General features: G+C 44.6%; 1 protein-coding gene and 1 pseudogene across 3 annotated transcripts; one reads left to right on the top strand and one right to left on the bottom strand.

Annotated features, from left to right (window-relative positions):
* Window positions 1-9,554: 9,554 nt before the first annotated feature.
* On the bottom strand, window positions 9,555-10,833 carry Gm18655 (predicted gene, 18655; annotated as a pseudogene).
* Ryk (receptor-like tyrosine kinase) lies at window positions 24,814-98,201 on the top strand. 3 transcript variants are annotated; one of them, NM_013649.3, is made up of 15 exons: window positions 24,814-25,133; window positions 51,768-51,889; window positions 57,449-57,548; window positions 59,168-59,302; window positions 61,622-61,675; window positions 65,633-65,777; window positions 71,548-71,648; window positions 75,888-76,022; window positions 78,364-78,450; window positions 81,110-81,179; window positions 87,096-87,228; window positions 88,353-88,462; window positions 88,585-88,744; window positions 95,931-96,067; window positions 96,744-98,201. In NM_013649.3, exons 1-15 carry the CDS (start codon window positions 24,950-24,952, stop codon window positions 96,853-96,855), a joined length of 1,785 nt encoding a protein of 594 aa, NP_038677.3. In that variant the 5' UTR covers window positions 24,814-24,949; the 3' UTR covers window positions 96,856-98,201. The 3 variants fall into 3 exon arrangements, with proteins under 3 accessions (NP_038677.3, NP_001036072.1, NP_001271187.1); NM_001042607.1 differs by having other exon boundaries at window positions 75,897-76,022; NM_001284258.1 differs by lacking the exon at window positions 51,768-51,889 and having other exon boundaries at window positions 75,897-76,022.
* The last annotated feature ends 45,978 nt before the right edge of the window (window positions 98,202-144,179 follow it).

A 144,179-nucleotide genomic window follows, 5' to 3' on the forward strand; every position in this document is an offset into this window, starting at 1 on the left:
ATACCACTCCTCTCTTTGTGGAGCCGTTAGCTCCCACATGTCTGTCTCAAGCTCTCTTTTCTTGCAATGGAGCTATAGTTCTGTTGAATCCCTTCACCATCTTCTAAGGAGTCTCTTTACCTCTCTCCTGTATAAAAGTCCAAGCTTCCTGAAATCCATGCATCATGTGATCTGAATTGGCCCAGCCATTTCACACCTTTAGATTATTTTGGCCAATACCCATGGACTCCACTATTAGTCTCTTCTTAATAACACTACTAAAGAATAACTCCACCACCAACCTTTAAGGATCTCTACTGAAGGTCTTAGAATATTATTTGATATATTGATAAAATACATATTTTCCTAAGGATCTGGCAAAACATCTCAAGCTATAAAATTATGTCCTTGGATTTGGGAAACTTTTCTTGACAACTCTCATTAACAAAGATCTCCTTTGTCGTCTTTCCTGGAGCCCTTGCTGATTAAGAGGACACAGCTCAGTGACACACACCCTAGTGAATCTCTGCTCCCTTCTCTCTGCTTTCTTTGTTTTCATGTCGCTTTCTAGGATATTCCTTCAATTTTATGTCCTGACTTTAATATTGCCTTTTTTGTCCCTCCTGCCAGGCTTTGCTATGAACACTCTTTGCGCCTTACAGACTTGCCCTTTCATGGGCTTTGTATTATCCCTGGTTTCTCTAGGAACTAGTAACCATATGTTAGGTATTTTTCTACCTTGTCTTTTATAGACTCCTTTCTGTTTGATTTGCTCTCTGCCTTTTATGTTGAAGAGGTACCTCAGTTGTCCTCAATTTCCCTTTCATGTTTAGGAGTGTAGTGCTCAAACTCTGATGACCTTTGACTGTTGACCTTTAGCCAGAGTCGTCTGAGTAAGAGAACACCATGGGCCAGTATCTTGAGGTATTTTCTCTCAGATCAGACATCCCGGGGAAAAGTTCCCTTTTGGGTTCCGGAGGATGAAGGTGAGAAGAGAGCTGGAGGTGCAAGCAGGGGTCTTCCTGTTCAGTATCTCACTTCTCCGGAAGCTCCCATCTCAGCTGTCACATCTCAGCTGTCATCGGCTCTTGGCTGTCCTTCTGCTTGTGGACTTGTTTGTCCTTCTCAGAACACCATCTTCAGATCAAGGAGACCAGGTCTCTATGTTTCTCCCTGAGACAACCTAGCCTCCCATTCTTAGTTCTTGAATGCCCCTTTCAGAGATACCCGCAGGCTCTAACTCCCGAATTTAGCTAAGTCACCCATCTGCCTTCAGCTTTTCTAGATGCAGCTAGTCACCGCTCTTCTCTGTTCCCGTTTCCCTTTGTCATCTGGGTTTGAGTAAAATCCACTTCCTGCTATTTCATAAAAGTCTGTGGAGATGGCTGAGATAAGAATCTGTGTTTAATTTGCCTCCATTTTATTTAAAGCACAATTTAACAGTTTTGTTCTTTCTCTCTTTATTCTGGTGTCGTGTGTGTTTATTGTATGTGTGCACCTATGTGTGCACATTTGGAGGCCAGATGCCAATGCTAGGGGGACTTTCTTCCATTGTTCCCTACCTTCTGTTTTTAGATGGGGTCCCTCGCTAAACCTGCTCTTGGTGAAGAAGGGCGCTGGCCCTCAACTGACACTGCAGTTTGATCCCTGGAATCCACACAGTGGAAAGAGAGAACTGACTTCGGCAGTTTGTCCTGAAACCTTTGCATGTGTGCCATTGTATGGTCATGTGCCTGTGCGTGAGTGTATTTCATGAAGACAGACACAGACAGGCAGACAGGCAGACAGACATACACACACAGACAGAGAGAGACAGACAGACAGACACACATACACAAACAGACAGATACACAGACACAGAGAGACAGACAGACACACATACACAGACACACACACACACATGCACACACATACACAGACACACACACACATGCACACACATACACAGACACAGACAGACACACACACACACCTGGACACACACATCAAACTATTAAGTAATTCCGGAGCTTTCCAATTGGCCAGCTGAGCTTCAGGAATACTCCTGCACTCACCTCCCAGTGCTAGGCTTGTGTCCGCTTGGCATCTCGGCACCATGCTCTAGACTTGCCTTTTTTTTTTTTTTTTTTTAAGCAAAGGGGTCTCATTCTTTTTGGTCTCCTGATCTAATTTGGAAACTCTCCAGACTAGATGGGCCGATGCAGCGTGTTAAATCTCCTCTGTAGCCTTGTTCATTTTCCCTTTGAGGCTCGGGTTCTGTGCACAATGGTCCAGTCTCATAGACCAACTTCTGCTTTGCCACCAGACTGTTTAACATGGGGCTTGGTGTCACCTCAGAGGCTTCCCCCCAGTTCCAGCTTCGCTTTCACCTACGAGCAGAGCCTACAGTTCTTTACCAGCTTCCACCGGCTTCACTGGCAGTTACACACTTGATCTTGCTACTAAGTCCCCGCTGCTTCCTTGCTCTTGGGTTTTAACTCAGAAATGACTTTGAGTCTTATTCCAGAAAAAAAAAATAGAAGCAACCGAATGTGACTGTCTTCACTCTCTTTCTTACCCCATGAAACCATCTATATCTGCAGCCATTCAGGTCTCCCTACCCAGCACACGCTGTCCCGTCTCTCTAATAGTCTCTTTTTAAGGCTGTCTGGGAGTCCTCGGATGTCTCTCCCACCACAGAGGCCATGGGTGGCTTTCAGGCCCAGGCTCTCTGCATCTTTGGAAGATTTCCTACTCTCCTCTTGTGCTGTGTGTCTTTGACCTCTTTAGCACATTCCTTTCAACTTAGGAACAGCGTAAAATTTTCCATCTCTCTCTCTCTCTCTCTCTCTCTCTCTCTCTCTCTCTCTCTCTCTGTGTGTGTGTGTGTGTGTGTGTGTATGTGTGTGTGTGTGTGTGTGTGTGTGTGTGGTGATAGGGATGGAACCCAGGATGAAACCCTGCCATGTATTCCACAAATGCTCTATGGCTGAGCCACATCCCCAGCCCTTGGGTTTTCCCCCATTTTTAAAGAAGCCCTCTAGATCCTTAATGAGCCCCCTGGTGCTGGTTCAGTCCTTTAATCCCAGCACTCAGGAGGCAGAGGCAGAAGGATCTCTGAGTTAGAGGCCAGCCTGGTCTAAGGAATGACTTCTAGACAGTCAAGGCTACACAGAGAAAACTTATCTTAAAACAACAACAACAACAAAAACCAAAAAACCAGACAGACAAACAAAAGTCTTTATTGCCTCCCTCCCCTCCCTCCCTCACACCCTCCCCTCCACTTATTATTATTATATTTTGAATTATCTTCTGCGTTCACTTTGTCTGCTTCCTTGTCCCCTTTTCTGTCGTGACCTTTGCTTGACATAGTCTTCCTCAACACCTCGATGTGTATTGGTGTGTACTCGGGCAGCCTTGCTTCCTCCTGGAAGTCTTCACACAGTTGGCCACTACCCCTTGTGCAGACCCTACAACCCCATCCTGCTTTGCCTATGTCTTCAGCCACTCCTTTTCTATCCTTTCCCTTTCTTTCCTTGAATATCAATACCCACAGTGCTCCATCTCAGCGAACATCTACCCTTAGTGCTCCATCTCAGTCATGTACCCACAGTGCTCCATCTCAGCCATCCACCCACAGTGCTCCATCTCAGCCATCCACCCACAGTGCTCCATCTCAGTCATCCACTCACAGTGCTCCATCTCAGCCATCCACCCACAGTGTTCCATCTCAGTCATCCACTCACAGTGCTCCATCTCAGTCATCCACTCACAGTGCTCCATCTCAGCCATCCACCCACAGTGTTCCATCTCAGTCATCCATTCACAGTGCTCCATCTCAGCCATCCACCCACAGTGCTCCATCTCAGCCATCCATTCACAGTGCTCCATCTCAGTCATCCACTCACAGTGCTCCATCTCAGCCATCTACACACAGTGCTCCATCTCAGCCATCCACCCACAGTGTTCCATCTCAGTCATCCATTCACAGTGCTCCATCTCAGCCATCCATTCACAGTGCCCCATCTCAGTCATCCACTCACAGTGCTCCATCTCAGCCATCTTTTCCTTTTGCTCTGCATAAAGCTTTCCAAACAACATTCTACAGGAAACTGAAGCTCAGTGTATTCCAAACTGGAGTCATAACTTCAGCACTTAAAACTGTAATGATGTGCTTTTGTTATCTCTGAAAACTTGCGAGAGCTACTGTATTCCTATCTGAAAAATTAGATGAAAATATATTCCTTATAGAATGAAAGGGCACTAGTATATCTCATGACGTATGCTGCTATGGCTCGAAGGTGTCCCCAAAAAGTGCTGGGAATTTAATTCCCCATGTGACAGTCTTAGGAAGTGGTGCCTGATGGAAGATTATGACACAGGGGCACTACCCTCATGGATGGATTAATTTCTTTATTACAGGAATGAGTTCATTCCATATGAAAGGATGTTTGGCTCTCTCTCCCTCTCCCTTTCCCTCTCACTTCTCTCTCCTCCCCCACCCTGTCTTCCATAGGATATAACAACAAGCCCCCTCTACATGACTCTTGCTTCTTGAACTTCCTTCCCATCCTCCAGAACCATGAGTAAGTCTGTTTCTATTCATTATAAATTTCCCAGTTCAAACTAAAATAGTTTTGGATGGATGAGGTGGGGTGGGGAGGACTTGGAGTGGAGGATCAATCAGGCAGAGAGGGGGAGTGGCTGTCTTCCATAGGATATAACAACAAGCCCCCTCTACATGACTCTTGCTTCTTGAACTTCCTTCCCATCCTCCAGAACCATGAGTAAGTCTGTTTCTATTCATTATAAATTTCCCAGTTCAAACTAAAATAGTTTTGGATGGATGAGGTGGGGTGGGGAGGACTTGGAGTGGAGGATCAATCAGGCAGAGAGGGGGAGTGGCTGGGGGCTGGGAGAGGGAATACAAGAAGAGACAGATAAAATTAAGTCCATTTAAGAGGTAGTATGGAAGTCTAATATAATAGAAACTTCCTAAAATATATACATATATGAAGGTGATCCAAATGAAATCGACAAATAATGGGGGAGTCAGAGTTCCAGCTGAATGTACTGTCACCAAATGAAGCTTGTTACATCTAATTGAGTAATTGACCAAAGGGGTCCCATGGGAAGCCCCAAACAGCCCAGGCTGTTGCGAAGGGAATAGGTTCCTCTCCACAAATTGATAGTAAGCTCCTATTGCTGAAGATGATCTGTACAACTCACGGAACCCAGAGAAGCTGAGCTGGTGCCTGACTAGGTCCTTTCTCCCGATGGGCTAGTGTTCTTGGTGTTGAGAGGTACTCTGCATGCTACCAAGGGAGAAATGTAAACAGCAACCCGGTTATAAACCCTTTGATCTACAAAGCTGTCATGCCAGCAAGATATGACAAAAAGCTTGTGAAAGTAACCCATCAATATCTGATTTAACATAAGACCCAGTTCATGAGACGAAGCCCATATTCGATGCTGCTTGGATGACCGAGAACCTGAAACTAGATAGCCCAGGGACCCAAAGTAAAACCAAATAGTACTAAAGGAATGTAACAACAAAATGACTCCCAATGACATTCTGCAATATGCATAGACAGTGTCTTTCCTGACTGTCATCAGAGAGGCTTCCTCCAGCAGCACATGGGAGCAAATACAAAGACCCACAGGCAGACAATATGCAAAGAGTCAAATCCCTCCTCTCAGGGCTCAGAGGACTCTAAGGAAGAGGTGGAAAGAGTGCAAGAGCCAGAGGGGATGGAGGACACCGAGGAAACAATGCCTTCTAAAAACAGCAGATCAAGGCACACATGAGCTCAGAGACTGAAGCGGCATGTGCAGGGCCTGCACAGATATGCACCAGTTAGTGTCTTAGAGTTGAAAGAAGTGGACACCTGCCTCTATCCCTAACCCAGAAGCTATCTCTAATTGTTAACCACTTAAAAATAAAACTTTAGTTTCCTCCCAAGGAGTCTTACTAGGGTAACACAGTACCATTAAGGCTACAAGCCCAGCATGGCCAAAAGAAAACAAACTCCACAGTGTCTTTGGAGGTTCTTTGTCTCATAATGTCCTGTCGGGGGCTTGCTTCCTTCCTTCCTTCCTTCCTTCCTTCCTTCCTTCCTTCCTTCCTTTCTTTCTTTCTTTCTTTCTTTCTTTCTTTCTTTCTTTCGTTCTTTCGTTCTTTCATTCTTTCTCTCTCTCTCTCTCTTCCTCCCTACCTCTCTCTCTCTCTTTCTTTCTTTCTTTTCTCTTTCTTTCTCTCTCTTTCTTTTTCAGATTTATTTATTATATGTAAGTACACTGTAGCTGTCTTCAGACACCCCAGAAGAGGGTATCCAATCTCATTAAAGATGAGTGTGAGCCACCATGTGATTACTGGGAATTGAACTCAGGATCTGCAGAAGAGCAGTCAGTGCTCTTAACTGCTGAGCTCTCTACAGTTCTCTTCTCTTCTCTTCTCTTCTCTTCTCTTCTCTTCTCTTCTCTTCTCTTCTCTTCTCTCCTTCCTCATTTTTTTCTTTTTGTTTTTTGATACAGGATTTCTCTATGTAGCTTTGGCACTACCACTGCTCAGCTCATATCTTATTTTTCTTTCTTTTTTTTTTCTTTTTTTGATTTTTCGAGACAGGGGTTCTCTGCATAGTCCTGGCTGTCCTGGAACTCACTTTGTAGACCAGGCTGGCCTCGAACTCAGAAATCTGCCTGCCTCTGCCTCCTGAGTGTTGGTGTTAAAGGCGTGCGCCACCATGCCCGGCTCTATTTTTATTTTTCTATTCCCCCCCCCCCTTTTTTTAACCACAAAGGTCTTTTTCACACACACACACACACACACACACACACACATACGCATATGCATATGCATATATATGGTTTTTCTGTTTTTTTTTAAATGGGATTCCTGAGTGTGTGATTGAGTGGGTCTCTGAGTCTATATTTGTTTCTTGAGCCTTTTCTTGACTCTTTTTCTTTTTTTTTAAAAGATTTATTTATTTATTATTATATGTAAGTACACTGTAGCTGTCTTCAGACACTCCAGAAGAGGGAGTCAGATCTCGTTACGGATAGTTGTGAGCCACCATGTGGTTGCTGGGATTTGAACTCTGGACCTTCAGAAGAGCAGTCGGGTGCTCTTACCCACTGAGCCATCTCTCCAACCCCTTGACTCTTTTTCTTTCTTCTGTTTGCTTTTGTCCTAGTCTAATGTATTTGTTTTATATTATTAGATTTTATTTTATTTTATTTTATTAATCCTTTGGAACCTGTTTGTTTTCTAATGAGACAGAAAGTAAGTAGATTTGAATGAGAGGGGAGGTGGGTAGGAACTGGGAGAGAAACCATAATCAGGGTATATTAAATTTAAAAAAAATTCAAAAAAAGGCAAATAAATAAAGAAATAAGATAGGATATTTCCCAGCCTGTGTACTATTCTAACAATGTAGCATGGACCAAGGCCCACACCAAGGACTTATCAAGTGTCTGACATACTGTCTGTGCTCAATAGGGGGTCCAACTATTATTAGTAGTAAGAGTTGCAGAATGTGGTGTTTTGAATATGCTTGGCCCATGGGAAATGATACTATTATGAGGTGTGGCCTTGTTGAAGGAAGTGTGTCACTGTGTAGGTGGGCTTTGAGGGATCCTAGGCTCAAACTCCAGTGTGGAAGACACTCTCCTCCCGGCCGCCTGCAGATGACAGTCTCCTTTTGGCTGCCTTCAGATCAAAATGCAGAATTCTCAGCAACTTTTCCAGACACATGCCTGCCTGTTCACTGCCCTGTATCCCTCTGTGATGATAATGAACGGAACCTCTGAAACTGTAAACTAGTCGTAATGAGATGTTTGTCCTTTAGGAGTTGCCTTGGTCATGGTATCTCTTCACAACAATGGAACCCTAACTAAGACACAGAGGGAAGACGCTGATATTAATATGACCATTATTCTTTTCACTAGCCTGGCACCATGCCAGCTATCCCCAGTTTACTACTTAGGATTCATCCTTATCCTCTCTGCCTATCAGTGTTTATCACCTACATGCTCAATATTATTCAATCTGTCATCAAGGCTATGGGTCCCATTCTACACCCAGACTTCTGTTTTCTTCTCCATTGTCCTCCCTGTTCACTCCTAATCCTCACCCATCTGGTCTACCTGGGAAAGCCATGTAGCCTGGTCTCCAGCCTTCTGGTCTACCTGGGAAAGCCATGTAGCCTGGTCTCCAGCCTTCTGGTCTACCTGGGAAAGCCATGCAGCCTGGTTCCCAGCCTCTGGTTCCCCTATTTTCCCTTCAGTGCATCTTCTAAATCTCTGCTGCAATAATCCATCCAACATATTTGTCTAGTGTGTCACATCTCTCCTAGGCATGTTTCCATGGTAATGAGAATTGCAGTAGAGAAGAGGAAAGCTAATATTTAAAGTCATAACAGACCACAGCTGCATCTTCCCCTAAGGCAGACATTCCTCTTCAGTACAAGGTTCTTTGTTCAGCAAAACACCTGGGTGGACACAGAAGGTAAACAGCTCTGGATATAAAACAAAGAGAGCCAGACTTCTCTGCAGAGGAAACAGGGGCTGTAGGTACTGGAGGACGTCTAGAGAGAGAAGACTATAGATGAAAGCCTTAGAGGGGAAAATGCCACCTCATTATCTCCAGGGGAAGCTGGAGGGAAATTAGGCTGGGCTGGGAGTAGGGAATGTCATGTAAAAAGCACAAATGTCTAGTATGAGCTTCCAAGATGCAGACAGTTTTCCATTGCGCTAAAGCACATTATGCCTATCACTTTACATCTTAAATGAAGCTCATTACACAAACACTGCCATATATGATCTCTCACTGATGGAAGAAGAGACCTAGGTTCTGTTTGGATCTGCTAAGAGCAGAGATGAAAACCTGAGGTGGGAAGGGGCCTCTGGGAATTTTCAGTAGGATGGAATTGAAACATGTTCACTGGAGGAGCAGAGGGGTACAGGGAGGGGCAAGCCTGATGTAAGTGAAGGTAGGGTTTCAAATATATACTGTTTAAATTTCATGGTGCCTTCAAGTCTTTTTCTCAGAGATAGCCTTACTCTGACAGTGTTGCTATGGTGATATATGGTAGCCGTGTTTCCTTGGGACCAGACATAGATTGAGATTTGCAAGTACAATCTCTTGTCACCATCTCCTAGGGCCCACTGTGGAGCTGGCATTATCAATTCCACTGACAAGGGTTTATAATGTGCCTGGAGTCATAGATCTGGAAGACTCTAGGTATTGGGGTCTGAAGTCAGATCAGTCGTCAGACCCTGGAGGATCCCCCTGCTTGCTCGTCAGTGCTTGCCCTTTATTCTTGGGTAAATGTTCAGCTCCAGGTTTTTTGTTTTGCCTTGTTTTATACTTCATGCAAACTTTATTTATAAAAGACTCTTAAATTAGTTGTATCATGCCATGCATTCATACAGAATACAGTGTCCCTTCAGGGTTACAGAAGAAGAGCTCACAACTCAAAAGGAACTATTAAAAGAGTTTCTAGTGGCTGAAAGTTAGGACATTTTAGGACAATTTTACAAATGAGCCATTAAAACAAACAAAACAAAAAAGATATGGAACTTAATTCTGAGCTGAGGGAGCAGCTGTTTAGAAGTCTGTACACTAACCTAACCCAAAGTCAGGTTTCTGGAAACAGAGCATGCTCAGACTTGAGCCACCACTGCTCCTCCCCATCTGATATATACAACCAGTTTGTGCCTGAAGTGGCCGCTTCACACTATGGGGCTTCTAGATCAGTAAACTAAAGCTGCAGGGTGCTGAGAATGGGCAACGTCATTTGCAACTGCTCTTTATGCTCACCAGTCTCTTTTTCAAGTCATCAATGTTCTGTTGTGGAGAAAGAGGTGGAGGAGGAGAGGGAGGAGGAGGAGGAGGTGGTCATGGCTCCTGCGGAGTGGGTCTGGTTGGAATTCAGGTCTGAGTGCTGGCGCTGTCCCCGGGAACCCCGAAGCTGTGAATGCTTGCTACGGAGCATGTCTGTGGAAGAGGCAACTGGAGGAACTGATGGTTTGGAGAGCAAGGAGGCCAGTGGAGGCCGGTCATCCTGCTTTGCGTTGTCAAGACCACACCGCTGCCGGAGAAGTTTTAGCCTTTCCAGGTAGACAGAAGGCCCTCGTTCTTCTCCGTTTGTGTTACCTAGAGAGGTCGGGTGGGCACAATGTGATCTCCATCTGAGGGGAAATGATTGTTGCAGTGGGACTGAGGCCTTGGCTTTCTCTCTCCATTTCAAGCACCCGAAGGCCTCTCTCAACATAACTCTGAAAGAACTGTGAGGAAATTTTCAGAAACAGTTCAATGTCAGTGTCTGAATATTTCTTCTTATATTCATATAACTCTGCTAGGACCTCCTTAGTGATTTTTCATCTATTCGAGAAGCTTGCTTTTCTGTTTCCTTACCAGACTTGCTCCCAGCCTGGCCCAGGCTATGCTTTGTCCTCTGACACAGGTAGGCCCCCAGTTCTGACCCATTCTGATTATCAATCATTGTAAGGTGGTCTAGGATCTTAGGTCCTTTTAACTTGCATGTAGAAAGGTCTTTAGAGTCCTTATAGGAAATTCACTTTTTCACTGCTTCATTTTACTCTTTGGGAAAGACCTTCATGAAAATGTGGGTGTCCAGAAGAATTTTGTCTAGGTTAATGTTGTTGATGGTGTCAGACAACAGTCAAGCCGTTCTCCACAGATAGAGCTTCTTCCTAACAAGCTCTGAGAATCTGGGAGAACGAGCTGTTGGTAGCAGGATGGCCTAAAGTAAAACAAGCAGGGCATCGAGGATGTTGGTCTGGTCTGATTTCTCCCAAACCTTCACCACCAAGAGGTTCACAGAATGAATCACCTCTGTCCTTCCTCCAGATTCAGCTCCAGTTTTTAAATAACTCCAAGAAAGACTATTCAGTCACAGTTGTGAACCAAACTGCCAGGCCTATCAATTCAAACTGAAAGAGAGTACTTCAGGGAAGCACAGGAGGCCATGCTGACTTGAACAGATTTCTTTTTATCCTAAGTCTGGTGTTCCTTCTACTGCAACAGATCAAGTCCACATCAGTGCCCATGGGTGTGCCATGAGAGAAGTGTCCTAAAGTGAAATAAGTGTGGAATGACTGAGGTGAGCACAGCTTTTAACATGCTTCTCAGAATCGTCCATGCTAATGTGTATCTGGTTCTCTCAAAACACTGGCAGGCTGCGCTTTCTAAACTCAGGGACATGACTGGTAGTGGTGGCACACGCCTTTAATCCCGGCATTTGGGAGGCAGAGGTAGGCGGATTTCTGAGTTCGAGGCCAGCCTGGTCTACAGAGTGAGTTCCAGGACAGCCAGGTCTACACAGAAAAACCCTGTCTCAAAAAAACAAAACAAAACAACTAACAAACAAACAAAAAACAAAAACAAACAATGCAAACTCAGGGACAAAGAGTTTTCTGGAACAGCAATTAACCTCTTATGAAGCTGGTGTAACACAGAATAGTTTGAGAACTCCAGCTTTCCATGCAGAAGAATGCTTGATTTGAGGGAAGAACACTGCGAAAAGCCAGAGCTTCTGCTAACATAAACTGACTCTGGAAGAGGTTTTATTTTTGCAGGAAGAAGGGAATCTCCAGAGTCCTGGGTGGAGATGGACTTCAAAGAAAAAGAACATTGAAGCAACAAGTCATGGGATAGGCTTGGAGTAAATACAACTTAGTGGGAGGGGTCTGAGAGCAAAGCTAGGTATCAAAGAGCACACACTAACTAGCACTAACTAACTAACTAACTAGCAAGGATCGCTCTAAGCACAAGAATGATGGCACCTTTGTTTTGTTTTCTCCAGGACATAAATCTGTGTCTGAGGCCCACTCACCACAGTCTGCAGCAAATCCCATGACAGTCATTTCCTGGGTGTTCTCTCCTTCTCTTAGACCATTCTGGAAACTAAGCTTGTCAAGTCAGTAACACTTGAGGGAGATGAGTTCTGGTCTTGGGGTAGCCCCAGGTTGGTCACTAGGATAATAACCCTTGCTGAATTGTGGGCTTGAGCTTAGAATGCCATTGTGTCTCTAGTTAGGAGTCCGAGATGATCCTCCTTGTGCTGTATCACTCACACACACACACACACACACACACACACACACACACACAGAGAGAGAGAGAGAGAGAGAGAGAGAGAGAGAGAGAGCCTTGCAGCTCCTAGGGTATCTACGCAGTGTCAATAGATATCAAAGCCCCTCATAGTATCTGTTATGCCCCCCTCAAAGCCTCAGTCTGCACGGTCTACACCTTCTTGCCTGGAAGGTTCAATCTCACCGCACCCCAGCCTCACTACTACTCCCGGTACATCTAATTCACCCCCTTCAGCTTTTGAATGTAGAGGTTTGCAGATGTTCTTCTGGGGTCCAAGAGAGCCAACCCAACCTTGAGCATGCAAAGGCAGCATGAGCTAAAGAGTCTTATTTATTCTTTATATAGGGTCTTACACAGCCATAGCCCAGGGGTGTCTCGAGCTTACTATGCAGTCAAATATAACCTTTAGTTTACAGTCTTCCTGCCTCTACCTTCCAAATACTGGGACCATAGGCAATGTCTCCATGTCTCACAGGTCTGCTTTATGCTTTGTAAAGGGTCAAACTGCATGCACACTAGGAAGGCACTCTACTGACTAAACCACATCCCCTGCTCAGTAACCCTCCATGGGGGATGATGTTTCTTCTTTCGTTGGCTAAAAAATATAGCAGATATCTCTCTGAAAGCACCAGTTTTTAAAAGGTAGAGTCTTTAAAAAACAAAACAAAACTAACTTTTATTTATTCTTTGTGAGTCTCACTTCATGCACCCAAGTCCGGCTCATCTCCCCATCCTTCCATATCCACCCTTGCAACCTCACAACTAAAGAACAGAATGAAAAAGAATCCATCTTGTTTTGGAAGCTGCAAGTGTGTCATGCAGTCTAGCCTTTGGTTCACACACTTGCAAATGTTAATTGCATTGAGTCATTGGTCTGGTTCGAGGCCTCCGGCTTCTGCTGCACTTTCAATACTGGGTCCTCACCTAGACTCCTCTCAGACATCCTGTTGTTGCCTTGGGTCATGGAGATCCTGCAGTTTTGGTTCTGCAGGACCGGCCCTTTCATACCCTCCAGCAGTTCACAGATGGGGTAGATGTTGGGGCAGGCCAACTCGAAGGTCTGGATCTGGGCCTGGGTGGCGGCTGAGTTGGTCTGTGTTTTCTAAAAAATGTATTATATCACAAAAACCCAGGGAAGACTTTTATAGTGGCTATCATTATATTTTTATTATCATTATATTGCTTTGAAACAACCTAGTCTCCAAAATAAAAAGCAACAAAATTCCCCAAACCAAAAAACCCCAACCATCTGGGGGTGAAGAGCAGGACTCAACAAGAACAATAACAAACAAACAAACAAAGAGGCAGACAGACTCTGGATTACACGGAATGTAGTTCAGCATGTGACTTACTGACAGAGGTGAGGTCCTGGGTTGCAACAAAGCCAACTGGATACTCACAGTTTGGGTCAGAAGGAGAGGTGCATATGTTGGTTAGGACAAAAGTGATCTCATTAAAGGGGAATGTACCTGGTTTATCACAAGCTAGTATCAAACAGACAGGCGCATTCCTAGCACCATGGCCCAGCTGTAAAACCGCAATGCTTCTCTAATGGTTGTGTCCTTTTACAGTTGTCTGGGAAACTATGTGGGAAACCCCAACCAGGTTATTCTGGGGCTGATCCTGTCTGCTACAACTCAAGATGGCTGCCATTATGTCAAGATGAATTCATTCAATAACGAAGCCAGCAAAAAGAAATAGGCTTCAAGGGCGCCCTAGTTCCTGTGGGAAATCCTTCTGTTCACGTTTTGGAGGAAACCGTGGAATGATTCTGACGTGAGTGACAGTGACAGGCCTGTGATCTCTGCTGTAGCTCAGGTGTCTGGAAAGTGTCACTGCTGAGCACAGGAGCGACCATGTTGATAGCAATGGCAGAGGATAACGTAAATACGGCCGTCAAAGGAAGGCTGCCATGATGCTTGAAGCACGCTGACTGACGTGATAGAACTATGGTGCCCAGTTGTTTGGTAAACACCAGTGTACCTAACGAACGCCATGAAAGTATATTTTAGATGTAATTAACTTTCAAATCTGTAGACTCTGAGATTGCCTTCCACAGGGTGGGTGGGCCCTGTCTCATTAGTTGTAACCCTAACGGCAGAGACTGGTTTCCAGACAACAAAGAAATACGGGCTGAGTTTGTAGCCCACAGGTTTCAGCCTCAAGGCTTGAATGTTAACTATTCCCTCAATGTTCTTCTTTTCTCTTTAAAATTAATTAATTTATTTATTATGTACATTGGTGTTTTCCCTGCAGCCATGTCTGTGTGAGAGGCTTGGATCCCCTGGAACAAAAGTTTGAGGTAGCTCAAAAGTCATGAGGTACCTTTGGCCACTGCAGGTTTCAGCCTTACCTGTCCCACTGTGAACTAATTCCTTAAAAATCCCTCTCTGTCTCACTGTGTGTGTCTCTCTTCTGTCTTTCTCCATATGTGTGCATTTGTACTATTTTGAGCATGTCTGGATTCAATAGGTGAAGAATTCAAGGGATTCTGGGATGAATGGGAACCTGGGTTTCGTTCCTGACACTGCAAAAACAAACAAGTTCATACATATATAAATAAAAATGAAAGAGAAATTAAAGGATCACATAGAAGCGGCGAGCAAAGAGGGGTGCATGCTTATTATCCCCTCCCAAATCCCAAATCCCTTTCCTGACGTCAGGGACAACATAGGAATGAGAAGAGAGGTGGGGGGGGGGGCACGGGGAGGGCAGGGAGGAAAACTTACAATAGAGGCAAAAAACAAAACAAAACAAAACACACACACACACACACAAACAAAAACAACAACGACAACAACAAAAACCAAGAAAGTGTTCAATCAGTGCCACAGAATTTCTGGGTTCTGAGAATCCTAAAACAAACTTGAGGAAGAATATTCACCTGGATTTGAAAGTCTAGAAAGTACCACAGGTCGGCAAGGAAGTTCTCTTTCGTTCTGGTCTGAAATAATTTCCCCAGGCAGCCATTCTCTGTTTGTGTTGGTGGCAATGGCACGCTGTAAATGCTGTAAATGCAAGCCTTCAAACTGTATTTTCTCCCCCTTCTTGCTCTACCTTCCCTTCCCTTCCCTTCCCTTCCCTTCCCTTCCCTTCCCTTCCCTTCCCTTCCCTTCCCTTCCCTTCCCTTCCCTTCCCTTCCCTTCCCTTCCCTTCCCTTCCTTCCTTTCCTCCTCCTCTACCTTCCTTTTTTTTTTTTTTTTTCTCGAGACAGGGTTTCTCTGTGTAACCGTGGCTGTCCTGTAACTCCCTCTGTAGACCAGGATGGCCTTGAACTCAGAAATCCGCCTGCCTCTGCCTCCCAGGTGCTGGGATTAAAGGCGTGTGCCACCACGCCCGGCAGCATTTTTCAACTTGATACAAACAAGTCATTTGGGGAGAGAGAAACTCAACAAAGGAATCACCTCCATCAGATTGGCCTATGAGCAACTCTGTGGGGGCTATTTCTTGATTAATGATTAAAGCAGGAGGGTCCAGCCCACTGCAGGCAGTGCTACCCCTGGGCAAGTGGATTATCTACGAAAACAAGTTGAACAAGTCAGAGAGATGTTTCATGGTCTCTCCTTTAGTTTCTGTGTCCAGGTTTCTGCTTGAGTTGCTATCCTGAGTCTCCTCAATGATGAACTATGCTTCTGTGAAAGGGTAAGATGAAATAAATATGTTGCTTTTGGTCATGGTGTTTCGCAGTAATAGAAAACAGAACAGGACAGTAGCTTTGCTAGTACACCTAAGGTGCACACACTCCTGACTGAAGAACGTAGGAGAAGTGGAATAGCTGAACTACAGAGAAGACGCTCTCGTGAAATGGATCAATGACTGCCAAACCGTCTGCATAGGATACCAGTGATTTCCACTCAACCAATTATAAAAGTACCAATTTCCCCACACTGTGACGAGTACCATGTAGTCAAGCTGTTAGAGACTGGACCATCTAATCATTAGATTAGATTATGATGGGTTAAAGTATGGGCTATTGATCAGGGAAGGTTAAATTTGTATTTTTCTCTTGACTGTGATGAAGGAGGCTGGACAGACATTGATTGCTGCCCCAAGGTTTGATTCCCAGCATCCACATGGTGGCTCACAGCCATCTGTAACTCCGGTTCCAGGGCATCTGACTTTTTCTTCTGTCATCTGTGGGCCCTGCATGCAAATGGTGCACAGGCATACAGGCAGATAAAACTCACATACATATATTTAAAATATTTTTAAATGCCTCTAAAATTAAGCATTTTAACACATTTTCAAATTGTTTTCATTTTTCTGTGAATTGTCTGTTTCAATAAAATATATTTTTATTGTTGTTGAATCATAGGTATTGTTGCATGTGTGTGTGTGTGTGTACATGTGTACACCAGTGTCTGTTTATGTCAGCTGGCAAAAGTTCCTCATAAAAGACAGTTCTTTGACGGTGGTGAGACTGCGAAGATTTCCTTCTGTCTGTCTTCTGTTTTTTGCCATTGTTTATAGTGATTTTGTCATGCAGAAACATTTTATTTCTTATGAATGGATAACACACACGCACACACAAAATGAGAAATCATGTAAAAGAAAGCAGATGGTATCAAATTAACAGCAAAACAAGATCAGAGAAAACCACATCGTAAAACACACCCAGAGAAGGTCCCACTTTGGAGGTGGGAGTGACTCTGGGACAGCTCCAAGTTCTGGGTTAAGGGACTCGGGGTGGGGGTGTGGGGGGAGTTGCTCCTGGGCAAACAGCAGCATATTGAATGTGGAGTGTCTGCTGGAGGAATCTTCATTCTGTTTGTTCCTCCTGTACTGAGCAGGCATTAGCAGCAGAGTTGTGCCCTGGGGACTGTGAGCTGGGACCAGAGAGGTAGAATGATGTCCTAGCAGCAAGTAACCCCAGGACAGAGAGCATGTGGACAGCAGAGGGACCAGGTTCTCCCCAGAGCACACCGCTATCTCTAGAACCTGCACCTCCAAGACTAAGACACTCATAGGACACAAGTGGCTGGGGAGATAGTCCAGGAGTTAGGGACACTCACTGCTCTTCAAGAGGACCTAGATTTGTATCCCTGCACCCACGTGGTACCCACAACTGTCTGTAATTTCATTTCCAGGCTTTTCTGGCTCCATGGGCACCGGTCATAAAAATGATGCTCAGACTTACATGCAAGCAAAACACCTATACAGAGATTGCTTTTTTTTTAAAGTTTGCAGTACACAAGACCAGGGTGGCAGATAATCAATGGCTAGCAGATCATGGATGAAACCAACATCCTGAATGAGAGTAGATACTGTTTTTTTTTTTTTTTTCCCTCACAGTCCACCAGTGAGAACTTAGGTAAATTGCAAGGGAGGCTGGGAAATCAGCCTAGCCAAAACCTTTATGAGTGTTATCAAAGGGGAGAATGGATTCAGGGGACAACTCGCGCCTGTCAGGAACACAAATGTCGCTTCCCTTTGGCTCTAATCATATCCCCAACCCAGGGTCCAGGTGGTCACCCACTTACATCTTTTTAAGATACTTGAAATAGATCATAAATATGGACACCTCCTACTGTCAGACCTCCAGGTTTTCAATCTTTTGGCAGACAGCGCTGCAAAAGTTATCTATAATATAATCTCTTACACAAATATACAGATATATGCATAAGGTCAATTCCTTGGTGCTGAATGTACTGGGTCAGAAGGCACACACCTTTACAGCTATGATGCCATTGTCAAACTGCCCTCTGGAGAATTTGCATCAGCAGAAACCTCAAGCAACAATGTCTTAAAGTCTCAGTTTCTCCACATTTGTGCCAAAAGAATGTATTTTTTTAAAAAAAGAAAAACCTTTTGACTTTTGGTGTACTGGTGAGAAATGAGTCCTCACTGCAGTTTTAATATGATTTCTAACCCAGCCAAGATTCCTAGTTCTTTTTTAGTATCAGAAATAGGCATCTCCAGGCTTTAGCCCAAGGCACGGAGTAGGACAGATCCTCTTCCCTTGTTTTTCTCTGCCCCCTTTTCTAAAAACAAGGAGGGGAGGGGAGGGCTGGAGAGAGGCCCAGCAGTTAAGAGAACTTAGTGTTTTGGCACAGAATCTGAGTTCAATTCCCAGCACCCACATGGCTACCTTACAACTGTTGATAGCTCCAGTTCCAGGGGATCTGCTGCTCTCTTCTGACCTCAGGCACCAGACACTCACATGGTGCCCAGACATACATGTGAAGAAAATGCTCATTCACAGATGATAAAAGAAATCTAGAAGCTGGGCGTGGTGGCATATGCCTTTAATCCCAGCACTTGGGAGGCAGAGGCAGGTGGATTTCTGAGTTCGAGGCCAGCCTGGTCTACAAAGTGAGTTCCAGAACAGCCAGGGCTACACAGAGAAACCCTGTCTCAAAAAACCCCAAAAAAACCCCAAAAAACAAAAAAGCAAAACAAACAAACAAAAAAAACCATTAAAAAAAAAGAAAGAAAAGAAAGAAAGGAAAAAGAAATCTAAAAATAAAATTGAAAATAATGACTATGCATGCGCATGCATGTATTTGTGTACCCAAGTGTGTATGTGTATGTGTGTACACGCACACATGCACACATGTAGAGACAGGGCTGACGTTTGGCGTCATCCTCAACTGTCCAGCTGCTTATCTTTTTGGAACAGGTTCTCTCACTGAACCTATGTTTGCTGACTTGGCTGGGGTGGTTGGCCCGCAAGCCCCAGAGATCCTCCTGTCTCTAATCTCCTAGCTCGGGAGTTAGAAGCCTGTCCCACCACACCTGGCTTTTTATGTGGCTTCTGGAGGCTCAAACCCAAGTCCTCAGGCTTGTGTGGCAAAGGGGCTCCCTTTGCCAAAGGAGCGGAGTCCTCAGTTACTTACTTTGATCAAAGTTGTAGCATTTTTGTACGTTTTTAAAAAATATATATACTCTGGGCCGACTTTAATAACTTTGGTGTGTGTGTGTATGTGTGTGTAATGTTTTAAGAGATAAAAATCACCTAGATACTGTGGCTGTTATAATCACCTACCTCTTTTAGTTTCTGCTATTGTGTAACTCACGAAACTGGTCAACTGTTTAAAGTACCATGAAAAATGTAACCCATTAAAATGAAATCCTAAACAATCTGGAAGTCCAAGCAAGACCATCACTCCCTAGGAGAAACACACATGAGCTATCTTATGTGGCTTTCAAGAGTGGGGAAAAGAAAGAAAGAAAGAAAGAAAAGAAACAAGTTGGGGCTGGAGAGATGGCTCAGCACACCTGCTGTTCTTCCAGAGTTCAATTCCCAGCAACAATTTGGTGACTCACAACCATTTACAAAGCAATCTGATGGCCACTTCTGGCATGCAGGTGTACATGCAGGTAGAGCACTCATACATAAAACTATAAATCTTTTTTTAAAAAGAAGTGAGGGCTGGAGTGATGGCTCAGTAGTTAAGAGCACTGACTCCTCTTCCAGAGGTCCTGAGTTCAAATCCCAGCAATCATATGGTGGCTCACAACCATCTGTAATGAGATCTGATGCCCTCTTCTGGTGTGTCCGACAACAGCTACAGTGTACTTACATATAATAATAAATAAATCTTTTTTTTTAAAAAAAGAAGTGAACTAAATTTCAACAGTATAATTTAGCACAGAATATTTAAAATTGTATCACTGACATGTAACCAATATAATATAGATTAATGACACTTGCACATTCTTCAAAATCTGGCATCTACTTCACTGCTAGCCTATTTCAGTTCCTACCAGCCATATGTCAAACACTCAGTCACCGTGCGTGCATGGCTAAAATGTCTGGTGCCAGGGGTGGAGTTCCGGAGAGCTCTATATGGAGGTGGAAGCAGGTGAAAGTTCTTATTTTACTTAAAATTCTGCAGAGCTACTGAGTGGAATATGCAATATGTGATGTATAATACATGGTATTTTCGACAAACGGCTCCCCATATGGAAAAAATAAAATCGTGTCATGTGCTGTGCATAAACACACGTTCCAGATGGACAAAGAAACGATTTTTTAAAGGAGAAAAGCACAAAAGCATTAAAAATATAAGCGTTATTAATTGGAAGTTCATTCCGAAGCACAGACACAAGATACAGAAACCATAACGGAAAGGATCGTCGGTTATGGAAGAGAAAAATCCAAATTTTAAGCAAAATAGTAAGCAAAGTTAAAGGACAATGGGTAAAGGAGAAGGAATACAAATGAGATAGAAGACAATCAGCCAACCAAAACCCATGCAAAAGTTGCAAATATTTTATTATAATCGGTATTTTATTTATTTCAGTGTGTGTGTGTTGGGGGGAAAGGGCGGGGGCGCATGCGCACACATGTGTGGAGCACTCGGTCATCTTTTCACCTGTACATCAGCCCCAGGGACAGTCTGTTCCAGGGACCGAATCCTAACCATCAGGCTTTCAAGGCGAGCATTTTACCCTCTGAGCATCTCACAGCCCACCCTGAAACCTAACACTTTAAAATGTAAATTAAAGTGCATAGAAAATTCTCTCTCTATATATTGGCTCTATGAAGGACGCACATGTACAGAATGCTCAAGCTCACCAGTTATGGAAGGCAATAAAGATCAAACAATAATAAACCAATTTCCTTTTTCCAGTGGCTGTGATAAAACAACAACCAAACCAAACAACACCGACAAAAGACAGCAGCAGCAACTACAACAACAAAACACAAAATAACTTGGGAGGAGGAAGGGTTGATTTGGCTTACAGCTTACAGTCCGCCACTGAGGGGAATCCAAGGCAGGAACTTGAGGCAGGAACTTAAGGCAGGAATGGAAAGAGACACCATGGAGGAATGTTATTTAGTGGTTTGCTCAGTTTGCTTTCTTATAAACCCAGGAAACCACCCACAATGGGTGAGGCCGAGTCTCATCGATCATCAATCAAGAAAAATGCCCTGTGGACGTGACCAAAGGCCAGTCTGATGGAGGCAATTCCTCAGTTGGTGACTCTAACTGGTATCAGGTTGACAATAACTAACCAGTACAATTTACCTATTAAGCTTTCTGGTAAAAAAAAAAAAAGGCACTTTGGTAAAATCTTTTGAAGGGCAACTGAACACAATATATATATTGAGTTTGAGGTCAGCTTGGGGGTAGTGGCCCTGTCCTCCCCCTAAAAAAAAAAACCCAAAAACCCACAATTTATGTGAATCATGATTTTATATATGAAGTGGAAAAAAATTAAGCCCAGCTGTGGATCTAATATATATGGATGTGTAAATCCTACACAAAAGACTATGGGAATAAGCACTGAGTTGGATGTTTAGGAAGAACAATCAAGGTGTACGTGAAGAGGAAAGTTCATCTTCTGTGCTATGGACTTCTCTAATGCTTGATCTGTTTATAGTGGGACTGGGTTGGCTTACGTGAGGAAAGAGATGGTTTACAGAGTGGCCTTCTTAGGTAATCCAGCAGAGGACCCTAGTGGGAATATAAATCAGTCAGGGGTAGGGGTGGGGCGCCCCTGGCTCTGTGAACTCTGGGCTGCCAGAATATCTTTGTGGGTGCCAACCAGTGGAGATGCTGAGGCTATGCCAGCGCCATGCATGAGACACCTGTTACTTCATCTCACAACCTGTGACCAGCCTGCTGTGTTTCCATGCATCCATCCTGTGGTATTTCAAGCCTAAAGCTGGCCTGTGTCTAGAACAGTGAACACCAAGTGTTATGTCCTGACTTTTCTTAACTATGTCTTCAGCCACAGTGACAGGAAAAACCAAGGAGGTTGGCGGTAGGTGGGCAGAGTGTGGTCATGGCCGTGGCCTCCATTTTCCCTGGGGACAAAGAAACCTCAGGCAGACGTCAGAACTTCCCAGCATCTAGATGTTGAGGCTTACTGGGAAATGTCAGAGACTGCCACCCACACCTTGGCAGGGGAGAGAAGAGTCTTAGAGAACTCTGTCTGACATAGGAAGAGTCTGGAGTCTGAGAGTTCAATAAGAGTGTTGCAATTTTCTTCTTATTCAGAGATCAATATGTGAATATAGATGTGAAGGAGGTGGGAAAAGAAGCAATAAAGATGTTGGCAGAACAAACATTCCTGAGGAAGGATTGCGCCTAAGACTGGAAGAGAGAGAAAGCCATAATTGAAGCCATGGTAGCTGAAGGTAGGAGATACAGTCAGAAGGCAAGGGAGAGGTAGGGCTTGAGACCCGCCTTCTCTCCTTGCAAGAACTTTGCTTTTATTCTAGATGAGCCAGAGAGATATTGGCAGTCAGAAGGCCAGTGAATAATGCATCCGGCTGGTGTTTTACAGGATGGCTTTGGCTGTTGGGAACAGACTGAGTGAGCGAGACAGTAGCAGGCAGGTGCCCTGGGGGTGGTAGGGGTGTGGGGGTGTGGATACGGGCGTGGGGAGGCACCCGTAACAGATCAAAGGAGAGGCAGGAGTTGAGCCTTTCTTAGCTGAGGGGCCAATACCAGAATCACCTTTAGGGTTCACGGAAACACAGGTTGGCCCCCCAATTCCAGCTGTTCCTCTCCTTATCTCCTTAGTCGGGTTTGAGCCTAGGACTTTGCATTTCTATAATTCCCCGGTGAAGCAGCTGGTTTGGGAGTCACACGCAGAGACCCTTAAGTTTTCCCCCATAGCACGGATGAAAGCTCACATCCTTGTAAGTACTGAAGGAAGCTCTTTGGCATTCCTGCACCCTAGTGTGCTTCATACAGCAAAAATTCATGTTGGGTACAGGCTCTGGGTTATGCAGGGGGGGTTAGTGAAGGGACTTTTGGAGGATACCTCATTTGAACTGTTTGGTGATGAAACTACACAGAAGTGGCCATTAGAAGGAAGGGTTCATTATGTCAACAGTAATCATAACAATTGTAGCAGTCACCCAGTGTCCGCCCAGGTGTTTTATTTATAGCTTCTCCAATTAAATCCTTGTAAAAGCCCTGCAAGTCAGGCCTTACCGCTGGTGCTTAACCGAGGCTAGGAGAGTTTAATTTTCCCAAGGCCACACCATTGATAAATACCAGTGCTTAGTCCCGCTTGACTGACACCTTTGGGATATATTGTATCATAGTATCTCAAGATGTCACTGGCTAAAGATATGGAAGTAAACCAGCCTCTAGAAGACTCAGCTTCCATTCTTGGAGATTATTAGCTTGCTGCAAAAAATGTAGACAGCAAACCTTTGCTTTCAAGACGGCTCCGCCCCCACCCCCTTTGTTTTCTTGAGTAGAGAGCCCTGTTCACAGCATAGGTTCCTAGAGTCCTTCCTGGCAGGGCCCTGGTTCCCTACGAGGTAGCTGTGGCCACAGGTGACTTGTGTTTTTCATCATTCACTGATGGCATGCTTTTGTTCAGTTCATGCCCACTTCCTGGTCTCTTCCTGCAGGGCACTGTATTCTGTGCTGGGGAACTGAAGCTTGACAAATTGAGGCCAGCTTGTCTCCAAATGGAATCCATCCCTCTCACTACAGGAGAGAGGGGGGAAAAATATCAAGATCCAACTATCCTCCTCTTCGGTCTCTCTCCCTGCCCTGGCAGGGGATACAGGTAATATCTCTCAGGGCCTGCGTGTGGATGGGCAACTGGGAGCTTGAAGCTAGGCCGGGCAGAAAGCAGCTGCTCTCCACAGGCAAGGAGGGAGGCATAAGGTCAGTGAACGGGTCACAGGGATGGGATGACCCTGTTCTGGAGGAAGTGAGAAGGGATGCTTGGGAGCCAGCCTGAGTGATGGCTTGTGGAGTAAGCTTGACTGGGGCTTCCCCAAATTCTTCATCAGAGTCTCTGGGATGTATCAGAGATCCTTAACCGGTTTAGGGAGACAAGGGCTTCCTAGAGCAAGGGATGAAATGTAAAAACCACTCTCCAGTATGTGAAAGCACCCATGCACACAGACAGCCATGTACAGCCATAAGCACACACTCACATACATTCCATGTTTTGGAGGGGGGGGCTGGCATGGACCACAGGTTAAAAGCCCAGATACAGGTTGATTTACAGTAAAGGAGAACTAGGATAATAAAAGTTCGTCACATGTAAAAATAAGCTTGCTGGGCATGGGTGGCACAGGCCTTTAATCCTGGCACTTGGGAAGCAGAGGCAGGCAGATCTCTGTGAGTTCAAGGCCAGCTTGGTCTACATAGCAAGTTCCATGCGGGCCAGGGCTACATAGTGAGACCCTGTCTCAAAACAAACAAACAAACAAACAAACTGTAAACCAAAATACAAAATAAAAAGTTTACTAAGGTTTTATGAGTTTTTTTTGTTTTTGTTTTTGCTTTCTGGAAAGTGTGTGGCATGTGAATTTTAGGGAACAGACATGCTAACTAGAGGCTGACCTCTGATGGTGGGATAAGGGAAGATTTCTACGTACCCGTCCCTTCTCACTAAATAAAACAGCATTCTTTTCTTTTGAGACAGCATCCAAGACTCAGGGCGCACCTGGGGAAGAATAAAGAGACCAACCGACTCTAGGCCTCAACGACTTGGGCTGGGGACTGGCTATATTAGCCTAGAGCCCTTCGCCTGGCCAGGGCACTTCATTATTGTTTTTGATTAGTTTGTGTCTCTTTAACTCATTTCCTTTATTCCTCGCGCGTTTCAGCCTGGCAAACAACGTAATGTTATTTATACCAACCCCTACGCGCGGCCCCCACCCCGACCTCAGGTCTGAGACGCTCTCCCGTGCACGCGCGCCCCAGAACCAGGCGCTCTCGGTCGGGCGGCACATGCGTGCGCGCCCTCGCGCACGGCGGGCACGCGCACGCGCGCGTCTCCGCCCGCAGCTCGCCCCCCCACCCCCTCCCGTTCCCGGGCGGCGGGTCTGAAGCGGCGGCGCGATGAGCTGGCCGGCCGCCCCCGGCTCGGGGCTGTGAGGCGCTCGGGGCCGGGGTGCGCGGCGGCGCGGCGGGCGGCGGACGCTCCTGCTCGGCGGCGGCCATGCGCGCGGGCCGGGGCGGCGTCCCGGGGAGCGGCGGCCTGAGGGCCCCGCCGCCGCCGCTGCTGCTGCTGCTGCTGGCGATGCTGCCCGCCGCCGCCCCGCGGTCCCCGGCCCTGGCCGCCGCTCCTGCGGGACCCAGCGTGAGCCTCTACCTGAGCGAGGACGAGGTGCGCCGGCTGCTTGGTGAGTGGCGCGGCTCCCGGGGCCTCGTGAGCCCGCGGTGCTGCCGCTGCGCCGCCCGCGCTCTCTCTCTCTCTCTCCCTCTCTGCAGCCTCCCTGCGCGTGTCACTCTAGGCCGCGGAGCTCCGGAGCCTCGGAGTCGGCGCTCGGGACACGGGTGGCCGCTCCTTAGCCTGCTGTGGGTGGCCCACAGGCCACGCCGCCGCCGTGCGCTTGCTTTCTGGTTAGCGAGTGGGGGGCAAGGTGAGCCGGGCGCCCTGAGTTGTGTGGCATCCTGCACACCTTCGGGCCGACCGGATCCCAAGCATCGGGGTTTGCCTTGGGTTCCTTGAGTGTGACCTGATGCTGCCGTTCCAGGCCACTTGCCTACTCTGCAGACCCTGAAGCGAGAGGAGAACTTGGCTTTGGGGTCCGTCGGCGGTGGTTCCGTTTACCTGTTTAGCCCGTTGTTTGGGGAGTCCGACTCTGCCCTCCGCTTGGAACTCTGTGCATTCTGAAAATCAGCCCTTGAAGGAAGGCCTGGCCAGCCATCAAAAGGAAGTCTCTGATAGTTAGGGATACCCAGCTTTTGCCGTCTTTTGTGCATTAAGGCAGTCCCTTCACTTTTTATCGGGGTGTTTTAGAGTGAAGTGTTGGAACTGGAAAGGTCTCCCCCTAAATATCCATTAAGTGTCACTTTTTTAGTGAGCGAGTATGCCTCCCCCAAGTGTGTGTGTGTGTGTGTGTGGTGTGCGCGCGCGTGTGTATGCGTATGTGTGTATTAGAGGAGGTTTTTTTGTTTGTTTGTTTGTTTGTTTGTTTTGTTTTGTTTTTCCTTTCCAGACAGGGACTTTATGTAGCCTGGGCTGTTTTGGAATCCACTATGTAGACCAGGTTGGCCTCAAGCTCACAGAGAGCCTTCTGCCTGTTAGAAGAGTTTCTTAGGGTCTGTTGAGAGAGTTTAGCCTCGGAATGAAAACTGCTTTTAGCAGACTGTTTAGACATAGTTGTATGTGTAGGTTTATCGGCTTTAACTAAAGAACTGTGTTTTCCTAACATCCTAATTTAACCTTCCTTATAGTCTAGTTGAATTAGCTGAATTTAGTCTAGCAGAATTGAAATGGCATCTGAGTTACGCCTGGAGCATGGGAGAAAGGCTTGGGAAAAAATAACGATTTGTAGTGCGGCTCCTAGGCGTGCTTTTGTAAGGGTTGTTTTTGTTGTTGTTAAAAGAACTTACGTAATTGTGACTTTATTGACATGTATTTCCTCTCCTGCCTTAGCCAGGATGGAAGTAGGGAGACAGAGATATCTGGCAGCAGACAGAGACGAGTACATGTGCCTACCGTTGCGTGTTAGAGTTTTGCTGTTACTTTTATTTATTTTGGTGTGTGTGTACCACGATGTGTTCTGTGGAGGTCACAGGACACCTTGAAGGTGTGGGCTGTCTTTCCACTATTAATAGGGGGTCCCAGGGCTCAAACTCATGTCATCTGACTGGACGACAAGTGCTTTTACCTGCTGAGCCATCTAGCTGGGGCTTGATATGGACTTAAACATGTTGTTTCAGTTTCTTGTTACCCAGTGGGGCAATTATGGGAGATGAGAAAAGTAAGGCTTTCAGTAACTTGCTGAAGGTAACATGGTTTATTTCATATATTACATATATAATATATACCCACACAAGACAGTGTTTCCTGGCTGCAGACTAAGTTATTGAAGGGCATGTGCATTTAGAAGTTTGATTATGGCATGTTAAAAAAGAGACTGTTGTTCATTAGTACGTGAAGTGATACCTTTGTAGCCTGGAACTGATTTTCTTAGGACAGTAGCTGAGGGGGCACCTGATGGATGAGCACCTGGTCCAGTAGTGTGTGAAATAGAGTGGGGAGCATGGCTCATTAATGCTCCCATCCACCCTTAGGTATTTCAGTTCCATGCAAGCTGAGTTGTCCTGTTACAATGTGGTCTCTAGATAGTCCTCTTGCAGAACCAGGGCCTCTTTCTGTCCCTTTACGTTTCCCTCAGCTGTGCTGCTGTTGAAGGATTCCCATCTGGCTTTGTCTGGGTGGCAAAGTGCAAGTACTGGGACGTTTGCTGGGCCTCCTGAGTGTGGCTGTGATGGTGTGTACGTGCGAGACTGTTGGAGATAGTGCTTTCCACCACGTTTTCCTTTGCGTAAAGGGTTAAGTGACTTCCAAAAGCTCAGGCAAGCTAGTGTCAGTTTTACAGTGTTGCTGAGACCCAGGGTTCAGAATGCCAGGTGAGAACTTGGAAGTTGGAAGTGACAACTCTGTGGAGCTGGCTGTACTTGATAGGAGAAGTGCTTTTAATCCAGACATTAGCTGCACATAATAGAAATCAATTGGATAATAGCAAAAAGGCCTTGAACCAGAAGCCATCAGCACCCTGCCTTTGGGCTTTTTGCCCTCCAGGTCCCACTGCCCCAGTGGGCGTAGTTCACACAACTGTGGTGGAGTTTGTCTTTCCCTTGTTGTCTTTGGAATTTCTAGACTAGTGTGGACTGAACATTTGTCTTCTGGGGTCCTCCTTGTTCATCAGACTCCCCAGGGCAGGTGGGTTTTTTTTTTTTTTAATTTTAAAAAACATCCCAATCACAAAGGAACTCACACAATATCTACTCACTGATAAGTGGATATTAGCCCAGAAACTTAGGATACCCAAGATATAAGATACAATTTGCTAAACACATGAAACTCAAGAAGAACGAAGACCAAAGTGTGGACACTTTGCCCCTTCTTAGAATTGGGAACAAAACACCCATGGAAGGAGTTACAGAGACAAAATTTGGAGCTGTGACGAAAGGATGAACCATCTAGTGATTGCCATATCCAGGGATCCATCCCATAATCAGCTTCCAAACGCTGACACCATTGCATACACTAGCAAGATTTTGCTGAAAGGACCCAGTTGTCTCTTGTGAGACTATGCCGGGGCCTAGCAAACACAGAAGTGGATGCTCACAGTCAGCTATTGGATGGATCACAGGGCCCCCAATGGAGGAGCTAGAGAAAGTACCCAAGGAGCTAAAGGGAACTGCAACCCTATAGGTGGAACAACATTATGAACTAACCAGTACCCCGGAGCTCTTGTCTCTAGCTGCGTACGTATCAAAAGATGGCCTAGTCGGCCATCACTGGAAAGAGAGGCCCATTGGACTTGCAAACTTTATATGCCCCAGTACAGGGGAACGCCAGGGCCAAAAAGGGGGAGTGGGTGGGTAGGGGAGTGGGGGTGGGTGGGTATGGGGGACTTTTGGGATGGCATTGGAAATGTAAATGAGGAAAATACCTAATTAAAAAAAAACATTTATTTTTATTTCATGGGCATTGGAGTTTTGCCTGTATGAGGGTATAGCATCCCCTGGAACTCGAGGTACAGACAGTTGCGAGTTGCCATGTGGGTTCTGGGTATTGAACGTGGGTCCTCTGGAAGAGCTGCCAGCACTCTTAGCCACAGAGCCATCTTTAATCCTCCAGTGCATGTTTAAACCAGCAGTCAGTTGCCACAGTGGTCTGGTCTGTGCCCTCAGATGGTCAGTATCGATGCTATAGCGTACAAATACATTGCCCTTTTCTGAGTTCGATATGAACTGGTAGACACCCCCTCCCACACTCACCCCCTTTGTTCGGGTTTTCCCTTTGGATCTTAAACTTTTTTTTGATTAGCTTGCTTTGTGTCTGTACATATATTCTCTCGGGTACCCCAAGAAGCACGCTGAGTGCCTTTTGATCCCCAGTCCCCTTCAGGCAGCACTTTAAGACATCTGTTAGTTCCATTGGATTCTTCTCAGTGGTACCTTCCTTGATTTAGTGTCATCCATCCCTTGCTTCAGGCTGGTCAGTAGCACTTTATACCTCTCTGTCCTCTCTTGGTCTCCTGTCCTCCTTTTTCTTTGCTGGTTGTGTGTATCCTCAGGGGAACCCTAAGGATGGGGTTCATGGGGAAGAGATATTATTTGAGGTCCTTTATGTCTGAAAATTTTCATTTTACCCTCACACTTTGTTGATGGTCTGGATGACTTTAGAATATTAGGTGGAACATAATTTTTGTTCACAATTTGGAGGGTTATTTTCTCTTGTAAGGATTTCAGATAAAGAGCCCAAAGCCATGTCTTTCTAGCTCCTTCCCCCACCCCCTTCACAGTTTTTAGAATTCCGGAGTGGTTTACTCTGGAATTACTCTGGTATTCTGAAGTTTGTTAATTGGGTTGCAAAGCCTTCAGTTTTGGGGAGTGTTTGTTTGCTTTTTAAATAATATCCTATGCCTTATTTCTTCCTATGTGGGTTTTTTTTTTTCTTTCTTTCCTGAGATGGCTGTCGTGTGTCTGTTGATTCTCCTTAAGTTGAACTTCATGCTTCTTGTCTTACCTTTATTGCTTTGTATTGAAACCAGTGGACAGAGAGTTCTCCTCAATTTTGTCTTACCAGCTTTCATTTTAAAAATGTTACTGATGTTTGTAAGTTTTAGAATCTCTTTTTTTTTCTGTATTTGATTGCATCTTGTGAATGTTTTATCTTAACTTTTTTATTATTGTTGTTGTTGTTGTTGCCAGAATTAAACAGAATTCTTCTGCTTGTGGTTCTGGCTGTCTGATCCTTGGCTTTGTGTAGTGAGATGCTAATATTGTTAGGAGGGAGAGGATATGCTCGTGTGCTGACCATCCTTGCTGTCAGCCAGAGTGCAGGTGGGCATTTCGCTGGAAGCCTGTCCCGAACACCAGTACAGAATTTTGTATCTAATTAGGGCTCTCTGCTCAGTGTCTGTAAAGAAGCCCCAGGAAACTTCCTGCCTCTGGAATGCCGGGTGATAAATCAGCTGCCAGGCCTTGGGTTACCTGGTTGGGGAGGAATGGAAGTTTTCACCCTCAGGCTGTAGACTTTGACTTCTGGTTATAATTCCCTGCCCTTATGACTCAATTTCCCTAGACCTGGGGTCTCCTACTGAACCTGGGGACCTGCTGCTGTGGATATTTGCACAGTGGCTCCCTCCCTGTGCAGCCTGAGCTTCAGGGTGACCTTTGGTACCTCCCAGGTACCTCTAGGGCTGAGCCTCTTAAGGGGCTTCTGATCGCTCCTCTACCTGCTTTCCATCATGCAGAAGTCTGATAAAGTAGATGAGTTTTTTCTTCCTTCTTGGCTTGATAATTCAGTTCCCCTACCATCCAAAGGCTTTGGTCATTCTGAGCTGTGTCATTTGGTAGTTGTTTTGTAAGGGCAGTGGTGGTCAGTAGTGGTGGACAGAGTGCTCATGATGTGTGGCAGAAGTTTCCCCGTGTCAGATACATAGTCCTCGAAGGCGGGTGCTGACACTTCCACCCTGTACCCAAGCAGGCTGAAACAAGATTCCATCAACTGAGGCCCTTAGAAGCAACAGAAATGTCTTTTTCACAGTTCTGGATGCTGGGAAAGCCAAAATCAAAGTGCTGATGGCTTGGTTTCTGGTCAGGGCCTGTTTTCTGGTTCCTAGATGTATCCGTTCTCACACAGTGGGAGGGTGAAATGAGCTCTGTGGTCTTCATTATCAGGGCACTGATCCTCCTTGTGTCTTTAAGACCTAATCCTCTCCCAAAACCCTGTTGTTTATCTATCTGCCCGCCATGGCGGTTAGAATTGTAACATGGGTTCTGGGGGAATACAGAGGTTTTTACCTTAGCACTGAGGAAGCAGACTTGGAGGGGGTCCTTGGTGTGTGCCTGCTGCATGCAGTCGTCCTGTGGAAGTCCGCCTATGTTCTGAACCGTGTCTGTGTGGTTTCCCGTGTCACCAGGCCCTGCTTCACTGCTCTCATTACTGTCCTTAGCAGACTACAGTACTGGCTACTGTGTCCATATGTGAAGGGTGGGATCTTGATTCAGCGTGTTGTGGACATCGAGTAGAAGGCCAGGCCTTGACTCAGTTGTGCCTGAAAACTGGATCCCTGCTGTTTCCAGCAGCCCTGGAGCCGCTGCAGTTAAGCCAGAACTCAAACAGTGCTGGTTTGTGGACCTGGTTACTGTCAGTGTCCTCCTAGGTTCACTAACGTAGCCCTGTGCGCTGCAACTGCTGGAGCAGTGCCAGAGGTTTGGGAATAAGATGCCGGTGGCTGGGAAGGCGTGGTGACAGTGATGGCCGTGATAGGGAGCTGTGGTCCATGGCGGTGAAGACAGCTTCGGAGAGAAGGAAGCAGTTAAGCATTTCCTCTGGCTAGCTTGCTTCTCCTTTCAAACTAAATTGCTTCTGGGAAAGCCATGCTTGCTCACTCACAGCTTATTTAAAGACAGTTCACACTTGTTTAGGCACTTGCTTCTCAGAGCAGTGTAGGGAAGGAAAATTGAAGGATTATATATATGGAGATAATGACAAAAAGTGATTAGATTCCTTTCCTTAATGAAGTGTGTGTGTGTGTGCATGTGTGTATGATTGTCCCATGTAGGACTGTAGCTCTGGGATAAGATTATTGGAGGAGTGGTCACTTGATTGTGATTGATGGGGTGATAGGCAGGGTTATTTTTCATTTTTCACTATGGTTGTTGGGAGGGTGTTTTTGTTTGTTTTTTGTTTTTGTTTTTATTTGTAGGAATGGTTACTTTTGAGAGAGGAAAGAGAGTCTTGGAGAGTTTGGGAAGGGATCCCAGGAAAGGAAACATTTACACCTCATCTCCAGGTTGAGCTAGACAGGCAGACAGAAGAGAGAAGCACTTAGGGCCAGGCAGAGAACATGGCATGGAGTGTGGGGGCAGACACTGCAGAACTCTGACATGGCTGGGATGAGAGCCATGAGCCAAGGAGAGGAGACAGAGAAGACAGCTGGGAGATCAGCGGATTGGAGCTGTTCCCCTGGGAATGGAAAGCCACTGGAGTAGTTAGGCAGCACTCCAGAGGTGGAGGCAGGGGGGATCAGGACTTCCTGGCTAGCTTTGTATATGTGAGACTCTGATTTACTCCCCTCCCCCAAACAAAATAACAACAAAACCCAGCCATCAAAATACAGTACCCCACAACAAATAAAGCAGAGATAGGAAAGGAGTATGCAGTCGTAGTGGGTTGTAGAAAAGATAGTGTGTGGCTCCTTGTCTATAGTTAAGACACCTGTCGGGGAACATGGGTTGGGGAGCAGGTGAAGAGGTGGGGTGGATTTATCAGGAATGAGCAATGAGTTGGGAGGTTTACCCCTCTGAGACCTCAGGGCTAAGGAGAAGCTATTCTCTAGAGTCCACTTTTTTAGATTTGGATGTCTGAGCCAAAGGACCCTGTCTCAGTTGAGATGAGCCAAGTGTTCTCCCCAGCTAAGCTCCTCTCGTTCCTGCAGAGTCTCAGGCCAAACGCTTGGCTGGACAGGGGTGGTGTCCTCCCTGCTGGTGGCACTGGTATAACCTGCTAGGGGTGGCTTTGGCAGGAGTGGGTTAGCATCCTGAAGTGAACCCTTAACCCTAGGCGTTGGGTTGGGGTTGGTGGTATTGGCACAGCTGAATCCGAGCCCATGTGTTCTTAATTGGGAGGCCGGGGCTGAGACATTGTGCAATTGTGGGTTTGAGTTTCTTTCTCCCTGCACATATGGGGGAAAATTCTGTCCAATTATGGCTATACTTGTCCCATGTGAGTCACAGCCTGAGTTAATGAGCGAGTTCTGAAGGTGCTGCCTCAGTGCTGCTCGGGTTTTAAGTCCACTCCAAGCGTAAGTGTGTGTGTGTGGGGGGGGGGCACGTTTCTCAAACACTCAGAACTGAGAACCTCCCCAGCTTTGCTTTGGGGTTTTGATGCTGTACATCAACTGTCCTTTTAGATCTTGCCAGCCTGAGAGATAAGAAAAACCTGCCCTTGAGACCAAACTATTAAGTTACTCTTAAACTACAGCAAAAGTACCGTGCTTTCTGTGTGTGTCATCCTTGTGGATGTATGTGTGTTCTAATCTGGATGTTACTAAGCAACATTCCATTGTGTAGGGCCTCCTAAAACGTTATGTGCTAAAACTAATGTGTGTGTGTGTGGGGGGGGGGCTGAGATGTAAACGCTTACTGAAGGGTCTGTTTTGCTGTCCCCAGCAATGACAATGCCGAGTGACTGTCATCCTTACATTTTAAGTTGTAATAGAATGTGTATAGTTCTTAACTTGGGAGATGCCCATAATCTAGAGAGAACTAACACATCTTATGCACACCAGCTATTTCACACATGTTTGTCAGCAGCATCTGGCACATTGTTTACTTTTTAAATAGATAAAACCAAGATTCTGGAAAAATACACAATTTGCTGGAGGTCTCAGATGCATGCAGTTACGAAGCTCTGAAGTGCACGCTTTCTACTCTGTTTCTGGGAAGGGTAATAGTCTACCCGGCTCCCATTGAACTCACCCGGGGAGCTGCAACAACATCCAGAGTCCTGGCTATACCCTTACCAAGTGGTGTAGTGATCTGAACTTCTGATCCTCCTGCCTTCCCCTCCCAAGCTCTGGAATTCCAAGTGTTTACAACTCCTGCTTCACGTGGTGCTGGAGATCAAACCAGGGTTCCGTGAATGCCGTACCCCAGAGCCAGGTCCTCAGCCCTTGTAGTTGATCTGAAGTGATGAGTCAGCCCTTTGACTTCTGAATGCGTCACTGACTGTAAGATGCACAGCTTGTAAATTTGCAGCTGACTTAGTGGGAGTTCTAGTTAACAGACTGCTTTCCCCCATACCTCAGATTAAAGTGACATGCCCTGTTATCAAGGGTGACACTGTAATAACATCATCAGCCTAGCATTTCAAAAAGTCCAGGTGCTGTCCTGGGAGTGCCAGTGGTTTTCTCCTTCCTGGTAAAGGGGGTCTCTATAGTAAGATTGCATACTTTGCTAGAAAGTCCTTAGGCCTGGGGCCTCAGAGAACTCCTGCTGAAGTTCATGGGTATCTCTGAGTCTTTTGGATTTTTGAGACAGGGTTTTTCTGTTTAGCCCTGGCTGTCCTAGAATTTGCTTTGTAGACCAGGCTGGCCTTGAACTCACAGGGATACACCTGCCTCTGCCTCCCAAGTGCTGTGATTAAAGTGTGTGCCAGCACTGCCCAGCTGTATTCTAATTTCTTACAAGAGTTAAAACAGTTATGATGGGGTTGGAGAGATGGCTCAGCAGTTGAGAGCACTGGTTTCTGCAGAGGACTGAGGTTTGACTCCTGGCAGCTGCATGACAGCTCACAACTGTCCATAACTAGATCCAGGGGATCCAGTGCACTCTTCTGACCTTGGGTACCAGACACACATGTGATGCTCAGATAAGCCTGTGAGCAAAATACTTATACACATAAAATAAAATAAACAGAAAATAAAATTTAAATAAAAAGTTGTCTTTAAGAATTCATTCTAGAGCTGGAAAAATGGCTCTGAGGATAAATATGTATTGTATAAGGCTGGAGACCTCAGTTTGATCACCAGGACCCACCCGAGAGGAATGAATGACATCAACAAGTTGTCCTCACACCTGAGCCCTTCCCATAAACAAACAAACAAGTGAATAAATGTATGTATGCAATTAAAAAGTTCACTCTGCTATAAGCTTTTATGGGCTTTGACAAGTGCATAATGTCCTCTGTGTACTTCATCATATAGTATATAAAGAATATATCAGATATACAGAGTAGTTTTAATAAAAAAAATCATAGGAGGAGGCATCTGCATTTATAATAACAACAAAAACCCAACCAGTCAACCAAACAAAAAGCCAAGAGAGCCGGGAAAGAAAGTTTCCAGTATTCATTTTTCTGAAGTCCTGCTGTTCCTCTAACCCAGTGCACTTTTTCTTATCTCTTACATTGTAGTTCTCATTTCAAGAAATTAGACTTTATAGTCTTTTTTTTACTATCTGCATTACTTATTCTTTGTTTCTGCGGACATTTTTGGCCACGTGGAATACGGTTACATAGTTATTGCTAGCACACCAGTGCCTGTTGGTGAGTTTTAGTTGTTATCTAGTGCTCTGTACATTCTTTCCTTTAAAAAAAATATGTGTGTCTATAAATATATGTTTGGATGGCAGATACTGTGAACATTTCTGGGTGCTGAGTGTGTGTGTGTATGTGTGTGTGTGTGTGTGTGTGTGTGTGTGTGTGTGTGTTGTGTGTTTTGTGTGTGTGTGTGTGTGAAATTTTTTGAGACAGGATCTATTGCTTGCCCTAGAATTCAATGATGAGGCTCAGCTGGGTGGCCGTCCAGGAAGCTCCAGGGAACCTCCTGTCCCCATCTCCTCAGGGCTGGAATTACAAGTGTATGCCATTGCACCCAGCTTTTTTGTGGGTGCTGGGATCTAAACTCTGGCTCTCTCTTGTAGCAAGCATGTTAGGAGCTGAGCACCTCCTCAGCCTGCCTACCTGCCTTTCTTTCTTTGCCTTCTTTTCTGTTTTTGCTTTTGTTTGTTGGTTTCTTTGTTTTAGACAGACACTTGTTCTGAAATTCAGGCTAGCCTCCTGCTTCATTCTTCCCACATGCTGGAATTGTAGGAGTGTACCAGGATGCATGACAGCTGAACATTTATGAATTCTTTTAAATATCCTTGGATTTTGTTGTGGGATGCAGTTAAATGACTTGGAAACAGTTTGAGCCTTCTGGGTGTTACTTATAAGGCTTGTTGTCAGGCTCATTGTTCCCCACAGGTGAGTTAAGACCCTTCTGCACTTATCCCACTAAACCGTGAAGGGTGAGCCTCCGGTCTGGCTGGTGGGAGGATCCAGATTCTGAGTATTGGGCACTGTTCCCTTTTACCCTCTCTCTGCCCCCTTCTGGCTTCCACATTTGCATGTCGAGTCACAACTCAGATGGGCTCTGGAGCTCAACACTCTGGACCTTGGACTTTCCACTTTGTTTAGCTCTCTGTGCACCATACCTCTAGAATCTTTTTCTAGATTCGCACATGCCACAGCATTCATGGGGAGGTCAAAGGACAGCTTTGAGGAGCCAGTTCTCTCTGCGCTGTATTGAGCTTTGGGCATCAGGCTCAGTCCTGAGACTCTGTGGTGAGCGGTCACACCTGCTGAGCCATCTCTCTTGACTTCAGCATCCTTCTCTGCACTGTAACTGTAGCACTTACTACTTGTGGTCTTTGTTCTAGGGATGGGTCACTGTTGCCTCCTGATGAGTCCTTTAAATTAATGAATCAGTTGAGTCCAGTCTTGATTATATCAGATGAGAGAATCAGTCAATCTTCCAATATTCTCATCAAATGCTCGTTGTTCATGTCTTCCCTAAGGTTAATTCCTTAATGATCAATTAGAGGAAAAAGTAGCCCTGCTGAAAGAAGCAGTTGTGTAAGGCTTGGATCTGTTTGTGCAAGCACGCTTGTGAGCATATGGTAGGTGGCAAGTGTGGGAGAGTGTGGGAGCCCATATGTTTGCATGTTAGTCGCATCCCTTCCTTCCACTTTAAGTGGTTAGGCATGTGTAGCGGCAAATCTTGATGGTCAGGTTAACACACCTGGAAAGAGGGACCCTCAATTCAAGAATTGCTTCCATCAGCTCGGCCTGTGGACAAATTTAGGGGGGCATTTTCTTGATTAGTTACTGATGTGGGAAGGCCTACCACACTGTGTTCTGTGTCACCTCTGGGCATGTGGGTCTGGGCTGCATAGGAAAACTATCTGAGCTGGGTAGTGGTGGCACACACCTTTATCCCAGCGCTCAGGAGGTAGTGGCAGATGAATCTCTGAGTTCAAGGACAGACTGGTCTACAAAGTGAATTCCAGGACATCCAGGACTACAGAGAGAAACCTTGTCTCAAAGTACCCCTCCCTGCCAAAAAAAGTTATTTAAGCATGAGCTAGTGAGTGGGCCAGTACGTGTAAGAGAGTTTCTCTGTTTCTCAGTGGGTTCTGCTTCATTTCCTGCCTGGACTCCCTCATTGATTGGCTGTGACCTGCCGTCTTCTTTCCCGAGTTGCTTTGGGTTATAGTTGTTTATCAGACCTACAGAAAAGCAAGCTGTAACTAATGATCTGCCTATGTAAGATGAGTTGCTCTTCGCACATGTGCTATAATGCATTTGAATATGCTGAATGAGCCTCACAACAGCCTATGTTAGTCACTGCTGGCGATTTCTGTATCTTTGCATTAAAAACAAATACCCTAAACATTTTGAGCTGTTTCATTTCTGGTTGGGCTCTGCTGAGGAAGGTAGAATGGCTCATCTGTTTGGTTCTGAGGAAGGACTGGGAGTAAGCTGCAGGACACAGGGAAGGAGCCTGCTGATCCTCCCCAGGAAGAGCCAGATACCTGTAGCCCCGAGCCCCTTTCCTCACATTTAACTGTGTGAGGAAACACAATTCCTGGCCTAAGACAATAGGCCACTTAAGCACAACGCACTGGAGGCCTCAAGTCACCGGGTCATTTAGATATTTGGTTGGTTGCCTTTCGTAACAGTATTCTTTTACAAGAGTAATATGAGCTTATTTTAGGAGCATGGGGTATCTTTGGTGACTAAAACAGATAAAGGACCTGGCCTTGTGGAACTAACTTTTGACAGAGACCTATGTGATTTGCCTTTGAAATTAGCTTTGGGATTGGATTCCTGAGATAGTAGCACCCTGCTGCCCGTCACTGGCAGGGAGAAGAAGCGATGCTTGTGAGTTCTCTGTGTTTTATGATAACAGCCTACATTATTACCAGGCAAGTCTGAGTCAGTCCAGCCTGAGGTAAAGTGTGCTCCTGTTAGCAGTGGAGGTCAAAGAAGTTGGGCAGTGCTGCCATGAAGCCCTGGGTATGTGGCTCCATTTCTGTGGCTGTGTCAGTGGTACAGGTATAAACTGGTCATATCACTTTCTTCTTCTAGGTCAGGGAACACACCAAGCTATTGTCTAGAGTCTCTGTCTTACCAGATGCTGGGGATTAGGGCTCTGTGGCGGGGAAGTGGTGTTTTATGTTTTAATGCTGAAGCTTGTGTATCCTTGAGAGGGAGTTGGGAGGTGCCTTCTACACTATTGGCTATTGTCCAGATCATATGCAATCACAGTTTTTAGGGGAATCTTCTTACGCATTTCTCTTTGACCTATATTTTCCTTGGGAGTGAAGTGTTTGGTTGTTTTAATTTAAAGTGTGTTTGCTACATTTGCTATAGTGTTTGCTGAGGTGGGGAAGGTGACAGCACATCTATTTGAAACCACGCCTGCATAACTTCTTCCAGAGCACTAGCAGAGACAAACCAGAGCAGCACAGCTTTTGTGATGGATGGCTTGAGTGTCTGTGATCAAGCATCAGAGAATTACTATGGGTTTTGAGAAGACAGGTCTTGGTCTGAAGGAGGGAGCCTAAAATACAAGGAGCAGAGTGGGGGAGTAATGGCCTTTTGTTGGTCAGAGCTGTCTTTCTCAGCACCCATGCTTGTCTTGGTTTTTCTGTATGTAACTATGCATTGTTACCTCAGCTCTGCCAAGATGTTTGAGATAGAGACAGAGACAGAGACAGAGACAGAGAGAGAGAGAGACGCATGAAGCAAACACTGTGTGGTGGAGTGCCTGAGAGTTGTTCCCAGTGTTCCTGCTCCAGTAGCCACAAGGCTTGAAGAGACCTTTGTAGTGGTGGAAGAAGGCGTTCCTTTCCTGCCATCAAATGTCGCAGTTCTCTGCTGAGGGCAGCCACGTTCTTCTGGGACCTAAACTCAGAAGCTCTGCAAAAGCAGCCTCTGCAGCTCTGGCAGTCGCTGCTATGTGAAGTTAAATGTCGCTTCTCAATAAATTGTTTGGGTGTGCACGGGCATAGCTAGATTTCGATGAACAAACTTATTTCAGTTTATTATTTTATATAAATTAGAAACATTAGAAGTACGAGCTTTTTATTTTGTATCAGTAAGTGTACTTAGTGGTTATACATTGCTTACAAATAAACAAAAAAATAAATAAATTCCAAGAAAAAAACCACATTGATTACCTTTTTCTGATTAGACCTAGAAGATTGTCTTGACTTGAAATTTTTTAAAAGTTTTGATTGGTACGTGGGAGCCATGGATGTATCATAGAATACTTATGTTTTGGGTGACATTTGGAAACTACTGCTGATGTCATAAAATTATAGAATTTTTAGTGGAGGAGGGGATTAACATCATCTGGTCTACCTCTTTTGTCTTATAGTTTTGAAAGCTGACTTATGAAGATGGCTTAGGAAGTGAGTGCCAAAGGCCTCTCACCTACTTAGTCTCAGCCAGGAAGAGAGGTCTGCACGGTGAAAGCTGCTCTGTTTTCTTATTTTAACTGATGCCTGACAGGTTGTAAAATAACTTTTTTTTATCAACAGCCAGCTATTCATGTGTCTGCCACTGAATGCTACAATGCTACCCTAGGTAGAGGAGACTGCTGGTCCTGTGAGCAGCTCTCAGACATATGTCCTGTCAAGTGCACTCTTAAAAGGAGGCTCTTCAGTGACATGCAACTTACCCACAGGATGGCAGCATTGGAATCCGTAGTTAACTTTCAAAGTCATTTGGAAAAATTTTAATTAGTGGATTATTAATTTGGGACTTAAAATTGTATAGTGAAGAACTTATTTTTCTTGATAGGGTCATGAGAATTTTGCAAGAGTAACAAATTTTATATCATCAAATATGGGTTCTTTAACATCAAATTATGAACAAATGTTATCCTTTCTTAGAGAGAGACACACGCTACTTCCCTACTTTGCTGGAATTGGCAGCAAGAAGCTTAAGTCGAGCTGATGAAATTGAGCAGCTGAAGTGCTTATCCTGAGTCAGAATGGCAGTATTCTGTGTGTTCTGATGACAAAATGCAACCTAGTCAGTCCATGGCCTGTGGCCTTTGCCCTCTCTCCCTCCTCATAGCCCTTTCCACTCTCTGCCTGTTCTCCTTTCCCTGTTTTGTTCCCTTCTCTTTGGCGCTCCCTCTTTATATGGTAGCGTTTCAGTTCTTGAGTCTCCATGGTGCTGCTTCTTTCAAAAATCAGTCTGTCTGTCTGTCTTATCATCTATCCATCTATCATCCATCTATATCTTCTATCTATATCATCCATCTATATCTGTCTATTATCTATCATCCATCTCTCTCTATCTAATCAATCAATCAATCTATCTATCTATCTATCTATCTATCTATCTATCATCTATCTGTTTATCATCCATCCATGTCATCCATCTACCTACCTACATACATACCTACCTATTACCTATCTCTCTAGGGTGTGTATGTGTGTGTGTGTGTGTGTGCGCGCTATGCAAACAGAAGGTTTGAGGACAGCCTGCAGGAATGGGTTTCTCCCTGTTTGGCTTCTGGGGTCATCTTTGGTGGCAGGCACCTTTACCTGTTGAACATCTCACTGACCTGTTCTGTATCTTTACAAGTGGATTCACACACTATGGGATATTTTTTCTGACCATCTTCATGTAGCACAATGTTATGGAGGTTCCCATACATCTTTTCATTCTATTTTCATACCATAATTTACTTTTTATCTGTTCAGGGACCTTCAAGTTACTTACATATTTTGGCTGTTATGAATAATGGTGCTGAGAATATGCAAGTACCCGACTGGATACATGTTCAAGTTAGGTACATAGAATAGAATTGAGGGTTATCTGGTAACTGTCTTAACTTTTTAAGGCACTGCTAGGGGCATTTTCAGTGGCTGACTGTTTTGTATTCCTACCAAGACTGCAGGGGTCTTGTTTCTCTGCACGCCAGCTCTTGCTATTTTCTGCTTCTTTGGTTGTGGTTATTCTAGGCAGTATGAAGTACCTCATTTTTATTTTGATTCTGTTTTCCTGGTATCGAATGATGTGGAGCATCTTTACATGTAGTTGTTTATATGTCTGTCTTCTTTGGAGAAATGGGTGTTCAAGTCTGTTGTCCACTTTTAGATTGGACTGGTGGTGGTTGCTGAATTGTAAGAATTGTTTATATATCCAGGATTCACATACTTGCCAGGTGTGATTTGTGGGGCCATCCTCCAGTCTGTGTGTTCTTGTCTTTGTAATAGTAGGTTGTTTCGTTGTTTGTTTGTTTGTTTGTTTGTTTGTTTGTTTCTGGTTTCTGCATAGAATTAAAACTTTTTTAAATATGAATTTTGGCTTATCTACTCTTTCTTTCCTTCTTTCTTTTTTGTTTTGTTTTGTTTGAGACAGGGTATCTTTATGTATCCGTGGCTGTCCTGGAACTGGTTCTGTAGACCAGGCTGGCCTTGAACTCAGAGATCCACCTTCCTCTGCCTCCCTAGAACTGGGACTGAGGGCGTGTGCCACCATCACCTGGCTAGTTTATCTTCCTTTTCCATCCCTTGCTTGGGCTTTTGCTATCCTATTGTAAGAACTCGCCACCAAGGTTATGAAGATATATCTTTAATATTTTTCCAAGAATTTTATGGGTTTTTTGTTTTGTTTTTCTTTTGTTTTTCAAGACAGGGTTTCTCTGTATAGCCCTGGCTGTCCTGGAACTCACTTGGTAGGCCAGGCTGGCCTGGTTTTATGGTTTTGTCTTATGTTTGGGACATCTATTTTAAACTAATCTTTGTCTGTGGTGTGAGGTAGGGACCCAGTTACATTCTTCTTATAGAATAACCATTGTCCTACCATTGTTTGTTGATGGTGGTTTTGGTACCCTTATCAAAACTTGAGTCTTCAGTTTTGGGTGGTGGGGGTGGGAGGTGGCTTTAAGACAGAGTATTTCTGTATATTCTTGACTATCCTGGAACTCACTCTGTAGACCAGAGCTGGGCTCAAACTCACAGAGACCTGCCTGCTTTTGCCTCTGGAGTTCTGGGATTAAAGTTGTGTGCTAACTACCACTGCCCACTGCCTGGCAAGTCTTCAGAATTTTATAACTTTATTTCTGGCATCAATTCTGTTCTGTTAGTTTACACAGCTGCCATTATGTTAGAATCATACTTTTTAAATTTTTCTGAGATTATAATCATATCATTTCTCCCTTTCCCTCAACATTCCCATATATCCCTCATTCCTTGTTCAAATTTATGGTCTCTTGGTTTCTTTCTTTTTTGTTTGTTTGTTTGTTTTGTTTCATTTTTAATGAGAGAGAGAGAGCGCCTAAATACATAAATACAACCTGCTTCGACTGTGATGTTATTTATCTGTGCTTCCAGGCCTCATGAGCTTTCCCTTGTCTACGTTAGATGTCTGTTGTTGTTCTTGTTCAGTTCGTGTTTAAGCAGTCATGTTGGTGAGACTTTATGGCTGTCACTTATGACATTCTCACGGCAAACTTCCTGTTCCTCTGATTCTTAGAATCTTTCCTTTTCCTCTTCCACAATGATCCCTGAGCCATAGTTACAGGAGTTATGTTGTAGATGTATCTGTTGGGATCGGGCGCCATAACTCTTCATTTTGCTTGGTTGTGGTTTGCTATAATGGTCTCCTTTCATTGTAAAACGGAGAAGTTTCCTTGCAGAGGGGGAGGACTTACCTGTGGGTGTGGGGAAATATTTAGGATGTGGTTAGGGGTCATGATGATTTAGTAAAGTAGAAGACCCATGATTTTACTAGCTGTGGGTGGTTGGCTGGGTTTCCAGGACCAGGCATGATTTCCCTCTTGTTGAGCAGGTCTTAAGTCCAATTAGAGAGTGCTGGTTACCGCCGAGGTACGTGTGCCACTTCTGCACTGTCTTGATTTGCATAGCTTTGTAGTGAGTTTTGAAACTGTGAAATGCGAATCTTCTTTTATGTGCTTTTAAAAGATTGTTTTGGCTATTTGGAGCAACTTTGCAGTTTCATATCCACCTATCTACTTTTCTATTTCTGTGTAAAAGGCAGGTGGAATTTTGGTAGAGAATGCACTGACATTGTACATTTGGGTTATATTGCCATTTGACTAACCCTGCTGTCTTCCCATCCGTAAGCATGCGATGTTTTTCTGTTTATTCGGTTGTTTCAGTACTTTGTGTTTTTTAACTTAGATTTTCATTTCTTTGGTTACATTGCTTCCTAAGTATTTTAGTCTTTGCGATGCAGCTATGAATGGAATTGGTTTCTTAATTTCCCTTTGGAATTGTTCTTTGAGGAACTGACTCTTATGCTTTCTATCTTTCCATCTGTTGTTTCGCCTCAAGATGGTGACTCCAAACCCTCCTCTCTTTTGTTGTAAGGTCTTTACTGTATACCTTTACCTTATACACACTAGTATTGGGAAAAAAGACCCCAAAAAAGTGATTCCCAAAGACTTTATTCTCTAAATCGAAATTTCTTTTTTACCTTCCTCTATTCCCCAAAATGTCAGAACCTGTTCTGATTTTCTTTTAGCTGTTCCTCTTTGGACCATGATGGTCCCAGTTTCCAGGAGACGTTTCTCAAGGCGCCTGCTGGGGTAACTAACCCTGAGGCTCACCGAGCCTTCCTCCCACCCCCTTTCCTGGTCCCCGATTTTCTAACATTCCTCTGCTCTGGCTTGCTGTGAGACTGGCTCATTGCTGCGTTGTGGAATGTGATCCTTTCCTCAGCACCACTCCTCAGTGTCCATTTAACCTGGTCCATGTTTGCCCACCATTCCCCATCATCATAACCTCTGCCAGCCCCTGTTTCTGAGCTCAGTGTGCATGTGATCACAGTGGTTACAGATGATGCATGGATAACTGGTGATAGTTGCAAGGGGCAGCCTTTACTGTCTTCACTTGCCTGGTTTTCACTTTGAGTGAAAAAGAAAGGAGATTAAATCCAGAAATATAAACTATGATACTCCTTGTAAATTTAGTGTTTGTCAAAAAAAAAATCAAGATAAAATTGTTAAAAAAATTTTTATTTCCTTTATTTTATTTCATGGATGCCAATGCAAAACATAGACTTTATTGATCATTTAGAAAATATATGTTCATATCATAAAGAAGAAGAAAAACATTAAACACTCATTATTAACTTTTGGTAAACAATCCTCCTAGCCTATTTTTGCATTCTTGTTTTTCTTATAAAAGGTGAAGAAAGCAGGCAGATTGTACTTCGTAACCTACATGTGTTTCCTGTCTCTGTGCCTTCTTCTCACCTACTGCTGACCAAATTTTGGCCTGGACATTTTCTGCCTTAAAAAGTTGGTTTCACATTTCCTTACAACCGATAACTTTTAAAATAAATAATAATATTATTTATGTGTATGGGTAGGAATGTGGTTGGTATATATGTGGCCGTCAGAGGACAGCCTTGAGGGGCTTCTTCCACTCTGGGATCTGAGCATTAGATTTGGCTGACCAATGCTTGTCTAGCAAGTCCCTTTACCTACAAGGCTAGCTTATTAGCCCAGTGTTTCGTTTTTGTTTGAGAACACTATTTTAACATAGTCCAGGCTAGCTGAAAATTCAGTAAGTAACTGAGATGCCTTGAACTCAGCAGCCTGTTACTAGGGTGTGACCAACCTGGTTGCTGATAGCTTTATATAACTGTCGGGAGGGTGGTTTGAGAGGAGACAGTTTCTATAGTGTATCTGTCATCTTGATGCGTGTCTTACTTATGATTATACTAATTATGGATATTCATGTCTTCTATTCTCTGAATCCTAATTTCACACCCTAATTGACATTCTTTATGTCTCTATGTTTAGAAATGCTTTACATTAAAAATGATTTATTTATTTTGATTGATGTGTATGATTGTCTGCATGAATATGTGCTTCATGTGAGTGTGGTGCCTATAAAGACCAGAAGAGGGCATCAGATCGCCTTGAACAGTAATTGCAGACAGTTGTGGATGCTGGGAATCAAACCTAGGTCCTCTGCAAGAGCAGCCAGTGGACTTAACCACTGAGCCATCTCTCGAGCCTCTGAAACACTTTATGCTTTGATTTAATCAGCAAAGATTGACAGTTATTTTATCATCGTAAGTTTCTCCTTGGTATAAAGGATTCTTTGTTCCCTGTTAAAAACAAAAAAGTTATTCTTTCTTGGTATGATTTAGAGTTACTTACTGGGGTATAAATATGTAATTGGCTGTTTTCTGAGGCCTCTGAGAATATGCTTTCTTTGCATAGGATCAGAATTTGTCTGGAAATGGACTTTCTTGCTGGCCTTTTCTTCCCTGGATGCTTTGTTCCAGCATCCTAGAGTTTTCCATGCCAGTCTCCACAGCTAGTGAACACGGCCAGTCTCCACAGCTAGTGAACACGGCCAGTCTCCACAGCTAGTGAACAAGGCCAGTCTCCACAGCTAGTGAACAAGGCCAGTCTCCACAGCTAGTGAACACTGCCAGTCTCCACAGCTAGTGAACAAGGCCAGTCTCCACAGCTAGTGAACACTGCCAGTCTCCACAGCTAGTGAACAAGGCCAGTCTCCACAGCTAGTGAACAAGGCCAGTCTCCACAGCTAGTGAACACGGCCAGTCTCCACAGCTAGTGAACACTGCCAGTCTCCACAGCTAGTGAACAAGGCCAGTCTCCACAGCTAGTGAACACTGCCAGTCTCCACAGCTAGTGAACAAGGCCAGTCTCCACAGCTAGTGAACAAGGCCAGTCTCCACAGCTAGTGAACACGGCCAGTCTCCACAGCTAGTGAACACGGCCAGTCTCCACAGCTAGTGAACACGGCCAGTCTCCACAGCTAGTGAACAAGGCCAGTCTCCACAGCTAGTGAACAAGGCCAGTCTCCACAGCTAGTGAACACGGCCAGTCTCCACAGCTAGTGAACACGGCCAGTCTCCACAGCTAGTGAACAAGGCCAGTCTCCACAGCTAGTGAACAAGGCCAGTCTCCACAGCTAGTGAACAAGGCCAGTCTCCACAGCTAGTGAACACGGCCAGTCTCCACAGCTAGTGAACACGGCCAGTCTGACATGTGTCTTCCCATCAGTCCTCTGTCAATGCTGTAGGTGGAGATTCTTCCTAAACTTTGGTCTTTCTTTTTAGTACTTTAACAGATTTTGCCTTTTGCTATATCTTGGTATTTCAAGGGATGGTGGAGGAAGGATTTTTAGTTATTAATGATTTGTCATTACTAGTGTCAACTTTAATATACCAAAGATGACATCTTCTCAGTAATTTTTTAATTGAGAAATAATTGGGATGGGTGAGCATGTACAGCCTTTTTTCCTAGCTCTTACTAACTTTAATGGGCTTTTAATAGAAAGTATCTTAGTTGCTTTGTTGTTGTTGTGTGGAGATACTTGACCAGGGCAACTTAGAAAAGAAAGCGTTTAATTGAGGACTTGCTTCAGTTTCAGAGGGTGATCCATGGTCATCACGGCAGGGAGCAAGGCAGCTGGCAAGTGGGCACGGCACTGGCGCAGTAGCTGAGAGCTTACATCTCCCACACCCACAAGGCCCATCGAGAACGAATTACCTCAAAGCCAGTGACACACCTCCTCTAACAAAGCCATACCTCCCGACCCTTACTAAACAGCTCCATCAACTGTGGACCAAACATTCAAATGAGCCAGTAAGGGCCATTCTCATTTAAACTGCCACAGAAAGTAATTGAATTTGGTTTTAGTGACTTTCAAAATGCTGTATGCATATTTAAATGCTTTTTTAAAACCTTTAATTTTTTTTCACTTACTCTTCATAGAATATTTAAACATTGTTGTTGTTGTTGTTGTTGTTGTTGTTGTTGTTGTTGTTGTTAGATGAAGTCTTAGTGTATTGTCTTGGATGGCCTGGCCTGGAACTCACTGTGTAGTATCTACCTGCCTCTGCCTTTGCCTCTGCCTTCTAAATGCTGGGGTTCAAGGCATGTACCACCTTGCCCACCCTTCATAGAAAACTTAAGGAGAAAGAAAAGAATACAGGGTACATAAAAATCAAGTATAACCAATCTATTATTCACTTCTGTCTTAGGGTTTTATTGCTGAGAAGAGACACCGTGACCAAGGCAACTCATAAAGAACAACAGCTCACTGGGGCTGGGGCTGGCTGACCGTTTCAGAGGTTCAGTCCATTATCACCACGGTGGGAAGCACGCAGTGTCAGGCACACATGGGGCTGGAGAAGGAGCTGAGAGTTTGACATCTTGATCTGCAGGCAGCAGAAGGAGACTGGGCAGAGCTTGCACAGATATATGACCTCAAAGCCCACCCCCACAGTGACACACTTCCTCTATCAAGGCCACACCTCCTAATTATGCCATTCCTCATGGGCCAGGCATTCAAACATGTGAGTCTATGGGGGCCAAGCCTATTCAAACCACCACACTACTTAGTATATTTTGGTATTCACTTTCTTTTTTAAAAATGGAACATATATAATGTGCACATTCATATATGCATATCCATGTCTGACTTTAATTTCTTAGATATGTATTGAACACTTTGAGGTGCCAGGCAGTTTTAAAATTTTGCTGTATATAGTTTACATCTTGCCTACTTTCACTTAGTGTTAAGGACTGGACAAAACTGGTTCACCAAACTGTGTTTGTAGAAGCCCCGCTCACAGTGTCATAACTCTTTTCAGGGTTTTTTAGTTCAATCCCTCCTTCCCCTCCCTTTCCCTCCCTCCCTCCCTCCCTCCCTCCCTCCCTCCCTCCCTCCTTTTCCCTCCCTCCCTCCCTTCCACCCTTCCACCCTTCCTCCCTTCCTCCCTTCCTTTCTCTTTCCTTCTTTTTGTCATCAGAGTTATTTTTGTGTTGCTGGGACCAAAAAACCTGATGGAAGCAAGCCGAGGAAGGATAGACTTGTTTTGTTCCATTGTAGAGGGTCCAGTCTGTCAGGACAGCAGGAGTTCAGGCAGTGGCCTCTTCACATGGCAACAGACAAGAAGCCGAAAAGGCAGGCTGCAGCCAGTGCAGACACAATCTTCAGAGGCCTGCTCTTAGTGACTTACTTCTGGCAGGCAGGGTCTGCTCCCTGAAAGCTTCTTCCACATCTTTTGAATCAAGACACAAGCTGGGACTGGGCACGAACTCACAGAGACCCACCTGCCTCTCTGCCTCCTGAGTGTTGGGATTAAAGGCATACACCATCACTGCCTGGCATGACTGTTGATTATTAACCACTGCTGTCTTGCTAGGAATTTATATTACTCACAAGTTTAGAGTCACAAATTGCTGCCGCTCCCTGCTCAGCATTCAGAGTTATATTTAAAGAACATAAGCATTTCTGTTATAATATCAAATCCACTCCTAAGAAAACTTTCAAGAGTGCTTATTCACTAAAAATAACAGGATTATGGTGAAAAGAAGGTTCAAGGCAGACCATTCAAGACTTCTACTATTTCAGACCAGAGAGAGCTAACAATAGCATAATTGGTACCTTATGAGGTAAGGTGGGTCGCCTAGTCAAACCACTTATTGTGGCTGAGGCTCCCTGAGAGCAGAGTAAAGCTATTAAAGTGTAAGAGGATGGAAATTGCAGGCCTCGTGGTTGTGAGCTGTGGGGTTGGCCTGAGAGTGGTACAGGGGGAGTGCAGCTTGCTCTGCCAGGACACATGCACAGGCCAGACAGTGCTCCTCTGGGGATAGAGCCCTTGGGCAGTGCTCACCATTAATATTCTTGAAATGGAGCTGAAAGGGCTTGCGTACACATGCCTGCCTCGAGGCTGGGGAGGTGGCTCAGTTGTTAAGAACACATAAAACCCTTGGAGAGGACCCGAGTTCAGTTCTCAGCACCCATATCAGGAGGCTAACAACTGCCTGTAACTCTAGCTCCAGGGGATCCAATACCCTCTCCTGGATTCTGCAAGCACTTGCACTCACATGTGTACACACCCTTCTGCCTCCAGTTAAAAAGAAAACAAATTCTTTATATACGGCTTTATGACCTTGACTCAAATCAAGATATTGAACATTGCCATCTTTGCAGGAAGTCCCCTGTACTCCCATCTCCCATCCTTCTTTCTAGATGAGCACAGTTCAGAGTTTTATCCCAATTAGTGCTATATCTTCTAGAAGTTTTATCTAAATAAAGTCTAATAATAGTTTGCTATTCTCATGTGTCACGTTTCTTTTATTCTGAAAAGTCCATCCTTGTTCCAGAGTCTGGTTTTGATTGTAGAGTAGTAGTCCATTGTTGAATGTAAACAATTGGTATCAAGTTCAGTGTTTGCTGAGGAACATTTGTGTTGCTTCCACTTCTGCTTATTAGTAGTAAAAGGCCTGTGAACATCTGCACAAGTGTTTTGTGGATACAGTGTTTTCATTTCCTTTGCAGAATTACCTCAAGAGGAATTGCTGGCCATAGAGTAGGTGTGTGTTTAATTTATAAGCAACTGCTAGCTTTTCAAAGCAGTTGAGCTGTTTTTCACCCTGGCAGGGATGTTCTGAGCTGACTTGCCAGCATCAATTGTAGTTATTCTCTTGGGTGCTAGTGGTTTTCATCGTACTTCTAACCTTTGTCTGTCTGAAGATTAATGGTGTGTTTTAGCGCCTCTTCACATTTTCATGGCCCCGTGTGTGTCTTACTACGAAGCGCACCAATCTCCCTCCCTTCTACTCATAGAATGTGGTTGAGAGCAAAGTTTACTTAGGTCTTGAGAAGAGGCCTGGGCCTCTTCAGGCCCATTCCTTGTGGTTTCTCTGCACAGCCCTATCTAAAACATACAGTTTCTTGGAAGAAGGCTAACCAGCATTTAAAGGGGCAACTGGCTTTTCCCCATAGGTTTTCTCCTAAAAGCACTTGTCTAGCACAGCCTTTCCACTACTTGATTTCCAGTGTGTTTAACAGTTCCACAGCTATAATGTATTACTATTATAAGTGTGAAATTGAGTGGGAGTAGGGACATCCTTACCTTGTTAATAATTTTAGAAATGAGAATGTGAAAATTCACCCTTGCGCATGCGAGCTGTATGGCTTTGCAAGTGCCCTTTGGTAAAGACAGAGAAAGTGTCTGTCCGTTTACTATTTGTTGTCTGTTTTTATCCGTATAGATTTTCAATCTGATATGCCATCACTGTTTCGTTTCAAAACAGGGTCTCGTGTTGCCCTGGTTGGCCTCAACCTTGTTAAATAGCTGAGGATGACTTTGAACCCCTGAACTTGCAGCACTTTGCCTGTGCTGGAGTCACTGGTGTGAGTCACCACACCCGCCTTCGTTGTTTTCCCTTTTCTACTAATGTGGTGACTCACTGACTTCTTAGCGGTCACTTGGTTATGCTGCGCTTCCCCTTTTTCATGCTTTTCGTGGCTTATGATTGTCCGTACGTCTGCCCGTTGGGTATGGGGCTGTTAGTCTGTGGCTGGGGCTCTTGGCTTTTGCTTTCTGTGTAGGAAGCTTTGCTTGGTACAGTGCTGCATCTTTTGTGTGTAGAGGATCTCAGTTGTAAGTTTTGTTACCTGAGTCGTTTCACCTTGAGCTATAGTTGTGTGTTGTCATTCTGCCTCATGAGTCTTTTTCTTTTTGTTACTTGACATATTTCTGAACTTTGTTTTAATCAATCTCTCTAGACTAACTATCTCAGGCTTGAGTGAATTTTTGTAAAAGGTTTATTATTTTTATGTGTATAAGTGTTTTGCCTGCGTGTGTGTGTGTGTGTGTGTGTGTGTGTGTGTGTGTGCGCGCACCTCATGTGTGCAGTGCCCACAGAAGTCAGGGAGGGTTTAATCTCTGGGACTGTAATGAATTGTTGGGAGGTGCCATGTGGGTGCTGGGAATCAAACTCAGGCCCTTGGCAGAGAAGTCAGTACTCTTAGTTGCCACGCCATCTCTCCAGCCCCTTAAATGAATTTAAACTGTATTATTGTGATTACTGATGTTTTCTTTGAATTCATTTTCCTTTTCCATTCAATCTTTCCATCTTCCTGCCTCCTCTACATCTTTCTCTAACAACACCAGCCCCCCCCCCCCCCATGTTCCTTAGCATTTTCTGCCTTCAGCAGGCAGAGCCTTCTGCACAGGCTTCCAGCTCGCCCATGTTGTATCTGGCACCCTGCGCATGATGCATAAAACAGTGCTACACAGATCTCGTTTTTTGACTTATCATATCTGGGTCCGAAATGAAGGAGCTTTGACAGATAAGCTGTCTGTGGCAGAGCTGTTGGTCTCTCTCTGTGTACTGAGGGGTCTGAGGTATCCAGGTGACCTCCTTCATGGATGTGCCATTTAAGTTTCTGTTTGTCCTGTCTGAGCACTAGGGACATCTGGACTAAACTTTAACAGTAACCATGTTTAAAGGGAGTTAACAGGCCCCTGTTCTCTCCGTTCTTTGGCTCTTTGCCTGTCTCTAACACTTGCTGATAATACCTCCTTCCCCCTTTTGTCTCAGTGCCCAGGACTCAAGGTCACTGACTTGGTCGCATCAGTCATTAGCTTTGTCATTACTGGTGTTTTCTTTTCCTTTTTGTTTTTTGGGTTTTTATTATCATTATTATCTGACATCTTTTTCACAGTAGGTTGATTTTCCACCGAAGGCAGTCCTTAAAGGTTTTCTTCAGAGCCTGGATAGATGGCTTCGCAGTTAAGAACACAGACCCACATGTAGCTCACAGCCTTCTGCAACTTCAGTGCAGGTAGTCTCCCTCCTTTTTGAATCGAAGTGTGGGCCAGCAGTCGAGAAGGATTTATGTTTCTTCTTCTGTGCTCTTTGGAGAGGCACCGAATCTAGAAGGCAGAGTGGTTTCAGGTGGTCCTGGCACGGCTGTCTCAGAGGGGGAGCTAGGTTTTGAGTGCCAGTTTCTCTGTGGGCTGTGGAAGCTGTAGCATCCTGCTTCACAAGGCAGCTCACATGCCACACAGGCCGCAGCTTCACGGCACCGCACACTTGTGCGTCAGTGCATGCTCTCTGCCCTCTGCAAGAATCTGTGACACGGAAGACATTTGGATGGCTAACTACGTTTCCTTCTTTCCCCCCTAGGTCTTGATGCAGAGCTTTACTATGTGAGAAATGACCTCATCAGTCACTACGCTCTGTCCTTTAACCTGCTAGTGCCCAGTGAGACAAACTTCCTGCACTTCACTTGGCATGCAAAGTCCAAGGTAAGCGCTGCCGGCAGACCACGTGACAGGTCACCCAGTCTGCAGAGGCGAGGGCTGTCCCTGAGGATGGGCCTTCCTCTCCACAGAAGGGTCAGTGGTGGTATAGAGCACTGGGTCTTTTCAGGTGTATAGCTGACAGATACAGTCTTGAGCCTGCTCCTCTGAAAGTTTAGATTTAGGTGGCTGCCAGGTGGGTGACCAGCGCATCACAGGGCTGGGTCCTTTGAGGCTTTTGCAGGGAGATCTGTACCCAGGAAAAAAGAGAGTTGGATCTGATGGTGACCCTGCTGTTACAGAGAAGCCATATGTGGCTGGAGGATGGGTGAGTGGCTGGGGAGGAGCATGGCTGAGCTGGCTGGCTCTTCCACACACACTTGGTGACTTGAACGTAAGTTTCCCATTTACTGTTCTGAGTCCCCCTGGTAACCATAGATACTGAAGCGGGGAGGGGGGTGCTTATCAACTTCTGCCATTTGTGTATTGGTGAATTCTTCACCTCTGACTGCCAAGGAACCTTACATGCTTGTCTCCCAGATTTGCCAGATGATACTGTTTGTACCCTTTACTCCCCTCCCTGCCTGCCTATGAATCCTTGAGCTGTTTCAAAGTGCATTGAACGCATCATGTCCTCTCTCTCCTAAATCAAAACCAGGAAGTTTGGTGTTCTAACTCACAGCACTTGGGTAACTGAGTTCTAACTCACTCATCAGGGACCCTCAGCATCTTTATCACTAAGGTTTCACTAGAGACTGATGTTGTTTCAGTTTGTGTCAATCTGAAGTTTTGATGCCCTGCCCATGTGCTTCAGCCTCAAGTTGTTGGGAGTGGAGAACCTGTCATGGTGGAAGCTAGCTTGGAAGGGTCGTCTATGAATCTATATGCTTGCAGGGGGAACACTGAAGGGGACTGGTATAACTCTAATTATCTGGTAGATTCCTCTCCTCTCCTCCCCCCTCTCCCCTCCTCCCCCTCCCCTTCTTCCCTTCCTCTTCCCCCCTCACCTCCCCACTTCCCCCCTCTCCTCCCTCCCCTCCTCCTCCTCTCCTCCCTTTCCTCCCCCCCCCCCCCAATCCTTCTCTCTCTTTCTCTTCTTGAGGCAGGGTTTTACTCTATAGCTCTGGCTACATGTAGATTCAGCTGGCCTTGGACTCAGATATCTGCCTCCCAAGTTCTGGGATTAAAGGTGTGCACCACTACACCTGGCTAGCAGCATGTATTTAACTATACATTTGGGCTTCTTCTTGATGATATTACAGTCCCCAACTCTAGTTCTTAAGTCCTAGTATCTGGTGATTTTTGGCACAGCTGATTAATTGCAGTTTGTTTATTTAAAAAGTTAATCGTACGAGTAGGTAGTACATGGATATGGCCTGTAAGGGTATACAGTGAAAAGGAAGGTTTTCCGTTGTCATGGTAGCATGCTGAGCAAGCCCATCTAGATCACTGTCTTCATCAGGCATTGTTGCCTGAGTCTTGTCTCCTAAAGAAAGGTAGTGTATATGTGTGCAGTGTGCACACGTACACCTAAGTGCTTCCTGCTTTCGTGTAGTGTGGAGTTGTGAGCAATGTGTCCTGGTAAAGGGGCACTGTTCCTTGTTCCTTGGTATTGCTTTGTGTGTTCCCCCCTTAAATAACTGTATCATTTTCTCACATAGTTGTGCTCTGGTCATTTCCTACAAGAGGAAACCGAGACCCAGGTTTGGGAAGGACTTGCTTAAATGAGTCTGGAGGCTGAAGAAACAGGTGCTAGGGGTGAGCTCACATGGCAGTCACCCGAGAAGGCAGGAGTAGTAAGGTGCGGTCTCTTATCACTTGATTCTGAGATACAGTCAGACTTCAGAAGGAAGGCTGTCTCTCTCAGTTTCTAACACTCTGTCAGAATCTCTGTTTGGGCTGTTTGAGCTCTTGCCAGAAGATGAACTGTTGGCTTCCGAGATCTCCAGACTCGCCAGTGTATCACTTGAACACTGCAGGCATTTTAACATCAGTGTTCCCACATCAGAGCTTTTGCTGGTAGAGTTCTCCAGTGTTTACGTGACTGGTCTTGCCAAAGATTTCAGTTCCCTCAGCGGCTGGAGCTGTGTGTGTCTTTTCTTAACATCTATGTCACGCGCGCCTCGCTGAGTGGTTGAGAATGTGTTAATTGTATTTTAAGATGGGAGGAGAACTCTGGTATTGATTCTCTCACAAGAGTAGACGACTAGGCGGTCTTAACAGATAATTAGTTTCTTGTATGTTCCAGAACATTCCCCAGTGTTCAAGAAGAAACTTGCAACTGTGTCTGCTAAGTGTCAGTAGATATGCTAGACAGCCAAAAGGCAGAGGCTCAGTAGGATGTGGCAGAGGACTCCACCACCCACTCCCTTGGTCTCCGTCCAGGAGATTCTGCGGGGAGCTTGTCAGAGCTCCAGCAGCTGCCTCTGGGGGCCAGCCTGCTGTGTCCCAGTGGAGTGAAGTAGCTGTGAGAAAGGCAGTTCTGGCAATTTCAGAGAAATTAAAAGGCCGTTGACTGTAGGCGAGCACATTCACTTTAGATGTGTTCCAGAAGGGGACTGCTTTATTCGTCGTCTGCCTATTCACACAGCCATGCGTTCCAAGTAAGGAAAAATACCAAACATGTTGATTTTTTAGCTTATTCAAATATTTATATTTTCTCTAGTTACTTTTCTGAAGTATTTTGGCTCATTTATTTTCTGATAAACAGCTGCTGCACAGATTTGCTTTGGGGTGGGGGGCAGGGTAAGGCTGGGGTGCACTTTCTAAATAGATCTCTTTCTTCCAAGGTGATTGACAAACGGCATTCCTTACAGATCAGTACACACCAAAGTAGAGACAATTGTATTCCAGTGATTGGCACTTTCTTCTCTGACTCCAAAAACTACATTAAAAAAAAAAACCAAAAAACAAAAAAACCCAGCTGTCCTCAGTACACCAGTGTGAGGGGGGAACTGCCTTCTGATGCTTCCGTGTTCATTCATCCGTCCAAAGGAAGTCTTAGGCAAAGGGCAGGCTTCCATGCTTCTTGTTGTGGGTTCCTCTGGGCCACTGCTGATTCTCTCAGTCCTTCCCTCAGCCACCTCTGCCTGTGCTCTGCTCCTTGTTTTGCCGCCACTTGCAACATCATTTCCTCCCTTTCTCCCTCTCCCGTGCTTAGACTGAGATGGCCCTGCCACTCCTCTTGCCGCTCTCCCTCAGCTCTGCCGTCAGAGCCCTCTCTTTGCTTTCCTGGCTTTGGTCCCCGGACAGCTATTCCTCTGCTTATAGCCAGAACTTTGTAAAGGAGACCGAAAGGTTAGAGCAGATGTCCAAGAGGGGCACTGAGGGGTAAGGAGCTTCTGGAAGAGCATTGATGCCATGGACAGACAGAGTCAGCAAGATGACGTGGGCCTCAAGCACAGCTCAGGCCCTGGCACTAGAAACGGACGGCCTGGCAGGGTGTCTGGGGAGAGGCATCGAGCCCATGTGATAGAAGTGGGGTCTTTGATTCCCTGGCAGGAGGCAGAGACAGGAGGGGGAGCTGGATCAAGTAACTCACTTCCCAGGTGAGAAATCCTGGCTCCAGGATGTCTGTTAGCTAGGAACACACACTGTCCCAGTGGGGTGCCTGCCTACCTATGAGAGGAGGCTCCCCCATGTATGTAGGAACCCACAGACAGTATCCCAGTGAGGCGCCTGTGTTGATCTGTGAGAGGAGCTTGGCAATCAGGTAAGCTCAACTCTGTCTGGTAACCCTACAGCTTCAGCCTTTGAGGTTACCAGATGGGTATGCCTAGTAGGTAGTTGGAGGAAAAGGAGAGGGAGAGACAAGTTGAAATGTTTATCCTTGGGACTGGAGTGCAGAGGGTTAATGTTCTGATAGGTCAGCCTGATGCAGAAAGGAATAAGAGTTCTTCCTGGAAGTGAAGAAGCCGAGCAGGTAGCGTGTGGTGCACCAGCGAGGAGCACGGGTGAGGTTGAAGAGGAGCAGCCATTGAGCACAGGTCTGGGGGGTCATCATGTGTATCATCTCCTCAGCAAGCTGAGCCAAGGGCCATGGGGTTGCAGGCACTGCCATCCAAGTGTGAAGAAGAAGGAGTGAACCAGCTGAAGGTGTCAGAATGACTGTGTCAGTGATGTCCCTGCTGGGGCACAGGCTGGGGCACAGGCGGTGGGAACATGAAACCCGGCATCCTGGCTGTGCTGGGAAGGAAGGAAGTAGTTTAATTAACCACTGCTTTCCCCCCTCTACTAGCGCAGCCCTCGGCTCATAAACATGCCTCATAAATGTTGTCCGACTTAGAGTAGTGAGCACAAAGAACTGCTTTTACAGGGACCAGAGGTGGGTGGTCAGAGGCAGTGCTGGCATCTTGGATGGAATGGACGGTATTTTTGTATCTGTTTTGGACATAGAGAAGTTGAGTGCTATGTCAGAACGAACACTGAATTTCAGAGTTAACAGAAAGATGGGAGGAGACGGAATGAGCCAGCCTTCGAAACCTGTGTAGAGTCTTGTGTGTGACATGTGAGTGGCCCGAGACATGCACTGAGTAGAAGAGAGCTTCAGAGTAGAGGGGCTGATTTCACGCAGGACGTCTAGAGAGGGCCTTAGAGCCTGACAGGGATACTGACCACATGTGCAGACCCAGTGCTCAGGTCTAGAAAGTAGACATGAGCAAGAAGAGGAGGAGCCTGAGGGGAAAGCCACACTGAGGGAGATCATGAGGGAGATGAGAGTATGAGAGGCTGTGCAGCCAGTGGGGTTCCTCACATCAGGAACAAAACCGATCCCACCAGTGCTGACAGCTCAGGAGGGTTTGCTGCAAACCCCTGGGGTTGGCAGGAGGCTGATGACCACAAAGGAGTGCAGCTTGACAGTGGGAGAGGCTGCTGAGGCCCCGGGGTCCCGAGCCAGTGTCACGGGCCTGTTGTGTCATCAGCTTGGAAAAGTTGCTCATTTGTGCAGGTCACGTGGCCTCCTGGTTCTAGATCCCATGCTGATCTGTCTCAGGCACCACCCCCCCCCCCCCCCCAAGCTATGGCCTCGTGCAGAGATAACAGCCATACCTTACAGTCAGTGCATCCTCTTGAGGTTTTAGTGCTGGGAAGCCCAGGGTACCTTAGTGATGGCTCTCTAGCGCCCCTTGGTGGCAGCCATGGCGATGTGATGAGCTGAGAGATTGAATGCTTCCTTCCAGACTGTTGATTTTAAGGGAAAGGGTGGTTCAGTTCCAGGTACCAAATGGACAGTAGCCTTCAGGTTGAATTTCTGTCTGGCTGAAAAGTCCTAGTATGATTTCAGTTTTATTATTTTTATTTATTTATTTTTGAGACGGGGTCTCACTTTGTAGCCCAGGTTGATCCTGAACTCACTATATAAACCACACTGGCCTCAAACTCACAGAGATCCACCTACTGCTCACGGCTGACTGCTAGAATTAAAGGACTGCTCTTGGAATCTTTTTGGGAGTGGATTTTTATTCCACCCATGAATAGCTCTCATACTGCTTAGTTAATGAACTTACTAATGAAGTCTTTTTCTGTTGTCAGGGGTATAATGTTTTATCTCTCTTCATTTTGCAGGTTGAATATAAGCTGGGATTCCAAGTAGACAACTTTGTGGCTATGGGCATGCCCCAGGTCAATATTTCTGCTCAAGGGGAGGTCCCACGCACTTTATCAGGTGAGCCAGGAAAGACGGACTTAGCATACTGCTTTCAGCTGCCTCCATCCTATCCCTACAAGGATAGTTCACTGAGTACCGGGCCCTCCCACATCAATCATTAATCAAGAGAGTGCCCCACAGACAAACTCAAAGGTCCCAGGGGGTTGGGAGGCAGGGGTTGGGGAAGTAGACGTGTAATTATTATTGTCATCTTTATTGTCTATTTATTTTTAAAGAATGTTGTAGGGCTTTTCCTGGCAGTTTTATTCACAATTATTATTGGCACAAGTTCAGCTAGGCTTTAAGCAGAGCTGGGAGGCAAGTTAATTTTTGGGGGTCAGCAAGAGTTTCAGAAATATCAAAGTCTCTGATCCACTACTCATAGATGGTGAAATATCTTTGAAATTTGTAAGAAAGGAATCATAAATTAAAAAGGCAAAATGTTCTAAAATCTACGACTTTGTCATTAACATTCCTAGATATACCTTTAGAAGCTAATCCTATTTAGAAGGGCAGTGTTGTTTTTAATTCATAGCCAAGAACATGTTAGCTTTGTTTATAGGTTTATTATAATTTCCCCCAGTAACAATGTCTTTATTTCCTAGAGGTACTGCTTTTGAATGGTACAATTTTTATTTTATTTTATTTTTTAAAGATTTATTTATTTACTTATTGATTCATTTATTTTATGTATATGAGTACACTGTTACTATCTTCAGCCACACCAGAAGAGGGCATCGGATCCCATTACAGATGGTTGTGAGCCACCATGTGGTTGTTGGGAATTGAACTCAGGACCTCCGGAAGGACAGTCAGTGCTCTTAACCACTGAGCCATCTCTCCAGCCCTGATACGGTTTTTAAATGTGGTTACTAAATACACATATGACATAAACATTCTCCACAGGGAGTACTTCTAAACATGTCATGCACCTGTCTGCTCATACTATGGATATAGTTGTTATTGGTGGTGTGCTGACGTGTATTTTTGGCCATCTGTTATGGTGTGGCTTCAAGCCCAACAGGAACTCTCTGGCACCCAGTTCAGTGCAGCTTTGGTTTCCCTACATTTTCTTAGCCAGACAGCAGGAAAGGCTTTCCCTCCTTGGGATTCGATGATGGCATGCTTTATTCCGGGTAGCTCATGTCTGCCCTGCAGGCCGCAGTCCACACGGTGTGGTCAGCACTGCCTTCTTGACATTCATACCCTTCACGTTGCTAGGAGCGATACACAGGTGCATTTGGTGCTGCAGAGTCTTTCCTTCCGTGGTGTAGTTTTGTTACCGTTGCTGGGGAGACTGGTAAGCTCAGCAGTTTGCCTCGTGATTCCTGAGATTCAGTGCATTGGAAAGCAGAACATAGACAACAAACTGATATTAAAAACAAAGTCACAAGGAAGGCTCGGAAGTAACTATCCCTTCATCTGTGTCCTGTGCTCTGCTTCAGTCCTCTGGATCTGCAGTGAAGGAAATGCAGGTGTCCAGAGCGGTGGTGACAGGGTCTCCGGAAGCTCCTGTCTGATCCGCTTATTTAGATGCGCTTCTTTATTTTATTTGAGCAGAAATAGATGAAAATGTTGTATAGCATTGATCCTAATCTTTAGGACACTAAAGTGTTTTCTCTTGTTTCTTTTAACAGTGTTTCGGGTCGAGCTTTCTTGTACCGGCAAAGTCGACTCTGAAGTCATGATTCTAATGCAGCTCAATCTGACAGTGAATTCCTCAAAAAATTTTACAGTTTTAAATTTTAAACGAAGGAAAATGTGCTACAAAAGTAAGGAATTTATTTAACAGAATGTGTTTCATGTAGATAAGAGGTCAATAGAAGACTGCATTTTCTGTATAGAGATTTAAGCATGACCAAGTCTTGATTATAGTTATGAGAAAAGCGCATTAGTGGATGAAACTCTGGGTCAGCCTCTGGCTCTCATTCCATTGGAGTTCTGTGGGTGTTTCCAGAGCGAGCGACAGAGCTGAGCATTCGCTCGGTGGGCTTGGACTCTGCAGGACCTTTGTGTTGGGGGTCACATGGGCCTGGGTTGAACCATATCTCTGTGTTTTCAGGACAGGGGAGATATTGCACCTCTGCAGGGCTGAGATTCTTGTCTGTGAGATGTGCATGTTGCTGTTTCAGAGAGGTTTTAAAGGGTAACGAAACCTAGTCCAGAATTAGAAAGTCACATGTGGGCACTTAATAATTAGGGTTTGAATTATATCATCCATTACCCAGGAAATCACCATAGATAGTAGTGAGTTCTAGAACACCAAGGCTGAGTTTTGAAATGTTAAGATTTTGTTTTAAGAGTTAAATATTTTATGTATATGAGTACACTGTAGCTGTCCTCAGACACACCAGAAGAAGGCATCAGATCCCATTACAGATGGTTGTGAACCACCATATGCTTGCTAGGAACTGAACTCAGGACCTCTGGAAGAGCAGTCAGTGCTCTTAACCCCTGAGCCATTTCTCTAGCTCCAATTTTAAGATTCTTAAAGGTTATCTAATCTCCATGTAGCCTACAGATAAAATTTCCAGAATTTACAAATAGGTAGAATTGTTTACTGTTTAAGGTAGAAACAAAACAAACTGTAAACTCAGTGGATGTTTCCCGTGATCTGTACACTTTACACGCGCTAAACCCAGCTTTAGGTGTTATGTTTCAAAAAGTCTGAGTGGCCTGACCAAGGTCAGACAAAGTGCTGCAGCCTGTGCTCTCCACTGCTTTGTGAAACTATTTACAGTTTCCCAGTTGAAACTAGCAAGTGAGTTACAGTGGCAGATGCCAAGATACAGGCCAGAGATACAGGCCAATAAAGAAGCTATATTGCATTGAAAAGAGACATTTTTAAAATTAAAAAAAAATTAACACCCTTAGCTTTAGTACTGTGAATTATATACCTACTTCAATGTAAGTTTAAAGCCTGTAGGGACTGTAGAGGCTTTACTCCAACCTAATCTTTTTGTGATTGGCATGAGGACACTGGTCCTCGAGAGTGGGAGGCCTCCTAGGTTTGTATAACTACTCAGTGGGGATGGATGGAGGATGGATGGATGGATATAGAACAGGTGGATGGATAGGTGGATGGATAGATAGATGGAAGGATAGAGAATGGATGGAGAGTGGATAGATGCATAGAAGGATGTATGTATAGATGGATGGATAGAGAATGGATGGATGGATGGATAGAAGATGGATGAATGGATAGAAGGAAGGATAGAAGATTATGTATATATGAATGGAAGGAAGAAAGGATAGAGAATGGATGGATGGATGGATGGATGGATGGATAGAAGATAGAAGATAGATGGATGGAGGATTAATACTAGGGTTGGACCTAAGGTGTGCTAGGAGAATAGAATGCTTTACCATTGTGCTATATCCAAAACTCATATTTTAGAATTTTTATTTTGAGACAGGGTTTTGCTAACTTATCCAAGCTGGTTTTGAACTCACTATGTAACCTAGTCAAGCCTTGAACTTGTGTTTCTCCTGCCTCAGCCTCTGGGTAGCTGAGACTAAGGTGTGCACCACAATGCCTGACTTGTGAAAACTGTCCCATTTTAGATTTAATGCATATCACCATCTTAATTTGGTGGTCCTATTTTGTCCACTTGGATTGTGTAGTTTTTGTTTCTGACTCTTACTTTTAACATGTGATTTTGTTGTATTTATCTGGTTTCCTAGCCTATGGCACTTAACTGAACTAGTAAGCATCCCCGAGCTGTGTGGAATAGCTGTTACTTCTGGGAGGGGGTTCTGTATCTTATGGGTGAGAATTACAGGTCAGGAAGTTTCCTAGAACTCCAGAGCCTTTCCCCTCAGCTGGTGGCGCGGTTTCCATGATGACAGTATAAGTTTGTGGGTTTCCCTACACTCTTTACCACAGAAGCCCATCTCATTGGGAATCTGTAAGTGACTGGCAGAGACTGTCCTTTGACTAGTGATTGCACTGATGGCAGGACAGCCGTTCTCATGATCTTACTGCAGACAGCTGTGACTTAGCTCACGCAGTGTTCAGGAGGTATGTTAGTATGTAAGGATTGTTACAGAAAAAAACTTCTAAAGTACTTTTTATTTCTCTTTTAATCCAGAACTTGAAGAAGTAAAAACTTCAGCCTTGGACAAAAACACTAGCAGAACTATTTGTAAGTGTCACTGCGTTCGCGTTCTCCACCCTGCGAGTGTGAGCATGACTGCGTGAGGCCTGAAGCCGGGTGCCAGCACCAGTGTGCTGTCTGGTTTGCAGAGTGATATGTAGACCAAATGAAGCTGTTTGAGAATTCAAACTTAAACATACTTTATAGCACGCTAACAAATACCTTTTAGAAGCAAGAATTTATATTGTGGTTTTTCTCAGGCAGGACCAATAAAGGAAAGGATATTAAAAAGTTATGTGTGAGACCTCCATTAGCAGAGTGTTTAAGAATCTGACTTGTAGCCTGGGCCCAGCTCTTAACTAATTTCATCTAGGTGAAAATGAAAATTTATGTCATTTATTCTATATTTTATTTTGATATAGCGAGATGACTTAGTTGGTAAAGTGCTTGCTATGTAAGCATGAAGACTTGTTCCGATTCCTAGCACCCGTGTAAAAGGCAGGTGCTGCGTATACTCCTGTAATGTTGCACTGTGGGGGATGGGAAGGTGGGAGAAGGGCAGAGGCAGGCAGATCTCCAAAGCCTCCTGACCTGTCAGTCTAGTTAGCTAATGCATTCCAGGTTCAGTGAGAGATTCTGACTCAACAAGCAAGGTAGGAAGTGATAGAGGAAGATACAGAATGTCAGCCCCTGGTCTGTGCATACACATGTACACACATATGCACACACATAAACATCTGCGCACACACACACACACACACACACACACACACACACAGGGGGGGGGGGAAGACAGACAGACAGACAGACAGACAGATGAACACTCTGGTTCAGGCTGGTCTGGAGATCTGTATGTTGTTGAGGGTAACCTTGAGTTTCTGATTCCTCTTTCTCTACCTCAGGAGTGGTGGGAATTGAACTCAGGGCCTCACACATGCTAGGCAAACACCTACTAACTGAGCCACACTCCCAGTCCAGGCATAGATTATTTAAATACATGGAGAAAAAAATTTTGTTAGGTCAGTTAGATTTATTTATTTGTTTACTCTTGGTATTGATTATATTATACACCATTAACAAGCTTCTTTTTTCTCTTATGAACACATTATGGTAGCATTAGCACCAAATGATCTTTATAGAAATAGATAATATTTTCAGGAGAAAGTTGCAAGTATACTGAAGTTCAGAGTATGCGCTGGTGGACATTTATGTCCTCAGTAACTATTGCATGTGTTCTTCTGTGCATTGCTAACTCCAAATTTGATGGATAGGGGATTAGTGTCTTAAAGCACAGTCTAAACATCACATCATTTGACCCCTAAGTATGTCACTGTAGGTCACCTAAAAAGCCCCTAGTTACCCAACACACCCACATGTTGATTTATCACATATATCATCTCTTCTATCTAATCTGTGTTCAAATTTACATAATTGTGCCAAACCATCTTTCAATAGTTTCCTTCTTCAAAATCAGGATCTAAATGGAGCCAATACATAGTGTGTTTTGTCCATGACACACACACACACCACCACCACCATCTCTTCCTCCTCTTCTTCCTCCTCTTCCTCTTCTTAATTTTTTTTTATTTTTTATTTTATTTATTTTATTTATGTGAGTACATTGTAGCTGTCTTCAGACACACCAGAAGAGGGCATCAGATCTTATTACAGATGGTTGTGAGCCATCATGTGGTTGCTGGGAATTGAACTCAGGACATCTGGAAGATCAGTCAGTGCTTTAACTGTTGAGCCATCTCTCCAGCCCCACACCACTTCCTTCCTTCCTTCCTTCCTTCCTTCCTTCCTTCCTTCCTTCCTTCTTTCTTTGTTTCTTTGTTTCTTTCTTTCTTTCTTGCATTTTTTTAATTTATTTTTTTTAATTAGGTATTTTCTTCATTTACATTTCAAATGCTATCCCAAAAGTCCCCCAGACCCCTCCCCCCATTCCCCTACCCACCCATTTCCACTTCTTGGCCCTGGTGTTCCCCTGTACTGAGGCATATAAAGTTTGCAAGACCAAGGGGCCTCTCTTTCCACTGATGGCTGATTAGGCTATACACCACTTCTTTATTAATTGATCATATTGTCTTTTTTTCCCATAGAATTTGCCAAAGTAAACATTCTTCTTGTATTATTTAATTGCCTTTAACTCTTTCTTATAACTGGTAGTTAAATTTTATACTTGATTAGACTTAGGACCACTTCTTTTGGTAAGAGCAATTCACGGGTGTCCTGTGTGCTTCTTATTTATTGTTTTAGCACCTCAGAGCACCTCAGAGCACCGAGCATCTGTCCTAATGTAGGCTTTTGTTTGTTTGTTTGTTTGATTGTTTCTGTTTTTGTTTTTCTCTGTGTAGCCCTGGATGTCCTGGAACTCACTTTGTAGACCAGGCTGACCTTAAACTTTTTCTCCCCTCCCCTCCCCTCCCCTCCCCTCCCCTCCCCTCCCCTCCCCTCCCCTCCCCTCCCCTCCCCTCCCCTGTTCTCTTCTCTTCTCTTCTCTCTCTCTCTCTCTCTCTCTCTCTCTCTCTCTCTCTCTCTCTCTAATTTAAATGCTCACAAGGTATTTCTCCCTAAGAACAACAGTAGGATGCTCTTGGCCTCTGTCTCTCTCTTCCTTGCTCTTTCTCTTCCAACTTTTATCACTCCTATCCAGCATTTACTGAGTCTGCAGTATACTAGGTGGTGTGACTGAGGCAGAGGATTGAACTGAGAAACAGCCCCAGCCTTTACGGACTTAAGAGTGTTCCGGGGGAGATAGGACAGCATGGTAGGCACCCCGAGGAGGGACTTGTCACTGCCTCTGAAGGAGAGCGGCAGCAGCTAAAGGAAGGGCAGCTGTGTTCTGACAGGGGAGTGTCAGAGAGGAGTAGGAGCAGAGCTACACCCGCTGGAAGCTGAGGGGCTGGGCAGAGTGCGGGCGGACGGCCTGCCCAGCGGACCTGTCTGCTCCGGCCACTGCTTGGGCTGCAGTGTCCATCCACGCAGGCTTGGGGCTTTTCTACCCCTCCTGAGACGTTTCAGCAGATACTCCTGGGAGTCTTGTTTTCACTTGACCCAAATCTAGCTGTCCCACTTGCATTAACCTTTTAGATTTTTATTCACTTTTTGTTCTTTTACTCCACGTTTAATTGTTTGGTTGTTGGCAGCTTAGGATCCGTCTGCTCAGCCTTCTTCCCAGTGTTAGGCTCCCGAGCTTGTGCCGCTGTATCCAGCCTGAGAGAAGCCTGGGTTCTCCTTTACTGTTAAAAAACAAATCACATATGTATACAATGTATTTTCATCTTATCCACTCCCCCTATAGTTCCTACTGGGTTTCCCATACACACACACAATCCCTTCCCGCCTCTGTCTGTGTGTGTGTGTGTGTGTGTGTGTGTATGTGTGTGTGTGTAGTATGCTCACTTAAGCATTCAGTTAATTTTTCTATTCCTGTGGTGTTTCTTAAAATAATGTAGCTGGGTATAATCATATTTAATCAATAGAACCCTTTTAAAAAATCAAAGAAGCAAAATTATATTGATCAAGAGAACTGTGCAGTCTGCCCAGCAGGGTGACTATTAGCTGTGTGTAGCTTTGAGGCTATAAATATATTAACACAATATAAAGTAGAATACAGTGAAGTTATTCTGGTTGTTTTTCATACCACATAGTTAAGGTAGCAAGTGGCTACTGTGCAGGGCAGTGCATTCCATCTGTTTCTGCAACTATGCTATAGAACATTTACTGAAGGACATGCGTGTCTTGTATACTGGGGTGTTTTGTATCTACTGTTTGTGAGGGTCTGACTGTGGTTCATATTAACCAGAAATTTTAAAGTCTTAAAACTGTAACAAAACCACCAAAATTGGTGTGAGTACCGCACTGCGGGTATCTGGTTTTATCAAAGGACGGGTGTGATGCAGTGCAGGCCTTCCCGTGAGGAGCAGGGCACTCCCCGTGTTAGGCCACAGAGCACCCCATCAGCTCTGTAAAAACCTCACGTGCCTCTCATTTCTGTTTCAGATGACCCTGTCCATGCAGCGCCAACGACTTCCACGCGTGTGTTTTACATCAGTGTAGGGGTTTGCTGTGCAGTGATATTTCTTGTAGCAATAATATTAGCCGTTTTGCACCTTCATAGCATGAAAAGGATTGAACTGGATGACAGGTACCGTTCATGTTTTGGGGAGCATGTTACTTGCATGTGCATGAGTGCCCCTCCCCCAAGCCCCCCCCCCTCCATCCATGCACATTGTGCAGGGGAGGAGGGAGAGTGATGAAGCTCAAGCCAAAGAGGAACTCAGATGTCTCGGTTATTACTGCCTTTATGTTTTTATCTTCATCTTTTAAAGTTTGTGGAGTTATAACCTGGGGGAGAAATAAAGGTCAGAAATGTTTTTCATGTTTGTTATCCTGATTCGCCTCCAGGTCCGACTGCCTTTTTTAAACTACTTCCTTCTACGTCCTCCAGCCCCTCCCCGTCCCTCCTTCCATCCCTCCCTTCCTCCCTCCCTCCTCCCTCCCTCCTGCCTTCCCACTTGAGTATCTGCTGTACTTTAAAGTTTCTTGGATGATCCTAATGTGTAGCAGAGTAGAGACACCGGGTAGATAATTACACTAAGTGTTGGGACTATAAAGATTAATGATACTCTTCATGGTATCAAGGTTCTTTGATGTTAACCCATAATTATAGTATAGAATTGATGATTGTGGTATGTATAATGTAGTGTGGGAATGCAGAAGGTCCTGGCTTAACCTGGGTGAGTCACACACATTATAGCCAGACTATAGTGAAGGGTAAAGATGGAATGGGAGATACGTGCTCATAACCCACAATCCTTAGCGACAAAAGGCATTCTCAGCATTGTTTTTGACTTTGAACTTTGAACCCTTTCTACCTGTCTTGATCCCTAGTTGCAACTTGTCAGGTGATTCCATATCCCTGATGCTGCCCTTTGAGAGCTTTTGTTCATACTGGGGCCATGGGACTTCTTGCTAATCCAGACCCATTATTTGTACTCCAGATCCATCACCGTCTTTCCCACAACTAAAATAGAAGCTTTTTCCAGGCAGGGAGGAGAGACCCTTCTCTCCCCAAACTCTCCTAACACTGTACAGTAGAGCCATGATATCAGCATTCCCTTTGTAAAAGATCTGGGGGCTGGTTGGATCCAGCACTCTTTAAGTACTTTGGATCCAATACTCATGACTTAGTCTCCACTGTGCTCCTTCCCTTCCTTGAGTCAAAAGAAGAGAGGAGTGAACATGGCGGAGTGCATACAGGCACTCTAACCTGCTTTCTGTTGCCGTGATAAAACACTGGCCAAAACCATTGTGGAGGAGGGATGGGTTCATCTCAGTTCACACTGTCAGGTCATAGTCTAGGGGATGTCAAGGTAGGAACTGGAAGGCTGAACCATAGGGCATGGCTGCCACTGCCTTGCTTCCTTAGGCACTGAAGGCCCACCTGCCTAGGGGTGAAGCTCACGGTCGGCTGGACCCTCTCACATCTGTCATTAACCAAAACATCTCGCTTACATAGTCACGGGCCCATCTGATCTGGGCAGTTCCTCAACTGAGACTCCTTCATGAGACTCTAGGCTGTGTCAGGTTGGCAGCCAGCTCACTAGGGTAGTGGATGCTATGTTTCAGAGTGTTTGGTGTACACCGGGATCATGGAGTTCTTTGATTTTACAGAGGAAGAACTGGCATTTGGAAGCCGTTGAGGGGAGAAAAGACTAGACATCTTGTAAACAATTTCGACAGATGATATAAATGATGAGAGTTACTGAAGAGTAGAATAGTCAGAAGTCATACTTTGTGCTTTTTGTTTTTGGAGGCAGGGTCTCATGTAGCCCAGGCTGGTCTTGAACTTTTGATTCTCCTGCTCCACCCCCTAACAGCACATACTGTTATACTCAGCTCCACAGGTCTGATACTCATCGAGTTGAGTTTTCCTTGACTGCTGGTGTGTGTGTTCAGGCCATGGGTTCACACAGGCCGACATTGTGCTGTAACTCATAGATTCCATGAAGCATACGTGTCTTCCTGCTAAGTATTCAGCACTCACAAGCAAACTCTCTAGGTTTCTAGATACTGTCTGAATAAAAGCAATTATGTGATTGCTTGTTTTCAGGGCACAGCCTAGTAGTTAGGAGCTAGCCTCTGGGGCCAGGCCATCTGTATCTGATATCCAGCTGTTCTATTTACCAGCCTCTCAGCCTTCTCACGTGTAAAGCAGAGATTGTGGGCTGTGAAGAAAGGACGCTAGAGGGGTGGGTAGCAGATCTCAGCCGTAGCTACATGCAGTAAGTGCCGCCATGCCGACGTCATCCCCAGAACGATACAGTGGATAATCTGGCGTTCCCATTATTCCTGGCTTGCTTACAACACACCAGGCAAGCTAATGGTGGTGGCCAGCACTGGAGACACCTGCTGCTCCTCTCTACACTACATGGTTGTGTAATTAAGACTCAGAGACAGACGTAAAGACAGACTTGTGGGATTGTGGCAATACACCAGTACAAAGCAGGAGGGCTCCATTCTGCCATTTCTGTATTGTAGTTACATCAGATGCTTGCTGCCTGACAAGCTCTGTTCCTCGGGAGGCTTAGTGGTGCTGTGAACTCTTGGGAAGAGCCAGTGTTCTGTTACATATGAGGTTTCTCTGGAGGCAGAGGGTGTAGCTGTCTGAGACGTGCTCTCAGCAGGGACACATGGAGTTCGCGCGCGAGGCTTTCCCTCTCTCCCAATGCAGCACATTGATCTGTAGTCCATTACAGCAGAGTCTGCCCTGAAGGGGCTGCGTGGTCTCCTGCAGAGCTCGGTCTGTAGCTGCTCTCTCTGTGGTCTCCCCCTCAGGGAATGGAAAATCCATTCCTCGAGTATGGGGTGCTTGCATGTGTTATTTGGTAGTATTTTCTTTTTCTCTTCTACTTACTGCTTCCTAGCACCTCACTACCCTCAGCATTAGGGTGGGAGTGGGGGCTTTTTGTTTTTTCTTTTCTATATTTGTTTTTACCCTTGCTGTCGTAACAAACTGGCATACATAGTAATATACAGAGTCTTAAAGTTTCCTCTTCCTTCTCCTCCTCCTTCTCCTCCTCCTCCTCCTCTTCCTTCTCCTCCTCCTCTTCCTCCTCCTCCTCATCTTCTATCTTCTTCTTCTGACAGGGTTTCTCTGTATCTGTAATTTGCTCTGTAGACCAGGCTAGCCTTGAACACAGAGATCCTCCTGCCTCTGGCTTCTGAGTGATGGGATTGAAGGCGTGCATGAAGAATGAAAAAGTCGGTTACTGCGCTCAACCGTTCCCTCCGCATCACGTATCAGCAGCTGGAGTCGGCAGCAAGCATTCTGCCTGGCCCCCGTCTTCCCAGTCCATGGGCGTGGCTGCTTTCACTGAGTAGCTAACCCACTGTGCTTTGGGCTCTCACAGGGGTCCCAGTTTGCTTCCTGTGCTGGGCACCGGTGTAAGTGTTGGGGAGGTGGAGTGAGCAGGCACTTAGCTGTCCCCATGGAGCTTGTGGTCTGCCCAGATGAGACGTTCAGCAAGAAGTCCCAACTGGAAAGAGGGTGGGAAGGTCTGTGGTGTTCAGTGCTGCCTCCTCAGCAGCAGAGCACCTCCTGTCACACACAGACACTTGATAAATATTTATTGAATAAATATATAAATAGATGACTCACTGAAAATAGACAGTAAGATTTATTATTTTGAAGATCTTTGTTTAAATTCTTAGCTTATCCTAAATCTAGGTGCTTTCTTGCTTATGAAAAATCAAATTTATTTAGACTAGTCATATGCTACTAAATGTTAGTAAATATACATTTTAATCTGTTTCCTACCTCCTGTGATGGTGTCGGGCTGTCCTTGCTTCTCTTATAATCGTACGTTTGGCTCCAAAGAAAGTTTCTTGCTCCACTGTTGCTTCGCTCTTCTTTCACTTGTTCATTTCTGTTAAGGAAATGAAACTCTGACATAACTAGCCATCAAGCTTGACTGCTCTCAGTCATTTTTAGCTGACGCAAGAGCACCACCTACTGTTCAGTTGTCAAAGTTTACTCACCCGGACACATTGTTGCTCGCAGGGAATATCTGAGTTTTCACAGATATCATACATTTGAGCCTCACCTCCTGTGAGGCAGGTCTCCTCAGTCCTCTTCTGCGGAGGAGCTCTTATCTGTCCCCTTCTGTGATGCAGCCCTTCCCTCCTCTCTGCTGAAGACTACACTTCTAACAAATAGGACTTTTAGTCACATCTTTGCCAAGTACTCTGCAAAAACATGTACCTGTAGGTCACCGTTCTAAGGTTGGAGACATGATGCGCAGTATTCCTCATGATAAAAGAGTGGTCGTTTATAAATGCATGCCTGAGGGCCAAGCAGTGACCTCAGTGATGTACTTAGACATCTTCCGTGTAAGACCCTTTTAGCCGTCTTGTTGGGAGTAGCTTTATGCTTCCTTCTATCCCCACAGAGTTCGAGGCTCCAGAAGGATTGAATACTTTGCCTAAGCCACACAGCTGGTGATGTGGGCAATTGTGATTTACAGGTTTATGCTCAGCATTTGCTTATGACCAACTACATATGTAAACTCACATAAATCACCATTTAGTAACTTCCAGAACTCCAACCACACAGTAGCCTGACAAATCTTTGTTACATTCTATGAATTGAAAGTCCCCTCAGCAAAGTTGACTGTAAGTTCCCAGGAAGAAATAACAATCTGAAATGTGAGCGTCTCCAGGGAAAGAAGGCATGTTGAGGGCACATTAAATGAACAGGCATTTCACGTGGAGATTGTACTGTGCAGAGTGGCTCATGTGCACACAGGCTCTCTGAATGTTTATTGGAGGACACCTCTATCTCAGTACTTCAGCCATGACAGTAGGTCATTCTAAAGTGTGTTAGCGATAAAAGGCTACATAGCCTCCAGAACTCACTACTTAGATGCCTTATGTCTGTACGTTTTTCACATGTGTGTTTGGGCTCTTGAAATTGGCAAAATACAAATCCATGTGTAAGTATCCAGATTATATAGCAGGTGGTCACCAGTTCCATTGTAATCACTGGGGTTTGAAACTACGATGATAAGGTACAAATATCAGTCAGTCACAAGGTTCTTCATATGTAATAGTGGGCTCCACCACCTCTGTGGTGACAGGAGTTCTGTCTGGCTCTCTGGTTTTACTCTCTGTGCTGAATCTCTGCTTTAACATCTCCTCGGCTACAAAATTAAAAGGAATAGGCCAGTGAGATTGAAATGTTCCCCAGAGTGACCTGGGACAAGGTTTCTACCCATTGAGAAGATGGAAGAATATGCTTGGGAAGTGTTGGTTTATAGGAATTACAACACGTGAGTGACAAGATTTGCGCCCACCACCTTCAGGGGCTCCTCTTACTTGGAAAGTATGGGGTGATGTGATGTTTCAAGTTCTAGAGATTTCTGAGAACCATGAATTCTAAAAGTGGCATGGGAGGGGTGAAGAGGGACAACATATATGATTAAACAGTGAGACTGTGAGGACACCCCTGCCCCCGTTGAGCATGGCACTCTTGATTTAATCTGTGGCTGCTTCAACTCAAGACCATTTGATTTGGGCCATTGCTGAAATGAACTTGTTTTTCTCCTTTTCTGAAAGCCAGTTCAACTGAACAGCGTGGGGTTTTTTCTAGAAAGCCGAGACATAGTTCCTGACACACCCTGTGTGAGGTTCAGAATTGCTCTCTGAGCACGTCTACCCGCACTCCTGAATAATTTTGCTCTGATGGCATGCCCTCCGTCGTCACGTCCCTCAGGAATCCAGTTTGGAACGCTGATAGAGATGCGTGCCTTTATTGCATTGTTATCTCGACCAACTTATGTACCTTATATGTATGGGAAAGACATCTCTCACTGAGGCTCACTTATCAAGTATTTCTGTCTTCAAATTCTTTGCAGCATCAGCGCCAGCAGTAGTTCCCAGGGGCTGTCTCAGCCGTCTACCCAGACGACCCAGTATCTGAGAGCTGACACACCCAACAATGCAACGCCTATCACCAGTAAGAGTCAATTGAATCCTAAAGCTGTATGTGCTCTGTCTGTGGTTAGAGTATTTGTGGGATTAATGTACCAGTGTGTAACTTGTGTAAAAGTTGGTTTGATCTTCGATTTTGTTTTTTTAGAGCACTGAGTTAAAAAAAAGTTGGGGTATTTAAAGTAAAAATAGTTGCTAGAGCTAGTTTTGCTTTGGGGAGATTTCCATAGTTAATTTTATTAAAAGAGCTAATAAATCAATTTTATACAAATCCAGACTGAAGGTTTTCAGGTTACTTATATGGAATAAACTAATACTCTCATGGGGTACATAGAGACTTGGCATTGGTTTTACTCATCTGATGTTGGAGATAGAAGCCAGGGTCTCCAGCATGCCCGCTGTACTGTGTAAGGAGCTGTCCACCAGTCCATGCTGCTGTCTTCTAATCCTAATTCAAATCTCATTACCATTGATATGGTCTGCCTGTCTGTCTATGATTTTTCAAAACAGGGGTTCTCTGTGTAGCCCTGGCTGTCCTAGAACTTGCTTTGTAGACTAGGCTGGCCTCAAACTCAGAGATCCTTCTGCCTCTGCCTCCTGAGTACTAGAATTAGAAGTGTGTCACACCACAGCCCAACTTTTTTGTGGGGGTGTTTGGAATTTCCTTTCCTTTCCTTTCCTTTCCTTTCCTTTCCTTTCCTTTCCTTTCCTTTCCTTTCCTTTCCTTTCCTTCTCCCTCCCTCCCTCCCTCCCTCCCTCCCTCCCTTCCTTCCTTCCTTCCTTCCTTCCTTCCTTCCTTCGTGTGCCATGCTGGAATCAAACCAAAGGGCCCTCACACATGTTACAAGTACTTTACCACTGAGTGACATCCCTAGCTTTTAATTTCTCTCTTTAAAAAGAAAATCAACCTGTGTGTCTGTGTGTCTTTATATACATGAGTTCTAGTGTCCACAGATGCCAGAGGTGTGGGGTCCCCCTTGAGCTCGAGTTCTAGTCAGTTGGAATTGAACTTGGGTCATTTGGAGGAGCATTGAGTGCTCTTAGCCACAGAGCCATGTCTTTAGCCCTAATTTTCTTCTTATTAGCAGAATTTTGTTTTTTAGCTTAGGCTGGCTTGGAACTCTAGCATGTAGATTAGGTTGGCCTTATATGGGCCACCATTACCAGCCCATTTTTATTTTTATACACTTCAGGGTTAGGAATTTTGGGGAAAGTTTTTTTCTTTTTTCTTTTTTTTTTTTTCATTCTTTCTTTTGGTTTTCTTGAGATAAGGTTTCTCTGTGTAGTCCTGGCTGTCCTGGAACTCGCTCTGTAGACCAGGCTAGCCTCAAACTCAGAGATCTGTCTTCCTCTACCTTCTAAATGCCAGGATTAAAGTTGTGCATTATTACTGCCCAACTAAAATAAATCTTTTAAAAATATTTAACTGACAAGTTATATACAGTGTGATATAAAATATGCATGTAATAATGTAGTGTTATTGGACTATACTTTAGATATAGTGGGGAATCAGTTATGAGATGATGATGAGAATAGACTAACCTTCTGAAACTGTAAGCAAGACCCCAATTAAATGTTTTCTTTTATAACAGTTGCCTTGGTGATGGTGCCTCTTTGTAGCAATAAATGACCAACACGGGGAGGAAGATAGCCTTGATCTAATGTTATTACCAAGAGAATGTCAGTGTAAGGAAGACTATTGATGTCCTATAATTAGTAGCCTTTCCAAGGCAAGACCTGAGCCAGAGAGAGAGAGAGAGAGAGAGAGAGGGAGAGGGAGAGGGAGAGGGAGAGGGAGAGAGAGAGAGAGAGAGAGAGAGAGAGAGAGAGAGAGAATGCCTAGACCTGGCATGGGCTTTTGAAGCCTTAAAGCCAACCCCATACCTCCCAGTGACACACTCCTCTAACAAGGCCATACCTCCTAATCCTTCTAATTTTTACAAACAGTGCCTGGAGACTGTTTAATTATGAGCCTATGGAGGCCGTTCATACCCAAACCACCACACTCTCAGTGCCCTGCGGTGGTTTTTCTAAACTGTTTCCAACAAAAAGAGTCAAACGTGTTAGGAGAAAAAGCAGATTCCAGGTCTGGGTCAGGAAATGAACAAGGCAAATCTAAGACATATGATTGAGCAACATATCCCACTTACCAAGGATGGAGCCACTGAGTATACAAGAGAATAATGACTGCAGTGATTTGGAATAAAATATGTGTAATAATCCATAAATGTATAATGCTTATAATTGCTCAACATAATTATTAACTGGGGCTCCATCAATACCTTAGTATCTGACAGCTGGCTGAATGAATTATATTGCAGGGTAATGAGGTAGCACCAGTTGCTTAGAACAAGCATTTCCTTACAGAAGGCTCCCAGCTAATGACTATGAAAGGAATGGTACAATTAGACAAGGACATTTAATAAAATACTTAGTCTAGGAAAGACCATCATTGATGAAAGCCCTAAGCACAAAGGAAATGGAGGCTTCACCATTGGCCAGTCAAATCCTTCCCTGATCCACTGATAGATAAACTTAGCACTACAAAAAGTGCAACACCCAGGTATTTTATACCTGAGGATATGAAGTTCCAACCCCAGATAATTAGCCTGGATTTAATCAAGGCTAGAGCTTGGAGCTGTCCTGTAACACAGAGACAGAGGAAGAAGGTGAAGGACATGCCAGGAGCAAGGAGGGCAGTTCTGCATCATTGATTGTGGCAGGAAACAAGGGCCAACAAAAAACCTCAGAGAAATCAGAGCAGCACCTTTGGTCACTCTCAAGAAAGAAAGATGACAAACCCTTCGTGAAAATGCCGTGGTAGGTAGGAAGGTCATTTCTGCTCAGAAAATGCAAACCTTTAATGTCGCTTTTAATGCTGACATTAGGGCTGTCCTTACTGATGGATATGACCTTATGAAAGAGACTATATACCAATGAAAATAATTTACATATTAAAAATTTGTTCTTAAGGTGAAATTTACCTATTTTTTGTTTTTCACTGTGGACATTATCACAGAGAAACACGTAGTTCATATATCAATAGACGCTAAAAACACTGGAAACCTTTAACTTTTACATGTATGAGTGCGTTGCCTGCGTGTGCATGTGACCATGTGCATGAAGTCTCTGCAGAGGTCAGAAGAGGGCGTTGGGTCCCCTGGGACCAGCCTTTACAGCAGTTGTAAGCTGTCGTGGGTACGGGGAATCCCACCTGGGTCTCTCTAAGAATATCAAGTGCTCTTAAATACTGAGCTTTCTCTCCGCCCCACCCCCAACAAATTGTCCTAAAAACTCAATATAAATACAGTTGTTTTATGACTAAAAAAGGAAGGCCAGGCATGGTGGTACACACTTTTAATCCTAGCGCTCAGGAAACAGAGGCAAATAGCTCTCTGTGAATCTGAGGCCAGCCAGCTCTACATAGTGAGTTCCAGGCCAACCAGGGATACATAGTGAGACCCTACCTCAAACAAAACAAAATAGGAATAGCAACAAAAGGGATGGGGTGTAGTGGATCATACCTATAACCCCAGTATTTGGGAAACTGAGGTAGATCATGGGTTCTGAGCCAGCATGGGCTGCCTAGTGAGACTTGTCTCAAAAAGAAAAAAAGGGGTGGGGGCAGAAAACAAACTTAAATACTGGGCTTCGGGAGTGCTAACGAGAGTGGTCAAAGTGAAGATGTAGTTTATCAGAAGTGATGCTTTTCAAACTTCTCCGTATTTGAAAAGATCGTTTGTCACGTGATTTATTGAAAAATCATTTGGGAGGGAAAACTAGAGAGGGATTAGAGTCTGTAATTCAAACCTTGTGTCATTTGTCCCAAAGGCATTCCAAATGACAATAATATTTTTAGTGCTTCTTGTTTTAACATTTGGAAGTAGTGGTGTCATAGATGGGACTGTTTTTCCTTAATTTTTTAAAAAAAATTATTTTTATTTTATTCATACTGATGTTTTGCCTGACTATATGTCTGTTGTGAGGGTGTCAGGTCCCTGGATCTGGAGTTAGAGACAGCTGTAAGCTGCCATGTGGGATTTGAAGAGTAGACAGTGCTCTTAACTGCCGAGCCACATCTCCAACCCCTTCCCTTAACATCTTATGTGCCCTTCAGCAGCAGCTTCTCTGATCTGTGTGTATAGTTGCTTCATTATTCATTTGCTTCATTATTCTTTGCTATGACTTAAGTCCACAGGCTGGAGTGCCTAGGTGAGCCCAGTGCTGCAGTAGGGTATTTATATTGCTTGGTCTGGCTTTGTTGGCTCCTCAGGTTATCCTACCTTGCGGATAGAGAAGAACGACTTGCGAAGTGTCACTCTTCTGGAAGCCAAAGCCAAGGTGAAGGATATCGCAATATCCAGAGAAAGGATCACACTGAAAGATGTCCTCCAAGAAGGTACTCGTGCTCGCTACAGTTTCAGTTCTGTTAAAAAATTGTCTTCATTTTCTATTTCTTTAGACTTTATACAGTGTCGTAGCAGCTTTGATGAACATCTTGATTTTGAAGTGTGATAAAACAGACAAGTATTTGTGACCTATAAATGTATTGTATCCTTATTTCAAGTGATCAGTACCCAGCACCTGTATTTACAATACTTAAATTAGTTTATTCTTTCATGGCTTGTGGATGATCAGGTGTGTGGATGGGCATTGGGGTTAGGCTCAGCGTTTGTAGCCTGAGTGACCTTAGAGAAACCACACAGTATCTCAGAATTTCTGTAGAGTTCACACCATGCTAGTCTTCATCACTCTGAGACTAGCTGAGAGGCGACATGAAATGGTGCATTCGGAAGACTTCTCAGAGTTTGTATTTGACATGTCCAGGGCTCTTTTCACCCCGTCTTGCAGGCCCTTGATCTCGGCTTTGAGTTTTAGGTCTCCATTAAGGAGATGGTGAGATCGGAGGACAGAAATTAACAGTGAAATACTGCATCACACGCGGTTAGATGGCAGATGCTTGTTTCCTCGCTGCAATTTGTTCTGGAATGTGTTTGGTCCGCACAACTGTTCTGTTTGCTGGGCCTCCTGGAAGCTAGTCTCAGCTAAGTGAGGACCTAAGATGCCTTCTGAGAGAGTGGCGCTCAGTTGACGCAGACTCTTATTTCTGTCTGTTCTTCAGAGTAGGAACACTGCTCCTACGGTTGTCTGCTTCCTAACTCAAATAACTAGATAGATCATCTGCAGTCTGAGGAGAGAAACCAGGCCAGACAGCATTTCCTACAGAGTTAGTGGTTATGCTTCCAATTTCCTGTGTTTCCAAACAGGATGCTCATACTTTGAGGAAATTTGGAGCCATGTTTTCCTTGATACTTTTTGGAGCCATAATGGTTTTTTGTTTGTTTGCTTGTTTTTTGTTGTTATTGTTTTGTTTTTTAAGAACTTTAGCTTTCAGAAAAGAAAACATGACTGGCTAATATTTTGAAAAGTGGTGAGGTTCACTGGAGATCTGACTAAGTACAAATCAAACAGTGGTTACACGCCACTTTTCATCTGTTAGATTGGATGAAATTAAAAAGAGATAGCTAGAGATCCAGATGGGGTTACAAGGTGATAAACTGTTATGCACCCTGACCGGTGGCAAGGTAATCTGTGTACACATGTGCTGTAGTGTGGGGTTTGCCCAGTTACTTTTGCATTTAAAGTTTGTGTTTGGAATATCTAAAGGGGACTAGGTTTAGGGAAAAGGAGACACAGCAGGGTGGACGGAAGGACCAGGTCTGTCCTGCTGGGCAGGGATAGAAGGAAGGACCAGGTCTGTCCTGCTGGGCAGGGGTGGAAGGAAGGACCAGGTCTGTCCTGCTGGGCAGGGGTGGAAAGAAGGACCAGGTCTGTCCTGCTGGGCAGGGGTGGAAGGGAGGCACTCCTTTGACAGTACAGAGACTCGGAGGTGTTTGGACAGCTCCAGGCAAAGATTCTCCAAACCCTTCTGCCTGCAGCACCGATGTCACTCAGACTCTGTGACTCAGTGGGACCTTCCACATGAGCACTGGTACCTTTAGCACACACAGTGAGATATTAAAGCCAAGGTGTGTGTAGTGTCCACAGTAAAGCTAAACTCTTTCAGGCATTTCTTTTAAATTATGAAAAAAAAAATGGTCTGTGCGAAAGAATAGCATGTCAGCAATCTTTTTTTTTGAGGATCATCTCATTTAAAAAGTATTTTTAGCAATCAGGAAATTAATAATAAATCTGTAAGGATTTTTGCATTTCTGTTTTACACTGCTGTGCCCCTCGGGAATGTCATAATTTCTTTGCTGTGAGAGCTCCTTAGGAGCACACTTGGCCCTCAGTGACCTGAGAGTTGGGTCACCTCACCTGAGACTGAGGGGTAGAGGCGCCGAGGCCTCTCTGAGCCAGGGTTAGCGTTCCTCACTCTTTCATCATTGAAGTCTGCATCGCAGAAAGAGCGGCCGTTCTCTCCCTCCGTCGTTGCTTTGAGGCAACTACCAGAGACTCAGATGCTCTGGCTGGCACCTGTAACTGCGACAGCACGCCTGACCGACTGTGTTTATTTAGAGAAATTAAGGAAAATAGTCTCAGATATTTAGTCTAGCTATAGGATTTCTCAAGCAACCTGCTTTGTGGGCTTGAATTGCTCTTAACAGCTTTAGTCCGGTTTATTCTGGAGGGAGAATGAACAGCAGCCACACCTGTCAGCTTAGTCGCGGTTACTAGAAAGCTTTGTGATACTGTGAAGATTATTGTATGGCCTCATTAACTGTTATTTTTCCTTTTAGGTACTTTTGGGCGTATTTTCCATGGGATTTTAGTAGATGAAAAAGATCCAAATAAAGAGAAGCAAACATTTGTAAAAACAGTTAAAGGTAGGGATTTTTACATGCTGTTTTCATAAGAGTTTTTTGTTTGTGTTTTTTTGTCAATCACTCAAACTAGCAAAACTCTGTCCCCTGTCTCAGTGTGTGCCAGACCTTTGGAATGACTCTGTACTAGTGTGACTCACAGGCTAATTTTTGCAAATTAGGTTTTTCTCACCAGGTATAGAAATTAGTTTTCTAACTTACTAAACATTTATTAGAAATGAATCCAACAGTAGTTAAATTGCATAATTGCATGCGCTTAACCTATCTGTGTCTAACTTTGAGGTTTTTTTTCCTGTTGAAACTCCCTTATACCATCCTTAATCATATGTAAGAAAACATTGTCATTAGTTTTCAACATATTTATAAAGAAGATAATGAGCTGTGCTCAGATCCACAGTGCCTCATATAGATATTTTTTTACATTGTTTACCTTTTGTTCTCTCCCCCACTTGATCTCTTACACGCTGTGTAGTGCCCTAAGACATGCCTGTTTCTTCAACCCTTACCCTGACTGCCACCCTTTACCCTTACCCGTGTGTTAGGTAAGCAGGTGTTCATGTACATGTGTGCATACATGCAGAGATCCCAGGAGTCAGCCTTAGGATTCTCTAATCAAGTGTTATCCGCCTTTTTGCTTTCTTTTTAAATTATCTTTATTTTATTTTAGTTTAGTTTATGTATATGAATGTTTTGCCTGCATGTGTGTATTTGTACCACCTGGGTGCTCTGGGCCCCTGGGAGGGTGTTAGATCCCCTGGAACAGACAGTTGTCAGACACCAATGGGTAGGTGCTGGGATTTGAACCCAAGTTCTCTGGAAAAGCAGCCAGTACTTCTAACCACTGAGCCATCTCTCCCCAAATCCTCCTTGATCTTTGAGACATCTCTCTCTCTTTCTCTCTGGGACCTAGGGCTTTCCAGTTAGGCTAGGCAGACTGGTCAGCGAGCTCCAGAGATCCACCTGGATCTGCCTCCACAGCTCGGGCTGTAAGCACGTGCCAGCGTGCCCCGCTCTTTTTCATGACCATCAGATTTGCTAGGAAGGCAAGCGCCTTACAGACTAGTCCTTCTTTCCGATCTAAGGAGTGCTCCTTTCTGAGAAAGAAACTAAGCACTTGGCAGAGATTGAGAGGAAATTATTTTTGAGTAGAAGATGTAAAGTTTTTTTGAGATTTACAGTAACTGTTTCTAAATGTACGTAAGGGAGTAGGTGGGAAGGACGGAGGGCTTATGTATATTATTTCTAAAACTTCAGGTTTTACTAGTCATAACTAAAACATCTAGAATTTACTGCCTGTAGTTTAACAAAGTTGCCCGTTTAGAACTTCTACAAATCCTTAAACCCCTCCGCATTCAAACGGTTCAACTCGCTGCTTTGTTTTGTGTTTGTTTCCTCCCCTTAGCTCCCAAAACATTTAATATTTTGTTAGACGATAGTGGGCTTTCTGACTAATTTTGAAGGATAATTTACATGACTCTTTTTACATTTTACTCTTTATAATTATAAGGTTTGAGCCACAAGTATTGTAAAGGAACTGCTTTTTGTTTTCTTATTTTTCTTAAGGAAATACTTTATTTTAATGGCAGTACTTTTGGATTTATAAATACTCCATGCATCATAGTGAGTCCTGAATTCAATCCTGAGTTAGTGTGGAAAGGAAATAAGAGTGATAAGAAAGCGCAGCACAGATCCTGCAGCTCTGTGATAAGCCTTCGCTCTGTGCTGGAGCTGTGGCCACCGCGCCCCCCCCCTCCGCTCCCCAACCCCAGTAACTACTGTGTTCTCCCTGACGGGAGGGAAACAGGAACAAACACAGTGAGTCCTTAGCACTCAGCCATGGCTTATGTGGGCTGGGGACATGCAGTGGTGCTCGTTTGCATAGGCCACATGGCTGAGGTGCTCCACGTTTATCTTTTAGAGTATTGATTCTCTGTTGATGCTGTGTCCTGCTGACAAACATCCCTCACAGGCTGGTGAGCTCTATTTCATCTTAATGCGTGCTGCACAGATAGTAGCTCAACAAAGAATAGGGTTTGGGGGTTTGGGGTTTTGTTTTAGAGAATGCAAATTTTTATGGGGAAAATTGAAGCCTTTTTTTTTTTAAGTTTAATAATTTTGTTCAGAGATCTAATAGATATCCAGTGTCAGTTTCCAAAGACTGAAGTCAGAAATGTCACCTGGATCAAAACCCATGAATTTAGATACTAGAAATAAAATGGAGCCAGGCACAATACACCGTGCTTAGGAGGCGGAGGCAGGAGGATCGGAAGTTGGAGGCCACCTTAGGCTACATACTAAGACTTTGTAACAGTGCAGCAAAGTGTGAAATCTAAGTTCTCTCATCCCCGGAGCCCACAGAAAGGGTGTGACATGGTTCTTCTCACCGTCAGGGGACAACATGGTCCCCAGGTAGTTTTGATTTTTCAAGTAACTTTGTTTTTAAACCGTAATGTGCCTTATGGAACCTTACCAGATTCTGTCATCTGCTCCGGAGTTTCTGTGAAAGCTGCCGTCTCCAGCCAGGGTCTGTCGGCTGCCCTGGGCTGGAGGCTGCTTGTAAGTTACAATGAAAATTGACCCTAGGTAACGAAATGTTAGTGTAACACGTACAGTATTAATCACGGCAGTGGTTTTTGTTTTTGTCTTTGTTTTTAATACATAGACCAAGCATCTGAAGTTCAGGTGACGATGATGCTCACCGAGAGCTGCAAGCTTCGAGGTCTGCACCACAGGTGAGAGCGAGGCTGCGCTTCAGCACCGAGCACAGTGCGACTCCGCACACTTACTCACTTTTTAAGAATGTTATGTCTTGTTCAGAACTGAATTCTTTTGGAAATTCTTTATTTGTTTTCCTTCTGAGTATAAAGGTAAATGCGTGCTCATTGAAAGCAATTTGTAAACAGCAAAGGACGAAGATGGTAGAGAACAGGATGTAAGCTATGTAAATAATAAATGTGCACAACTAAGCTTTCTAAAAGAGTCTACGTATCATGTACCTGTCTCCCTTTAACAAATATGACAGGGTGATGCATACATTAAAGAAAATTGCTACAAAAATTTATATCTATGGAACACCAAGGCCAAAAATAATTAACCATCCATCCTTAGATACAATGAGGTTAATGGTCTGCCATGTACTGTTGAGTGTGTATGCATGCCAGTGTGTGTGTGTGTGTATGTGTGTATGTGTATGCATGCCCGTGTGTGTGTGTGTGTGTGTGTGTGTGTGTGTGTGTAACTACCTGAGATCTTGTATCTAGAAATAGCCATCTATGTATTTGTCTGTAGAGATATTTTATAATAAATTTAGTGTGTTTCCAGTGTACTTTTAAAAAGGACAATGTTTTTTACCTTTAATAAAATTAATTTCTTTATGTAACAATAAAAAAAAAACCTGTTTCTAGGTTTTCATGTTGGTAACTGTAAATCCCTGTCCCCATTTTAATAGGCCACTTAGTGGTTTACTGAATGACTGTACCACGTTTTATTTAATTTATCTCTTATGTATGCTCTTAAAATCATAGTATGATTTCACAAAATGTACCTATTGGAAGAACTTTTAACAACTTCTTCTAGACCAGGAATGATTGGGGACAGCAGCATCAGTATCAAGGCAAAGTTTTTGCATGTTTGTTGACATAGTTTCTATATAGCCCGGGCTCTTCTGGAACTCACTATTTAGACTCCACTGTCTCTGCCACCCGCGTGCTGGTATTAAAGGCACTTTCCACCAAGCTGAGCTGGCAGTCGGGGTATGTTTGTTGGTTTGTTTGAAGCATCATATAGAGAGGTCTAGGAGGTGGTCATGTCTCCGACCCAGAGTTGGAGGGGTACAGACAAGTAAATACCTGGAGCTCATTGGGCAGCCTAGCTGAACCATTGTGTTCCAGGCCAGACAGAGACCAAAGTGGATAACAGTTAAGGAAGGCACATGATGTTGACCTGTGACTTCTATGCACATGCTTAGACTGTACATACTTATATATTCCTACATGTATATACACCACACACAAGTATTGTGTAGACTCTGCTTAGTTTGTATGACTACTGAGAGTTTCACATATCTGAAAAGTGAACCCTGACTCTGTGTGTTAGAAGGCTCTGTGGGCTTCTGGGAAGGCCTTGTGATGTGTGCAGAGGGCACCATTGGCTTCCATTTGGACTTGGGCTGTTACTGAGCTCTGATAAAAGTATGAATACACAGAAATTCCTTCTTTGCATTTTGTTTTTACTTTGGGTTTTGATGGCCTAAAAAGATGACAGCCACATGAAAATGAGTTCAGTGGTAATGAAAACGAGACAGATATTTGGCATTGTGGTGGTGTAAAGAAAATAAGCCAAGAGGAGAAGACAACTGTTTGGACTGAGATTAAACACAGCATAATTCTTGGCTTCTGATCAGCTGAGATGAAGGTGACATTAAAGTCTCTAAGTCTCAGAAGCAGGGGGAAGAGAAAGCGCGTTGTTAATAAGCTCTTTTAGTCTCAGATCCCAAGACGGAGGTTTGCATTAGGTTCATTATTTAATGTAGATTCTGATAATATAAAAGTAAATATTCATTTTCTAAAACTCCATTGAAAAACGAGGCTTTTGAAGAAAAAGTTGAACGCAATATTGAGAAACAGTGAGGGTATTCCTTGGAAGAGTTGAGTAATATAACTCAAGAATGTTGCCTTCAATTGGCCAGATTCAGCCCCAAGAGTAGAAGTCCTCACTTGTTGGGAAATAGACAGCACCCCCCCCCCCCGGCTATATTTGCTTTAAGAAAGGAAGGAAGGAAAGGAAGAAAGAAAAAGAGAGGGAGGGAAGAAAGAAACTAAGTTATATTTGCTAAAAGCCAGAAACACGTCTGGAGCTTTTAGACCCTTTTTAACAGTGTTGTGAGTGAGTGCTTGATGCTGACGCAGACTCTAGAGGAAGCACCTTCTGGCTGATCACTTATGCTCCCGGCCAGTTCCCTGACCCTGTGAAGCTGTAACCGGCAGGACAGAAGCACGTGGCAGGAGTTAATGCAGACAAAGCCACAGACTTTTCCCAAGTAGGAGCTTTAGATCTACCCTAGCCCTGCGCATCCCTTGGCTGAGCAACCTTCCAGGCAGGCACTTACGTTCTCTCATGCAGCTTTAATCTGCACTGCTTCACAGCATCCCTCCATGATGGGCTAGCAGTCTCAGACACCCCACAGAAGGAGAGGCGAAGCAAGTTGGTCAGAGTTCATGTCATCTCGGCTGTGAAGTGACGTTAAGATCCCTAGTTGTGGCAGTAAAGCTGCTGGTATGCTCTATTCCCTGTAGTCCTCCATCTGACCACACGCAGTTAATGGAATACTCAAGGCTGTGCGATTGCTTGCTTCAATTTCATTCACTAACTGCCCGTTTGTACTTAGGATTCAGGTTGGTGTAGAATAATAATAATAATAAAAAAGGTCATCTGGTTTTTTGGTTTTTTTAAAAAAGATTTATTTATTTATTTCATGTGTATGAGTACACTGTAGGTGTCTTCAGACACTCCAGAAGAGGGCATCAGATCTCATTACAGATGGTTGTGAGCCACCATGTGGTTGCTGGGACTTGAACTCAGGACCTCTGGAAGAGCAGTCAGTGCTCTTAACCGCTGAGCCTTCTCTCTAGCTCAAGAGTAATCTTAAGATCAGTACCATAGAGTTTATTGTGCAGGCTCAGTGCACTCAGCAAGAAATGTCACCTGTTTTCAGGTGTCACCTTTTCATTGGTTGTAGTCTGTGAGTCAGAAGGTTTGCTTTGTGTTTTTACATTCTGTGATACAGGTTAAGAATCCCTGACACGTTTGAAAGCATCTTGACATTCTAATTTTTTTGTTAGCTTTGGTTTTTCTACTGGAACTTGTAAGTTTTCTCATATTGAAATGCTTGCATAAATTAAAAATAAACTGCTTTCATTACTTCATGTCTGAAAACCCCTAAGCCGTTTTTTGTTTTTTTGTGTTTTTTTGTGGTGTTTTGGTTTTTTTGTTTTGTTTTGTTTTGTTTTTGTGGTTTGAAGTCCCCATTGGCCCAGAATGCCCAGTGATGGCTGGCCCTTGTTAATGCATAATGACAGGTAGCTTTAGGGTTGTAAGCATGCTCAGCATGGGAGGCAGTTAGGCCCAGCCCCGAAGCCCTGCAGCCCCACCTCGCCTCCGCCTTCTCACCTCTCCTTTACCTCCATCTGTCCATTCTTCGATATCTCAGACCTTTCTGTTTGTCCTCCTTTCCTTTGTAAAATGGGCAGTGAAGAACAGTCATTTATTCTTGGAAACATTTTCATAAAGCTTTTTACTATTTCCAGAGTTTTTCCAGGTTTGGTTTTTGTGTATATGGGTGTTTTGCATGTATGTGTGTATGTCTGTGCACCACATTATGCGGGGCCTGAGGGGGCAGACGAGGCATTGGGTCCCCTGAGACTGTACTTAGAGTCAATTGTGAGGCACCATATGAGTTCTGGGAATCAAACCTGGTCCCTCTGCAAGAGCAGCCAGTGTTCTTAACTACTTAACCACAAGAGTAAACATTTTGGTTTTATTTATCTTATTTGTTGTGTCTGGACAAATGCCATTAATTCTGCTAAGCAATTTCAGTCATGGGTGAAGGGACAGAGATAATCCTTTAGGGTTAAGGAAGTGGCCAGCTCACCTGCTTATCCTGAAGCAGGGTTAGCCCTGATTGATCCTCTAGGTGAAGCTCGAATTGGAGTGAGTGTGTGTGTCTGTGTGTGTGTCTGTGTGTGTGTCTGTGTGTGTGCTTCTGGAAAGGAGGGGCTCTGCAGTCCTTCCTGCATTCTCCTTTATCCTGGGAAGGAAATGTCCAGCAGCCCAGGGGAAAGCACAGGGGCGTAGAATCTGATGACACCTAAATTTCCTTCTCTTTATACTTGATCTTTGTCCATAGGTTCCTAACCACTCTTCAGCTGTAACGCTAAAGTCTTTGATGTGTCCGTCCAGTGCCTCTTAGAGACTGATGCTTCTGGCAATGGGGACACTCTTAGGACACAAAGGCCAAGCAGAAACTTACTGTCATCTCACAAGTCAGAGACAGCGCCTCTTGGTACATTTCTGCAGCTTCCCCTTTGTCTTTGTGGTTGTCCTGTGAATGTGTGGGTTGTGCCTCAGTTTCTTTGAGTTCTTTTCATTTTTTTAAAGATATTTATTTATTATATGTAAGTACACTGTAGCTGTCTTCAGACACCCCAGAAGAGGGCGTCAGATCTCATTATGGATGGTTGTGAGCCACCATGTGGTTGCTGGGATTTGAACTCAGGACCTCTGGAAGAACAGTCATTGCTCTTAACCGCTCAGCCATCTCTCCAGCCCGCTCTTTTCATTTTTTGATCGTTCAGTTGTAAGGTGTTACTTTGTCATTCTTGGGCAACTTTTCACTGTTGATATCCTATTGACTTCTCTTGTTAATGCACCTTTTTATGTTTCATATTAATCTTTTAAAAAACTTTTTGACATTGGTGTTCTGCCTCCAAGTGTGTCTGTGTGAGGGTGTCAGATTCCCTAGAACTGGGGTCACAGACTGCCATGTGGGTGCTAGAACTTGAACTTGGGTCCTTTAGAAGAGCAGCCAGTGCTCTTAACCCCCAAGCCACCTCTCTAGCCCCCATGTACTCATTCTTTATGAAGCCATAAAGAACTAATAAATAGTGCTTTTAGGGTATTGTTATGTATGTGTTTCAAAAATGCATTAAATGTAACCACACAGGAGGTGGCACTGAGTATGTAAATTGAGTCTATGTTATTTCTGGCTTAATAGAGAGGAGGTAATTATTTAAATACTTACAACCTTGGGGAAAGTGAGTTATTTTCATATATCAGCTGGAGTGTCATTACACAGGAGGATGGGACGTGTGTGTGTGTGTGTGTGTGTGTGTGTGTGTATATGAGTGCCATGAGAATTAAAGTATGCAAGATTGTTCAGTGCATTCTTATTTATTGTGTACATAAGAATTGTTTGAAATTCACATGTTACAAGTTTGAAAACTAAGGCCAAGTGGGGGAGGGGAGCAGGGCCCCCATGCACTCCCATATCCACTCTCACAAGCATGCACAAACACACACACACACACACACACACACAATCACTCAGATAGTGAATCTTGTTTACATACACACACACACACACACACACACAGAGTGAATCTTGTTTTCAAAACTCAGGTTCCAAATTCTACTGCAAGCATTTGACTTTGTGACAGTTTCAACCTGTTGGAGACTTTTGATGGTCCCGTTTTATTTGCAGCGGGGATGGGGCCTTTTTGATTTCCAGCGTGACAGTAAAGTCGGTGGGACAGCGTGATGATGAGCTCCGGGCCAAGCTGGCCAAGCAGCCATCAGCTGTCTGCGCCTGGCCTTTAGGGTGGGGATTAACATGGCCGTCAGCAAATCTAATACAAAGGAATTCATTCTGGGTAGTCATTTTTATTCTACAAAGAAAGCTCATACTTATGAGGACTTTTCACATCTGGTTTAAGAAGTAGGCCATTTGTAAATAAATATTTTAATGATAATCTTTTTAAGTGTGTTTGGAATTTCATTTTGCTTTCGATTATCTTTATTACTTTTTATTTAAGATAAATCAGTAAGGTTTTAGATTTCACTTGCATTTTTCCAAATCTCTTATTATTTTCTAGAAACCTCCTTCCTATTACTCATGTGTGCATAGAAGAAGGAGAAAAGCCCATGGTGGTATTGCCATACATGAATTGGGGGAATCTTAAATTATTTCTTCGGCAGTGCAAATTAGTAGAAGCCAATAATCCACAGGTGAGAAAATTTCCCTAAATATGAAAAATTCCTAATGGTTTTGCAAGTAGATATTAATAACCACACACATAGTGTCTAAAGATTAAAAAAAAAAAAGACCTCAGAATGAACCAGGAGATATTTATAAGCTGTCGATTTAGAGGACCGTGAAGATGGCCTGTGGCTTCCCAGTGGAGCACTCTTGGCCCATGCTGTTTCTCATTGTTCGCCACACCTTCATTCATAAATCACCTCTTATGTCCTATGACAGCATCTCAAAGTCTCTTCCGGAGTAACTTCTGAAGACGGCCTAGGATTTCCTTTCTTGGAATAGAAATCATAGCAGAGCGGTCTAACCATATGGTGCCAAGGGCACTGAAGGTTGGAGGTCAGGATCGTGGGGGATAATCAGGAATATCCTTAATGTGCCTGACTGTGAGACGCCACGGTTTAAGTTTCTCTCTTGTCACTACCGACGTGCTGTGGTAGTGATCAGAGAGTCTGTTGGGTGCTTTGCTGTCTGCTATATTTTCTGTTCTTGTTAAATTGATTTTAAGACTTAAAATAGCATACTTCTTGTAGTTAATAAGAAGAACAAACTCAGATCTGCACTGAGTATTTGACTCTTAATGTATATGATATGTCGTTTAAGCTAAAAGACTAAAGCTCTGGTTAGAACCATGTAGTTAGAGGTCGTGGTCTGTGGGTGTCACCAGGAGAGGAACTTCCCTGCCCAGCCTGCAGTGCCGGCGGGCATCTCGAGGAGCGTGTCTGCAGAGAGACTGGTTTTTGGTAGAATGCTGCCCCCACCCCAGGGTGGTGGTGGTGGTGGTGGTGATAATCTGATAAGACCTACTACTACGAAAGAAAAGAGCCAGTCACTAGAGAGATACATGAAAATGATAAGTGTCATGGATAAAGTCTCATCGGTGGTAAATCCTGCTACCCAACAGGGGCTTTTGTAATGGATGAACAGTATTCCGTGCTGCCAGAGCACATCTTGGTTGAGAAATAGGTTTTCAAAATCTCAGTAAGTAGGTCCAAGGGAGTGTTATGGGGTGGGACTGTAGACTCAGGTAATCAGATCCCAAACTAGTTCTGCAGTATCTACAGACTGTGTCATTTCTTTTCCTCTGTTACCACAGGCAATTTCCCAGCAAGATCTGGTCCATATGGCTATTCAGATTGCCTGCGGGATGAGCTACCTGGCGAGGAGAGAAGTGATCCATAGAGACCTGGCTGCTAGGAACTGTGTGTAGGTGTCCGCCGCTCCCTGGGCTTGCCCTCTGTCTGGGAGTCCCGGGGCACACAGACTGTTTGTGGTGATGCTGCATCTTAACACCCTGCTACCTTCTATGTTCATGTCTCTCTCTTCAGCATCGACGACACTCTTCAAGTCAAGATCACAGACAATGCCCTTTCCAGAGACTTGTTTCCTATGGACTACCACTGCCTAGGGGACAACGAGAACAGGCCAGTGAGATGGATGGCTCTGGAAAGTCTGGTTAATAATGAGTTCTCTAGTGCTAGTGACGTGGTAAGTACTGGAGCCCAGGTCAACAGCATGTAGAGAAAAGCTTTCTGTTTCACTACAGTCAGTGTTTTGTTCTTTTAAAAATCTTGGTGCTGTTCCTTGAAATTTTCATCCAGAGAGCCTGTGTACTTAGCTCCCTCTTGGCCCACTTAAAGCAGAGCACCGGCCCAGATCCTGTGTTCTTGCTCACACCAGCTGAGGCAGCACCATTCCCACTGAGGGGCGCTGAGGTTAGGGAGCGGGCGGCCACTATCATCTCCTTGCACAAGTCTCAGGATGCCTGAGTGGCTACTAAAGGCAGAATGGTTGCTTTCTGAGCATGCTCTCTTCTCAGTCTGCAGCCTCTCTCATCTGCAGTCCTGACACTGTTCCTGTTAGGTGTCAGCGTAGTTCTTTCTCCTCTTCCAGAGCACAGAGTTGAGCCCTTCTGCTCAGTGATGTGCTTCCAGAAGCCGCATCTACTCGTCCGTTGTAAGGTTCTGTCCCGCTACTTTTTATTCTAGTCTAGATCATAATCAGCCCAGACTTGGAGGCGCGGGCCTATCGTTCCAGACCCACCTAGGGTACATAGTGACTGTGTATCAAGAAAGAATGAAAAAGTAATATGATTTTTGTTTGTTTTGTTTTTATCTCTTGACTGTTGCACACTGTAGCTGTGTATTTGGAAATTAGATTAAAAAGTTTGGCTATTAAGGTCCCTAAGTCATCATTTGACAATACTACATTACTTGTAAAATAATTGGGATTTGATCTCATGTTTCAACATCTAAGACCTGGGTTGATTGTGTTTGGGCGTCTGGCTTATTTTATTATTCAGAGCTGCCTTTCCATTTCGGCTTGTATGCTTCACACGTCTCCCTTTAATAGTGGGCTACTGACACAGCTCCTACTCGTTACTTACATTGATTAGTGCACATGCTTTCCCCCCGTGTATTGATTTTGCTGGCTCTATAACAAATTGCTCAGGGCTCAGATATAAATGGACTAGACATTATAAGTGTATATCATGCCTTATAGTTTTCATAATTGTTATAATTGTATTCAATTTATATCTGAGAGGAAAAAGAGCCTTTTGTTGGACTAAAAAGGGGAGTATCGTTGAGGTTTGGCCTTTTGCTATGTACTGTGATGCTAAATATCAGCTCCCAAGGCCTGCTGGACCTCAAGGACTAGAGAATCTACACAGAGAACCGACTGACAACGCTGTGGCCTTGCCCCCAAGTCATCCCTGATTGGTGAATAAGATGCCTACAGCCTGTAGCTGGACAGGATTGAGATGGGCAGGGCTCGGGGTTCCCAAGCTTGGGGTTGAGAAAAGGGAGGAGGAGGGAAGAAGGAAGGAGCCATGAATTAGGTGAGTCAGTCCTAAAAGGACAACCATGAGGACTGGCAGTGAAGTTACGGGCAGCCCAGATGGAGCATGGCAAGTGATAACTCCGGGTTACTAATGGGGAAATAGATTCTAGTAGTGTAGAGGATAGATAGCTGCCCAACTCTAGTGCTGATTAAGTCTTGTTATGATGATAAAAGTTTCGTGTATTTTATCTGGGAACTGAATGATCAAAGGTGGGGTAGAAACCCTGACTTGAGATTAAATAATTACAGCAATATTTTATTGCTAAATTCCTTTGGCATAACAATAGTACTTGGTTTTCTTATAGGTCTGTGGTCTATTTAAGCTAGGTTCTTGGCCACCCAAGCAGTGTCAGGCATGGGTTTTGTCTCATGGAGTGGGCCTTAAATCCTGTCACTAGAGGTGTCACTTGGTGGAGAGATGTCTAGTTGGAGGATTCTCTCCTCCATTATTTGGTGACTCCATTTAGATTTCTTTCATATATGTATGTATTTTAAGAAATCTCTGTTGTAGGTTTCCATGTGACTCCTCAAATGGCCCTCCTTCATTTTGTTTTGATCATTGTGAGTCCAGTACTGGACATCTTAACATAATTCTCTAAATTTAGAATACCAACTCCCAGTTCAACAAAGTTCTCCCTCATTACAGCCCATGCTGGTCTTGGGCATGAAATCTTGCCTCAGCCTTCTAAGTGCTAGGATTACAGGCATGTGTTTTGTCTTATTCCAAGTTGAATTGAGCTTAGCATATTATTGTAAGAATGTCCCTTCATTAAATTTAACGTGGCTAACTCCTAAAAATGATCAGATTTTTCCCTTAAATTCTTCCAGACGCATTTCATATGCATAAATACTCCCTATAAGTATCTTTTGCCTTGAATACTTGGGACCAAAAGAAATATTTATGTCTTTTCCTGTGACTATGATAGGCTGTTAGTTTAAAATTCTGCCATCAAGTTGGGGCATTGCATATTGTTTTAAATTCTTAAAGGTTATTGTTACATTCTAACATTGGGGTTAAAAATGCTAACATGTTGAACACATGAACACATGTTGACTTTGCTCTCTTTGGGTGGAGGTGGGATTCGTATTCATTCTCTCTTCTCTCTCTCTTTTCTCTCTTTTCTCTCTCTCTTCTCTCTCTCTCTCTCTTTTTCTCTCCCTCTCTCTCTCTCTCTCTCTCTCTCTCTCTCCCTCTCCCTCTCTCTCTCTCTCTCTCTCTCTCTCTCTCTCTCTCTCTCTCTCTTCTAGGCACAGTTTCTCTGTTTAACCCTGGCTGTCCTTGAACTTGCCCTGTAGACCAGGCTGGTCTTGAACTTAAGGAGCCAAGCACCTCTATCTCCTGAGCGCTAGGAGGGGTTGTAAAGGTTGTACACTGAGGTTGAAACTCAGTGTCATTTCTTAAGGGTGCTGAACAGTTTTCACCATCAGGTACTAAGAACTGTAACCCTGCTCCCACTGAATCTGCACATGGGAAGTGCACACTTGCAGGTGTGTAAGTGCATACTTGCAGGTGTAGCTCAGGACCCTTTTTTCTCCTTGAAAGAACCTTATAGTTCTGCAGTTTTGTAGTTAAGGAGTCTTCATGATTTGCTTAGAAACACACTGGTTGGTTGTTTTGTCATAATAGTAACGCATTGCCACTTTGGGCTTTGTTTTTGTAATTCTATCTGGAAACATCCAATATGTTGGTACATTAAGATTCTAATAACGTTAACATCAGCTTTTAACTGTCAGCTTAGGAAGTACACACAACCAGATCCAGCTAGTTACGAATGTCTAGTATGCCAAGATGGGACCTCACATAGGCACTCTGAAGACGTCTGGGTATTGTTCTTGTTCTATGTTTTTGCCAAATGTAGGCACAACTTCAGATGTCTGTTACGACTTTTTTCCCTTTATTTGAAAAAATACTTTTTGATTGATGCCTCCTTTGAATTATTTAGATAATTATAGTAGCTAACACAGTTCAGCTGTCAAGAGTCTGCCACCGATTGAGTGGTGAATGCAATCAGGAAAGCACAGTTGAGAGTTTCATGTTGTTTTTCCTCGTCTTTGTGGTACTACATTGTGTTTAAAAAGCATTTTCTTGGGAAAAACAAATCAAAGAAATGACTTCCATGCTAATCTTATCAGCATGGTTTATGGCACTCGGGGGATCCTTTTTAAGGCATGTGAATAGTTACTAGGCCATAGAGCAAATCAAATGCCCCCCATGTGCCTGCTGTTTCTTTCTAGACACCGGTGGACATTGTCCTGGGAGCAGAGTCTGCAGTCATTCAGAGCCTGCATCTGCAGCATGCTCCATCTTGCTCCAGTCCGCCAAGTGCTCTAGCGGCCATCGCCAGATACTGAGTAGGCTCAGTCAGGAGACTCATGTACAGCGGGTGGTGTCTAAGGGAAAGCTGGAGTTTCTGAAAGACGCTTCTTATTTTCAAAAGCAGAGAACTCTTTCTGTCTCATATTTTCCATTACTAATTTTAGGTAGGGCTTAGAAGATCCTCAGTAGTTAGTTGTGTGTTTCCTTCATGGTTGCAGATTTTATACACCAACAATCTTAGACCTATTATTTCAGTATCAAATTCACATTAAGAGAATTAGTGTAGGGACAGAAGAACAATGTAGACATGAAAGGATCAGTTTAGACCATGGTTTAGGAAATAGAGATTTAAGATTTAATGTTCTTGATGTTAGGGTCCTGCTTCATTGTATTGCTCTAGCGTTGGTTGTCCTGGCGTTTCTTAAGAACGAGCAGTACAGGGATCACTCTAAGAACAGTTGCTGTATTTCCAGACGTGGTCGACTCCCCTGGCAGTGTTGTCTGCAGTACTGCTCTCTCAGGATCTCACGCGTCTCTGAGCATCTCTCCTCTGGAGCGCTTTGGAGACGTGCTCCTACTCTCTGCTCCTACTGTCTCCCTTAGAAGACCCCAGGATTCCGATGAAGCCCTGTGCGAGTGTCTGCTGGCGGAGAAAGTGGCGTGAGCAGCCAGTTCTGTGATAGCCGTCGGTTGCGTGTAGGTCTGCAGGTGTCTAAGGATTGGTCACACCAGCAGCTGCAGATGCTGGCTTTTGAGGAAGGCGGATAGACCCAGTAGCTCAGGACACAGGCTGCATTCCTCCAGCTCTGCAGCCTGGGGAGTCCAGCATGAGGGCACTGATCAGTGTCCTGCTTTCTGCTATTTCTTCACATGGCAGAGGGAAGAGTGGGGTTTGCTGAGGTCTTTATAAGACTTTATAAGCTCCCATTCCTGGGAGCTCCACCTTTATGGTGTTAACTCCTCCCATAGCCCCACCCGCTAGCTTTATCACACTGGGCATCGGGAGTTCAAAATGTACACATGGTGGAGGCATGGTGGAGTCTCTCAAGTTCTGCTGCTGGGCCTCCTAATTCACACCCCTCATGTAGTAGATCGCTTTCATTCCTTCCTGACGTTCCTTCCTCATTTGCCTAAAATCAGTCTCATCAGATGTGAGTGAGCCTCAAGGTATGATTTATACTCAGGTGAATTTGTTTTCAGCTCTAAGTTTAGGAAAGGAAGCAAGTTACCGACTTCCAGAAACGCAGCGGTGGGACGGGTTCAAGTTGGTGCATCTGTCTCCAAAAGCGTAAAACAGGAAGGGAAAGAAACCCAACAAACACAGTGCACCTTAGACTCAAGCAGGCCTCTAGCTCAGTGCCTTGCCATCCAGGACCCTGGTCCCTTCATCAACAGCTGCCCATGAAAGTTCATTTGTGGCTCTCCACTGGGGTCCCAGCCAGGCAGGGCAGAGCATGAGAGTATCCCGTCACACGTTTCCAGTGAGTGCTAAGGTTTCGTCTCAGTTAACTGGCTGGGGCGATTGCTCTGCTGAAGCCTGTCTGGCATTTTAAATTCCCAGAGGACTCACACAGAAGCTGCCCCATTCAGTGACCTCACCCTCATACGTTAAGATGAAAACAATTGTGTACTTTCTGACAAACCATGCCAGTATATATTGTTCATTAAAAAAAAAAAAAAAAACCTAGTTTTTGTCCTTCATTTTAAATAACAAGGTCAGAAGCTATGTCTCTTGGCGCATGTCTGTAGTCTCAGCACTTTAGGAAGTTGGGGAAGGGAAGTTGTTGGAGTCTCAGGCCAGCCTGGGTTACAGAGAGAGACCTGCCCCCACCAGTGCCACCACCACCACTCGCAAAATAGAGGCTAGCATTCATCTGCACCTGTTACTTATACCTCCTTCTGTCAAAGATGGCCTGATGCTCACTGGTGAAAGGACAGCAGATTCTGAAAGGCTTTGCTATTCTGGCAATGCTGCCCCTGAGCACATGGATAGTGGGGGAACTGTGTTCAACCCCCACCCCCATTCTCCAAATGACAGGTGGGAAATTCTAACCCCTGAAACTAAGACTATAACTTTAAGAACACCTAGGACTTCCAGTGACCAGTAGAAGCTGGAATTAGGAAGGAAGGGATCACCTTTTAGAGCAATATTTAATGTCATTCCATTATGGATTTTTTGTTTTGTTTTGTTTTATAGATTCTGTTAAAAATGTGGCTATTGTTCACTAATATAGGTTGAATAGCCTTCGTCCAAAATGCTTGGGTTTTTTTCCCTAGACTTAATACATACATACATACATACATACATACATACATATGCTGTATAAATGGGACTCAAATCTAAACACAGGTCTGTTTTGTGTAATATTTTTAATGATTTTGTGCATGAAACAGTTTCATGGCATGGAAATTTCTTTATTGTAGTGTCAGCTCTATAACTTAGATTTTGGTGTGTTTTGCATTAGGGATATTCAACCTGTGAAAGGCTTTTTTAAAAACAATCTGTGTATTTTACACAGTGTCTCCAGATTTTGTTCGTACTGAAACAGTAACCTCCAGCTTTGTGCTCTGGGTGTGGATGTGCTGTGTGCCCCACCCAGCTCTGCCCTTTCACTCACTGAGATGTGTGCTTGGCCAGCCATAGGTTTCACCTGCTTCCTCGCCTGGTAACCTAAGCTGCCAGCGTGAGGTTCAAGGGTTTGTTGTGAAAACTGAATGTGATTGGAGGCTCATCGCAAAGCACTGGTGAGAACCCTTTAGCTCCTACACAGGTGCTGCCCCCTCTCCCCAGCGTTGACGTGAACTCAGGTTCACAGGTGGCAGCAGGTTGTCCCCACCGTGCCCTGGACAGCAGCATAGCCGCAGCTCTGGGTGGTGGTGGAGCCTGCCTTCCACTGCTCGTTCTTCTCATGAAGGGAAGGCCCGAGTCAGCCGGCCGGGCCTTGCAGTGCCTCTGCTTGGGCTCTGCGCTTACTGTTCATCCCCTTACTGGTTTTAGGTAACTCTGACTTTTACTCAGCTGGACAGTATCTTTTCAGGGTGTTCCTAAAAGTTGTAAATGGTGACAACAACACATTGTCTCTCTGTGCATGCTAGGGTTCCATCCCTCGCTCTGCAAAATAAGCAGATCAGAAACCCATGACTGCTTCTATGTTATGTAATCTGCATGTCTCGCTTACTGAGGGAATCTTCTGTCCATCTAGGTTGTTCTCCATTTCCCACCGTAATTCGTTAACTTAGGGGTAGCATGGTGAATAGCCAGTGATAGAAGTGGTTTCTTTGAACGGACCTAGTTACTTAGACCAAATGATACAAATGTTAACATTGAAGAATTAATGCATTTTAATGCTTTCTTTCCTACACCAGCTGGAGAAACTAGCCAGTATGGTAGCTTTTGTTTTATGAGCAGTACTCACTTTATTTAGGAGTTTGTTCAGTTGCTATTTGTGACCTGTCTGTAGTCACCAGCGCCCAGTTTTAGAATGTTCCCCTCATTGTGCTGCTGTCCTCTCCTAGTGGGCCTTTGGAGTGACGCTGTGGGAGCTCATGACTCTGGGCCAGACGCCCTACGTGGACATCGACCCCTTTGAGATGGCCGCTTACCTGAAAGATGGTTACCGAATAGCCCAGCCAATCAACTGCCCTGATGAACTGTGAGTTTTTTGGATCTCAGACATGAGCCTTGGTGCATTTACTATGTTACTATAAAGCAGGAAAGCACGTAAGATACTCCTTCAGAGTAAAGAAAAAAGTAGAGGACAGAACTCAGTGCTGACCTCTGCTCTCCACAGACATGCACAGACACATGCATACAACCACACAGACATGCACATAGACTACATGACAGTAAACACAGACAGAGACAGACACCTTTCTCATCCTGGCCTTGCCTTCCTTCCTTGCCTCCATCATGGCGGTGGGGTACACAGGGCCTGGTTGGGATGGTGGCACAGCAATGTGTTGTCTACAGAGGCCCTAAAAGGTTTCCCTGCCAGTTTTAGATAGTAGCTTTGCTGTAGATCCAGGAGTCTTAATTTCAGGTAACACTTCTTCCTAGTTCTTCCTCAACAGCGTCCAGGACAACGCAGCCTGTTATTCTGACTGTTCTGTGTATTTACACAAAGCTCTGAACTTTCTGAGTATTGTATTCTCATAAAGAACTGAAGATGGTTGTGTGTAATCCAAAGAACTTAACTTCCTTTAATCCTGAAGCTGCTAACAGTACAGCTAAGCGATTGCTCATGGCTGTCCTCCCCAGCAGCCCATTAAACAGAGCACATAACTGGCAGGACGCTGACGGAGGCCTGACACGTTTCCATGTCACTGCAGGTTTGCTGTGATGGCCTGTTGCTGGGCCTTGGACCCTGAGGAGAGGCCTAAGTTCCAGCAGCTGGTCCAGTGCCTCACAGAGTTCCACGCTGCCCTGGGAGCCTACGTCTGACTTCTCTCCCAGCTCCGCCACTCAGAAGAAAGTGCCTGTCTGTCACGGATGCCCCTCGTGCAGCGCAGTGCCTGCAGGGGCACACTGTCTCCAGATCACCCAGCCTTAGCAGTGCTTCCAAACCTCAGCTTTTAACGATGACGTAATAACGCAGAGTGTTTTCTAGATACCACTTTTACTAGGTTGAACCAAAAGGGGTTTTGTACATTTTTTGGCCAAAAATTTTTTTAAAATATAGTGACTTTGGACTAGGGGGTGCATTCTTTTAAAAAATGAATAAACAGTTTTAAAAATTATTTAGACACAGATATTTGGAATAGCTGTCTTAGTGCCAACTGCTTTTATTCTTAATGTTTTACTTCATTGAAGTAATGTAGGTGACTCACCTTTAAAGCTATTTTAATATTTTGGTCACTACTTTTGGGAGTGGTTTGTCTTCAAAATGCGGTACTTTTCTTAGGAAAAACAACATTACGAAGTTGTCTGGTTTGCCTTATACGAAGAAAGATAGTATATTAGGAAAATTGAAAAAGTAAAAAGAAAAAGAAATTACAAAGTAAAAATAAAAAAAAAAAAACATATCGCCCCCGCATGGAAAATCGCTTGTTTAGTGACCATGGCTCTGCTCACATTTGGGGAAGCAGGTCTGAGTTCACATCTCAGTCAGCTTTCCTGTGAGCTGGAAGAAGGCTGGGGCAGGCTTGTGGAAAACAGTGGTGACCTTATTTATTTTTGCTCTCCGGGGAAGGAGAGGACACAGTTCCTGACAGTGACCCCTCTCTACTGCTGCGGTTCCCTCTGTGCACGCCTGGGCGGAGCTACGCACAGAGCCGGTGCTTCTGTTGTTGTGGGTTTGGGGGGTTTTAGTTTTGGTTTTTGGTTTAAATTGGTAATTTTTATGCTTATCTTCAAGGCTGGCTTAAGTATAAATTTGTTTTTTTAAAACACTTGAAAAATTAAAGGACTCATTTTATATGCTGGTATTCAAAATACTGCTCACAGTGTGTGACTGTTGGTCGTGTCCTGAAAGTCTTGGAGTCACATTTTATCCCCTGAGAGTTTGACTCAGGTTCCAAAACCCTAACAGAAGAACAGCTGACTCTGCTCAGCCGCCAGGGCCTGTTAAGAAGTTGGAGTTACTCCTACAAGGACTTATCATGGAGAGAGTCCACAAATACATGTATGTAGTTACACACAGGTTTGGTCTACCTAAGGGATTGTCACCTGGGCCTGTGAAGTGACTGGGCCTGCAGCTACTGCCTCTGTGTCTGTCCTCTCAGGGATGTGAGGGAGAACATGGGTCTGTTCTATTAAAATAAGTCTTGTGAATAAAGAGAGTATCTGAAAAGACAGCTTCCACAGTCCAAGGCTCCAGGAGGCAAGCCAGGAGCTCAGTGTCCCGCATAGGGCGTCCTGCATATGGTGTCTTGTTTATGATATGCTTTGTCCTCAAATGTCTGGGTTTTAAAATGCCTCCTTTGAACCTTTTGTAACTTAAGCCACTTTGTTAATAGCCTGCATCTTAGAAGGGATTCAGTCAATGAGTGCTAGTGCGTACATTACACACTAGTACTTCAAGTCAGCATCCAGTCAGCCAGTGTGTACATTACCTACACAGAGCAGTTCAGCTTCCCTCACCCCCCACTTCCAACACTCAGTGCACTCTTATTGTTTCAGATGAGAACAATGTTTAGAAATCACAGTTCTCTGTATAGAAGTTGTTTTAAAAGTCATTGTTCTGGGGCTGGAAAGATGGCTCCATGGCTCAGACTGCTCACAGCCCTTCTAGGGCACCTGCGTTTGGATCCCTCTGGCCTCCACAGGCACCAGGCATGTACATGGTGTCATAAACTCATGAAGGCACATACTCATATACATACGTATGTATGTACCCATATATATAACATGTGAGTATGTATACCCATATATAACATATCTGAGTATATATGTATATTCATAGATCTAGACAGAACTGTTTTAAGGAAAAGTGTGGCTGTCTGACTTGTGTCCCGGTTAAGTCGAACTTCTGTTTCCTTTGGGGGTTTGCTACCTGTGCACATGTGCATGCTCTCTCGTTTCAGTAGATTGTTCTACTGAACTATGTGGAGATAGTGACAAGGGAAGAAAGGAAGAGTCCGTTTTCCACGGCTGATCCTCCTTCAGTGATTTGTATAGCTTGTGAATACCGCCGAACACCGCCCCCCACATCACTAAAAATGTAGGTTTTTAAGAAGCAAATTGATGGAGTGCAGGATGCGACCATAAGCTGTCTCTGCTGACAACACTAAAAAGTTTTTTGATACAGTACCTTGCTGTGTAACCCAGGCTAAGCTCAAACAAGTGCTAGGATAGTAAACACCACCATGTGTGGCTAAAACTAAGATTTGTTTCTAAAGTAGTAAGGACAGCTCCAGGATTTAAAACAAAAGAAACAAACAAAACAAAACAAAAAACACAGGTTGAAAGTCATCATCATCAAACAAAAACCTAAGATTAATACCATGGTGCCTTGAAGTTACATTTGGAATCAATGTTTCCAGTTATTTTTATATTTTGGCCTTCTGCTTTGTTGCCACCAAGAATTAGCACTAATACTAGATAGGGGCTTACATCGTAGTGATGGTAACTAAAAACTATTCACTCCACAGATGCTGATGGCCCTGAAGATAGATGGCTCCTCTCTAGGTCTGTCTGTCTGTCTGTCTGTCTGTCTGTCTGTCTCTCTCTCTCTCTCTCTCTCTCTCTGTGTGTGTGTGTGTGTGTGTGTGTAAAAGCATGAGGTGGATGTTACATTTCTTCCTATCTCTCCATCTTAGTTTTTGTCTATCTATCTATCTATCTATCTATCTATCTATCTATCTATCTACCTACCTACCTACCTACCTACCTACCTTTGGCTTTTCAAGATAAGGTTTCTCTGTGTAGCGCTGTCCTGGAACTCACTTTGTAGACCAGTTTGGCCTCGAACTCAGAAAACTGCCTGCTCTACAGTGAGTCCTGGGATTTAAGACATGTGCCTTAGTTTCTTAAGACAGAGTGTCTCATTGACCCTAGTGTCTCATTGAAACTTACCAGTTTGCTAGGCAGGCCCCGGGGATCCAGCGGTTTGTGCTTCCCCAGTCCTGGAAGCCATCACACTGCTTTTCTACTTTGGTGGGTGCTAGGGATAGAATTTAGAACCTCTGGCCTGGTAAGGTGGCTCAGTTTCTGAAAGGGCTTCCCATTAAACCTGATGACTGGAGTTCAATCCCTAGGAAAGAGAAAACTGCCTCTTGCAAGTTGTCCTCTGACCTCCCGTGTGTCGTAGCATGCATGCCTGTGAACACAAACAGATGAATATCATAAAGAGGATTATGACAATAACTCAGTTCTCTGTCCTTGCATGACAAGGACTTTACTACTTGAGCCATCTTCCCAGCCCCATGTGCTGTGATAGGAAAATGGGAACACCAGTTAGCTGAGTCCTTGTGTGAGGACGCCACTAACGTTCTTGTAGGATGTTTCTGACAGCATCTTGCTGGAACTATATCACATGGGCACGCCTGGCTATTAAACATTCTAGGAAAAAAACATTTCAAGAGTTATTTTATGTGTATGGGTGTTTGCCTGTGTGTATGTATGTATGTATGTGCACAGTGTGTGTGTCTGGTACCTGTGGAGGCCAGAAGAGGGTGTCAGATCTCCCTGAAACTGGAGTTACAGATAGTTGTAAGCCATCTTGTGGATGCTAAGAATCAAACCTGGTTTCTTTGCTAGAGCATTGAGTGCTTTTAGTTACTGAGCCATCTTTCCAGCCCAGAAGTTGTATTTTGTTAGGTTTTTATTTAAAAGTGGCTTTACTGAGATATAATTAACATTGCACCATAAAATAGATGGGTTTTGATATATTCAGTGTTGAGTGGTCATAACCATAGTCGAATTCAATTTGTTTCATTTTGGGTTTTGTCATATGGTTTTCTTTTTGAGGCAGGACCTCACTGTGTACTCCAGGAGGTTCTCAGACTGTGGCCCAGGCTGCTCTTGCCTGGCAGCCTTCTTGCTTTAGCCTGCAAATGCTGGAAGAAAGGGGGACACCACTGTGCTAGCTCCCCTGTTGAGATGTGTGGCCCCTAGAAAAAGCCCAATGCCCATTTGTGGTCACCCCGCTTCCTTTCTCACTCTCAGCTTCAGGCAGTAACTGATCTCCTGATCTCTATTCGGAACTTTGCATTACATGGAGCCATGTGGTAAGTAGTCTTTTGTGTCTGATGTCTTCTACTTAGCACATGGTCTTCAGGGTTTCCATGTTGTGACATGGCCAGCAAATGCTTCGTTCTGCTGAAAAGTATTTCCTTGTAAGGATATGCCACATTCTCAGTTGACACCTGCTTGGGGACACTTGAGTTTTCGTTTAATCAGATCGTCACCTGGAAACAAAAAACAAAAAGAAGGCTTTCCGTGGTAAGGATGGGGAATGGCTGTAGGTGGCTCCTAGCAGGGTCAGCCACAGTGTAGAGATGGACTCTTGACCCAGCTTCCTTCAGCACTGGGTTTCGCACTCCACGAGTTGTCAGACATGAAGGGAAGCAGGGTGAGTCTAGGAAGATTCAAGTTAGCAGAGACCACTACTGAGGAGAAAACTTGGTCGGAGCCACTATCTGAGCTTTTAACTTCTGGCTCCTGGTCCTGAAAGCCCTACAGTACATCATGGCTGCTGCCACTTTGACCTCTGCTCTTTTTGCACCAACCTGTCCTTGAGCTTGCAAAGTGAAGTATGTTCTCTGTACTTGGTACTATAAAGTCTATCTCAGGGTGCTTTCGCTTTGGCTCTGATCTAAACCACCTAGGACCTTTGGCCTCTGGAAATAATGTAGAAATCAGCCGTATGCCTCTGCAAAAATTGGAGGTAAATGGTCTTAAGCTTGTGTCTAGTGATACAAATCTTGGACTAGGTCTTGAGTCTTTATCTGCATGTATAAGAGGTTTGTTAACGTTTTCTTTTGGAGACCAAATCTCACGGTATAGCCTAAACTCTTATCTCCTACCTCCCCTCCACGAGTGTTTCAGCCTCCTGGGCAGTGGAATTACAGATGTACAGTACCACGCCCAGCTCGACATTTAATTTTAAATTAACTTTGTGTGTTGTGTGTGTTTGTGCACACACCAGGCGTCAACATCAGATGTCTTCCTCGGTGGCTTTCCATTACATCATTTTTTGAGGCAGATTCTCTTCCTGAACTGAAGTTCAGTCTAGTCCGATTGACTGGGAAGTGGACTCTCCTGTCTCTCCCTCTCCAGCCACACTTGACTTTTCTGGATGTGCTGGGAATCGAACTCAGATCCTGGTGCTTCTGTGACCAGCGGGCTCGGGGGCGTCGGTCAGTGTTTCTCTGGCTTCACAGAATCACCAGCGTTACTATTATGAGGAAAGATCCTTTGGCTCCATCTTGTCTGGAGCCAGAATGGCCTTGGCCTGACTGGGTCAGGAAGCAGAGTGCGTAGTACGAGTGTTTTAAGTTTTGTGTTGGAGTCTCTAGGCAGTGTCTCTCTGGCCTTGGCTCCTCTTTTCCCCTCAGGACCCACAGTTGCCTTCACTGAAGGAGAGGGTTGTGTATTCTGGTCACCTAAACAGACTCTCAGTCTGTGATAAATGCTCCCTTATGGTCCTCCTCACCTCTTCTGGGAAGGCAGGAAAAGGAAGAGACGGGCCTGGCCTGCTGGACTTGGTGGGAAGCTCCCCGCGCCTCCTCCGCTGGCCACTCAGGTCTCTGCACGCTCTAGGCTGCCCCACTGGCTCACGCTTTGCATGTCCCTATTGAAGGAACACTGATATCTTTCCACAGGATGCGGCCCTTAGGTGCATTAAAACAACATAAGATCGGGAAGTAGATAGAAATACTGGATTTTCCCATCACCGCTTCAGTGTAGTGCTGTGTTGTAGAGATGGCCAGCTGATAATGTAACTCCCTTGTTTTACAAATGAAGGAAATGAAAGGCGCTTTTGCTTGCAAACCTAAGATGTATAGCAGGCTGTGTCTTATGTTGGTGTATTATAGGAAGTGGGTGTGCTTTTCAGGAAGGGAAATTAATTTGGTAGGATGCTGACTAACACTCTGTTAATAGGATTTTTTGTTTGTTTGTTTGTTTCCTGAATCCATGAACAGAGTGCTATTATTGGCCAAAACCCTTCAAAAATGATGTTGCTGGGAGGGAAGGTTCCAAGGTAAATGGGCAGAAGTGCAGTACGGGTCTAACGTCAAGAAATTCCAACTTTGGTCTGGAGTAATAGAAACTCAGTAAAAGGCTCACATCAGAGATACACCCACATGTGTTTTAGCAGTGTTTGTGGTAGGCAGATGTTGCCACCGTACATCAAGCATGGTACTTGTACTGGCTAGTTTTGTGTCAACTTGACACAGCTGGAGTTATCACAGAGAAAGGAGCTTCAGTTGAGGAAATGCCTCCATGAGATCCAACTGTAAGGCATTTTCTCAATTAGTGATCAAGGGGGAAAGGCCCCTTGTGGGTGGGACCATCTCTGGGCTGGTAGTCTTGGTTCTATAAGAAAGCAGGCTGAGCAAGCCAGGTGAGGCAAGCCAGTAAAGAACGTCCCTCCATGGCCTCTGCATCAGCTCCTGCTTCCTGACCTGCTTGAGTTCCAGTCCTGGCTTCCTTGGTGATGAACAGCAGTATGGAAGTGTAAGCTGAATAAACCCTTTCCTCCCCAACTTGTTTCTTGGTCCTGAGGTTTGTGCAGGAATAGAAACCCTGACTAAGACAGTACTAATCACCAAAAGTCCTACAGAGTGGCCTTACCCCCATTTTACAATTGAGGAAATGAAAGTTGAGCTTAGTTGCGTTAAGTAATGCTGTGTCTTAATCCAGGGAGTCTGTCCCCAAACCCTGTGCTACTGAGACGGGAGGAACGGGTTTGCAAGGGAGGCAGGACACCTTAGGAGCCCCTGCTTGTTGGTTCCAACATTTCTAGTGATATAAAAGGTAGTGTTAGTGTTTGGAGTACCAGGTTGGGGGTGGGCTTCATAGGAACTTGAAGTGTTGTAGAGGGAAATTAAAACGGGAGCTGCCTACAAGCAAATAAGAAGGGCACACAGCTAGTGTAAGTCACATTGGGGCTGCCCTGGTTGGTCAGCACATTTTTCTTCAGAAATTTGGTTACAGTGGAGTCTGCTATAACAAATGGTAGATTAAGTCATTGTTTCCTTCTTACATGGTAGTCCAAAGGGAGGAGGGTGGCTAAGAACCCGTCATCCTTTCGCCCTGCCCTTCCTATCAACGGCCATTTTAATGTGGCTGCATGGCCAGTGCTGGGTTCCAACCACATCACTGCGGCTCCCAGAAGAGGGAGCCTTTCTCAGTAAGTGATAGAAAGGCCACCAAGACACTTCTGCTGATATCCATCGGGAAAGACTCGGGCACCAGCAGCAAGGACGTCATTTAGAAAAGAGTCTCCCTAGGCAGCTGGCTGGGGAAAAAAAAAAAAAAACAGTTTGCAAACAGTGGTCTGTGGAAGAGAAATGTTGAGAGAAGAGCGAATCAAGAAGCTGTGTTTTTCCAGATAGGTATGAAGCTAGCAGCACTCTGGAGTGTAGGCTGATAGGGGAAAGGTGTTACCTGGCCATGGGCTCCAGTTAAGTATCTGGTCCAAGATACTGAAGATCTGAATACCTTGGGCCTAAGTCTCCAGAGTAAATCTGGGACTGAGACAGAAAGTAGATGAATGAGAGCTGGTATGTGTGGCTAGAGGAGAATCTGGATCTAAGCCCAGAGTGTCTTCGTTCCAGAAGATAAGCTAGCTCCCTTGCAGTCATGGTGTGGGAGGCAAGGGTTTGGAGTGGAACAGGCACAGCATGGTGTGGTCAGAAGTGGCATCCTAGCACACAGCACCCTCTACTCTATGTTGGCTTGCTCTAACACAATACCTGAGGTGACTGAAGGAAAGAGAAGAGCATATGTTGGCTTACAGTTTTGTGGAGGTTTCAGTTCATACAGGACCAACCCTCTTGCTTTTGAGCTAGTGGCAAGGCAGTATGGAATGGCAGGGCACACGTGGTGGACTAAATAGTTTCTTTATGGGAGCCAGAATCCAAAGAGAAAGGAGCCGTGCAATGCTTACTTGAAAGGCATACCCACTTTTGACAGGAAGGCCTCTAAGCAGTCCCCACCTCCTAAAGGCTCTACCCCCTTACAACTGGGACCAAGCTTTAACACATGGACCTCTGTGGGGACATTAGCCCAAACGTTAGCATCATCTGGTCCCTGGCTTACACACATACACACACCCGCCTTGTGCCTTCACTTCTGATCTCCTCTGTAATGTTGTTCCATACCTACTGCAGTCTAGCAAAGCTCCCTGTTCTATAAAACCCACCTCTCAGGTTCTTCAGTATCCTTAGTCTCTGCTTGCAGTCTGACCACCATCAAATCCACACACACCCCCAACATCAGGTTATTTATAGCATATAAGTGTCACATGAGCAGATGGGAGGGCATCTCACATTTAGACCACAAAAGCAGCTGGCCATGCTAGAGGCCCCTTGGCCCTCTTAACACCAGGACTATCCAGTTGGCACCCCAACTCTGTCATTATCTTCCCCTCTCTCTTGCACTCTGACCCTGCTTCCCACTCTCATCCTCCTCTCTAGCCGCTCCCAGCTTCCCTTGAACTCCATCCTAGTCAACAGCTCCTCCTTCTTGCTGGACAGAGTGTTCCTAGATATCCTCTCCGTTAGCACAGCCTCCCATGCTTCTCCTGGACCCCTCAGACTTGTATGCATGGTTTTCTCTGCCAATGACTTTCTCAGCTTCCAGCACCCCTCCCTCCCTGCCTTCCTGTTAGCATTGAGTTACTACTTCTCAGTGAGTTACCTCCACTCCACTCAGCGTCTGCCCTGACGTGGGCCCAGGGTCCTTCCTTCCTGGGGTAATGGCTCACTTTGCAGGCCCCTGACACCATAGGTGCCAGGTTCAGTGACATTCTCTCCGTGGCATGTGTCAGCATATCGTCCTTGAACTGCCTTCTGTAACTTTGGCTTTTCAAATCCTACTTTGAATAGTTGTTCTTAAATGCTCCAACCTCCCTTCTAGCCCACCACCCACCAGAGGTAATGGGAAAGAAAGCTTATGGTGATACAGGGGCAGTGGGCCTGTTTAGAAATTGTTCTTTGGAGCAAATCCCATCTGTGTTGTCAGGAAACCAGCAGTTCAGTTCACAGGAATCAGCAGCGGCAGCTCGATCCACTCGCAAACACTTCACCAATATAGCAGCAGTCCAACCTAGCAGAGACAGCCAGGCAAGGCTTCACCAGTCAGCAGGAGGGAGCAAGACCAGCAGGGACGCCAGGAGAAGTTCTTGGCTGTGCCTCTCCCAACGAAGCCAAGATCAGTGAAGACTTGAGACGAAGAAGGGTTGCACAGGAAGCCGCCAGTCACTGTCCATTGAGTCCTATGTATGCTCCCCCCAAACATCATGTGTCCTCCACAGGTCTTGCCTCAGCACATGAGCCTGTCTTAGCAAAACTCCCCGTGGGTCTGTATCAGCTGACATCACTCTGCAGATCGGCCGTGGAGCCCGTGGAAGCGGCAAGAAGCCACGGGAACCTCTCAAGTTCTTTGGTGCATCTCTCTCTGTGGAGTCAAGACAAATGGTGCTCAACAATGCATGTAAGGCAGGCCAATACATGCATGTCCTTAGCGAAGAATTCTTCATCACACATCCTTTCATGTGCTTGCTTCAGCAAAATGTCCTTTCACCTGTGTCTGCTTCAGCGAAACATTCTTTGAAATAACTGACTTTCCAAAGAAAACCACGTTTCCACTTCAGCCTTCCTTCCACACTTAGTAATTTGGGGCTCAAGCGTCTACCTCCCCCCACCCCAGCCCCCCAATTTTGGGTTCCTATGGTTCCTATGTCAGTCTTGAGCACCTGCCTGTCAGGTCTTTTCTGTGCTCAGCACCTCTGCAGGACCATCTGGCACCCCTCAACCCCAACATTGAACTTAGTCCCTCCTTAGTCTCCACAGGGCCACCAGGAAGCCACCCTTACTGCTTCCTAGTGCTTCCTGAGCCATCTGTGGGCAGAACTTGTGGTCTCTTGCCGGTTCTCTCCAGACTCCATTGCCCCAGCCAGCTTCCCTCCCCTACGCCCACATTGGTTATACATGGTTTTTGATTATCTGTTTTGATAATCACTCAGGCTCTGCAAAATTGTTATGGGAGATAGTTTTGTTCAACCAGTGATACATAGGACCATGTGAACTAAGAGGGGTGTGTGTGTGTGTGTGTGTGTGTGTGTGTGTCTGTAGGGAATATATGTGTGTGTGTGCTGTCTATTGTTGTCTTTCCTGAAACAAAAGGCTACTCCACCCCCTCTGCAATTTCCTTTAGCCTAGAATTTATTTTTTTTAATTTATTTTTTAACTTATTTATTATTATAGCTGTCTTCAGATACATCAGAAGAGGACATCAGATCTCATTATGGGTGGTTGTGAGCCACCATGTGGTTGCTGGGGTTTGAACTCAGGACCTTCGGAAGAGCAGTCAGCGCTCTTAACCCCTGAGCCATCTCTCCAGCCCTAGCCTAGAATTTATTAAACATTACTTCTCACTGAGAAAATACACTTATGGAGTTCAATATTCTAAAAGTTTGTATTGGCAAAAAACAAAACAAAAACTAAATATATTCCAAAGGCTTAGAGGAAGGTATCTAGACAGTTAGCAAACCTCCAAAAAAGAGAGATGGACTTTTATCCTTAATATTGACCTGCAGAGGGAGCCATGTATAGGGGTTTGCCTTTATTTTTTTATGAAAACCCTTCTGGTAGGAGCCTTTCCCACAGCCTGTCTTTATGGTACCACTCACACGCCGGCCCCATAATCACTCGGCCTACATACACAGCTAGTCCATAGAGCTGCTTTCCTGGAGAAGTAGAAATGCACGCACATGACCTGATCTCTGCTTCCAGGCCTGAGAGCACAGGGCGCCTGCTGGGGGTGGGCTGCAGCCTGTGGGCTGGGAGCCACTGAGGAAATGGCCTGTGACCTGATATCAGTCATGTCCTGCTTCATTGGCTCTCTCAAAAAACATCACCTAGAATGCTTCCGAAGAGGTGACACTGCTGGCTGACCTTACCTGGGGCGGCCCTGAACCTACAACACGAGTTTTCTCTTTTCTTTTCTTTTCTTTTCTTTTCTTTTTTTCCCTCCCCTCCCCTCCCCTCCCCTCCTTTCTTTTCTTTTCTTTTCTTTTCTTTTCTTTTTTTTCTTTTCTTTTCTTTTCTTTTCTTTTCTTTTCTTTTCTTTTCTTTTCTTTTCTTTTCTTTTCTTTTCTTTTCTTGTTTTCCCAGACAGGGTTTCTCTGTATAGCCCTGGCTGTCCTGGAACTCACTCTGTAGACCAGGCTGGCCTCGAACTCAGAAATCCGCCTGCCTCTGCCTCCCAAGTGCTGGGATTAAAGGCGTGTGCCACCACCACCCGGCACAACACGAGTTTTCAACAGTGGCCTGGCTCCTCCATACCTCAGAAATCAGGTTCCTTGTCACTTTTTAATTTAATTTTATTTTATTTTATTTTTTTGTAGTGAAATGAGTACAGGGTACCTTGTTACATAGTTAACAAATACACTTTCTTACCAGGCACAGGCTACTAGGAAGTGCCTTTGAAATTGTTGACTGAAGTTCTACTGAAATACACTTGTGAACTTGCTACAATAAGCATTTGATTTCTTTCCTATCTGAGAGGAAATGTCAAACTCTGAATATAGGCTAGGGATTTATGGCTGGGTCAATAAAATCTTAAGAGTGAGGGAAAAAAACCCTATTTTTGAAGGCTCGTATGGCCTTTTCCTATTACAGCAACCCTGTCTTTCAGGGTTATTTTAAAATACCATTCCGCATGTTAACTCTGCCTTCAGAGGGACAATAGTCAGCAGTCTGCCTCAGCTCTGTCCTCCACTAACAGAGAATACACTTAGGTCTTACAATTCAGTTGTTGTTTCTTTAATAAAGGCTGCACTGAACTTACTTAGAGACAGAGCCTGTCTCATCAAGCAGCCCTGGCTGTCCTCGAACTCCCTTGGTTGACCAGGCTGGCTTTGAACTCACAGAGATCATCCTGCTTCTGCCTCCCACATGCTGGGGTTAAAGGTGTATGCTACCACCGTCCAGCCCCATAAATTGCTTTTGTCAAGAGTATTTTATGACGGCAGAAAAAGAAACCTAGACACTGGCCACCCTCTATCCTTGCCCCGCCCCACCCCCACCCCCGACCAATAACTTAGGCCCAGGAAGGCTTGTTTTCATTTGTTTGTTCACTCCTGCTAGGTCAGGTTCCTTGGGTCACTTTCCTTGAGGTGCCTGGAATCTGCACCGTGCCTTGAAAACCATCTTGAAAGCCAGCCATAGTTATACATGTCTATAAGCCCAGAACTCTAGAGGCAGAGGGAGGGAACCTAATAGAGGCCACCCCAAGCTACAAGGAAGCCTCATGTCTCACCAAAACAAATAGAAAACACAAAAGGGAAAAAGGGCAGTAGGAGAGAAGAGGCTAACCCAGCCTGAATATTTCTGGGAATTCCAGGCCTGGGTTAAGAGCATCCCTTTCAAATGAAGACCTCAAGCTTCCCATGGCCGTTAGCATCCTTTTCCAAGATCACTGCCTCTCTGGTTAGCATCTGGAATGTCTCCACAAAATGTTCACGTGTTGAAGGTTCAGTCCACGGCTGGTGGTGCTGCCTGGGAAGGTTCAGGAACTTCAGGAAGTGGCGTCTAGCTGGAGGAGACCAATCACTGGGCATGCCTTTGGGGAGTCTGTTCACGTCTCCCTAGTCTGTCTGTCTGTCTGTCTGTCTCTCTCTCTCTCTCTCTCTCTGAGACAAGTTTTATTCTGCACCTTAAGCTGTTCTGCAGTTTTCTGTATTACCCAGGCTGACCTCAAAACCTCCCAAGAAAGCCAGCATGCCTGGCTCCCTTCTTCACTTTCAGCCTCTTGTCATTCTGGAGCCGTAGGCAACACCAGAAAGCATATCTTTGCTCTCTATGCTACTAGATGTCTGGACCTATTGGTATGTTTTGTGCTGCTGTGGCATGGTATGGCAGGGGGGGGTGCTTTAGCGGGCCCATGATGAGGCATTTCTGCCCCCCCCCCCCAGGTACCAGCCATACGATGGGTCTAGTATGAAATGAAGTTTATTTGGGGCATGGGGGGGCGGGGGAAGAAAAGGGACAGAGAGGGATGGAAAGGGACAGGAGAAAGAAGGGAAGAGGCTGACCAGGAACACATGGGGTGGGGGAGGTAATGGGGTGGGGAGGGCAAACCAGGCTCCTACCTGACTTGCTAGGTAACTGTTGGGCAGAGCCTAGAAGAGATGCTAACACCCTCAGCCTGTGCTTTCACATCTGCCTCTCCTAGGGTGGGAAAGCCTGAGAAAGGCCAGTCTGGCCCTTGTTCCTTCTTGCCTTCTCAAGGATTGTGTTTTCTGTCTATTAGATCTGTAGTCTCAAACCGGAGTGAACATCATAGCCACCCAGAAAGTCTGTTTAGACCCAGAGCCCTGAGCCTCACCCTCGAGGCTGGGATGGAGCCTGCCTGCTAGCCTTTCCATTGTGCCAGGATGCTGCTGTGTTAGTCTGAAAACCACAGTGGCCACTGTGCAACAGCTGTCAGCTTTTCTAAAGTCTTGAGAGAATTTTTTATAAACTCATCCAAGATACCCTGGCTACCTACCTAGAACACTTATATCAGAATTTTAGACATCATTATTTATATAAATATATCAGTAATTTATAATATATATATATCCTACATAATTCCAATGTGTAGCCAAACTTGATAACTGATATAATAGTTCTTTATTCTTCAACTCTTGTCTATGAGAGACAGACAGACACAGAGAGAGAAAGAAAAGGAGAGACAAACAGACAGAGACAGGGAGAGAGACAGAGAGATTAAGTGAGCACAGCATGTGCGGGCATGTGTGTCCCATGGTGCATGTGTGGAGGCCGGAGGACAACTGCTAGTATTTGGTTCTCTTTTTCCATTGAGGTGTCAGGGATCAAACTCAGGCTATCAGGACTAAGAGGTAAGCACTTCTAATCAACTGAGCCATCCTTCCAGCCCACCAGTGTAACAATTCTAATCAAGTTCTTAGTTCAGGATTTGATCAGCTGGGAAGTGTACTACATCCATCCTTCCACATGCGGTATAGCTAAGGTAGGCTTCCTTTCCGAGGCTCATGTTACAGTGTTTCTCACTGTTGCTCTAATTAAACAGGACCAAAAGCAACTAGGTCAAGAAAAGGTTTAGTTCTCCTTACAACTCTGATCACACTCCATCCCATGTCAGAGCAGGACCTGAGGCAGGAACCTGGAGGCAGGAACTGAAGCAGAGGCCATGAAAGGTGTGCTTACTGGCTTGCTACCTAAGGCTTGCTTGTCCTGCTTTCTTATGGAACCCAGGAGTGACATCACCTGTGATGGGCTGGTCCCTCCTTCATCAATCATCAGCCAAGAAAATGCCCCACAGGCCAATGTAGTGGTTGGGGGGGGCGGTGTTTTCTCAGTTTCCTCTTCGCAAATAACTCTAGCTTGTGTCAAGGTGACATGAGACTAGCCAGCACACTCATCCTGATGATGAGACATGATCAAGAAGTGATGGGGGTCGGGGTGATTTGCAGATGATTCCGTAATGAACCCAGAAAGTGGGGAAAAAAACAACCATGTATCAGAGTACATTTAAAATATTAATAACTAAGAGACCTGGCAAAGAGAATTTACCTAAGTGTCTTACTTTCCAATAGATAATAATAGAATTAAAAACAAATAAACAAACAAACAACAACAACAAAAAACAAAACCGAGCAAAGATAGCTTTTAAAACAGCCAGATAGAAATAAGGAATAAACAAGTGAATGAATGCGCAGCACATGCAGGGCTTAGCGAGCCAAACCCAGCTCTGATTTCATGGTGATGCTGACTGTGTTTCTGATGGGGAGATCCAAGATCATAAGCACGTCACTCGTTCACGAGTTTGCTAGTTACAACACGGACTTGGCAAAGGCCTTCTCACATTTATCAGGAAGAGAACCCGGTCAGTAAAACAGTGCACGTGGCAGTTCTTCTGTGTAGTGGTAACTTTGGCTAACCGCTCTGGCTCCTACACACACACACACACACACACACACACACACACACGTGCGTGCACCAGTTATTTTAAAATGCCTCGACTAGCTCAAAGGTTGGGCATTTCTAATCCTTCCCCCTGCTAGGAAACACTTGGCTCTGGTACTCCTGAGTTAACATGTTGGGGAAGTGGCCCATGTGGCCTCTTTCCCTGATTCTCACATGTCGGCAGACTTTTAGGTCTGGTCTTCCTTCTTCCCCATCATGGCCATCTCCTCCTTTCTCCCCCACCCCGCTTGGTTTCACCTCAGTCTACCTGTCCAGCCATTGGCTATATGGCAATTATTTATTGCCAATCAAATCTAGCTGAGGGCAGAGACCCTCAGCTTCTGGGAAGAAGGCGGCTTTTGGGAGCATAATTGAATCGAGACAGCATTAGAACCAATCCCTAACACTTCTGTCTTGGAGCTTAGGAAACTGAGGCACAGAGGGCACATTTCCCAAACACATCCGGGACATGACAACCCAGGAGAGAGAAGCTGATAGAGGGTTAAGGTGGGGCACTGAGAGAGGAGATCTCCAGTTCACAGAGTTGAGAGTTTCTGTGATTGCATTGGGTTGGTAGTCATTGTTACAAGATCCTTAAAACCAGAACTGCCCAGAGAAGTGATAGTGATTGTTATTCTCAAATGGTTGGAAAGCCAGGGGAGCCAGCCTGCTGGAGATTGGCATCTGGGAACCAACCGGAATAAGAGCACTTGCTCTGTACCTCGTGTTGCTTGTTATGGTAAACTGATTACAGGTAATAAAGATCCCTGAGAAGTACATGGTGCTCTGAGGTTGAAAAATGTGTTAGCTGACCCATGTCAGCGTCAGAATGTCTGGGCAGCATTGCGGGTGGAGGGGACCCCGAGATCGGCAGGGCTGGTTTGCAGAGAGCGCTCTGTTCTTCTGAGTTCACAGACTTACAAAAATAGCCAAGTGTTCTAAATGTGCTCCATCCCCACTTTACATAACTGTGCGACAATCCTTCAGAGCTGAGGAGTTTTAGTTGAGATAGTTTGGGAGTTTATGCAAGTGGAGGGCTCAGTGCCTCCTAGCATTGATGGTCCAACCATAGCCTCAATGACAGCACAAGTCTGGATTCTTGAGTGCTGGCAATGGCTTCTGGTCATGAGAGCCTGCTTTGCCGGAGGCCAGCCTGAGGCCTGAGAGGAGAGGTCATGGGATGAAGACTTCTCTTCCTCTCCTGAGGGCTCCAAGATCTTAGTCAAATCCCATGACCATACCAAGTGTCCTTATTGAAAGACTGGCTGCACTGATCATCTGGGTTATATTGAATTCAGTGTGATGGTGGAGCAGATGGTATTCACCAACTTTTTCCTGGGGAGTAGCTGGGGAGTAGCTGGAGAACCTAGTGGGATGGACCTGTGGGCTTGGAGGTAGACCTCACCTGTTTGTCCTGTGGACTAAATCTATGCTGAGCATACAAAATGTTAGATGTATCCATGTAGCCTCCACCCCCAAATCTTTAGACAAAGGCCAAACCCAAAGTAAAATGTCTGCTAGGCATAACTGGGCAGATCCCTGGTATACAGGCAGCCCAGCTCAGGGAGCTGAGAGAAGGGAGGATTGGATAGAGCAACATGCACACATGATGACTGGCTTTGTTACAACCCAGAAGACAGAACTGGCTGTGTCTCGACCTAAGAGACAGAGCAGGTACTCAGGTGGGCAGGCCAGCGGGACTTCCTGAGGCAGTGTGGCCTGACCTTGAAGGACATGGCAACATTCCCATCGGGAACCCCAGCCCTTTGCAGCGCAGCCTCTTGAGACAAGGCCTTCGGCGACAGTGAGAAGAAAGTTGCCACATCTGCCACACCTTAGCCCTAGAACGAAGCAGTGCTGTTGTTTCTGTTTCGTTCGGCTGCAACCTGTGCTTAAGATAGCCTGGCTCTGCGGGGCCCGGGAGGGCTGAGCTCAGTTCAGAGGAGCTGTGTGCTCCAATGGGAAGATTACCCAGAACACTGGCCTGGAAAGACAGTTCTCAGCACTCGCCCTCCCTTCTGTGGACACTCCCCACAGGCGTCAGTCTCAGACTGTCTTTCTCTAAGGCCCTGGGGGCTATGAAGTCTGTGACCTGGATGTTGTGGGACCACAGCCTGATGTGCTGATTTTGTCCTGTGACAAGTACCTAAGGACCCAGCGTAAAGTGTCTTCTTACCTCCCCAGATCTTCCTATAATCCTCTTGGCTGAGATAGCTGGGTTCTTGGCTGCGGGGCACCATAGATTGGAATGCTGTGGACTATGTGGGGAGAGGCCCCTTAAGGAAACAGGTGCTGTTGATATCATCAACAGCTCGAGCAAACCAACACAGCCAGAAGGAGCTGTCTCAGGATGCCCGAGTTGGGGATATTCACAGAAGGAGAGAGGGCGAGCTCTGGGGGACCTCTTCCCACATCCACTGTTGCTGGTGCGGGTTGTCTTGTGCCTGAAATTCCACTTTTGTGCTCCTAAGACCTTGGCAGCCTCATTAACTTGCCAGTGCAACCTTGCTTACCTGTTTGGAATCCTGGGCTTAGTTCCCTGGCTCTAGCAAAGTGTTATAGGACGCTGAGCTTCTTTGGCCGAGCCTTTGTGGCTTCCATGGTCCCGGCCACATTCTTTCCCTCCACTGCTATCACCACCGTTACCAACCAAACTGCTACAGGGCCTGACAGGAAGCCAGTTTGAGATTAGGGAACAGATTGGGGCTTCCCCACAGGCTGGTATTCCTTCAGGCAACTTCTTGTTGATCCTGGAGACTCCGGTAAACCTAATCAACATTCCTGGGCCCCAGTGAGGCAGGCTATTGCTTCTGGCTATTTGCCTCATTGTCTCCTAGCATTGACGTCATCAACCTTGTGATCTTCCAGCTTGTTATCTCTAATAAGATAATAGTATTCTACCATCACTAGCCACTATCACTTCTACCAACTGTTGGTCCTCTCAAGCCCACCCAGCTGCGTGACGAAAAACACCCTGCTACAGGACAGAAAGCCGCCGCTACCTCATCTGCTTCGTTCTCCTCCTAGCCAATCTGAGAAGCCCAACTCTCTGGGGGGCGGGGCATGGAGCACAGCCCCCTTTTTTTTTTTGCCTTTCTTACACGTGAGCCCTTAAAACTGGCCACGTGCCAGTCAGTCATCCTTGTCTCTGTCCAATCCAGAGGCCGCCCCCACCCCACCCCCACTGCCTTGTCCCTCCAAATAATAAAATCTCTGTGGTGAGAATCTGGCCCACAGTAGGAAGGGCTCCCCTATCACTTGATGTGATCATGGCAACCAAGGGCCCACTGGCGTGTCTGGAGGTCCATCTCCCAGGTGCCTCTGGATTGTCAGGTTGACAACTAACACCAGCTACCACAATTACTTTATTTATTTCTGAGTTTGAGATTGTTTTGTTTTGTTTTGTTTTGTTGAGACAGGGTCTCTCTATGTAGTCTTGGCTGCCCTGAACTGTCGATGTAGAGCAAGCTGACCTCAAACTCACAGAGACCCACCTCCCTCTGATTCTCAAGAGCCAGGATTAAAAGCATATATTACCACACCCAGCTGACTTCTTTTCTATATCTCACAATATGAAACTTCTGTCAGGCAGATAATTTGCAAATGTTTTTCTCAATTTGTGGTTGCCTTTTTATTTATTTGATAATGTTCTTTGAAGACAAAGTCTTTTAATTTTTAATTCACCGAATTATTGATCTACTTTATTTACTTATATTTATGTGATGTGTGTAAGACAATGTTTCCTGACTTACTCCAATTGCTATGTCAGGATTGCTAAGCTTACTCCAGTGCTCCCGTCTAAGAATTTTACAGTTTAAGTTCAATTCTAAGTATTTTACAGATCTTAACACTTACACCATAATCTACTTAAACTAATTTTTACTTAAGACCTAAAGTGAAAACTCTAGGTCCTGTGCATATCTCATTATTTCCAACGCATTATTTGTTTAAAATAATTCTATTTTCCTTTCTTGATTCTCTTGACTGAAAAACCGAGTGGATCCCATTTTGACTCTTGTGTTGATCCATATGCCCATCCTTTTGCCAACACAGTTACTATCTTACTACCATATGTAAGTTTGCATGTGTGGGAGTGCACATGGTCTGGGAGGCTAGAGGTCAACCCCTAGGGTGTTGTTCAGGGGCCATCAGTCTTGGGCTTTGGGGATATGGGCCTCTAACAAGCTAGAAACTCTTGGGATGGCTAGAGTTAATTATCAACCTAACAGACTCTAGACTCTGCCCTCCCAGTGTTGGGGTAAAGAGCATGTGCCAGAACACTCGAATCTTTAGGTCCCAAGGAATGAACTCACTTCCTCATGATCTGTAGGCAAGCGCTTTACCAACTGAGCCATCTCGATAGCCCATAAAGTATCTTCTGAAACCAGAAAGCATGAGCCTCCTAAGCCTTCTTCAAGATTATCTGAGATATTCTGAGCCCCTTGCATTTCTATGTGAATTTTAGAATCAATTTGCCAATTACTGAGTGGTGGGGAGACCCAACTAGGACTTAGCCTGTGATCACACTGAATCTGTAGATCTAGATGAGGTACTTGTACACCCTCATTCACTGTGAGAGCAATTGAGTGTAGCATATTTAATTTATGTATGTAATTATGGAATGATCAAACAAAATTAATATTTGTAAGTATTATTTACATAGAAAAAAATCCAAATAATACAAAGAAAAAGTAGTAGAATTATTAAGAGTTTACCAAATTTGCTGGCTACAAGTTCAATATAAAAGGAAGCAATACCGTTTATATCAAGGGGGCTGTATACAAGGTCAACATACAAAAATCAATTATATCATATATACTAGTATTTTAGTTAGGGTTTCTATTGCTATGATGAAAACACCATGACCAAGAAGCAAGTTGGAGAGGAAAGGGTTTATTCAATTTAAATTTCCAGATCATGTAGTCCATCACTGGAGGAAGTCAGGACAGGAACTCACACAGGGCAGGAACCTAGAGGCAGGATCTGATGCAGAGGCCATGGAAGGGTGCTGTTTACTGGCTTGCTTCCCTGGCTTGCTCAGCCTGCTTTCTTATAGAACCCAAGACCACCAGCCTAAGGATGGCACCACCCACAATGGACTGGGCCCTCTCCGATTGATCATGAATTGAGAAAATGCCTTACAGCTGGCCTCAACTAAGGCTTCTTTCTCTTTGATAACTCTAGCTTGTGTGTCAAGTTAACACACAAAGTCAGCCAGTACAACTAGCAATAAACAATCTGTTTTGTTTTGATTTTTGAGACAGGGTATCTCTGTGTAGCCCTGGCTGACCTGGAACTCATTCTGTAGACCAGGTTAGCCTCTGCTTCCTGGATGCTGGGATTAAAGGCGTTCACCACCACCACCCAACTAGACAGACTCACACAAACACGTAACAATTCAATTTATAGTAAGGTCTCGCTGGCCTTTTCCTTTCTCATGGTCTCTCTGCTTCTGGGCTCACAGGAGGCAAGCAGCTCTGCCTCTTTGAAGCCCTTTCTGCCGAGCTGTGTTTCCCCACAGACCCACAACAGTGGTACCAAACAATCACGGGTCCAAAGAAATCTTTCCTCTTTCTAAGTTGGTTTGCTCAGGGGGTTAGTGCCACAGTGATGGGGAAAAATGACTAACGGAAGGAATGTATCCTGAACTTCTCTACCTGCACACCTGTTAATAGTATCATATAGTCTTTCTTTTAGCTTTTTAGATGGAGAACCAATTTACTGACTGGTGTCTTGGTAACACAGTAACATCCCAACCTTACATTCTGTGGGTAAATGCAACTTTGTCCCCTTACATTATTTTTATGCTTTGTTGAGTCTGCTACAGTAGCATTTTTTGAAAGGATGCTTTTTGGGGGAGATTATGTTCCTGGGATAGTGGCCTCTAGTTTTCTCTCCTTATAATTTGTCAGGTCATGGTGTCCGGGTTATGGTATCACCTCCGAAGGAAAAGTGTTTCTTCTTTTGGATATTGGAAATATTTTTTGTTTTTCTCTTTCTAGAAGAAGGCTAATAGGTACTGGAATTGCTTATTTCTAGATTAATTAGTAGCTTAGATCTAGAGATTTCTTTATGGCAAGCCCTATGACTACTGATTAATTTCTCAGAGGATGTAGGACTACCCTAGCATTCTAGTTCTTCTTGCTAGGGTTTTTTTTTTTTAAATTGTTTGTTTGTTTGTTTTGTTTCCTCTAAGAATTTCAAAGTTATATAGTTTTAATATATATTATGTTTTAATGTCTATGGCATGGTTATTTCATCTTTTTTTATTACTTTATTGTAGTTTTAAATTTTCTATTCTTCGTCGGGCATAGATGGTGCATGCCTTTAATCCCAGCACTTGGGAGGCAGAGGCAGGTGGATTTCTGAGTTCGAGGCCAGCCTGGTCTACAAAGTGAGTTCCAGGACAGCCAGGGCTACACAGAGAAACCCTGTCTCAAAAGAAAAAAAAATTCAATTCTTCAACAATGGATCTTAGCAAAATTGATCACTTTTAAAAATTCTATCAAATAATAGTTTTTTGTCCTTCATATTGCATCTTATTTCTTTGTATTCATTTGAATTAATTTTATATCTTTTCCTAATCCAAAATATTTACCTTTCGTGTTTTTAAATATATTCATTGCAGTCATTGTCTTTTCTGTCACATGTTGCTTTAGTTGAATCCCAAGACTTCGCTGTTCATTTTCATTGCTATTCAAAATAATGTCTGATTTCTAATGTGATTATTTAACATATTGGTTATTTATAAGTGAATTAATTAATCAATTACCAAATAAACAAAAATTTCAGTTATAGTTTATCAATTTCCAGAATAATTACATAATGACTACAGAATGTTTTTTAGTCTCTATTTCTAGTCACAGAAAATTTGTTGTTTTTTTATGGTTTTATGGTAAATTTTAGCAAGTATTCTAAGTGTGCTTGAAAAGAATGTGCATCAAAATGTGCCCCTTGCTACACATTTGCTAATTGCATTGCTCAAATCAGCTCAGAATCTTGTTGATGACGGTATCCTAGAGCTGTTAGAGGTAGAGATGAGTTAAAAATAGTCTAAGCCAGCTTCTTCTTTCTTTCCTGTTTAAAAGAATAATTTATTGCTCTCTCTCCCTCTCTGTCTCTCTCCCTTTCTGTCTCTCACCCTCTCTCACTCTGTCTCTCTGTCTCTGTCTCTATCACACTCTCTCACTCTGTCTCTCTCTGTCTCTCTGTCTCTGTCTCTCTGTCTCAGTGTGTGTGTGTGTGTGTGTGTGTGTGTGTGTGTGTGTGTGTGTGCTACATATGTGCAGGTGCCCATGGCAGCCAGGACAGGGTGTCAAGTCCCCTAGAACTGGAATTATAGGTAGTGGCAAGCCACTTTATAATGGGTGCTGGGAATCAAACCCAGGTCCTCTGGAAGAGCGGCAAGTGCTCTTAATCACTGAGCCACCTCTGCAGCCCCAGCCAGCTTTCTTGTCATTGATACTTTCCTGATATAGTCACTTTCTGTGCCTGTGCATCCATTACTTTTAAGAAGTATCTTGTTTGCTACAGTATGACACTTGTTAACCCGTTTCTACATAGCTCACATCTGAGTTCTCACTCCCTGCCCCAGTGCCCTGTATCTATTTCCTTGCTCTTGTCTGGGCACGTTTTAATAAGCAGGATTTCAATTGTACACATGTGTGTTGTTAGTCATTCTTCAGGCAATCATGATCGCTTTTGGTTTTCTGAAAATGAATATTAATCAGCATCTTCACCCACTCCCTGGGCAGTGGCTCTGCAGCTCTCAGATCCATTTGTTCCTTTCCCATGGTTCTCAGGCGCAGTCTGTTCCACTGTGAGACATTTCCTTCACAGCAGTTAGCGCACATGTGATTGATGAGGGGTGATGTCAGAATAATCCATAATGTCTATTAGTCTGGGCACGATTTGCCCCAGTGCACTTGTGCATTGAAGCTGTAAGAGGCAAGCTTTCGTATTATTAAAAATGGAGTCTTAGTAATATGCGAAGGCCTTTAGAGAAAAGGCAGAACCCCCTGTGTAAGTGTCCAGAGTCCATACAAAAAGGGTCATTAGGTGGCTTCCAGCGCCTCTAGGAGGTTTGATAATCTACTCGGGAAGACCACAGTGTAAATGTAGAAACTGCAGAAATACTTCTTTATGAGTTATGATAATGTTTGCTTGATGGAGAAAACTACTTGAATGTACTTTTATTATTTATTTACCTTTTTTAACACGAGAGAATTTTACTTCTCTTCTGTGTGTCATTTTATGAATTTCAACATAGCCAGAGGTTCAGGATCGTCTGTGCCATCAGGACACATAACATTCAAAATGTCGTCCCATTCCCTCCATGTTGCTTTGATTTTTGATTAAACAAACAAACAGACAAACAAACATTCAGTTTGATCTTCTGTTTTTGAAAAAAAAAATGTTTGTTTGTTTTTTTCACTTGCTGATAGCAAGATTTCCCCCCTGGTCATTAGCTTGGGGCAATTGGGTGAAACGACTTCTTGCTGCTTCTTTTCTCAATTCACCGAGTTTCAATCTGTACAGTTAAAATTTTACACCGTTTGGAAAGAGTTCAGCTTCTCGTGTGTGTGTGTGTGTGTGTGTGTGTGTGTGTGTGTGTGTGTGTGTGTGAGAGAGAGAGAGAGAGAGAGAGAGAGAGAGAGCTGTTGTACACCGTTTGGAAAGAGTTCAGCTTCGTGTGTGTGTGTGTGTGTGTGTGTGTGTGTGTGTGTGTGTTTCGTGTGTGTGTGTGTGTGTGTGTGTGTGTGTGTGTGTGTGTGTGCCTGTCAGTTGTGTTCTGGTCATTTTGAATCTACTATGTCAGATTCCAAGTCTGGTTTAAGTTCTCTGGAGTGCATTGTTCTTGGCTTTTAGAGTTAATCAACTCAGTTGGGTTTTGCCTGCAAGTTCCGACCCAGCTTCCGGTGTTTGCGTTTTGAAATGAGCTCCGTTTTCAAAACTTTGTCGTTGCTAGTGAGGTGCTCTACCCTGGCATAGCCAGCTCCACCCTTCCTGTGATACCCAGATGTTTTGGTGGATTTTAAGGTCATATCCATTCACTCACAGTTAGATGTAAACATGAGATTCTATAAGCAGTATTATTATTGTATTATATAATATATAATTATTAACATAATTATATAATGTATATTCCATAATATAATATATATGTATAATGTATAAAACATTCTATTACATCTTATTATATATTTATTAGTATATTATATTACTATATACTATATTACTATATACTATAATCTATAAGTATTGTGGGGCTCTGCACCCAGGCTCCTTATTCTTTGCACCCTTCCTCTGACATCCTGTTTCCCAGAGCCTCTCTTCTTGGCTTTCTGGCTATGACTAAAGCCCCTCTTTTAGTTTCCTACTTCCCACAGCTGCACTCCTGGTTTAGGCCAAAATGCAGAAAGACAAGAATGATTTGGAGTTTCTCATCCTCTGAGGACAGTTTTGAGCTCTCTAATAAAAGAATAAGAGTCCTGGGGTACAGAGATGATTCGGTGGTTAAGAGCACTGGTTGGTCTTGCAGAGGAACTGGGCTTGACTTCCAGCACCCACATGGTCGCTTGCAACTCTCTGTAACTCCATTTCCAGGGGATCTGACTCCTTCTGACCTCCTCAAGTACCAAGCGAACATATGCTGAAAGTACATATGTGCAGGCAAAACAGTCATAAACAAAAAATAAAATAAACCTAATTAAAAACTAAGTAGATTGCTCCTCTTCAGGGTCTTTTCCTAAGGACTGTCTGGTAGTCATACTTGCTTATTTTCCTTTTGAGTCGGTTTCTTTTGTTTCTTCTTTTCACTAAAATTTCTGATATACTTTTTGGCTGTTACTTGTTATCTGATCTGTATGATGAAAATACTTGTCTCCTAGTCTGTCAGGGTTTTTAATTCATTTATTTGTTTGTGGTTTTTCTTTTTTCTTTTTCTTTTTTCTTTTTTCTTTTTTTTTTTTTTTTTTTTTGAGACACAGTCTATCTATGGACAGGGCCCTGACTGTCCGGAACTCACTATGTAGACCAGGCTAACTTCAATCTTACAAAGATCTGCCTGCCCCTGCCTCCCAAGTGCAAGGACTAAAGGCACACACCACCACAGTAGGCTAAAAATCCCACTGGTTTTCTCTCCTAATTTTTGTAGTGGGAATTAATGAGTTCTTTTCTTCATCCTTATTTTTTAAATGATTTCATGTATATGGGTGTTTTGTCTGCGTGTGTCTGAGCAACCTGTGAGTGCCTGGTAGCCATGGAAGGCAGCAGAAGATGTAGAATCACTGAATCTGGAGACACAGATGGTCGTGAGGCACCTTGTGGGTGCTGGGGATTGAACCAGGGTCCTCTAGAACAGCCCGCAGTGCTCTTAGCCACTGAGCCATCTCTCCAGCATCCCTTTCCATCCCTCCCTTCCTTTGTCCCTCCCTCCTTCCTTCCTTTCTCTCTTGACAAATGTCTCAGATGGCTGACACAGTGTCATAGATTGCACCCAGGGCCTTGTTTATGCTGGGCAAACCTCTGCCGACAGGACTTCATTTCTAGCCATTCTAACTATAAATAATCTAAATTTTCTCTGGGTCCCTTTATAGATTTTTTTTTCTGGCTTTGTTTTATATTTAGTTCTCAGTTTCTCCCAGAGTTTTGATTGATGGAGGGATAATTGCATTGATGAAGGTGAATTTATCCTACCCATTCTTCTATAATCAATTGTTCCCAAATGACTGGTCAAATATTACATAGCCTGCTTATTAGCATCAGCCATGATGACAGATACCTATAATGCCAGCACTTGGGAGACTGAGGCAGAAGGATCCTGAATTTGAGGTCAGCCTGGGCTACATAGTGAGTTCTAGGGCCAACACAGCAGCACCCTACCTCACAAAGCAAAATGAAAAACTCATCTGCCATACCACCTTTAATAAATTCACTTCTCTTTTATGTGTCAATTCAATTCTGTGTTTTATGTTCACTTTAACTAGGAACTTACTTATACCCAAATTAGCATTAAACACATTTATAGCTTGATTAATATGCTTTCTTTTATAAAATTCATTCTGCCCTTATGGATTTTTAAATTTTTACTTGATGAGCCCAGGATCTTATGTCAGGCTAAAATATTTTTTGAAAGAAAAAAAAAAAAAAAGCATGTGTACCAAATATGGACAGACCTTTTTTTTTTTTTTTGCCAGTATCCGTTATACAGTATAGTGACTACTTCTAGCATTTGTATTAGGCATAATAAGTAATTTAGAGATGGCTTCAATAACATGAGAGGACTTGTAAGAATTATATGCAAACACTCATGCATTCTGTAGAAAGGACTTTGAACTTCCAAGGCGTAGGAGAGAATTCTGGAGCCAAGCCTAAGCAACATTGCAAGGACATTTTAGAGGGTTAGCATGGTGACATATATCCATGCTATTCAATGCCACGGTGACTGTCTATTATAACAAATTACCTTTTATATACAAGTTATTGTTATCATTATATTTATTATTGTGTGTCTCGCACACATGTAATGTTATCTCATGTGCACAGTCAAAGGACAGCTTGCAGGGGTAGCCTACCTCTTCCCACCGTGGGTTCTGGAGATCAGACTCAGAGCCCCAGGCTTATACAGCAAGGGCCTTAACCCACCAAGCCATCTTGCCAGCCCATGTCCTTCAAAAAGGCACTCTACTTTACATAACAAGGAACGCCAACAATTCTAAGTAGTATTTTATAATAATACTTTTAAAGGCCCAGAATTAGAAGTCTTACAGATTTTTGGAAAATGGAATAGTAATTTTTCCGTTTTATTTCCAAAATCATATCTGTGTCAGGCTGCCCTACCTCTTGTTCTGAGTGCGCGATTTATTTTTACGGGGCTTTCCAATGTATGTGATTTTATTGCCAACAATAACAGATAACTTTGTTTGTATAGTCTGGACAGACACGCCGCTTCTTCATTCCTGTTTGAAGACTGTCTAGGACAGTCCTCAAACATTGGCGGGGACAACTTCCATCCGCCCTCTTCCCATCAGAGGGCTTCATTGGACCTTGTCTCTCTGTTTCTCTGTATTCTTTGTGCTCTATATATTTATTTATATTTGTGTGTGTGTGTGTGTGTGTGTGTGTTTAAGCTAGTTCCATTCTTGAGTCGATTGGCCCAATTTAGGGGTTTTAGGGCCTCACAGAGCTTTCTTATCTCTTGTTCTTAGTGTTATCTGTCTGAAGAACTGCAGTGGTCACGTGACACTCTGTTCAGCGGTACTCAGACTGGCTTTTTTGCTCAGCAGTCCTTTTAAGCAGACCTTTAGAGGCAACCTCAGATAATCCATGACGTTGGGTGTAAGGTCCGTCTTTTTGTTTTCCTTCTCAGGGAGGAGCTACACCTTGGTGGGGCGTCTGCCTGGATAACCTGTGCTGTGCGGTGTAGAGGGAGGGGCGTGATCGAATCCACCCATCTCCGAAAGTGGCCCTCCCTCTTTCACTGGAATGCGGTTTTGGTTTTCTGACAGCCAGTGTGCCCATAGCTTCTCCTTGTTCACTGGCGCTCTCCCAAAGGCATTCGGGCCCATGGCTTGTTACTAACTGTGGCTGTGGCTGAGGCCTCCTAGTGCGACATCTTGTTCGTATCGTTTCCCTCAGAGTGTTCAAATAGTTTCAAAATAATTTTAAACACGATTGTGGTGGAGTTTTGTCTTTTTTTTTTTTTGTAACCTAAAAATAACAAGAAACAGAAGATTATTTTTTCCATATGCTTGTGCCTTGCTATAATTTTATTACTAATTTGTAATTATGCTTAACTACCATTCATGAATATGGGTGGGGCTTAGGAGATTTGTTTTGTAGTCTATTATAGGATTTTCTTATTAGTTTACTATAGGATTTGCTATTCACGCCTCTCTTCATCATTTCCTTCTAGATCACCCAGGGTGTACGGGTACAAGTGTACAAATCGACATTTATCAATAATAGATCATAAGGAAGATCATTTTAAAACAATTCCTTGACACTTATTAAAGACAAAATTATACTAATGGGATGTGTGTATAGAGATCTAATAAACCGGTTAGATACACACTAAGAACTGTCCGTGGAAAAAAATTAGTCTTTTTTTTTTTTAATTACATAATTAAACCGATGTGTTTCTAAAAGAGCAGAAAAGCACAGTAGCGTCAAACTTGAGCCAAGGCATCTCAGTGAGACCTTGTCGTCGTGTGTCGAGTGTACAGTGCAAGGCGCAAAGCTTCCGGGAGGTTGGAGGTTGCCCTGTGCAGCATGGGTGAGCATGATCGGAAGGGGTGAGCGCGATCAGAAGGGGTGCGCATGATCAGAAGCAGCTTGGGTTTCATGTCATGTTTGTCTTGGGGTTCACGTTTAGTCCGTGCGCATTCAGAAACCTTTAACCTCAGCCACATTTTCACAACCCCCACAGTGAGTTGTGTGACCTCAGGTGGGGTCATGACTTATTTTAAGAAGCTTTGCTATAATGCTAAGTCTTGTGATGACGCCAGCTGGTTGTCGTTGTTGTTTGTTTATTAGCGTGTTCATTTTCTTTTGAGTAAAATGTCCCAACTTTATCTTGGTTTCCCTCAACTTTGCCTTTTAATATTCTGAACCGTGACCTCTTATGGTAAAACTGCCTGAGCCCTAGTTCCTTAGAGACATTTGGGGGAAGCTGAGGAGCGCCCTTGAAGTCCTGTTTCTGTACTAACAGTAACTTTCTGTATTAACAGTTACACAGTTGTGATGCACACCTGCGATCTTCATTTGAGTAGGAAACATGTTCAGGTGTAAAGGCTTATAATCGCCATGTGCTTTTGTTACTGAGTGTAATCTTTATTACACACCTTATTTAACATCTTATTAGGCTTGTTATTAGACCCCATTCCATGTCACTATGTGGCCTGTAACTTTCTTTTTTTTTTTTTAAAGCCTTTTTTTTTATAGGATATTTTCTTTATTTACACTTAAAATGTTATCCCCTTTCCTGATTTTCCCCCTGGAAATCCCCTATCCCATCCCCTTGCCCCTGCTTCTATGAGGGTGCTCCCCACCACCACCCTCTCCCACCTTCCCACCTTCAGTTCTCCTACACTGGGGCAGCAAGCCTTCACGGGACTAAGGGCCTCTTCTCTCCCATTGATGCCCGACAAGGCCATCCTCTGCTGCATATGCGGCTGGAACCATGGGTCTCTCCATGTGTACTTCTTGGTTGGTTGATGGCTTAGTCCCTGGGAGCTCTGGGGGGTCTTGTTGGTGGATATTGCTGTTCTTCCTATGGGTTGCAAACCCCTTCATCCCCTTCAGTTCCTCTCCAACTCCTCCATCAGGGCCCCTGTGCTCAGTCCAATTGTTGGCTGTGAACATCCACCTCTGTATTTGTCAGACTCTGGCAAAGCCTTCCAGGGGACAGCTATATCAGGCTCCTGTCAGCAAGCACTTCCCAGTATCCACAATAGTGTCTGGGTTTCTTGACTGTATACAGGATGGATCCCCAGGTGGGGTTGTCTCTGGATGGCCTTTCCATCAGTCTCTGTTCCACACTTTGTCTCTGTATTGCTCCTGTGAGTATTTTGTTCCCCCTTCTAAGAAGGACCGAAAAACTCTTTCTTTAATTCATGGACCTGTTTTTTTCTATGTATTCCTAACTTTCCATTCAGTATTTCACCATCTCACACACATCTAAAAAATGTTCATTATTTTTAATTATGTGCATGCATATATGCTAGTGTGTGTGTGTGTGTGTGTGTGTGTGTGTGTGTGTGAATGCAGGTGCTTGCCAAAGCCATAGGTCTCACAAACACACACACATGCACATATGTATACACATATGCACACACATACCCTCATGCATGTATGCCAGTGTGTGGATGTGTGAGTGTGAATGCAAGTGCTTGCCAAAGCCAGAGGTCTCACACACACACATGTCAAAACACAGTCCAAAAATGGAACCGTGTGAGAATTCTGAGTGCTTGTGAGAACACTCCAAGAAAACAAGAATCTTGTGGTCTCAGTTTCTTCAGAACACGGAACTGTCCTTGGAATGTGTTTCCGTGCTCCTCCCAGGTGTGGTGGACAGGAGTGAGGTTACTGCAGACTACTCATTACTGCGTGCCGCTGACGTGCCGCTGGCGTTCAACTAAATGTCTGAACTACCCTCTCTAGGTTTCTGTGGGAAAACATGTTTTTGCCACATGTGGCTTGTCCTTGTGGTTGCATACAGCTCGACCTCGTGAGAACTTTACTCAGGTGACCCTTCTCAACCCTCAGAGTATACACTGTCTGGGAATCTGAGAAAAAAATGGTTATTGCATGAGACTTAGTCTGCCTGATTTATTGGCTCCACTCTCCCAGGTCCTACCACCTCTAGAGTTACGTGTATACACACACACACTATATTTTGATCTTATTCACTAGTTTTGTTCTTGTTATCATTGAGTGCTGAATCTTTTTCTATCCTTTTAATTTAAAACTTGTACTTTAATATAGTATTCTTGAAGGAAAAAAAAACAGCATAATTTTCACCTTTTCAAATACAATCTGATAGTCTTTTTAAAATAGCCAATATCAATGACATCCAGTTATTGATAATTTCATGAGCCAAAGAACACAGTTGGGTGAAATTTGGTTTGTAGTTACTGTGATGAGGGCAGAGGCAGCACCCTAAAGTTCCTCATGGGGTGTGGTCTTCCGTGTTGTGACAAAGACCTGTTCAACTAGAGCTGTATCCGTGGTACACTTTGACGTGTGAGCGCCAACACAGTAAAAAGCACTGGCTCCCAGCTTCTCTTTCGAGCTGCTCTGTCTCAATAATAACTCCTCTTTGTGTGCCAGCTAGCGATGTCTCACTGTGTGCCAACTTGTGATGTCTCACTGTGTGCCAACTTGTGATGTCTCACTGTGTGCCAACTTGTGATGTCTCACTGTGTGCCAGCTTATGATGGCTCACTGTGTGCTAGCTTGTGATGGCTCACTGTGTGCTAGCTTGTGATGGTTTAGTGTGTGCTAGCCTGTGATGGCTTACTGTGTGCTAGCTTGTGATGGCTCACTGTGTGCTAGCTTATGATGGCTCACTGTGTGCTAGCTTGCATCTCTACTTTCATCTCTTTGTCTCTTGCTCCCACAACTCTCAGTCTCCATGTCTCCCTAACTCTTTCACATTCAGTCGAGCCAGATATACAGGTCAGAACAGTGACTATTACACAGTGAGCCTGGAAATGGGAGCAGGGACAAAGATGGAGGCTAGAAATTGGGCTGAGCATAACTCTCAGAGATTATCCTAACATGGCAGTGAAGAAGAATAACAACAAACAGCCTCCCACCTCCACTATTCTTCATACTCCTGTGGCAGCTGGAGCCTAGTCATACTCACTGCGGGGATTTGATTTGTGTGTCTAATGAGGACCAAGACAATCCAGTTCTTCCTTTCTGTTCTTTTTCCACTTCCTTTTGTAGCCTGCTGCCTTTCAAGCTGCAGACCTAGTGCCTTGTGGAGGCGAGGGAGAGAGGACACTGAGGCCTTGGACCAGAAAGCAATGCGAATATGGGGAGACTCTGTTAGACTCTCCTATGCATGGTCCCATTGTGTGAAATGCCTTCCATCTCCACCGCACAGCCATGACACATACATCTATTCTTGTTTACTTATTATTGTGGTGAGAAGGGCAGATAGTTGATCACCTACAGGATGATACAGGGCCAGCCTAAGAGGCAGATGATGCTAGAAGTTGTGAACCACTGTGGGGCCCTGGAGGATTGGCAGCAGTAGGCCCAGCCTCTGGCACTCCCCGGAGGACCAGGGAAGATACTGGCCAGGCCTTAAAAGGTGAAGGAACATGGCTGGAGGACAGAGGCAGAGAAAGAAGGTGTTCTATGCAGACTGCACGGAGTGGAGCAGACCTGGATTAGGGCAATGTTGAGAGGCAAGCAAGAGGGACTAGGACTGTGGGTTGGTGCACAGCACCTGGGCTGTGGTCTGGCTTTATGCCCCTGGCCACCGTGCCTTCCCTGCATTATTGGGTCTAGAGTCTCTGTCATCAACAGGTGAGCAGACTCTCAGAGTGCCTTTGGCTATGTCAGCAGCAGCTGCTCCTCTTTTCTGTGCTCCTTCCCCTGGTCCCAGCCCTCTAACCTAGTTATCAGTCTAGGCCCCTCTCTAGATACTTTAGTTTGTTAATAAGTAAGTTCCCTTGGAACATAGAAGCCAGGGGTGGGATGTAGCTCAGTGGTAGAGCACTTACCTAGTAATACAAGGACCCTGGGTTTGGTCCCCAGCACTGGAAATAAAACAAACAAAAATAAATAGAACCAAACTAAAAATCTAAAAGTGATCTTTTAAAAGAGAGAGAGGGAGGTATTTAAGCCATGTCTGTCCGTCTGCCTGTCTTATCTTGTGCTGGGGATCTAATCCAGAGCCACATCAGTGTCAGGCAGGCACTTTACCATGGAACTTAGTCTGTTTGCTCATTTGTGTCTGTTGCTAACAACTTAAAGTCTTGATTACTAGACAAGCACCTGCCTGTGCTGACTAATTCTTATGAGACCTTGACACAAGCTAGGATCATTGGGAAAGAAGGGAATCTTAACTGAGAAAATGCTTTTATAAGATTGGCCTGTGGGCAAGCCTATGGATAATTTTCTTGAGGTTGGTGTTAGGAGGGCCCAACCCATTATAGACAATCCCACCCTTGGGTTGGTGGCTCTGAGGTTTATAAAAATGCAGGATGGGCCAGCCATGGGGAGCAAGCCAGTGACAGCTCTCCTCCAAGGCCTCTGCTTCAGTTCCTGCCTTCAGGGTCCTGCCTGAATTTTCTGGATGACGGACAACAAATCCTAAGATGAAATAAACCCTTTTCCTCTCTGAGTTGCTTCTGGTCATCGTATTTTAACACTGCAATAGTAACCCTAGCTAAGACACTGATGGTAGCCATTGAGAGAAGGAGACTAGAACGAGACTTGCCACATCAATCTACTGCCTGGGTGTGGAGAAGCGTCACAAGACCTCTCTAAGCAGGAAAGAAACACCCAGGTTTGCAAGAGGATATGTAGGAAACAGTGACACTTAAGTCAATTTGGAAGGCTAACTAATGAGTCTATATTCTAACCATCCCACTGGTAAGTCTCCCTTTCCGATGACTCCATTATTGTGTAGGGAAAGCAGAGAGTAGAAGCATGCAGGTAGAAATCCCTTTGGGGGGTGTGAGTCGAATGACTCACAGGGGTCGCATATCAAATATCCTACATATCAGATATTTACACTAAGATTCATAACAATAGCAAAATTACAGTTATGAAGTAGCAGCGAGAATAATTCGACAGTTGGGGTCGCCATAACATGAGGAACTATTTTAAAGGGTCGTGGCACAGGAAGGTTGAGAGTCACTACCCTATAGGGTTCCCAGCTGCCTGCTTAGGTGTCCCTTTGGTTTGTTCCTCAGTGTGTGCTCTGCAGCCTGGTGCATCAGAATCTGGGTGCTGCCTTTTAAATATGAACTTTAACTAGATCCTCAGCTGGTGAGTCTGCTCATTAAAATCCTGATGTATGGTTTTGGAGAATGTGGCGGGAGTTGCTACATAGTCCACAGGTTTTGTTTGTCTGTCTTTCTTTCTTTCTTTCTTCCTTTCTTTCTTTCTTTCTTTCCTTCTTTCAAGCTCATGCCATCTTCATATTAATCTTTTCTCGCCCTGCTAAGACAGAGCTAGGCAGTCTTCCCTGAGTGTGCAGAGGGGTGAGATGTCCCTTTAGAAAGGGGCAACCAATGGCCCATGCCTTTAATCTCAGCACTCAAGGGGCAGAGGCAGGCTGACCTCTAAGTTTGAGGCCAATCTGGTCTACATCGTAAGTTCTCGGACAGCCAGGATTACATTTAAAATAAAAGAGCCAAGATCTTAGGAGCTAAAAGAATGAAGCCTGCCCAGTGCTCACATACTCCCAAGGTGGGGCATCACCCCACCAGTCAGTCAGTTGTCCCTAATGGGGATCCTTCAGAGACACCCCCTCCACACAGGATCTTGTCTTCTTATACATCATCTCCCCTCTCTCTGTAGCCAGGACGTGTGTGCCACAGAAGAAGCAGAAGACCGAGACAACTCCAGAGTCACTGGTACACTCCTGTCCCCTGTGATCACAGCAGGAACACTGTGGAGAGTCCCTCTTCCCCTTAGGGATACCCAAAGCACAAAGCTATCTGCCTGATGAAAGCTGGAGGGATGGCTCAGTGGTTAGAAGCACTGGCTGCCCTTCCAGAGGGCCCAGCACCCACATGGTGGCTCCCAATTATCTGTAACTCCAGGCACAAGGAATCTAATGTTCTCTTCTGGCCTGTGAGGGCACAAGGCACACATGTACGTAGACGTGCATACTGGCAAGGCATTCACATACGTAAAAATGTTTTGATAAAAAAGAAAATGCTTTCTCCCACTACAGCTGTTAAAACCAGACCAGAGATGCCAGGACCCTTAGAGCTGGGGCCCCTACAGTGTATCCATCCTCAAGCGGTTCTGGTAAGTGCCTGGAGTGTTTTACTACCACCTAAGCAGCAAAAGTTTCTAGAAAGATCCAAGCCTGGCAACAAGGGACATGTTGGGACCCTTCTTTAAGTTCAGTGCCCATGCATCTAACACAATGACCCTGGTGGCACTCTGACCTGTTTTTAGAAAACCATAAGGAAGAATTCATCTCTGAAGGGGTTTCCTTTGGAATCACCAGGCACATACTTGGGGTATAGAAATGTATCTCATATAGAAATGTCTCTTATGTGCAAGTGTAGATGAGGGGGCAGAAAGGCTTGGGAAACTCACCCCCAGGTCAACCCCTTCCCACCTGGGGTATTCAGCAGCCTCCTGTTGTTTCCAGAGTTGATAGGGTCAGAGCCTTGGCCCTGTCAGCCCTAACAAAGTAGGCGAGGTTACCTGACCTCAGTCAGCCAATTAAATAGACAAATAAACAAGGACAAGCAGAGAAAGGTGATTGATTTCATGTGGCCACACAGGGAAGAGGAAAACCCCCAGTCCATCTTTGGGGTCCCAACATGAACCTGGGGTTTAAACAAAGGCAAGAGGTCTTTGTAACTAAGCAATCCCAGGAAGGGTGTGGTCCGTCCCATCCCTGAGCGGTCATTGGCTCCAGTCTCTCATGCAAGGTGGTCGGCAAGTTTCCCAAACTATGTGAAATCTCTTCCCTGGCTGGCTGGCACTCATGCTTTGACTTTTCCTTCCTCCAGATGAGACTCCTGGAGAAATGCCCATTTCCTGGGACCCATTATCTACATAGTCTGGAAAGGGCAGTGATTGCCTCTTTAGAGCTCTCCATGCCTGTCAGGACCATCTGGATGCATTTCTGAGGCCAGCTGTGTCTCCAGCCAGTTCAGTACAGAGACAGATGCAGCTCAGCTCCGCCAGGACCCGGTGTGATACAGAGCTGAAGAGGGAGGAACAGGCCTGATGGGTCCCAGGTGCATTCTGTTGTCCCTTTATTCTTGTTTCTGTTTTTTCCTCCCTCTACCACCCTCGGGACTACCTCCTCTCTACCCTTTCGTCAAGCTTGGGGTATTAGTTACTTTTATCACTGTGACAAGAATGCCTTACAAAATCAGCTTCACGGAGGGTTGATTTGGGTTCAGTTTGGAGGTGCAGTCCGTCATAGTAGGGAAGGTACGGTGGCCATAGCAGGCACAGCAGAGGTGTGGTGGGGGCATAAAGTGGCTGGCTGGTCACATTGTGTCTAGAGCCAGGAAGCAGAGAAAGGAATATGGTACCCTGCTGCCTTCCTCTTCTGCCCCTTTTATTAAGCCTGGCATCTTAGCCCATTGGGTGGTGCCACTCACATTTATAGCCCATAGGGTGGTACCTCCTCAGTCAGGCCTTACTGGAAACCTCACAGACACCCTCAGAAGTGTGTCTCCTAGGTGATCCCAAATCCCCACACACTGACAACAGAGGCTAACATCACACTTAGTGAGAAATGAAGTGGATTTACATCTTGTCCCAGGAAAAGAAGTGAATTAAAAGACACTGCTCATCTACACAAAGCCTTCTTGTCCCCCAGGGTAAATGTAAGGAGGAGGAGGAAGAGGAGGAGGAGGAGGAGGAGGAGGAGGAGGAAGAGGAGGAGGAGGGGAGGAGGAGGAGGAGGAGGAGGAACAGGAACAGGAACAGGAACAGGAGGAGCAGGAACAGGAACAGGAAGAGGAGGAGGAAGGGGAGGAGGAGCTAGAGGAGGAGGAGCAGGAAGAAGAGGAGGAACAGGAAGAGGAGGAGCTAGAAGAGGAGGAGGGGCAGGAAGAGGAGGAGGAACGGGGAGTGGGGAGCACTCTTGGACAGGGGACTGTGGTGTTCCCGTGCTGTACAGATAGCTGTTGGCTAATTCACTGCAAGTCCATTAGGTTAGAGCCTGTGTTCATTGTATGAGAGCCTCTGGACCCAGCATGGCACCCAATACACGACACATATTCAGCCAGCGTTACAATGACTTCATAACCAAAGACCTTATGTCACAGCAAAAAAACGTAAGGGGCACTAATGGAAGTACTTCTGCCTCCCAGCCCAGCTGAGGGGGCAGGGGCCCCTCAACCTTCTCTTCATTGAAACCAAAGGCCCTGTTCTAGGACCTCTGTCATGAGTGACTGCCCTATGAGGCGAACAAATACCACCTTGGGAAATTCAGCTGGGCCCCCTCCCATCCCCCACCCCCAAAAGATCATCCCAATTGGGACAATTTACACAATAGAGGTCCCCTACCACCCAGCAACTCTGCGTGTGGCCTTAGGGAGAAGCTAGAGCATATGGTCTGGGGAAGGTTAAGAAACCCTTATCCTTGTTGGGTAAGGCTTTCCAGATGTGCACAGTTGTGGGAGGAACACTGCATCTCTGAAAGTAACCCCTCAGTCATTTGTCCTTTAGAGAGATGTCTGGTGGAACCCTGCCTAGGCTTGCCATTGAGACCTTGGGAGGAATGGTAGACATTATGTTATTTTACCCCAGGGAAGGGATTTTAGCAGGAACCTCTCATCACTTAGCCTCAGGCGGTTGCTTCCTTCCACATACTGTGTTCTGTTGCACACGAGTTCTGCCTGCTTTCTCAAGACAAAGACTGGCGTTCCGATCCATCAACATAGACCAGAAGCCCTTCAGTGTCTAGACCGTTAGTTGACTCATCCCCCGCCCCAGCCCCCATTCTATATTCATTTACTCAGCATGCACCTGGTGTCCCAGGTAGAGAGACAGACAAGGTCTGCAAGGGCCTCAAGGTCTGGGCTCTGCGTGGTGCAGTAGTCAGTTCTTTCCCCAGCCTCTGAAGGGGTCCGCCCTCAAAAGTATTGAATAGTCACAAGGAAGAACATGATGACTGATTTTCTGTTTCAACTTAACTAGGCTAAGGGATGTCCAGAGAGCTTGTTAAACGTTACTCCTAGGTGTGTCTGTGAGGCTGTTTCTAGAAGAAACATTTGCGTCAGAGACTATATATATATATATATAAAATCCCCCTGGCCAATATGAGTTCCAATACACTGAGATTCAGAATAGGACCAAAAGGCCCACGAAGCTGTCCTCTCTCGTCTTCAGATGCCAGCACCCTGCTTCTTAAGTCTTGGATTTAGACTTTAAGATGCTAAAGGCTCTCAGGTTTTAAAACTCAAAAGTATATCAGCATTCCTTGCTCTCTGGGTTGCAGAGGTCAACCATGAGACATCTCAGCGTTGGTGACTGTGTGAGACAATCTTTCCTAATAAGTCTCTTTCCTCATGTCTAAGTCTAGCCTGTTGCTTCTGCCTTTCTGAAGAATCCTAAGTACGGCGGGGATAGGTAGGCAGATGCGAAGAAGGACACACAGACAGCGCTGTAAGACCAACACCAAGCAGCCGTCTTTCAGAAGTTCTGTGCAGGATGAGTGTGCATTCCCCCGTGTTCTCTGTCTCTGGATGAAGCCTTGAGACTAGCTCTGGCTAATGTAGTATCACTTCCTGGCCCAGTGCCTAGGCTAACCCCACAAACTCTTTTGCTGCTATTGTTGTTGACTGAGACCGGATCTTTCTATTATGTAGCTCTAGCTGTCCAGGAACTCAGTATGTAAACGAGGCTGGCCTCTAACTCACAGAGCTCCGCCTGCATCTGCTGGGACTAAAGGTGTGTGTCACCATGATTGTCTGTGTCATGAATTCTTCAACTGCTTTCAGTCTTTTATCTCCCTGAATACCGACCAATGACCTAGCCGAGATGACCAAGAAGTCACAAGCTAGGGGTGACCATTCAACCAGGGCAGGGAGGGGGGAACCTCACAAAACTATATAGTTCCTTGACCTGTAAAAAGGTGATTAAAGGCAGTGAGGGCTTATTGGGATAAAATCCCAAAATATAAGATGCTGGCTTAGTAGTGGGTTGTAACAGTGAGGGAGCTGGTACTGGAGTCTGGAGAAGGGACCCCTGTTGTCAGAGGCAATTGTTTGGTAGAATTAGTACTTTGTCAAGAAGAGAGAGAGTAAGGGCACACACTACCAGGCCCTCAGGAACAGGAAGGAGTAGGGTGAGCAGCGTGCTGGATAGTGGGCACAGATGTTATTGTGTGGGTTGACAAGGCATGGCAAGAGTGTTGCTCGCTAAGGAGAGAACCAGCCATTATCAAAGTAGAAGTGCAATAAAATTGAGATATTCTAAAATAAGAGTGGAGTGGAGAGATGGGAAGAGTATTTTGAACCTCTAAGAAGGAATAAAGTGAGCTCTGCATACCAATGGCTCAATAACACATATTACTTAATGAACATAAATACATTAAAGTCTTTTTGTTTGTTTGTTAGTTTTGTTTGCAGTAGAGCTTAGAACCTTGGCTCTTACTGTGGTACAAACACGAAATAAGAACAGTTTTTGGACATTGGACTTCACTGTAATAAGGCTGTGCTTGAATGTCCCTCACATCACCAAAGGATTTTTACCTCCATAGTAGCTAAGCTAAGAGTTGACAGTTCTGCTGCACCAAGGAATGAATTGTAGGCTCAGTTTTTGGACACAGATTTCCTGCTATGGTCAAAGCTATTTGACTTGAGTGATTGTCGTCATTCTCAGCCTGCGGGGAACAGGTTACATTCGTTTAAGAAATGGTGTGTGTATTAAGATGCTCTATCCATGAAGTCATTCATCAACTGTTTCAATGAACAATGGCTCTGCTTGGAGAGGGTAAGATTCTGGTTCATTGGCTGTGATGACTCTGAAAAGCACATGGCAAACATTTTAATTTGGCTTTTTTTTGGGTTTTTTTTTTTGGTTTGTTTTTTTTTTTTTTTTTTTTGGTCAAAATGGGTAGGCCCTGAGTAGCTGTGGTTCTGCTGAGAGACAGCAAGTGGTGGACGTGAGAAAAGAAAGACAACGTTAAGTTTCGAGAGCATGAGAAGAAAGAGAGTGTTGTGATTAATACCCGGAACCAACTCAGAGAAATTAGCTGTTGAGTAAGTGCCTGAAGGAATTACAGTTCATAATCTACCCAAGCCACGACCACAGTGCAACAGAAATGGCTCTGTCTGTTCAAGACAAAACAGACATCAGCGTGATGGTGGTGGAAGAACGGGAAACGAGCCTGGGCCACTCATTTCTCCAAGCACAGAACGTTTTGAGATCTCCTCTTATCTCTCAGTTGCCAAGGTGTTCACAGCAAGTTCCAAGAAAACAGGCCATTCCCAGGGGACTGAACGAGTTGCCTCCCCACAGCTTTTGACTCATAAGGTCTCAGGACATACATCACCACATGGATGACTAACAGAGTCTTCAGGCTTATCCCATCAAAAGATGGATATCCGAGACTCCCAATGCTGAATGAGATGGATTAACAAACGGACCAAGTTTACTTCCACCCAAGACAGACAAAACTTCTTGACAAATATGTAACAAATCTCTCTTAAAGCGTTAGACAACAAGCAATTAGGAGCTGTAATCTCTAACACAAGAGAAACAGCTGGCTGAGGTGCATCTCATCATGACAAGCTCATTCCAGAAGGACAAGCTAGGGAGGACTAAGAGAATCTCCCTAAGCTGAGAAGATAGGACTGGAGCCTACGAAGGCTTGATTTTGCAGAGGACATCATTAGCAAAGAGAAGCTGTAGGAAGAAAACTCTAGGAGCACACAGAGGGTCCCTCAGGTTTGTTGAGCCACACAAGGCAAGTAGAGATTACCCCACCCCACCCCACCCTCAAAAAAGACCAAATTGGGGAAATCTTTGTAGCCCAAGGAAAGAAAACATTCTAGCTGTGTGGACCAGAATGGAAACTTTTATAGTCAGGTAGACTGCGTGGTGCCTGCTTCAGTGACCAGAAAAAAATTAGCCCCAGACTAAATGCTACTCTGATTTTAATATAATCACATTTAAAAGCAAGTCTTAAAAGAATTAATCATGGAGTTGGACAGGTGGCTCCGAACTTTAGGGCATATACTACTCTCGCAGAGGACCCAAGTTTACTTTCAATCCTCCTATCAGGGGCCTTGGCCCTCCCACCCCATAACTCTGGCTCCCGGGGATCAAATGCTATTTTCTGGCATTTTCTGGCCTCTCTGGGCACCTGTACTATTGTACATAAACCCACACAGAAGCACATAGAAGTATATACATAATTAAAAATATTTCTTAAAAAAAAAAAGAAACAGATTTACTCACATCTCATAACAAAGTTCAAGCATGTTTATAGGAAGACCAAAACATGTAGTCCCAGGCAAGGTACTATTTACATGCTGGCATACACTCAAAGATGATCAGATTTGAAGAGATGTGGAGAGATATGATACTCCATGCTGAGAAGCGGTTACCAGTTAGAACTAACCCAGAGCGTGCATAGATGATAGGATCAGTGGGCGGAGACCCTCACACATCCCTTCACTACACCTCGGGGAAGACAGATGGAGGAGCAACTGAATATACATACAAAAGAGCTCTAAGATCCAGACCGAATGTACAGGCATGCAAATGCCCACAGCTGAGGCTTATTTGATATTAGATATGGTGGATTGGGTATGAGAGGGAGACGATAAGGAAACTGAAGACACCTGGAAGCACAAAGGAGACACACATACACACCAAAACAAAAACACCCCCCCCCCAAAAAAAAAACCCCACAGTGAGCTCCGGGGTAACAGTGAACACCCCAAGGCATATGTCACTGGAGACCCCACAGAAGTGACTCTGTAAACTACTGACTGTGGAAACCACATTAAGCACTTTCTTGATGCTCCAAAAATGACGTAAGACAAGAAGTCAGAACCGTAGCCCAAGGGAAGAAAGATAGCGGGTGGCTTTCTTGTTGGAATCTACGAGAGCCAGAACAACATTCTTTTGCACAGAGATAAGAGTGTTTCTTACCTACTAACAATGTCTTTCAGTAATGGAGAAATAACCTTTTCAGGTATTAAAAAAAAAAAATCCCAAAAGAAGTCGTTGCCAAGTGCGAACTTGCACTGCAAGAAAGATCAAAGAAGTCCTTGGGACAGGAAGGAGTGTGCATTTGCACAGAGGAATGAAGAACCCTCCCAGGAACGGCCATGTCCTGAACATAAAAGGGAGCTCTTGGGCTCACTGAGCCCTTTAAGAGGAACTTGTGTCATTAAAAGAGAAAAGTATTAGCATTTCTTTTTTTTTGGGGGGGGGGGGTAGAAACACACAGGGTTTCTCTGTGTAGCCTTGGCTGTCATGGAACTCACTTTATAGACCAGGCTGGCTTCGAACTCAGAAACCCGCCTGCCTTTGCCTCCCGAGTGCTAGGATTAAAGGAGTGCACCACCATGGCCCGGCAGTGTTAGCATTTCTAATCAACTGTGAACAATGCTGGGCTTCCTTTTCTGCCCTGTACAAGGTTACTTTGAGGCTGTGCATCCCTGGCTCTCCTCTCTCTCCTCCTTCCCTCCCGCCCTCCACTTCCTCTCCCTCAGCAGTTGGCCTTCTAGGATACAAATAGCCAATGGATACCTTAAAAGGTGCTCAATATCCTCAGCAACATTTTCTTTTCTTTTCTTTTTAGAATAACATTTTAAATTTACTTTAGGAAATTTTTATACATGTAAACTTGGGTCATATCCAACCCCCTACTTTCCCCTTCCAGCTTTCCCAAGGATCCACCAACCTGTCTGCCTTCAAATTTCATGTCTTTTTTTTTCTAATATCCTTCCTTCCTTCCTTCCTTTCTTTCTTTCTTTCTTTCTTTCTTTCTTTCTTTCTTGCTTGCTTGCTTGCTTGCTTGCTTGTCTTTTGTTTTTTTATGAATAGCCCTTTGCATTGAGTTAGTGCTGACCATATGCACATGAAGGCTGGGCCGTCATTCACTGGGGCATGGACAGCCCTCCAGTGACTTCATTCTCAAAGGAAAGTAACTCTCCCTCCCTAAGCAGCTAAAAAATGCTAATAGCAGCTCAGCTGGGGGTGTGGCCTGAGCCCTCCCTCACCCTTGATGGACTCCTGAGTGGTTCATGCAGGACACGTTCAGGCAACTGTCCACATCAGCCCTTCCTGGCTTTTCTTCCTCCTCTCTGGATCTTACTTTTTTTCCCCCACCCTTTGATATTTCCTGAGACTTGGATTGGTCAGGGGGGTTGACATGAATGACCTGGTTATGACCGAGTAGTCCCAGTCACTAACTCTCAGCACTTTAGCCAGTTATGAATCTCTGCGTTAATCACCGTCCGCTGCAGAAGCGTCTCTGACCGAGGCTGAAAGCATCACAAACTTACGGGCATAAACATCAATATTAAGAAGATAGTTTGACAAAATGACCACTTTCCAAAACACCACCAGTGGATTTTCCCTCCCTAGGGCCTGTGACCTCCACACTCACAGGCTTTCGACGGGGTTTCTAGTACCACACATGAATTCACGTCTGTGGAGAAGGTCTCAAGTCCTATCACAAAAGGGTTGGTTACCCCAATAGCCTTCATACCACTATTGAAGCAGTGGGCACATCTTGCCTCATAATCTGATGTCAGTGCAAATTTATATGATTTTAGGAGTCTGTGTCATCCCAATAAGAACAGCTACCATCAAGAAGACAAACAGCAATACTTGAAGATGACGACGTGTGCAAAGAGAAACTTCTCACTGCTGGTGGGAGTGTAAGCTTGTGCATCCATCATGGAAATAGTGTGTGTAGATTTCCATAAACAAACAAACAAACAAATGATAGGTAGATAGATGCATACATACATAGGTAGATAGACAGACAGATAGATAGATAGACAGACAGATCCTTTGTATAATATTATACCATTTCTAAGCACATATCCAAAAGACGTCTTATTCTACCAGAGAGGTGCTCACTTCTCTATTCGCAATGGCAAGGAGATGGAGATAGCTTAGATGTCCATCAAGAGATGAGGGGTTAACGAACATGTGGTATATATATGCAATGGAATTTTATTAAGTCATAAAGAAAAATGAAATTATGAAAATTTCATGGAAAATGGGTGGATCTGGAAGTTATTATATTAACTGGGGTGAAGACAGAAAGACAAATACCACATGTTCTCTCTCAGAAACGGATCCCAACTTCTAATTGTTATGCCGTGTATTTGTGTGGGACTGAGTGTAGATACGGGCCATAATCTGAGAAGGGACCCTGAGAGAGACAAGGAGAGTTGAAGGGAGAAAGACAGGGAGGGTAAGAGAGCATTTGTGATGTGGACGTGGAAAGGGAACTATTGGGCACGGAAAGGTACCACGGTGGGCCATGAGGTGGGGGAGGGGAGCGGGGAAGGAGGTTCAGCCAATACTGTGTATGAAAATGACATAAGGAAACCTGTTACTTTGTACGATGATTTAAAATCTCCCTTCTCCTTTCCTGCTAAAAGAGAATTGTGTGTGTTGACATGGAAAATATTTATGTGTGCATCTGCCCGCAATTATCCCGTCTTGCAGAGAGAAACAGTGAAGCCACTTTGGTTGTCCTGTGCAGAGAGTATGTTCTGCCCTTCCCAGCCGGCATCTCAACATGCTTGACCAACTGACCACAGCAAGGAATTTCCCATTACACACTTAGTCACATGGATGCTTTGCGGCACTTAGTAGTTTAAGTCCACCAAATGATGTACTGGCTTAGGAGCAATGTGAGAAAGCCTACAAGTGTAGATCCTCTGAGTGATCGCTCAGACTCTCGAAGATTATCTTCTTCTGTGAGCCCCAAGTAATAACAATTTCCGGCCCTCTGCTCAGTGTTCAGTGTGTCTGAGAGCAGAGACAACCAACCTCACTCCATCTTTTGCGTAACCCCTATGTGACACTTAGGAAAAGCAGCTAGGTGGCCCCGTGACATCCCCAGCTATGGTTTCTTCTGCCTCCCAGGAATGTGGTCAGCTGGAGGCATTCCTCAGGGTCACCAGTCCCTGCCCTTATGAAGCAACAAGCCATTCCTTGGTGTTTACAGAGCAAAAGCCACCATTTGAGAACAACTGTGATGTAGAGACAACAGTGAAAGCAAAGAGTAAGTCCCATTGTTACCTTGCTACATCTGAAGAAGGGACATCATTCCTGGAGGAAATGAGCAAAATCAGGACCCTTTAGCCCTGACTGCTAGGCTCCCCAGGTGCTCCAAGCAGCAGCACCCACCTCCCATCCCCCACCACTACCCGGTGCGCTCAAGCCAAGCCCTGCCTGCCCATGGGCAGCTACAGGAAGAGACTAACAGCATCCTTCTTCAGGCACTGCTGGCCACAGAATGCCAGGAAGAGGGAAGTGGGAGGCAGAATCCAGAAAGAGAAGGAGTCAGCTGGGTGAAGCTTCTCTGTGGCTAATGTCATCATAGGGGCCAGAGTGCAGGGGCTTTGTATGGATGTCTCCTGCAGGCTTGATCTCAAGCCTGCCGTTAGCTGGGCAGTGTCCCCTTTCTCAGTGGCTTCAGGGAAGGGTGTGCTGTATATATTTGTGTTTGTATATACAATACGTTTGGTGCACACAGACTAGCACTGGGTTGCCCAGTGGTCAGCGTAGCTGCTGTGCAAGGATAGCGTATAAATTCATGATGAGCTCCACTTAAATGAATTCTTTTATGTGTATAGGTGTTTTAACTGTGTGTATGTCTACATCATGTGCACTCCATGGAGGTCAGAAGAGAGCACTGGGACCCCTGGAACTGGAGTTGCAGTTGGTTGTGAGCATTGTGGAGGCTAGGTTCTCTAGAGGAGCAACCAGTAAGAGCCTGGGTTCTCTGGAAGAGCAGCCAGTGCTCTTAAACATTAATCCATATCTCCAGGCCAAGTGTCCCATAGGGTTAACAAAGCAGCTGGCATCAGAGGCAGGATGACAAAAGTTGGTCACCGGCCTCCACGTGCATGTACACACATATGCGCCTGCAAGCATCCACATAGAAACACACACACACACACCCCACATGGGCAGAGAAAGGATTTAGTGCCTACCCAGCACTGAGCCTCAGAGACCGCTGTGTTCTCATCACTGTCACTTCCACTGACCTCCATTCATTCATAAAGACAATTACTATCTGACGGGCAAGAGACTTGTCAAGCACCAAGCACGAAGAACTCGTTGAAATATTTTACAGACTATATATAAATATACCCATTTTAAGCATACAGATTTATAGATGCTAAAATCTGAAACACCGGGATAAACACAGTCCCTGTCAACATAGAATTTCTTCTTCATCCCCAAGAAATCCCATAATCCCCCGTGTAACGTCTTTCCCCACCCCCAGCCCAGCTCTCAGCCACTGTAGGTTTATTTTGTTCTTATGGAGAACCATATAAGAGAATGAGTATAGTGTGTGTTCTTCTGTGTCTGGCCTCTTGAGCTCAGCATAATGGGGTAGGGAATTGGTAACTGGTTGTTTGGAGTGCTGAGTAGTATTCCATGGTAGATGTAGACTACACTTTGTTTATCCTTTTGTCTACTGAGAGATAATTGGGTTAGTTGTAGTTTGGAGGGTATTGCAAGCACAATTCTTTTTTTTTCTTCTTCTTCTTCTTTTTTGGTTTTTCGAGACAAGGTTTCTCTGTATAGCCCTGGCTATCCTGGAACTCACTCTGTAAACCAGGCTGGCCTAGAACTCAGAAATCTGCCAGCCTCTACCTCCCAAGTGCTGGAATTAAAGGTGTGCGCCACCACTGCCCAGCTCACAACAGACAATATTTTAAAATATTTTTTCCTAATATGGAGCTTGGTTTTTTATTTTTTTAATAGTGTTTTTGTTGTTGCTGTTTTCAAAAATGGCTTCTGACTGTGATAAAATCTAAGTGACCACTCTTTCTTTCTTTCTTTCTTTCTTTCTTTCTTTCTTTCTTTCTTTCTTTCTTTCTCTCTCTCTCTCTCTCTCTCTCTCTCTCTTTCCTTTTTTCTTTCTTTCAGGTTTACTTATTATATATAAGTACACTGTAACTATCTTCAGACACACAAGAAGAGGGCATCAGATCTCATTACAGATGGTTGTGAGCCACCATGTGGTTGCCAGGATTTGAACTCAGGACCTCTGGAAGAGCAGTCAGTGCTCTTAACCACTGAGCCATCTCTCCAGTCCAGACTACTTTTTCTTTTATGTTTGGTTCTTTTTATACACCAGGGAATCCCACATTCTTTTTTTTTTAAAGATTTATTCATTTTTATGTATATGAGTACACTGTAGCTGTCTTCAGACACACCAGAAGAGGACATCGGATCCCATTACAAATGGTTGTGAGCCACCATGTGGTTGCTGGGAATTGAACTCAGGACCTCTGGAAGAGCAGTCAGTGCTCTTAACCATTGAGCCATCTCTTCAGCCCCCACATTCTTTTTTTCTAAAAAATTTATAGTTTTGGCTTTATATTTGTTTTTATGCTTTTTCTTTCAGTTTTTGCATATAGTCTTAAGGTAAGAATTGAAGTTCCTTTGTATTTCTGTTTATAGATATTCAGGTGTCTTGCTTCATCTGAAGAATAAATTATATTCTTCTACCCACTGAGCTTTTAGGATTCCTTATTGTTTTTTTTTTCCTGAGCTTCTATGTGGTTATATTTTTGCATTGATGTGTTGGTTCGTTTTAAAGTCAACTCTAAAACCAACATGTATGGGTGTTTTGCTTGCAAGTATGTCTGGGCATGCAATGCCCACAGAGGCCAGAAGAAGGCATCTGATCCCCTGGGACTGGAGTTAGACATAGTTGTGAACCGCGATGTAGATGCTGGAAATCAAACCCCAGTTCTCTGGAAGAGTAGT

This window comes from Mus musculus, chromosome 9 (assembly GCF_000001635.26).
Source record: "Mus musculus strain C57BL/6J chromosome 9, GRCm38.p6 C57BL/6J".
Classification (NCBI taxonomy): Eukaryota; Metazoa; Chordata; class Mammalia; order Rodentia; family Muridae; genus Mus; species Mus musculus.

Coding starts and splice junctions, on each gene's coding strand:
- Ryk (NM_013649.3), top strand. CDS start 24,950: ATGCGCGCGGGCCGGGGCGGCGTCCCGGGGAGCGGCGGCCTGAGGGCC. Junction 88,463..88,584: donor CTGGCTGCTAGGAACTGTGT/GTAGGTGTCCGC, acceptor CTCTCTCTTCAG/CATCGACGACACTCTTCAAG. Junction 88,745..95,930: donor TCTCTAGTGCTAGTGACGTG/GTAAGTACTGGA, acceptor GTCCTCTCCTAG/TGGGCCTTTGGAGTGACGCT.